Genomic DNA, 101819 nt, shown 5'->3' on the forward strand with positions numbered 1-101819 from the left:
TCCTGTGACCTTGAATTGGACACACAGAAGATGGATGGTAATATACAAAAAATATACAAAAAAAGTATATATATATATATATATATATATATATATATATATATATATATATATATATATATATATATATTTATTAGGGGTGCAACGATACTCGTATCGATATTGAACCATTCGATACAGTGATTTCGGTTAGGTACGCATATGTATCGAACAATACAAAATTTGTAATTTATTTTATCAACTTTCCTTCTGACGATGCTGTCTGTGTTGAGCGCTCAGTGGATCTCCGTTCGACTACTCCGCCTAGGTTGCACTGTCAAGCGCAGATCCACTGAGCGTTCAACACAGACAGCATTGCCAGAAGGAAGAGCGCAGGGCAAGCTAGCGAGACAGAAGTTAAGCTCTCCTTGCAACATGGCAAATTGAACCTCCCCCACCCTCATTCAGATCTGGCGTTTGGAATTATTTTGGTTTTCATGTGACGTATGACCCTGAAGGTAAGCGCGTCATGGACTAAAGTAAAACAGTATGTTGGATGTGCCACGCAATGGTCAATTACATGGGTGGGAACTAGTGTGTTAGCGCAGTTAGCTCGTTAATGTGTTGGCCGTCTAGCCCCACGCACGGGGGGATCAGGGGTAGCTCGTTAACGGAGATTTGCCGTGTTGTGGCGTTAACGTCATTTCAACGAGATTAACGCTGACAGCACTAGTGGGAACACAACGAATATGACTGCACATTTACGCCGACATCATCCTAGTGCAAAGACAAGTGGAAGCAGACAAAAATAACAAGAATGCATGCTACAAACTTTACCCGAGTCATTTAGACAGCCGTTAGCACATGATTCTCCTTATGGGGACCTGATATGTTTAATATTGTGGCGAGCTCAGACAAGGAGGAGACGGAGGTGTCGTTTGGTCTTGCTTCCCGCGAGCTAGCCAGGGAGTACAGCCGTTTATTGACATCTGCAGAAGAACACTGCCGCTAGCTAACTGCTCACAGCACGGCAACCGCACAGCAACAACAACAACAACACACAGGGCACCCTCTGACCCTGGAAGGACACACCGTCGCAGCCAGAGGGCGTCACCTGTCACTATGGCAAACATAAACAAAACATAACCGTACAAACAGAACCCCGAACAGCCCTGACCCGCTACATAGCCCCCACCTAAGGGGTCAGTCGTCCCCGACGACCCCATTACCCCACACAAAGTCCTGCAAATGTCCAGGCGCCTTCTTTTGGCACACCGGCCGGTCGCGACCGGCGGGGGAAAAGTCACTCGGGTCAGAACATGGGGTGCCACCATCATCCCACTTCTGACACCAATGTGGCGAGCTCAGACAAGGAGGAGACAGAGGTGTCGTTTGGTCTTGCTTCCCGTGAGCTAGCCAGGGAGCACAGCCGTTTATTGACATCTGCAGAAGAACACTGCCGCTAGCTAACTGCTCACAGCGCGGCAACCGCACAGCAACAACAACAACACACAGGGCGCCCATGTGGAAATGTACATACAATCAATATCAGACTCCACCAACAAAAAGGCTCTCAAAACAATATATGTATGTGAATTTTTGCGTGTATTCCTATAATTGTTACCTTTTTCTTTTACCCTTGGCTTTTTGTGTTCATGTTCTGTTGTTTTGTATACTTCATCTGTATGTTGTATACTCATTGTTTGTTAAATAAAGTAAAAAAAAACAAAAAAACACAGGGCGCCCTCTGACCCCGGAAGGACACACCGTCGCAGCGAGAGGGCGTCACCCGTCACTATGGCAACATAAACAAAACATAACTGTACAAACAGAACCCCGAACAGCCCTGACCCGCTACAATATGCTGCTAAGAATATAGCCCAGAAGAAGTGTATAGTATTGCTTTTATTTTGGAAAGAGCCATTTCTCTGTAATAAACTCTCTTTTCCAAAGATGAGTGATTCCTCAATCAGATACAGGGCTTGCAAAATCGCTAGCCCGACGTCCCGGGGCTAGCGATTTTTCCAGTCGGGCTACCAAAATCTATCTCTTCCCTGCCCGTCGGGCTGTTGTAGGAAGGAAAAATATATGTCAATGCTTTTGCATTCTTTCGGAAATGTAGCTGGGTAATTATGTCATTGGCATCGGTGAGCCACTGTCAATATGTGACATATTAAAATCGCGTTTGAATTTGCGCTTGTTTTTTGCTTTCACTTTGCAATCGCGCAAACTGTGTATAGAGAGCAACAGCACTGATTGGTGAGTCATGATAATTTGCGCACCAATTCCTCTGACATCGTCTTATCAATCGTTAGCTTACTATGCAAACATGACAAGTGAAATCTCCTGCAGCAAGCTTAAACATGTGAGAGGTTGATCGCGCAGAGAATCGCTGAGCGTTATGTGAGTGTGTGTAAAAGCAGCAGGATCTATATTTTAGTTCTGCTGAGCCAAATAAGACAGGTCAGGGTGAAGAAGTGACAGCCAAAGAAAAGCTTACCACAAAACGGAAAAGTTATGACAAATCAGACTATAAGGCAAAAAGAAAGTGCAGCTTTATGGTTTCATGGACAAAAGAATTTCTGTGGCTGCAATATGACGAGCTATATAACCGGGGCTGCACATAAGTGGTCCGCAGGTGCGCATTCGCTGTCAAAATTTAAAAAAAAAACGCGCACAAGATATGAAGTTGCAACGCGTTTGCATACATACGATTTTCTGGAGGAGGACAGACATTTGTTTAGAACTCTTAAAGATGTCGAAGAAGCTCCTTAAGCAATTACTTTGGTGTTCCTCCACCTGCAAACAAATGTCAGAAGGAGTCCGAACCACAAAAGAAGCGCGTATTCTCAGAAAAGTGGTTGCAGGAGGTGAGCTGGCTTCAAACAAATGATGAACGCACAGAGATGTGGTGCGGAATGTGCCGTGAAAATCCCACTCTAGCGGACAAAAACGCGCATTGCAACTTCTTATCTGGTGCGTGTCTTTTATTTTGACAGCGAATGAGCACATGCAGACCACTTATGTGCACCGGTGTAAATAACATAATGTTCTGCCGGGTGTGTTGTTGGTTTTCCCTCGATTTCTGAGTCGACAAGCGCCTTTGTTACTGGGACCAGTCATTTTAAGAAAGGCCCCCATTAGAACCCATGAGAAATGCAAGAAATGCATTATTGCTCAGTCTGCAATATCTTTCCCAGAACAAACACCAATTGCAAATAACATACTAAAAATAAACCTGAGAAATCAGTTTAGAACAGCGTACTATGTTGCAAAGAGTGAACTACCACTGGCAAAATTTAGCAGTCTTTGCAAACTTCAAAAAGCAAATGGCCTAGATCTTGGTTCCACTTGCCTCTTACCTGTGACTTCAGTGGAAATTTCAAATTCAGGATCTGACACAGACTGATTCATGTCCTACACAGTTCTTACAAGTTCATAGAAATTTCTGTTCAATTAGAACCAAGTATTTGAGTTGATGATTGTAATTTTTATACAATGTTGTAATTTGTTTTTCAACAACTTTTTGATTAATGTTTTGTTTCCTTTACAATATTATACTTTAATGTATAATATTGTAACGGAAACAAAACATCAATCAAAAAATTGCTCTCTTTTTTATTCGGGCTACTTACATTTATTTTGGGCTACCAAAAACTGAAGAGTCCCTGCCCGAAGGGCTACCAGGGATTTTGAAATTTTGAGAGCCCTGAGATATATAAATTTTTTTAATTACTTTTGTTTCAGCAACATTAAATTTAAAAACTGTACTTTTGAGTTAAAATATATATTTATAAGTTTAATAAATGACAAATTAAAAAGGCATGAACATTTTTTTTGTATCGAAAAAATATCGAACCGTGACACCAAAGTATCGAACCGAACCGAACCGTGAATTTTGTGTATCGTTGCACCCCTAATATATATATATATATATACACACACATATATATATATATATATATATATATATATATATATACATACATATATATATATATATATATATATATACATACATATATATATATATATATATATATACATACATATATATATATATATATACATACATATATATATATATATATATACATACATATATATATGTATGTATGTATGTATGTATGTATATATATATATATATATATATATACATACATATATATATGTATGTATGTATGTATGTATGTATGTATGTATGTATGTATATATATATATATATATATATATATATATATATATATACACACAAAAGGCTAGGCTAGGCTGATAGCCTAATAGCAGGCTATCAGCCTAGCCTAGCCCTTAAAGCTTGCCCTGAATGTTACCTGAATGATAACTTTATTCCATAACAGAATCTAAATAAGTGACTTATAAAGCAACCTGAATACAGTTGTTAGCTAGAAAAGACTAAAACTATTATTTGTACCAAAGTGTAAATGTTTTTATATCTGTGGTAAATCTGAGCACAAAATGTGAGTCTATGAGCACTGACTCTCTTTTGGTTTCATTCCCTTTTTTTTTTATACCCTTGAGGTTTTCACTTGCTGTTCAAAGTATTTTTATAGATGACTTTTCTTAAACCTGCCATGATATTTACAATGCACACATTGTAAAAAATCTATCAATGCTTTAATCACTGGCACTTAGATTGTCAAATGAAAATTACTGGCTGTAATTAGTTCCTCACAGCAATGTCAGTGTGAATGAATGGAGACAAAACTTAGAGTGGTAAACATATTTTGAGGTCAGCATTCAAAGAGACTGAGGAGAAGAAGCAGCTGGAGTGTGGCCTAGAAAAAATGAACAATAGCCTACATTTATTCTCATCTTCCTTTTTGCTCAAATCTCTCATTAAAGCCATTCACTTATGTGTGCAGCTGCAGTAATTGTAAAGATGAGGTATTTGCGGCCATGTAGCATTTCAGTGTAGTCTATAAACCACTTTGTCATGCATTTGTTTTGCATTTACCATTTCAGACATGCAACTATGAATACTTTCCACTGATCGTGCACTGATGTGAACCTGTTCACATTCTCTGTGACTGGTCCAAGAATGCAGCTGTGTTGCGAGGTGGAAATTTTGAATTGTGTGATTTTGGCAAGATGACTTATGCATGGCTAGCTGTCTGACTAGTCTAGAAAAAGGTCTGTGGGCGGTGATGATTCAGATGTTTTTTCCCCCCTCTTTCCTTTTTTTTGACTTACTGAGAAAGAAGTGATAAGTCAAAGAAAAAAAGTAGAGAAGTCTGACCTACATATGAACAGATAGAGGAATGGCTGCCGGAGAGCCAATGGAAATATTTATTTCTCTCCCCAGCTGCCTCTTGCCTGGGTTTATAGTAATATCTAGTTGGAGTTTTCATGACTTTAATTGATTCAGACTCCTTATCAAACGGCTGTTTGGTTGGAAAAGTTTCTACCAAATTAAGCTTTTTATTTGGAAAAATCTATCTTAGAATTTGTGAGGCCTGTGTTATATTACAATTTAACACCGTGGATTAATGGACTCAGTCTTTAAAGCAGTTTATATGGTACAAACTCCGTGATGTTCACTTTTATGGAAGAACAGAAACTTCCACATCAGGAATTCTGAGGTGATTAGATGAAGGGCATATTGTCACATGACTTACATTCACAAGTTGCGTCCAAACCACTGCTCCTTACACGACCACTTGCTTTTGTTTTGGCTCTCATCCCTAGTTAACATAGTGCAACTTAGTTGTGGGTTAGTTGCCGTTATATGTTATAGTATAAGGTCAGATCTAAAAGAGAAAACAAAAGTAACAGTGTATACATACAGTTTTCTTGTATTTGAGTAAGCTGATAGATAGACCTCTACAAGAGATAAATCAAGAAATTTGGAAAGAACAACATTTTTGGAAAGACGTGGAAAGACATGGGCTACACTTCAAAATAAGGCAGTTAAGTTACTTTACCTTTATTGTGTTAACTGCTTTACATTAAAGTAAATGTTACCATAGACTTTCAAAACTATAAATTTTTTTAAACACCTATTCGATTTGGGATTGTGGGAGGGCAAGGACCTCCCACTTCTTTGCAAGAAGCCGAGTACACCTGAACAGGTGCCAGACCATCACATTGAGACAACCATACACTGAGGCCAGTTTAGAATCAAGAGTTTAGAATAACAATTATGTCTTTGGATAGATGGAGTATAGATAAAAGCCACACAGGCACAGGGAAAACATACAAATTGGACATGCAGGGGCACCAGCAAACCTAGGGGATTAGACCAGGAACCATGTTGCTATCTATCTATCTATCTATCTATTAGGGGTGCAACGATACACAAAATTCACGGTTCGGTTCGGTTCGATACTTTGGTGTCACGGTGTTTTTCGATACAAAAAAAATGTTCATGCCTTTTTAATTTGTCATTTATTAAAATTATAAATATCAGGGCTCGCAAAATTTCAAAATCCCTGGTAGCCCTTTGGGCAGGGACTCTTCAGTTTTTTGTAGCCCAAAATAAGTTTAAGTAGCCCGAATAAAAAAGAGAGCAATTTTTTGATTGATGTTTTGTTTCCCGTTTTGTTTCCGTTACAATATTATACATTAATGTATAATATTGTAAAGGAAACAAAACATTAATCAAAAAATTGTTGAAACACAAATTACAACATTGTATAAAAATTACAATCATCAACTCAAATACTTGGTTCTAATTGAACAGAAATTTCTATGAACTTGTAAGAACTGTGTAGGACATGAATCAGTCTGTGTCAGATCCTGAATTTGAAATTTCCACTGAAGTCACGAGTAATTTGCATTTGTTTTTTGAAGTTTGCAAAGACTGCTAAATTTTGCCAGTGGTGGTTCACTCTTTGCAACGTAGTACGCTGTTCTAAACAGATTTCTCAGGTTTATTTTTAGTATGTTATTTGCAATTGGTGTTTGTTCTGGGAAAGATATTGCAGACTGAGCAATAATGCATTTCTTGCATTTCTCATGGGTTCTAATGGTGGCGCCAGTGTTCGGCAGCCTCGCCTCTGTCAGTGCGCCCCAGGGTGGCTGTGGCTACAATGTAGCTTGCCATCACCAGTGTGTGAATGTGTGCGTGAATGGGTGGATGACTGGATATGTAAAGCGCTTTGGGGTCCTTAGGGACTAGTAAAGCGCTAATGGGGGCCTTTCTTAAAATGACTGGTCCCAGTAACAAAGGCGCTTGTCGACTCAGAAATCGAGGGAAAACCAACAACACACCCGGCAGAACATTATGTTATTTACACCGGTGCACATAAGTGGTCTGCATGTGCGCATTTGCTGTCAAAATAAAAGAGCGCACCAGATAAGAAGTTGCAATGCGCGTTTGCGTCCATATAAAAAGCACTGTTTTTGTCCGCTAGAGTGGGATTTTCACGGCACATTCCGCACCACATCTCTGTGCGTTCATCATTTGTTTGAAGCCAGCTCACCTCCTGCAACCACTTTTCTGAGAATACGCGCTTCTTTTGTGGTTCGGACTCCTGACATTTCTTTGGAGGTGGAGGAACATCACAGTATTGCTTAAAGGAGCTTCTTCGACATCTTTAAGAGTTCTAAACAAATGTCTGTCCTCCTCCAGAAAATCTTATGTATGCAAACACGCGTTGCAACTTCTTATCTTGTGCACGTTTTTTATTTTGACAGCAAATGCGCACCTGCGGACCACTTACGTGCAGTCCTGGTTATCTAGCTTGTCGTATTGCAGCCACAGAAATTCTTTTGCCATATTTCAGAGCTGCAACATCACTGGAGTGCCCAAAAGCACAAGGTGTGCAATACTCAGAGACATGGCCAAGGTAAGAAAGGCTGAAAGACGACCACCACTGAACAAGACACACAAGCTGAAACGTCAAGACTGGGCCAAGAAATATCTCAAGACTGGTTTTTCTAAGGTTTTATGGACTGATGAAATGAGAGTGAGTCTTGATGGGCCAGATGGATGGGCCCATGGCTGGATTGGTAAAGGGCAGAGAGCTCCAGTCCGACTCAGACGCCAGCAAGGTGGAGGTGGAGTACTGGTTTGGGCTGGTATCATCAAAGATGAGCTTGTGGGGCCTTTTCGGGTTGAGGATGGAGTCAAGCTCAACTCCCAGTCCTACTGCCAGTTTCTGGAAGACACCTTCTTCAAGCAGCGGTACAGGAAGAAGTCTGCATCCTTCAAGAAAAACATGATTTTCATGCAGGACAATGCTCCATCACACGCGTCCAAGTACTCCACAGCGTGGCTGGCAAGAAAGGGTATAAAAGAAGAAAAACTAATGACATGGCCTCCTTGTTCACCTGATCTGAACCCCATTGAGAACCTGTGGTCCATCATCAAATGTGAGATTTACAAGGAGGGAAAACAGTACACCTCTCTGAACAGTGTCTGGGAGGCTGTGGTTGCTGCTGCACGCAATGTTGATGGTGAACAGATCAAAACACTGACAGAATCCATGGATGGCAGGCTTTTGAGTGTCCTTGCAAAGAAAGGTGGCTATATTGGTCGCTGATTTGTTTTTGTTTTGTTTTTGAATGTCAGAAATGTATATTTGTGAATGTGGAGATGTTATACTGGTTTCACTGGTAAAAATAAATAATTGAAATGGGTATATATTTGTTTTTTGTTAAGTTGCCTAATAATTATGCACAGTAATAGTCACCTGCACACACAGATATCCCCCTAAAATAGCTAAAACTAAAAACAAACTAAAAACTACTTCCAAAGACATTCAGCTTTGATATTGATGAGTTTTTTGGGTTCATTGAGAACATGGTTGTTGTTCAATAATAACATTATTCCTCAAAAATACAACTTGCCTAATGATTCCGCACTCCCTGTATACTATACGCTTCTTCTGGGCTATATTCTCAGCAGCATATTATTAAACATATCAGGTCCCCATAAGGAGAATCATGTGCTAACGGCTGTCTAAATGACTCGGGTAAAGTTTGTAGCATGCATGCTTGTTGTTTTTGTCTGCTTCCACTTGTCTTTGCACTAGGATGATGTCGGAGTAAATGTGCAGTCATATTCGTTGTGTTCCCACTAGTGCTGTCAGCGTTAATCTCGTTGAAATGACGTTAACGAGCTACCGCGGATCGCCCCCTGCGTAGGGCTGGACGGCCAACACGTTAACGAGCTAACTGCGCTAACACACTAGTTCCCACCCATGTAATTGACCATTGCGTGGCACATCCAACATACTGTTTTACTTTAGTCCATGACGTGCTTACCTTCAGGGTCATACCTCACATGAAAACCAAAATAGTTCCAAACGCCAGATCTGAATGAGGGTGGGGGAGGTTCAATTTGCCATGTTGCAAGGAGAGCTTAACTTCTGTCTGCTAGCTTGCCCTGCGCTCAGTGAGTCTGCGTTCGACTACTCTGCCTAGGCTGCACTATCGAGCGCAGATCCACTGAGCGCTCAACACAGACAGCATCGTCAGAAGGAAAGTTGATAAAATAAATCAAAAATTTTGTATTGTTCGATACATATGCGTACCGAACCGAAAGCACTGTATCGAACAGTTCAATATCGATACGAGTATTGTTGCACCCCTACTATCTATCTATCCATCCATCCATCCATCCATCCATCTATCCATCTCTAAATTCCCACTCACCCATGTGTGCCGTCTTCACCCTTCAAGTTCAGGTCCTCTACAGAGATCTTCTTCCTGGAATCTGCTGGAGTCACGTGCCCAGTTTAGGGATCACTGTTTCAAGTTCTCAAAAAGTATCGGGACCACTGTTGCCTTCACCCTCCACATGTCGAGCTCCTCTCTCTGCCCTTAGTATTTCTCAAGCTTTTTCTCTGATGTTGCTATTACTTGGTATACAAATATTATATTTGCCAAGTTTACCAGTTCCTGCTAATATACTTTGTTTTATTTCTGCAAACAATTATTTCTGCTTCAGTGGCCACTGCTGCAAGACCTTGATGCTGAGCCACTAACTTTACTAGCTGTTACTTTATGTTCCTTTGTTTTCTTTTTGTAATTCACCAAAGAAGGGTTAACCCACGATCTGTGAAAAAAATGTAAACTGGTAAAGGGCTCAGTGTCTCTGTAAGTAATTAGGGTGAAGAGCCCATTGGCTTTTTTTATGTGGCGTCTTTTGTCTGATCAGCAGCATATTTTTTTTGTTTTTGCGGAAAGTGCTGAGTCAGATGGATAGCACACCACAAGCATTTTTAAAGAAGCCTCAGAGAAGTGCTTTGTACACAATCTGAATGTACACATTGAATGTGAATGGGTACAAGGAAAGGCCCAACGAGCCTCATTAATGCTCATCTCTGAGGAGGTCTGCTGACTGCAGCAGAAAGCGGATCAGTGTGCAAACAATAGTGATGACAGAGCCACAGCTGACCTCTGCTCATGGAAAACTATTCGAATGATTCAGCTAAGTGTGGCTGAGGTAAACTGCATGCCACGTTTGTGACAGTCATGTTGATGATGTGGGTGCAGCATCATTAGCCAAAACTCACTGTCAAAGTAGTTATGTGAAAATATCATTCAATCTTTGCTGCCCCGCTGAACTAAATCTGAACTACACACCCACCAAAAAGTTAAAGCTAGCTTTCTGAAATGCAGTTATTGAACCACATTTTACTTCCTTGTCTGTGGTACAATGGACCACGCTAGCAAAACTGCCAGAAATATCCCCTCTGCATGTGCTTTGTAGAAAAGGGTTCTTGTCCATGAGTGATGGCAGACAGGATCAGTGGGCTCACAGGTGGATCGAGGACGTGTTTGCAGTGATTTGGATACCCTAAAACTCTGCCGTGGTGAAGATTTAGGTGAGTGTAGAGAACCCACACAGGTACAGGAAATGCAATGTTCACACAGGAAAAACCCCAACTGGGCTGCAGGTTCAAACCTTGTTGCTGTGAAGTGACAGCACTAACCAATGAGCCACCGTGCCTCATTTAAAAAGAATACCATCGGGTTACCTCTATAGGGTCCCAGTGGTTGGAAACCAGTACTTGCAGTGAAGATATGTCATATTCTTTGAGAGCCTTCAGGAAAGAGCTGGAGGAAGTGTCTGTGAATCAGCACACCTAGGCTACTTTGCATAAAAGTTCCAGATAATAGACAAAAGCTGTGTCCCAAAACGTAGGCTGCATCCTTCGAAGGACCCGGCCTTCACGGTCTACGTGGGCCGGGTCCTTCGAAGACTGGGAAGGCCAGAAGTGCGAGGATGTGAAATGGGACAGTCTAGCCTTCAGATTTGCGTCACCGCTGTCTCGGTGGAGTTTAATAAACTCAGCCGTCTGCTCCTTGCTATCTAAAATATAACAGGACAGTGGCGTAAATTCTCGACCGTCTCACACTTCTGTTTAATCAGTTTTCTGTTTGATGTTTATTCAGCTGTGTGAGGAACCCACCCGATGGATTAATAAAGTTTTATTTAATCTAATATAATCTAATAACTTCAATCTCAGCCAAACCGATTTACTCCGGAACAAATAAAACAGACTTACTTAGACTTAGTTCCTCCTACGCCGGGCGGCGCATCGGGCAGCTAGTGATCTCCATCGATGTCGGTCAGCAGCGACTGCTTCAGCTTCGTCCCAGGCAATGTCGACAGTTCTCAGATCGTCCATAAATGTTCGACGCCATGTGGTCTTTGGTCGGCCTTGCTTTCGCTTGCCAGTGCGTGGACGCCATGTCATGGCAATCTTAGCTGGGCGATGAGGGGGTAGGCGTAAAATATGGCCCGCAAAGCGGAAGCGCCTTTCTGCAACAACATCGGCTAATGGGCGGGTGCCTGCTCTTCGTAGGACCTCCTCATTTGTTATTCGGTCCCGGTAGGAAATTCTCAGGATTCGCCGCAGGCCACGTTGTTGAAGCACGTTCAGGTGTTGAATAATTGCACTTGTTGAGCGCCAGGTTTCACTACCGTAAAGTGCAGTAGGGAAGACGATAGAGTTCAGTAGTCTGATCTTGACCCTTACATTCAGGGAGGTCAAGTTCCAAATAGGTTGGAGACGTCGCAGGACACCAACTGCCTTCCCTACTCTGGCGTTGACATCCCGATCAGAGACCCCGTCATTCGAGATGATGCTGCCAAGGTATGTAAAATTCTCCACCTCTTCAGCACGTTGTTGGTTGATCATGACAGGAATGCGGGCACGTGCATAGCCAACTCGGAGTACCTTGGTTTTTTTGGCGCTGATTCTTAATCCAACTTTCGTCGCCTCCCTCTGCAGGGCCGCGGTCAACTTTTGGAGGTCTTCCTGAGTCGAGCCCAGCAGGGCAATGTCATCTGCGAAGTCCAAGTCAGTGAGATTACGCGCTTCGTGCCAGGGCACACCGATGCCAGCTTGGTCAACTGATCGTCGCATGATGAAGTCAATTACCAACAGGAAGAGGAAAGGGGATAGCACACATCCTTGTCGGACGCCAGTATTGATCTTGAAGAAATCTGTGCAGCCGTCATCCATCCGGATGCAGCAACGGGAGTTGGAGTAGAGACAACGAAAGGCATCTACAAACTGCTGAGGGACTCCATAGTGGCGTAGGATAGCCCATAGAGTCGGCCGGTGGACGCTGTCAAAAGCCTTCTCAAAGTCAATGAAATTAATAGAAATCTTCCTTTGGTATTCCAATGTTTGTTCAATGATCATGCGGAGGGTGAAGATTTGCTCGACGCATGACCGGCCACTCCGAAACCCAGCCTGCTCTTCTCGCAATCGTTCGTTCACAGCGTGTCGTAGCCGATTCAAAAGAGCGAGGCAAAACACTTTCCCGGGTACCGACAGCAACGTGATGCCCCGCCAGTTGTTACAGTCACCCAAATCACCTTTTTTTGGAAGTTTGATGATGGTGCCTTTTGTCCAATCATCGGGTACATGTGATGTTGACCAGCAGGCGTTTAGGAGTCTTGTAAGGGCGGCTTCAAGATGGGGTCCGCCATGCTTCAGCATTTCGGCGAGGATTTCGTCCAGGCCTGCGGCCTTTCCACTCTTGAGGAGTCGGATCGCTGTCTTGACTTCAGTGATGCTGATTTGTCCGATATCGACAGGAAGAAGATCCATGGAAGGTGCCGGGTCTTCGGCCTCGAACCGTTGGGGTGGCTCAGGTTGGTTCAGAGTATCGCGGAAGTGTTCGACCCATCGTTGGTCTTGTTCAGTTGCAGTAAGGAGGACACGTCCATTTTTGTCTCGGATTGGAACACCGCGGCCACCACGAGCCCCAGTTAGATCTCGTACAATGCAATATAACTCCCCGCGTCATGATTTGCTGATCGTGGGCGGAGATTTCAACGCGCAAATAAGCAGTAACCGGGACGGCCTGGAATCGACTATCAGCCCGTTTGGAATCGCAGCAATGACAAATAAAACAGAAAAAAGCCAAAAATTACATTTTAAGTTATTTAAGTGACTTATATATCATGTTTACCCTGAGTAGCGAAAGACAGTGGGTGTCTGAAAACGATGAAGCCGGGAGTCTGCTGCTCTCGCTGGTTCGAGTGACCATTGAACCCCCCCGAGCGGGTGGGTAACAGACATCTCCAAAAACGTCGGAGCACTTTGGCAAATATGCAATGTCTTGATAAACCAAGACATTGCACTACACGGCTACTTTCTCGCCTGAAAATATGTTAAAAGTTTATTTTGTGACCCAGAAAGATTAATAAGAGTAATATTAAAACTTAGCAGCAGTCGCCATTGTTGGAAACTGGAATTGGCTGGGCCACGCTATGAATTCTGGGATATGGTGGGCCACGAAGACCACACCTGACCCATCCTTCAAATTCGGGGAAATGCATTTGGCGGCCGCATTTGAAGGAGTCGACAAATTGGGACAGCCTTCGTCGCCTGGCTGTGACGTAATCGGCCTTCAAATGCGGCCTCCGGAGGATGTAGCCTAGGTTTTGGGACACAGCTAAATAGTCAAAAATTGACCCAGATGTGAAAGCATATTTTCCTTCCATGTTTTTTTCAATTCTTTAACCATACCATAGGATAAATGCTCTAGCTGGAGATCAGTTAGTTGGATGCCTTGTAGCTAACAGTATAATTTGTGTTCTCAAACTTGTAGAGACATTTCCGGAAGAGTTTTGTGCACAACACGAGCTTACTCTGATAATCCACTGTTATTGCAACACTGCTGTTGAGCTCCTTGCCTTACAAGGATGTTTTGGTCACCTGCTGCTATATGTTCACCTTTGACCTTGCTTGAGGGGAAACACGCACGCTGATAAATAGGAAAGGTAAGAAGGTAACATACACGGGAGTATTCTGGAGATCTGTAAGGAGTAAAACCCGTGACCTCAGTGTGACCTTGTTAGCTCGGCACGCCTATGTGTGAACGGCTCTTTGAGGACATTTCTTTGGCCAGAACCTAATGTTTACTAAAATCTCAACACACTGAAGAAGAATAATGATCACTTTATGATCTCGACATTTAGGGTCAGTTTACACAATTCACACATTTTATACCAAATGTGATAAATGTTCACAGGATTTGTCCAGTAAAAATATAGAAATCATACACCAAAATATGTTTGAGATAAAAATAAATGGAAGCTTCTTCTTTAATATTATTAATAAGACAGTAAGCAGTTTTTTTGTTTGCCACAAGTTATGGAATCTACCAGGAAACTTTGTCTAAAGCACACAATAAAAAACAGGAAGAGTATAATTATTAGGAGTGTTATTATCATATTTTATTAGTATTTCACAATTAAAATCATTCCAGAGGGAACAATTTAGTCCATGCACGCAAAGACTTTTATTATGAAAGAGCTGAAAGCCTGTTTGGAGACCTGATAATGGTGGGATATAATGCCAAGGCAAAACTACCACACTTGTTTATACTGCATTAAAATTTAGCCAGCGGCTCTCAGAATGAGCTCCTTATTGGAACTTAAGCTATTCAAAAATATACTGTGAGCCAGTAACATTTTGCATTTTAGCTTCGCTGGGAAGCATTGCTCTGAATGGATTCAGTTTATTTTTATCTGATCAAGCAGTGGATGGAATCGAGTTATTTGTGTGATTAAAAATGTTGGATTTTCAATGAGCGAAAAATGTTTTGAAGCCAGTTCGAATACAACTGTGTGATAAATTATTTAACATTTCATTCGGATTGCTCTTCAAAAGGCACACCATCAAACATATTCCATTTACTCTAATCAAGAGGCTTTTCAGGTCCCAGAATGAAGAGAGAGATTAAGTAGAACCATGTGTGTGTTTATGAGAGGGGGTATGGTAAAGCACCCCAGAGTTGGAGGCTTGTTTTAGAGTTCTGGCATTTATCCCTCACACTGTAATTTTGATTACAAAGACAAACCCAGGTAAATTAAAAATGTGGCATCAATCAAGAGTCTCTACACAACAGCGAAGGCGCAGAACATAAACTGGCTGCTTTGGCCAACTATACTGTTACTCATGACTGTTTTGGGTGGTCTGGCTGTGTTGGGTCCTTTGTTTAACTCAAGCTCAAAGCAAGCTTGACTTTGTTATAAAGTGGCCAGGAATTGTCCAGTGGGTAGCTGGCCAGATAATGACAATGACTCACGTTTTTGCAAATTCGTTCAATATGGGGCTCAGTATACGTCAGGTGAATGTTTCACTTCCAGCAACGTGGAGAAAACCATTTCTGCTTCTCTACAGCACCCCTGTATGTTTCTAGTTGGTTCTGCCTTCTGGTTTCAATAGGGAATTCTAATCACGTTAGAAAGCCATTTTAGGGAAACAAAACGGCAACCTTCCCCTCTAATGTGACAAGTTCCTGGCAGAGACGAATAATCTGCTGAATTTGAAAACATCAAGTATGCCTTTAACCTTGGCTCGTAGGAGAATTAAAGTCTTGCCGCCTGTGGTTAGTATGCATTTGGATTTTGGCCACATCTGTCTGGCGCTGTCAGTCCCTAAAGACTGAGCTCAGTGCACATTGGTTGAGCCTCTTGAGTGGAGAAGCAAGGGCATGAAGTCATACGGTGATGCTGTAAACCTGTAAAACTGACTATTTAACGCGAGTAAGGCCACTTTAGTCCACTGGATCTTCAGTCAATTAAAATATTAGACAACAGTGTGAAAAAGCCTACGTGGCATTGTAAAAAATTATTTGCCCAACCTCAAGTTTCTAATTCCCCAAAAAGCAGTCGAGGGCTCTAATTAGAAAATCTGATTTATGAACAAGAGGAATTAGGGCCAAGAGTGCACTAATTCAGGCCTGCTGTTGGCAAACACCCTAAAATGTGCCTGGATAATGCATCGGCTCTGCTCAGGAGACACACAGTAAAGTCAAATGTAGAAAGAATAATACTCATGTAAGTGGATGCATACGCAAAGTCATGTTCTGGTTAGTGAGACCATATGCTGGAAGGGATTCATGTTTGCTTAAAACTGATACACCTCAAATATTTCATTTAGGCTAACGCCAAACTACAAAAACATGAGGTTCAGGTCAAGATGGCACGCAGATGCGTGAGTGGATGTTTTATCGTCAAACATATCTTAAAGCCTGTGAATACAGAAAAAAAAGACATGAAGAAGCACAGAGAAAAAAAAACTGGGAGACTTTCCAGAAGTTATCTTTTTCATGTCAGCATGGGGGTCACCTGGAATGCGTATCAGAAAAGCTGTGCAAATGACTCATTAATCATGGCAAAGGGAAATGTCACTGCCGGTCTATCGTTTTGCCAAGATGTGTGGCAAATTTTATGGTGTTTCTAATCGTATTCCTTCATTTCTGTCTTAAATTAGCTCCAGATATTCAGGAAAGAATTAAAGCTTTCAAGGACTCCTAGTGTGAGTTGAAGAAGGGGGGGTTATGAAGGAATGAAAAGTATATTTGAAAAGATTTTCCAGCTGAAATGTGCAAAGACTTTTCAAAGAGTGCAAAGCAGGTCCCGAGTTTGATGAATTATTCTCAGGTGCACCTTTTTTCATGCCTCAGTCTGTGCTTCTGCTTCAGATATAATGACCAGCCACACATCATCATCCTGCAGCTGTGAAACTCAGAGATCGACATGAGCAATGACGGAGATTATCATAATGAATGTCTTCTTTTCTTTCTAAGAATCCCCCTGAACTCATGAAGACCAGCAACTGTGCCGTGACTGTGTGCCAGAATGCTCAGAGGCAGGTTGAAAATGACCTGTAAATGTTCATTTCCAGTGGGACCGAGAGTAAATTAGGAGAAATTAAGACAATTATTTTCAGTGCCTGTAGGATACTTTTGAAGAAAATGGGGTTTTCCAGGGTCAGCAAAATGCAAATTCGTATAGGCTATTTGCCCGTGAATGAAAGTTTTTCAACATACGTCTTAGGAAAGCCTTGTAATATGACTTAAAAATAGCATAACAGTGCCAATTATCCCAGAGAAACACCGAGTAATGTGGTCAAGTGCCAAAATTATGTAGATCGCTGATCTTTTCTTTTTGAAATGGATAGGTTTGAACCAATCATTTTTATATAAACATTTCTACCATGATGCTAGATCGTGAAAGGCTTTACTTTGGGACGGGACTCTTCATCTAGTCATCTACTCAAACTTGAAATGATTTTAGATTTTGCATTGCTGTTTGATCTTGCGTTTGTATTTTTCAGTAAGTTCCATGTAATTCTCCCCAAGTATTTACATACCCTTATATACTTAGTTTGTATTTTGTCTCGTCTCCCCACGCTCTCGTGCTTTCCTCTTTCCCTTCCCACCCGAGCAGATGGCTGCCCCTCCCTGGGCCTGGTTCTGCTGGAGATTTCTTCCTATAAATTTTGATTAAGGGACTTTTTCCTCTCCGTGGGCTTGCTCATATGGGGCCGCTTGACTGTTGGGGTTTTCTCCTGAATCCTTAAGGGTCTTTAACTTACAGCAAGTGCATTGAGATGGCTGCTGTTGTGATTTTGAGCTATATAAATAAAACTGAATTGAATTCATTTGAAAATGTGCTCTGAGTAAGTTCCTGTTGTCACATTTGCTGGCACTGGACTCTGAACTGTGCAATCAAACAAGTGGGTTTATTTATAACGACCACTATGTACAGTCCAAATCCAGATTCCACACCATCCACTCCAACAATGTGCTCACTTTCACTCATGCTCAACTGGGAAGGGTCCTGGGAAGACAGGTCCGGGTCCAGGAAGGTCTATAAAAGGGAGATGGAGAAAGACGTCAGAGAAACACTCAGGAACACAGGGAGCTCAACAAGAGACTAAGCCGGGCTACACTAACCCTAGTGAGTACAACGCTCCAGCGAGGAACACCACTCCAACCAGGCCTTAAGTATGGTGATGAGGCACATGTGCGTGTGCGTGAAGATCAGTTGACCACTGCAAGGCAGGCACCGCACCCCAGGACAGCCACTTGTGGATCATGAAACCTGTGGTATGTATTGCACACTAATGCACACTTGGCAAATATGTATTTTCAGTACACACTGCTGAAAACTTTGTGTGTCTGGTTTATGTGTCGTTTTGGAAATGACAAAAAGACAAAAGCACAGGTTGACTGAACACACAACGCTCAATAGGAAAGAGATGACTTACACATCGGTCACTTGTAAATGAGTACAAAAACTGTAGATTATAAGATAATTGTTAAATTTCATGTGAATCCTGAAATTCTGAGGGAATCTGACAATTTGTGTCTTGGCAGATCACAACCAACTTTGCACTTATTTCCTTTAGATGTTGTTCTGATGTTTTGTTCAAATACTGATTAAGAAATTTCTTGGCAAGGAGAAAACAGACAGTTCCTTCCTTTGGAGATCGATGGACTCTGTGGTCTCTTTTAAAAGCCAGTTAAAACATATCTTTTTAAAGATATGTCATGTCTTTGGCACCTCTGTAGCCAAAAAGGTTTGGAGTTTAGACAAGAGACTGCTGATGAAAAAAGTAGGTGGACTTATGCACTAGATATAGATGTAGGATTGGTGTTACTGTGACATATCACAGCTTGACGCACTTCCATCTACATCACGGGTCTACAAACTCGTGGCCCGGGGGCCACTTGCGGCCCACGTCACCCCTACTTGTAGCCCGTATATTGACATGAATGGCAATTTGGCCCTTGAAGCTATTTTTTTGTTAGGGAGGATGTAACAATGGTCACATTTTGATAATCTTTCTATTATTTTGTTATTTTCTGGCCAAATGATCACAGACTGTTCGTTTGTCAGTCACAACCACATTGATTACACCATGCTGAATGATGCCAACTGAACATGGGCCCAAATATTATATTGCACTTTATGAACCTATTGATCAAAGAGGGAATAATCGCTGGAGCACAGAAGAATCCGATTGCATTCCTCGTGCTTTACATCTGTTGCGTGCTCAGAATTAAAATTGAGAAACCTGAAGTGATTTTGTGGTTTGGGAAATAACAGTGAATCTTTAAGCTGATGTATGTTGCTCTGATTATTAGTACAGTATATAACAGGGTTGTTTTTTTGGTGAATGTTGTTTTATGGGGTCTTACGTTTTGAAGCAAGAAATTCCTATAAACTAGACAAAGTGTGATATAGAAGTTTGAATCACTGCAGCAGGAGAAATTTGGTTTATTCACACTGAGCACAGACATGGAAAACAATACAGAATAATGCAAGCAAACAGAACTCAGCAGCCTAACTGCTAACGTTGATGCCATATATTGAACACAATGAAGCCAAGTGTCAGTTGGCAGGGCTGAGGTTGTGAGTCAGAGCTCCCTGGACCTCAGGGGGACCATCCAGAGGCTAAAGAGATGCTATTCATTTGTTATAAAGTCTTCAGAGGTCTTCTGGCATTATGGGTCTCCTAATGGCAGCCGTTCCTTTGAGGCTCTCGTCTGCTTTCTGTTACTAAACAAGGACCAGCTTGCACAGAGTCATGAACTGCATGTAAGGCAAGCAGCAGCTTTGTGCAAAAAGATGGCACTCATTAAATCAGCTATGGTAATGGCTGCGTGAGGCTGTACAGGCTAGTTACAATCAGTGGTTTCCAAATTTTTTTGTGCCCATTTCAAGGCACACCTCCATTTATATCTACATAAGAAAGCCTCAGTGTCATCTGACCAGAGTTTTGAACGCTGGACCTACTGTGATACCTGCAAATACATCTCTACTTCAGCAGCATAGAACGTCTCAACATCACTTCATGGAGTGATGGAAAAACGCCAAGTTTTCCTTAGACAATAATTTGCTTTCTGAGGGGTTTGCAGTATTAGCATTAGCCATAATATATTAAACGTTTTGGCTGCAGGCTGTTGACTTAAAATAGGGAGCATTTGTGACAGCAGCTTTTCTCTTTTCTTTATATAGTGTATTGTCTGCACTGGTGGCCAACTGTCTTGCTCCACCACAATAAACACATTAACTTCCTCACTGTCAGTTAGGGTCTCTCTTAAGGTCCTTTATACAGAAACATTTTAACAGATTCTTTTAGGGGAAGCGAGTGCAAACTACTGATAAAGAAATCATTAAAAAGGTTTTTGTTCATAAGTCACTGCACCTTGTGGAAACCACTGGGCATAGCTCAGTTAACAATGTCAACAAGCACAGATAACAGCACAGAGACTTCCAGTGTTGACAATGTTTGTGCCAAATTATGGGCAGAAATTCTGAACCTATTTAGTAGAGATTGAATACAGAAGTTCAGGAACTGCTCGTCCCATAAATATTATATTTTTCTTTCAGCTAGAAAATAGTAACTCTAACAGATCCAAAGACGTTCGTCTTAGTTTACACAGTGCTTTTGTGTGACCTTATTTTCTGTCTCCCTGGGGCTCCATAGTGAGGTCTTGACTGACGAATAATTTTTTCATGTTTGCCGGAAACTAAATCCCCCTGCTGACACAAATCATCTTTGGTGACTCAGCTGGGAAAGAACTAGTCTTTAAACATTTGTTTAAAAAAAATGCTGAACTGGTGAAATCAAAAAGTCAGTATTTGGGGCAAGGGGTATGTACTTTTCCATTTAGCCAGTACTAATTTATGACTATGATTTGAGGATCCCGACATTACTAAAATCTGCCTGACCGAGAAAAGCCCTTTTGTGATTCCTGCTCAGAAAGGTGAGGGTAGCTTGGTTTAGAAATTGTTTTGGTGGTTGAAAGTTACGCTTAAATAACTTCTGATTTGATTCAAGAGTGCCAGCCAGCTGTCATTTCCTAATATTTCAATATTTCCATCTCTTTAAGTTAACTAGAGTAATGTTTCATGTATTTTATTAATAAAACACAGTAAAGAAATTATTACAGTGCACTTAAACTGCATTCCTCAGACTATACGGTTTGCTCACTACTGATGCAGATGACACAGAGCAGAGCTCAGCTGTGTCTATTTTGGGTGGATACCGATAAAGATAAAGCTCTATGAGAAAGTGCAAAGACTATTGCACTGACAGTATTTTTTTAACCTCAATCCCAAAGCCAATTTTAAGGCAGTGTAGCCAAGCTATTACTGTTGGACATAAATATCAAACATATGCTCTGTTTAGTGTCGAGAAATCTCCTGACCTGTGCTTGTCTTAATGCGAGTCTTGCCTAAAGTAGAGGAGTAACAACATGGTCCAAACCTTGCCTTGTTTAATCTTACGAGTCAGAAAGATTTATGTTAATTATTGTGTGTCATTCCAATCGACGATTGAAAACATCACAGACAGATCTTCTCAGTCTTCTAATCTTATCTAAATTGCAAGTAATAAAACCTCTATTACCCCTGGATAATTAAATTTAAAGTCACATGATGCGTCTAAACATGAAATATAGATTAAGGTTTGATATTTATTACTAAAGCAATATTGTATGTGAGTGTTGGTGGGAACTTTTCAGCCACATGAAAAAATAATTAGGCTATATTGTGGTTTGGAGCTTTGCCCTGGTTGGCAAGTGTCCCATTTCTCTCTGATAAATGTCCCTGGAGAGGTAGGTGGTCCAGTGGTTGGAAAACCCACAACTTTAGCCAGAGTTCCTTCAACCCATGACGCGGTTTTTTTTCTTAAATAAATTATGATTGATGTGCTTTAGCTGGGAACCTGGGAATAGTCCCTGGAGTCAAGGTCATGACTTGGTGCACTGGGAAACAGTTTTGGGAAATTAATTTACGTGAAGACTTTGAATTCCAATAAACTGCATTCCAGCTACATGGTGTGGCTTGCCACAAAGACCAGCAGGCACACCAGTAAGTGAACAAAAGTTTAAAGACTCTATCAAAAAAAGAGTTTCTAAACCTTAAACTTTTAAACAAACTTCAAAATTGGGAATTGTGTTTACAGTCGTGGAAATTTTACTTCTAAATTTTTTCTAAAGAATTTCATTTCACTCATTTATTATAAAGCACTTTTTGGCTGACCGATTTTATAGCCAGTTGCCTTTCCAAAGAAATCACCTCCCGTCAGCATGATTTCTGTTTAGAATTTATTCATCACAGACAGGATTTGCTGCCAATGACAACAATGAGTTTTGTTTCCTTTCGAAACAACCCAGCCTCCTCATTGTGGAGACGACACATCTGTTTTAAAAGAATTTGAAAATGTCTAGGGGTGGGTGAACAGTTCACATTCAACCCTGATACCACAAAAAAGATCGAAAGCTGGAATTCACAGAATTATAACTTTTTAATTTATGTTGTTATGTCAGTGCACACTAGGGCTGCCACAAACGATTATTTTGATAGTCGACTAGTCACCGATTATTTTTGCGATTAGTCGACTAATCAGATCATCATCCATTGGATGTAAAAGTACAGCTTATTGCACCAGCAGCATCTGCTCTAATATAACTATCATTAGCTTACAGCTTTAAGTGTTTACGGTCTGTGCTAACTAAAAATAAAGACAAGATGATAGTTTATTAAATTTTAATGAAATTTGCAGATTGTTTCGGTGAAGTTTAATAAACTCCTTGCTATCTAAAATATAACAGGACACCGGAGTAAATTCTGGAGCATCTCACACTTCTGATAATCAGTTGTCTGCTTGATGTTTATTCAGCTGTGTAAAAACTATAACTTTAATCTCAGCCAAACCGATTTACTCAGGAACAAATAAAATACTAAAAAAAAGCCAAACAATAACATTGTTAAGTTATCTAAGTGACTTATATATCATGTTTAACCTGAGTAGCGAAAGACGGCGGTGGGTTTGAAAACGATTTGCCGGGAGTCCGGTGTTCTCACGGCTCTAGTGAGCCTAGCCCCCGGCTAGCTATCGAGCTAGTGGGTAACAGACGTCTCTGAAAACGTCGGAGCGCTTTTGAAAATATGTGGTGTCTTGATAAACTGAGCAGATATTTGAGGTTTACACAGCTACATTCTCGCCTGAAAATATGTTAAACGTTTATTTTGTGACCCAGAAAGAATAATAAGAGTAATATTAAAACTAACTAGCTGCCGCCATTGTTGGAAACTGAGCTGGGCTGCGCTATGAATTCTGGGACACAGCTTCTTCTTCTTCGGGGTTTAACGGCAGCTGGCATCCTTGTACATGCAGTGCTGCCATCTTCTGTTTCAGTCCGTTATTACACTCTTAAATCCTACTACTTATTCCTGCGTCTTTTGGGATCTTACAAAGCTTCAAACGACGCGTCGACTATTAAATTAGTCGTCGACGATTTTGATAGTCGACGTAATCGTGACTAGTCGACTAATCGTGGCAGCCCTAGTGCACACTAGTCATTTATTTGTTTCATGCAGCTTGCTGGGCTTTGATTTGTTTCAATTGCACGTGTTCTATTTGAGAGAGGTTGTGGCTTGAGAATATTGTTTAACTTTATGAGCTATGGGAGTTTTTCCATAGTACAATTACGGTTTTATTGACATGAGAGAACAAAATAAAACCATTCAATAATATTTTGATGTTAAAGACATTATGTACAGAAACAAAGCGCGAGGACTATATAGTATATACGTCAGCAAGACAAGAAGTAAAAACCGAAACAAAACACATTAGAAAAACCAACAGTCGATGTAACACTACTTTCAGCTGCTCCTTTACTCACAAGGGGCCACTAAAACAGGTACATAATATTTCTGAAGGTTTTACTCACCCATCCAAATCACTGAATTCATCAGTTCCAATAAATTCTATGACCACAAGTGTATAAAACCAAGCACCTAGGCATGGCGACTGCTTTAACTAGCTATTGTGTAGGAATGGGTCGCTCTCAGGAGCTCAGTGAAGTCCAGTGCAGGACCGTGATAGGATGCCACCTATACCACCGTGATGGGATGCTTCTTCGTGATCCAGCATGACCTCATACCAGTGCACAAGGTCCATAAAGATATGGATGAATGAGTTTGGTGTGGAAGAACTTGACTGGCCTGCACAGAGTCCTGACCTCAGCCTGACAGAAGATCTTTGGGAGGAATTAGAGTGGAGACTGCGAGTGAGGCCTTCTCGTCCAACATCAGTGTATGACCTCAGAAATGTACTTATGGAAGAATGGTCAAACATTCCCATAAACCCACTCCTAAACATTGGAAAGAAAAATGAAAGCTATTATAGCTGAAAAGGGTGGGCCGAGATCGTGTTAAACCCCATGGATTAAGAATGCGATGTCGCTCAAGTTCATGTGCGTGTGAAGGCAGACGAGCGAACATTTTTGGCAATACCGTGTAGCTCTGCATGTTTGATTTGGCTGACGTTTTTACACAGGATGTTCTTCCTGACACAACCCTAAAGGGATTTGTGTTTCCGCTTGTTCTAAAACCCAGAGCTTTTCACCTGTTAGGCAAATATGTAAATCACCACACTACTCAAAGCCAAATATTAGGAAAACAGGAAATAACCAACAATAAATACTAAACAGAGACATTAAACTAATAACAGAAAGAGGGGGAATGGACACTAAGAGATGATATAGACTGGGACATACTGGAAAGAATAATATAACAACAGAACTCATGACAAAGAGGTAAAAACGAGAAACCAGAACGGAAAGATATCTGAAGCTTAACATGACTGGAATAAAAACACAAAACTTAGAACAAAAAATCTAAATCAGGCAAAACAGTGGGACATATACTTTCTGTTGTTCAGGCTTTCTGTTGAGAATTTTAATGAATTGTTATTATGTATTTATTAGTAAATTACCTGTTTTCATCTATCTGTCTTTTTATTGTCTCTTATGGCATCTAATTTTCTTATTTACTTTACTTGTTTGTGTAATGAATACACTTTGCTTACTTACAAGATAATTTTAGTAACTGCTAAAATTTTGTAGCATCTGCCTGATAAAGCTTGAATAGACGTGTTTATTGAGCCTGGAAAAAAATTTTGATTTTTTTTAATGTAATACTGATTTTGTCAATTTTCCTAAATCTTCCCTGTGACATATGCCCTCCAGAGGCAGAGCCAAAGGGTGGTAAACTTAACAGCTTAACTTAACATATTTAGTCGCCTTTCTGGGGCGATCATGGCTCAAGAGTTGGGAGTTCGCCTTGTAAATCGGAAGGTTGCCGGTTCAAGCCCCGGCTTGGACAGTCTCGGTCCTTGGGCACCTGTTGTTGCCTACCGGCAGCCTCGCCTCTGTCAGTGGGACCCAGGGTGGCTGTGGCTATAATGTAGCTTGCCATCACCAGTGTGTTAATGGGTGGATGACAGTTTGTGTAAAGCGCTTTGGGGTCCTTAGGGACTAGAAATGCACTACACAAATACAGGCCATTTACCATTTACCCGGTATCAGCAGTGGTCTTACACATGCTCATATAAGAAAATACAACAATTGTTGCCTGCAGTGATTTTCCACACGAGACTTTCTGTCCTACCCTAATGTAAGTAATGGTATCAGACAGGATATTAATATGAAAGCAAACTGCTGTAAAAAAAAAAAAAGTGGCTCCTCAACTGAACCCCACAGGAACATGTAACAGACAACAAAACGTTTCATTGTAGCTACCCTGTTAAACCTTTCTACACAAATACAGTGTGCTGAAAAGCCACTTCTGTCATATACCAGTGGGGAGAAAAAGGAGAACTAAGAAATGAAATGAAACATTGTAAGGTAGGACTGAATCCGGGAGGGAGCTTTGGCTCTGTCTTTTATCAATGCCAGGACGCCCGATTCACAATGATTAATGTCTTTTTGCTCATGAAGCCATGCAAAAATAAAACTTGGATACTATGAGTTGCTGCTCAAATGGTCAAAAAAGCTTTATGTTCTTCATTAGTTTTTATGACATTAACCGACCATTTAAAGGAAAACAAGTGTTTAATTATTTTATTAAAAGTGTAGAAGCAGATGAATACTTGCATACTGAGTAAATTACAGACGAGGGCAAACGTATCTGCAGGATATTCCTCTCCATTGTGTCCTTCACTCAACACCACTGCAGTGCCTACACCCACAGGCTCTGTTTGGCTAGCTGCCAGAGGTGTCAGTCACAGAGACTCAAGTTCATCCAGAACGGATGTGGATGTCTTCATTACGGCTGTCACAGCAGCTCAGGGACCTTTCAGCACACAGACATTTTTGTCTTCATGCAGGTGTGATTTTCACTCTGGTGCTGTGTGCCAGATAAGGGGATGACATCAGTGCATGAGTTCATGTCAACACAGGAAACAGCAGCGAGTCTCCATCTATAGTGACGTCGTATGACTTATTTCCTCTGATGGGATTCCTCTGAGAGCCTGATATTCTTTGATCTAAGCTCTGTTTTCTTCTTTTAACGATATATGTAGACTAGGTATAGGTCAGGTTTTTAAAAGTAGAATAAATAAATACCACATATATATGTTTGAACATATTTTTCAGACCATAAGGCGCACCGGATTATAAGGCGCACTGTTGAAGAACGGGTCTGTTTTCAGATATGCGCACTAAGCGAAACAAAACAGTCAGATAAATCAAACTTAACTCAACTCATTCTTCTTGCTTCCTCCACTTCCGTACCATTGATTCTTTAATGTTGAATTCTCTCGCAGCTGCTCTATTGTGTTTGTTGCAGTATATTAATGACCAACCTCCTATTGTGGTTAAATTATCTCAGTTCATCTACTGACTGAAGTTTGGTCCGTTTACAGCATCCTGCCATGCATTGCATTTGCCCCTAACCATCTGCAACCCTCACCTTAAATTTTATTTTGTGGAAAAAAGTTAGCGTTGATCCTCCAGCTTCACTGTGTTTGTTATGCTAACATAGCTGTGTTGCTAGCGATCACATATCACATCATTATATACCAGCTAACCCAACTTCAGTAACCCTACAAACGTCACTGCTGTTTAGTTTTCTGTCTTCATTTATGTTGGAAGTGATAACAGAGCTGTACGTTTAAATCTCTAAGAAAATCTCTAAGTCAGAACGTGCTATATCATGTTTAGGTGGAAACTAGCTTGCTAACTTCCTGCTAACTTCTAACTTCGTTAAATTTAAGAAATTCTGTTTTCATGGATGCCTGGATGTTAAACTTAATTGTTACACCTGTTAAACAGGCAACTTAAAGATGAAAGAATTTAGACAGTTTTTACCTTTCAGTGATGCTGCAGTGATCATTTGACTTTGGGACCTGAAGAAAGACGGAGTTTTGGACCCAGATTACTCCCGAGTCTGCGAGGCTCCTGTAGTGTAATGCTTCAACAATCCTTCAACAAGCAGTGCGGCTTCGTAGCTTACCGAAATCGTACAAAAAAACTTTTTTAAAAGAGTTTTGAGCGCTGCATACCACATAAAATCGGTTCGAGGTCAGTCAGCACAACCAGAATTCATACATAAGGTGCACCGGATTATAAGGTACGGAGCCCCGCAGGGGACATGGGAGAAAAAAAATTAAGACGGACTTTTGCGAGATCTCGCAAAACTAACTCGGGATCTTGCAAAACAAACTCGGGATCTCGCAAAACTTTTGCGAGATCACGCAAAACAAACTCGGGATCTCGCAAAGCTTTTGCGAGATCTCCCGTTAGCTCAAAGCTAGCTCAAAAAGTTAGCTTTGAGCTAACGGGAGGTCGAGACCTACTACAGCCGGGAGGAACACCACTTTCCCAGCACATCGTGCCTCGACCTCCCGGTCGGCTTCGAGCCGGCGTCCGAAGAATGCGGCTAAAACTTTTGCGAGATCCCGAGTTTGTTTTGCGAGATCTCGCAAAAGTCCGTCTTAATTTTTTTTTCTCCCATGTCCCCTGCGGGGCTCCATAATAAGGCACGCTGTTGATTTTTGAGAAAATTAAAGGATTTTAAGTGCTCCTTATAGTGTGGAAAATACAGTAATAAGTACATTTAATGTCTTCTAAATGATTTCAAATATATGAAGACTTACAAAACTGTGCAAAACTATCACCCATCTCTCTCTTTATATTTTGCCTCCAATGAGCCAAACTGTCTTTTAAATTTTTTTAAGTGGCCTTGAGCCTTCTTTTGAAACTGGCTGCTTTTCATTCTAGTCCATGTACCTGACCAATTTTAGAGGAATGTTTGCTTTTGGTTGGTTTTTAAGCCACAAACCAATGAGTCATTCAAACATATAAAAGACACCAAACTCAAGGACTGAACCCGTGTTGTGTCTACACATAATAGCCAACTTGGAATCATAATAGGATGAGATCCTAATCCGCTTCAGTCATGGAGAAGAGAAGAATTTTTCTGACTAGAAATATTTTCATGCATAGATTCATTCTGGACTCTGCCTCCTATTGTAATTGAACGGAAAGAAAAAGGCTACCATGATCTCCTGACCTTAGCAGCATGGGTAGCAGTGTAACATAAACATCAGTTCCAGTGATACTGGCAAAGTCAAATTAAATATGTAACCATATGGACCTGCAAGTACAGTGGGTAACAGAGTTATGGAAGACTTTCCTTTTAATGCAACACATGGAACATATTTGTACTTTTTGCTCATGTTTTCATATTGAATAATAATTTAGAGCAGCGTACAAATTACAAAAGCAACTTTTCACCTGATTAAGTAGTTAAGAACATGGATTTACAATAATTTGCATGAATGTGGAGGTTGTCTGTCTCTCCGTGTTAGCCCGGCAATAGATTGGTGGCCTGTCTAAGGTGCACCCGGCCTCTTAACCCATGACCGCTGGGATATTCAGCTGAACAGCAACCATAAAATGGAAAAGAAAAAACAATTGAATATCAGTTATACATTAATTCATTTTAGCATAAATGTAAGTTATTTTTGTGTGAAACAAATCCACACGTGGTAGTGTTGAAGATGCTACATTTGTGCAAAGTGGAGTATGGTTAAGTAGAAAACCAGATACATTTTAACAGCAGGTCCTCGGATGCACATTTCGAAAAACTGTGCTGACAGTTGTTTGCTTTTCTCTGTTAAATATATATTTTAGTAAATTAGTTATAAGAGGGGTAAAAAGAAAAGTTTAAGCACTGAGATAAAGAAGAAAAAGGTCAATGCAGACTACTGCTGGAGTTACAGGAATTAGGAAAGAGAGTAGCAGTGGAATTTAAGAGCAACTGTGAGACAGAGATTACGGTGTCATCAGACTTCCTGTCAAAGTTGACACGAGGATTTGGGCAAAATGAGCAGAGGAAAGCGGTTAAAGTGGTTAGAGGCTGAAAACCAGTTTCTTGTGGGTAGAAACAAAATGTTCCTGGTTGTTTTACAAAGTTCACACTCAAAAAAGAAGTGGGTCAGTTGAGAAGTGACTCATAGGCTGGAGTTGCTGTATAGGACTTCAAAATGAAATATCCATTCAAGCTCTCAATAGGATAAAAAAGTGGATATTGTAACTATTTTGTTTTGGCAGTGTCTCTATGCCTACAGCATGCAGTTATATCCTGGAGGATATCCTGCTTTTGCTGTCTTCCTTTTATTCACCAGTAGCTTGAAAAGTGGCACAGACAAATGAACAAAGCATTTAGTGCTACCAGTATGTGGTGCTTGGATGTGTTTGAAATTGCTCAGCGGTTTGCTTTTATGCCATCAGTCATTTCTGGATTAGCTGATTTCAACATAACTATAATAGCTGCAGAAAAAGAAAAGATTTCAACGTCACCGCATTACTCCACAAGAGGTTTATGAAATGCAGCTGTCTTAATGACCTGTTTCCACTGATTTGATTTCTCTACTGCTGAAATGTGGGGCAGCTAATGTTGCTGTAAAAGGTTGCTTCATATTTTCAGTGAAAGTGACAGGTGTGTATCAGCCAGGGCGACATCTGTAAAACTGGCTATGATTCTCCAGAAAATGACCAGGTAGTTTTATTTTTTAAATTGTCAACATCATCAGTATTTGTGTTTTAAAATAAAATCTGTGCAACTAAACAAGTAAAGTTTTGCAGTTACTTTACACTTACACACACCACACACACACGATGATTTATTCTGGAACTTCCTAACACATCAACCATCTGGTCGACCATTTCTTAGCCAGCTGACTTCAAGCAACAGCTGGATATGAATTTCATTCAAATAGAGGAAAAATTGTAGCAGAATAGAAAAATGCTTTCTTTGATCACTTCAAGGTGGAGTTAAAATGAGCTTTTGGAATGAATATGTTTTATATTGACAGAGAAAAAAGTATGGATGACAATAGTGTAGAGTTAACAGCTTGGCTTTGTGTGCTTCTTGTGATGATGTAGTTCCACAGAGTTTAACCTTTTTATATACAGCATGTCATGGTAACTGGGTCTGTACACGGGGTTTTGAGTGTTGGGAATGTTTAGTTTTCTAGTTTGTTATCCTTATATTTTAGTTTTTGTATTTATTGTTATTCAGGATTTTCTTTTTACGTGGTTAAGTGAGTGGTCGTCATCCTCTAGTGTCTGGTTTTCTGTGTTAGTTATTTGTCTGTCTGTGAGGTCAGTCGTGTCTCGTGTTAATTTGTCTGTTTCCCAACTCTTGTCTGGTTCCTCTGTTCTCTCTCGCCCTCCTTCTGTGTCTTCCTAGTCTTGTCTCCTCCCTCCGTTCCCTGTGTTTACTCAGTCTGAGTCTCTGTGTGTGTTTCCCATGTTTTCCTGCAGCTGGCCTCTGTCTGTTTCCTGTTTTATTCTGATAGTCATTTGTCCTGTGTGCGTCATGTTCAGTTTTGCTTCCCCTGTCTCGTCAGTTAGATTATGTCCAGTCTTGTTCCACGGGTGTTACCTCTTTGCACTGATACATTGTGTATATAAATAGTCTGCATTTCCCTCTGTTCCTTGTCGCAATCTCCTGCATCCTCTGCTTTTGTGTTCTGTCTGCTTAGTCTATCTCGGTTTAAGTTCCTTGTGACATCATTGGTTAATGTATTCGGTAATTCAGCAATGAAGCTGCATTTAAGTTTAGTTTTGCATGTGAGTCCTGCACCTTTAGGTCTATTCCTGCTTGCCTTACACTGCACCATGTCACAACAAAATATCCAGTAATGAGTAACTGTATGAATAGTAATACTTGGGTGCAAGAGCTCAGGCTTAAGACTGTTTTAAGCACTTACCTTCAAAAAAAAAAAAGTTTTCTTCTTATCTCTGCATGTCAAAGAGAGAGGGGAAGCAAGGCTAATGGTGCTTGCCCAGTAAACCTAAAAATGGGCATTGTCTCTCAGTTATATTTCTATTACCACATGCCACTAATCCGCAGTATGCTATTATCAAGCAGACAGTTCTAGCAGTGAGCTCAGAAGCCCCACCCACCTGTTGTTCAAACCTTTCGTTCATGAGGAGGAACCAATCAAAAGAAACATGTCTTAAAACAAAGGGTGTCTCAGTCTTGGTAACAGTAGATGAAAAGAGTGGCTACATAAAGGCTCATTATGAGATAAATAAGGATTACTGTAAAATATAAACTATGCAGCGCTAGTTAAGTAGCGTCCAAGACTAAATATATGGACCAGAAATAAGCACAAAAAGTCAGATACAGATTATATGAAAAGAAGGACATAAGTGAATTTGCTAAGCTTACCACTTTTATTGGACTTTTACTCACATTTTTACTCAACACGTGTCAGTTGCTTGATGCACCAAGATGAAAAACCAAACTCTTACATCCTCATTTGCAAAAGTCTGAGCTCACAGTGAGGCGTGACCCTGGACTGAGGACAACAGTCCACTCAGCAAACACAAGAAATAAGCAAAGGAAAGTTTATTTGAATTCTTTGAGAGTGTGTATTAAGTTGCCCCGCATGCACGTTTTATTGTGTATTTATGCTCAGAACAACAGCATAGGTCCAGAAGGCCCTACTGATCTTCGTGGTGTCCCGGTATCCCCACCTTCCACCCCCAACAAACAGACATACACACTCTCTCTCTCTCTTTTTCTCTTGCATGCTCTTGCTCTCTCTCAGCTATGAAGACTAGGCGGACATCACCCCACCCTTCACCCAGTGACTCACTCACAGAATATTCCATTTTCCTCTTCTTATTTCTTTTTTCTCTCCCCAAGGCTGAAGCTAGCCCTTATTTTATTTTATTTTTTGCAATTGGTTTCAAACAGCTGTGGTGTAACCCATTTCTATTCTGCAGAAAAATTACATCAGCAGTTCTGAAAATACAGCATGTAACACACTGTACATTATATTCCCACTGTATTCAGCTTTGTCTCCTTCACATTTCTAACAGAATTCAGTGAAAAGTAATCCAGTTTGGATTGAAATGAAAACATCACACCACACATTTAAGTTACGCTTCAATTGCTGCTTCAATTTAGAGATCACTCGATAATAAAAAAAACATAATCAAAGGTAAACATGTAACCTAATACATTTGTGCCCTCAGTAACAATGTAGGCAACAGTAACCTAGCCTTGTCAAACTGCAGTATCTGCTCTCTGTTTCCAACTACAGTGTAGCACGCAACAACTTCAGCCACCTGTGAAACTCATTAGCTAGCAGCAAATTGGTTCCACATGTAGAGATGCACTCCCACAAATGGTGTGTAACATAAAATGGAAATCTTGGCATGAAATCATGTAAAGGAAAAAAAACATCTACAAACTTTGTGAGAAACACAGTTGGACAGCAGCTCATGAAAGAAGCGAGCTTGGATTTTGTTCCTTCTCTAAGAAGATTTCCTGAAAGTGATAGAAAACAGGGTAACATAATCTACACCAGTCCTCTGCACTAAATGTCATTCATATCATCAACATCAGTGGATAAACAACCTGCAGACAGTAAAAAACAGCTTAATGTTTCTCCTTTTTTTGCACACAGTTCAGGTGCACAAGCTACAGTGTGTTATACTTAAAGCAGCTGTCCTCTAATTTTTTTTTTTTTAGAGAAACCCTCAATTAAGCCACCGAAGAAATCTATAGGCCTTTCTTAAACCTTTCATCTTTGCTCTATGGGGGAGGTTTATCTTATTCAAGATCAAAGCCTTCATTATAGTGACACACTTCCAAGCTGCTGACAGACACTGGATCTAGGGAAAGTTTCACCTCCACTATCTTTTTATCTGCAGGTGTGAAACTGCCATCAGGTCCTACAAGTCCTGCATTTAAAATAATGCCCCACATTTGAGTTATCAGCAAGCGTAGCCTCAAGCTGCAGCTGGAGCGAGCAGCAGAAGTCTGCTACAAACAATCAGACGTTGGTGAGTAAAATCACAGTTCCACACTAAACTATCCTAAGTTTGTGTTCTTCTTCTGCAGCGCAAGTATTGAGTCATGTTCCTCTCCTCCTCTTTGTTAGGACATATTGTATTATTTTCCACCCTGACACTTGTTCAGCCCACAGTAACTGTTGACATGCAGCAATATTTACTCTCCAGCTAATGAACGTTTGGCAGAACTCTGCCTCCACAGTTGACGTTAGTAAGATTACGGTACGGTCTACGGTAACTGCTCTTAGTCAGCACAGATAAATAACGAAATAATTTTGGGTCGGAAAGAAAACTTTATTCCAACAGCTGCAGTGGATTCCCCACTTTATGCAAGGATGAACAGTTCAAATGACTCAGATTAATAAAACAGATTAATAAAAATATGAGTAGATCATGGTGTGTTTTTGATGTGTTTATTTCATGTTCTTGTAAAATTTGAGGAAATTGCAGTTTTTTCACCTCCATTTGCATCAGATGTGCAAGCAAGCATTATGTATTTGAGATGTCCAAAATATCTCTTGAAGCGTCTTGAATGAGACCTTTAAACTTAAAAATTCAACTGTCAAGGTCATAGGTCATCAAATATGCCATAGTGGAAGGTTTTTATTCAGTGACTGGGGTCAGGTGTTCGAAATGCATTTTCAGTGATAACTCTCACACCTAACTCCACAGTTTCACACAACTGGCTGATTAGATGAAATGAAGAGGTCCGATTTTACATCCAGAAGGTCAAAGGTCAAGTTCACTATTACATCATGCTCTTGAAAAATGGTTTTCTGGTTGTTATTCAGCATCAAAACTCAGGAACAGAACCATTCATGCTTACATTCACACCTACGGCCAACATAGGATCACAAATCAACCTAACATGCTTGTCTTTGGACTGTGGGAGGATGCTGGGGTACCTGGACAGCACAGGGAGAACATGCAAGGCTTCACACAGACAGGGCCCAGCTAGCCACTGAAGTTTAACCCAGGAGCTTTTCGCTGAGGCTCTAGGGCTAACCATTGCACTGCTGTTCTCCCTGAATTATTCACATTTGCTTATGTCAATCGTGTTTAGTCGTGTCTACTGTTTTAATTGTACTTAATCTACATAATCTGCATTTTATGGCTACGACTTCAGTGGTAGCTGTGCAATTACTGTAAATAACCTGTGAAAATGTGGTTTATAAATAAAGTTTTGGTTGCTTTTGTGGATTTTTCGATTATCTTTTAGTGAGAAGATACTTTATGTCTCCTGACTCACACTGTATTATGTAAGTTTGTTTGGGGAGGGGGCAGTAAGTTTAAATTTTATGGAAATGACTGTTAGCAGCAGGGAAGACTCTACTAAATGTAACACAGTGGGGCTTTAAAAGATTTAAATTACAGTGAGTTTGGTGGAAAAAGCCCATTCTACACCTCTTGAAATCTGTTAATGTTGGAAGTTAACATTTTTATTTTGCTGCAAGGTTTCCATGCGTAAACGGAAAGCATTTGATTTTTAAATATTACCATCCCTAATTTAATTCAGTTTTGGCTTTGTCCCACAATGCTGCACTCAGAACACGTAGGATCTACTTTTTTCCTGCCAGATACTGCAGTATAAAAAAGCTGTAGTAAACATACACATGGCTGAATTTGGACAGATAAAAAAAACGCACCATCATCTCTAGAAGGATGACAGCAATATTGGATTCACTCTCATTTCCATTAATCCATTAATAACTACATTAAGAAAAAAAGAGTTGACAGTTAGCTGGCAGCCGGTGCTTCTCCCTTGAAGGAAACGTCTTCATTTCTCTTACTTTGTGGTTCCATACAGATCAGAGCTGAGATGATAATTGAACTCCTTCCCATTGCTCTCAACTTCCACATCTGAATGCGACTCGATGGTGGTGACACTGACCACAGCTGTAATGAGAACAGCTGTGCCGAACAGACCTCTTTCTCACAGAAATTCTTTCACCGAAGTAAAACCATATGGATGCTCTGGATATGAGAAACATGGTAATGTCAGATGCAAAGGAGGCCTGAAATCATTGCCGTCATCGGTAATCAGTCAGCGTTAAAGGGGAATGGTCTTCTGGTTGCTTTGCTGGAAAACAGCATACAGGGATGTGTGGAACTACAGATGGCGATGACTTCTTCTGCCATAATGTATGATTAAAACCTTATGATGTGCAAATGTACACAAAACGTCCAGGGTTTCTATTCTGCTGCTCTGCAGTTCAGCAGATTTCTTTGAGCACTTTTTCTTGCTTTATCAGTCTATAATGCAGTCTTACACTCCCTGCAAGCAGCACAATCTGGAGGGCTGGCAGAAAATAATGGATGTGGAGCTCTTCCAAGAATTTCTGCTCTGATATATCCCAGAGTAATGGTTAAACCAGGGAGCGGGTTTTACAATATGAAGCATAGCTGCAAGGCACGATGAAGGAAGCAACAATATATACTAAATCCAAGACCATGAAGTGAGGCAGGAAACAGTCAATGTAAGATATACTGGTGCTGGGATAGACTTATGCTGCTTTCATACATTTATTACAAACAACATTTTGATGAGCTTAACGTAAATCCATCAACTTACTAATAAGCATGTACCCTGTTTGTGCTTATGTAGGGCTATATATAGCAAAAAAACCCTCTAAATGTAATATGTAAAATGTAGTAATTATAGTTGCACATCATGTTCTATCCACATTGTTCCCCTCCGGCTCATAACCTTCACATACTTTGTCATTTCCGAATTATGTGTAGGAAGCTAGTATATATATTCCCTTAGTTATAGGTGTAGGCTGCTGGGGGATTCCCATGATGCATTGAGTTCTTCTTCTTCAGTCACCTTTCTCACTCTCTATGTGTTAATACACCTCCCTGCATTGAATCATACTTGTTATTAATCTCTGGCTCTCTTCCACAGCATGTCTTTTGTCTTGTCTTCCTTCTCTCGCCCCAACTGGTCGCAGCAGATGGCCCCGCCCCTCCCTCAGCCTGGCTCTGCTAGAGGCTTCTTCCTGTAAATAGGGAGTTTTTCCTTCCCACTATCTCCAAAGTGCTTATTCATAGGGGGTCATATAAGTGTCGGGTTTTTCTCTGCATATATTATTGTAGGTTTTACCTTACAATATAAAGCGCTTTGAGGCAACTTTTGTTGTGATTTCGTGCTATATAAATAAAATAAAATTGAATTCAAATGTTTCAAAAGTTCCCCATTTGTCCCTTCAGTCTACAGAATATTTTCCCAGATGTCTGAGGGAATCATCAAGATGTTTTTTCGGCAAATATGAGACGAGTCTTTGTGATCTTTTTGGTCAGCAGTGGTTTTCTCTCATGGATGCCATTGTTGCCCAATCTCTGTGTTATTGTTGAATCACGAATTCTGACACATGTGAAGCCTGCGGTTCTTTAATGTTGTTCTGGGATCTTTTGTGACCTCCTGAATGGGTCGTCGATATGCTAATTTTGGTAGGCTGCTCACTCCTTGGAAGTTTCACCACTGTTCCAAGTTTTCTCCATCTGTGTATAATGGCTCTCACCGCGGTTCACAGGAGTCTCTTAGAAGCCTTAGAAATGGCTTTGTGAGCCTTTCCAGAAAGACGTCAATGACTTTGATGTAGCTTGGTGTTTCTTTAGATTGTGGTACGATGTTGCTTTTTGTGATCTTTTAGCCTGTTTCACCTTGACAAACAGGTTTTTGTCTAAGTGATTTCTTGATTTAACAGGTCTGACAGTAATCAGGCCTGAGTGTGTTTAGTGAAACTAAACTCAGCTTTCCAAAAACTGTGGTTAATCACAGTTTTATGATTTAACAAGAAGTTAAAGAATTAATAATAAAATGAGAAAAAAAACTCTGTTAGTCTCTTATTGTTGTAACGAGTATGGTATAAAAGCAATATTTTCTGGCATTTTAATCTCTTATTTAACCACATTTACTTCCTGCTTATTTACCACATCTGTGAATACAAAACACAAGAGAGTTTCGCTCTGCATCTAAACTATGTTGTGATTTTGTCTGGGGATACTTTTATGGTTATGTTTACAGAAAACTGGCTTTGTAATTAAATCACAATAACAATTATGGTAAATTTGTATATATATATTTCCTTGGCAGATGCGGTTTCCGTATGACCCCGTGGTACCAAAGAAGTGGGAGGATTTACAGATCGGAAGTCTTTGTGTCAAAAACAGCTGGTTTTAGGGTAAATATTCACACAGAGACAAACAACAGACTGCATGCCTCGAGGTCAGTGGCTCCACGATGCATGAAATAGCCAAGTTACAGTAGAGATAGTGAAGCTGAAACTTTTGTAGGCATACAAACAAAGATAAAACTGATGGACATGAGTGCTGCTTGGCTCAACAACATCTGTAAGGAGCAGCATTTGGTGCTTGAACTATTTGGGCTCTTTATGGTATGCTCCAGATACTCACAGATAGAAACACTGCTGTAAAAGTTTCCTTATAAAAAGTTGTTTTTATTTATTAATTTTATATATATATATATATATAAATAGCTGAAGATGTGGTCCAAAAGAGATGTACTGCCCCAATCAGGCTAATGAAACCTGACACAGAGAAGTCTGATTACTAGCATCATGGAAAGCACATCTGAGCCAATAGAGAGCACTAAAACTACCCCTGAGCTCTGGAACAATAAAACGTCCTTAAGCTGTGGAAATAAAAATATGCTTGGACAAAAAGCACAGAAATATCTGAGGTTACTTTTCAGAATAAGCCTGGAGTTAAGTCACGTCACATGATCCCTGCCAAGACTTCCCAAAGACCTTCTTGAGGTCTTCGTCTCACTTCTGAGGGACTCGTTTTTTTTTTTTTTCAGTTTTAATTTTCTCTAGAATATTAAGTCATGAGGCCATAAAGCTGACTTCATGTGCTCTAGGTGTCAATAAAACTGCACATATCACGATTAATGTTAGTCATTTAACTCATCTCATTCTACGTTTTAAAAAACTGATAAAAAGACAAGTCGTGTCTGCTTCTGTAGAGTTTTGGCAAGACATTTTTTGTTTTTGTTTTTATAGAACGTTTGTACAGAAACACAAGATTCTTCATCTTGGCTCATAAACACAATGCAATGAATCACATATCCCTCATATTTATAGAGGATTAGATTTGGCAGCAGCACCCCTGACAGGACCATGAATCTTCGCTCTCCTCTGCATACTTCTGACACAAGGGATTAGGAATAATAATCAACAGCAATACATGTGTGACAGACAACAAAAAGTAGGGGATTAGAGACACAGGGCTACTTCCCGCTTTGCATCACAAGCTGAAGGTTAACGTGATGGACATGCTTAGCAGTATTTGATTATTTGTCCAGTTCATCATGGTTTGTGTCTGCTGAAAAACTCAGTACCGCAAAGACAGAAGAAGCAACCTTGTTGTTTGAAACATGCATTTTTTTATTAGATCCTTTAAAGGAGAATGTGTTCTTTTCCAATTCTGAGAAATACGATCTGGTATCAAGATGCTGTTTCAAAACAACGTGGAACACAGATAAGAACACTTTGTCTCGTGGAGCACTTTGGCGAAGCAGAGGAACAATTTAGGGCTCTTGTTTTTGGAAAATTGGGTAATAGGCCTTTAAGGGAGAGAGATTATTTTTATCTTAATTATGTGTTGATGTGTGGATAGGAAAGAGATAAAACTCTGCAACTCTAAGGAGTGAAATTCCATTCACCTCTGTGACAAACTGAGAAGCTTGCCGAGGAATACCGACCACCGGCATGCTGTAAGTGGAAACACCTGATGTTATTTGCTCAGATTAAATTAAGAGGGATGGGGGATTGTTTAAAGAGGAAGCGATGTAGAGGTGTAAACAAACAGACACTATCACCTAAGTGTCTTAGGTCACCACATATTTGCGCAATAACCCTGTGTGATGCAGTGTGGCAACGCTTAGTCATATACCAGCCGTAGCCTGTAAATATGAAAAGACAGTGTGCAAACATGTATTGTTTTCCTGTCAATGCTTTTGATTTATTCCAGACCGATTATTCATGCTACTGTAAACCTATAACCTTTTCATTTAAAGCATATAAAGATATTAAGCCGTCAGTGATTTCAAAAGTCCAAAGAAGCTTTGACATAAATGTCCGTCCTGAGGGGAGAGTGTGGCTTTAATTAGAGCCAAAAGGCTTGAAAGCTGCCAGTGTTGTAAAGCTCTGGCTTGCCAAACCATGGCGCCTGTCAGCTCAGCACAGCCTGCAATTTGTATTTCATGTGCGCCATCAGAGCGAAATGAAAAACATTAGTTCAGGCATGTCACATGAATAAAATCTAGAAGTTGGCTAGCAAGAAAAGGCTGTACTTGAAAGCATCAAAATGTTGCTGTAATGATGAAACCGAGCTACAAAGTACATTAAGTAGAGCAAAAAGCATGCAATTAATCTAGCAAATGAAGCACAGATCTTTTTTCTGGACATAATGCAAATGCACGAGGACCGTGCCCTTAGCAGCAATAGCATGTTAAACACAAAATGATGAGGAAACTGATCAAAGAGCTGCATGCGCAAGAGCCATGGGACTTGTAAAGGTTTATAGCAGCGAGCGAGTAAAACAAATGCTATATATGGTTGCTGATGACTTATATTCCAAAACCTGACAAATGAATGTATTCATATTCACACTAACAAACAAGCTCCTCACGCTGATCTGGATAATAGTGTGTAAATCAAATAAAATCAACAGCAGAATGAAGGTTATGATACAATACAGACAGAACACAGGCATTAGCATGTCTTTATTGGCAAATAACCATGTTTTCACAGGGGACTTCTTCCTGAATAAATCATGAAACTAGCAGGTTATTTCAGAACTTTAGACAGATGCACGAGTGCTGCTCTGAACTTCACTTGTTGTTGTAAACCCTGACAGACATGCAAAATATTCTACATGATGATATAAGAGGTCGACCTGAGAAACGTGCATATATGCAATCTTCAGCATGTTCTGCAGGCGCTGACCCACCGGCCTGTGTGCTGCTTCTTGCTCTGTAAAGGGCAGCCCCACACATGTCTGAGTCGGGTTTACTATTTACTTATTATTTGACAGGAAACCCTTCAGGTGATGCTCTGTGGGTGACCTGAAGAAGCCAGTGGAAATTTACAGCTCTGTGTTGATGTGCAGACTTGTTGCTGACTGTTAGCCCTGTTTGTTTGTTTTTTTAAATTAATGATGGATATGCTAAGCAGGATTCTTTACTCTTAAAAAGAGTCTTTTTTTGGTCACTGGAACATACAGAGAAATACAAAAACAGGCTATGCTTCTTGTGACTAATCTTCGAGTTAGTTAAAGACAAAAAAGACAAAAGAAAAGGACAAATTATACAGCGTGATTCTACGAATAAATTAAAGTTTTGGTTATAAATGTTTTTGTTACAGTAATCTTATATTCAAATGAACTGATATCTGTAACACAGATTGTGTGTTATATGCTGTTATGCTCTTATGCTTTATGACGTGTTATTTAACAAGGGACTTAACTTAAAAGCTGAGAAATGTTAAACCTGAACTAACGTTATGTTCATGTTGTACACTATGTATTGCCCTGTTTTTACAGGGCATGATTATTATTCTATTAAAATAGTGTAAGGCTTTCTTTTAGGGTTAAAGAACAAAGACAAAGCAAAAATCAGCCCAAAAAGCACTTCACAGCAGTTCACAAGGTAGAAATGAAGGCTACAAGGCTGTAAGGATTTTTACATGTTTTTTGATTTTATCTAATCTACATAGGGTCAAAAGCATAAATGCAGGCTCAAATATATACATATACTCAGTTATATTTGTTTATATGTCCATTAGCAAATTGCACCTTGACCAGGACACTTTTGGTAGTCATCAAGAACTTTCTGGTATAATTGTGGGTGAATATTTGACTGCTTTTCTTTGCAATATTGGTAGGGTTCATTTAAATTCGTTGCTTTCCTGGCACAGACTCCACTTTTAAGTGTAGTACACAGTTGTTCAATAGGGTTGAGGACAGGGCTTCGGGAAGGCCATTCAGTCAGCTTAATGTTAGCTTCCATTATCCATGCCAAACCCAGTTTTGAAGTGTGTTGATTGTTCAGGTGTCTGTTAATTTGAAGGGAAGTTGAAGACCTTGCAGTTAGTCTTTATTTGTCATTATTCCATCCACTTTGTTGCAATAAAGTAGATGCAAGATGTTGCCGTCACCACGTTTGACAGCTGGTACAGTGCTCTGAGGTTTTAAAGCCTCACCTTTACTTCTCCAAACATACCTCCTGTCATTCTGTCCAAATAGCTCAATTTGGATGTCTTCTCACCATAAAACTTTTCTCCGGAAAACATTCAGCTTGTCCATGCGAGCAGCTGCAGATTATAGGCAAGCTTGACCGTTTCCTTTTTTTGAGCAGCAGTTTCTTTCTTGGTCGGTACGGTTTCAGTCCATGAATAAAATTCACTTCACTGTGGACGGTGACAATGCTGTTCCCGCAGTTTCCAGTTGTAGCCTTGGTGGTTCCTGGGTTGTTCCTGAACATCCTAAACATTTTCCTCACATCTGACAATGACCGTTTGGGTCTTCCTCTAGACCTTGGCAAAGTGGTGACACATCAGAAAAACGTCTTCTTCTGTACTCTTGTTTGAACTGATCACAGGTTTTAACAATCTGCAGCTGTTTAGAAATGGCTCCAACAGAGCTTCTTCTCAGTTCTTCTTCTTAGATCTTCAACGAGTTCAATGTACGCTCCTCTTGTTCCGAGTACTGGTCAATCCATTGGGTGCTGTCAAGAAGTCCTTTTCACGATGGCATAAAGAAACTACCAGCTGTAGTCAATTATTAACAAGAGGACCTAACAATGCCTTGGCCTTGTCAAGTTACAAGATATTGTAACCCAATATATTTGAGCATGCACTGTATATATACTTCTTACATTGTGTGGATTAGAGAAAATCCAAAATAAATTCAAACCTATGCATCCAATTCTTGTTCTTTAAAGTCATAAAAGATGTAGACGTAGAATCATTCCACCCTGGAAAAAAGATCCAGTTAAAAATAAATCATACAAAGCCCCAAATTACCATGACATTCATGATGGGTGCATATAAATTTCTCACCACAACTGTATGTTTTATGTGAATCTTGCCACAGTGAGAAGTGATAAATGCTTAAATCCCAAGTATGTTTCCAAACAAACAACAAAGCTGCACTCTGACATCTAACAGTAATACGTAAGTGTAGAGCACCAGGAAAAAGCCCAAACCCTGCACAGTAGTACTGCTGCCAGTTTTAATCCCAAAGACAGCCACCACCCTGCAGGCCATTTCCTGAATTACCGTGGTAACTGTGTTGAGTGTGTAAAATCTATTGCCAAACTCAGGCACTTACTGATCTCTTACAGTCAGCAAGAAGCAAAACCCTGCAAGTCATCTGCAAGGCCCTACATGCTCAGAAACCAGCACTGCCACTACTTCACATCAACATCTAGGTCACTTCATGACACAGTTTAGAATTCCTCTTAACAGCCATCAAACTGGGAATGAATACAGCTCATGTCTTTTTGGCTGCAGTTCATTCATTTACAGGTATAACTTGAGCAATGGAAAACATACATGCCTGCATGACCCACATCCTTTTCCTCCTACACGTCCTGTGAGAAAAAGAGAGCGAGCAGCCGGACTCAGCTGCGGGAGGAAAGTGAATACTCTCACAGGTGTTGACAGAACTTTATGTGGGGATAATATGACACAGAAAAAACAAAGCGCTCCTTACTTCAAATCCTCTACATTGCAAAGTTAGCCGTGTTTTAGTTAATGAAAGAAGAGTAAACAGTGCTTGAGCTCTCATATTTATGTGATGCTAAGAGGATCTAACTTTTAAGGTTTCGTATTTGTGACGAGATAGCCAAGGATGAGAGGAGAGTTATTTCATTATTGGCGTCAAGGGTGTTGTGGAGGTTACTGAGCCCAGAAATTACAAGAGCAGGAAATGGGAGGCCTAACAAAAGATGAGGGTAAAAAAGATAAAGAGGATGGAAGGTGTGAGCATAATACTAGAATCCTCAATGGACATCCTCCTTAGGATCAGGGTGTAGGCCAAAATAGTGGCTCCCAATCCTACTCTAACTCAGTTTTCAGTGTCTAAACAACATAAATGGCATTGGGAGAGAATTACAAAGGACAAAAGAACCTCCCCTCACCATTATTGTCTGTAAGGAAATGCCTATAAAAGTCCATCAATTTTAAATCAATGACTATCACACCCTTGTATACAGGATGTCCACATCCCAGATAATGGATATCCTGTTTAAGACTTCCTCTTACATCTCCCACTCATTGTTAGGAATGTAGATACATTTAAAAAAGCTAATGAAAACCTTTAAAATTGTTGTGGGCTGATAGCTTAGAGCTTGTAGTTTTCCACTGCAGTGTTTTGCCTGTACACAAACTAAAGCCTGCTCAGACATGATTGTTCATCAGACGCTGGAGTATAAACGGATTATAAATGGACCGTAAACCATAAATCCGTGTCCTTTTCCAGCGGATTTATCTATAATTATATGCAGATATCTGTTGATCCTTTTCATAGCGTTTAAATACTTCCCTGACTCCCTGGGTGTTTTTCAGTGTGCTTCTTTTTCTAGTTAGTTTTCTGTTTTATTTTAAAGGATTTCTTCCATTTTACTGCTTTCCTTAAGTAAAACAAGTGCTTTTTTCCTGCTGTGGAGAGAGGCAGTTGAAGTGTACATCTCTGGTCCACTGAAAAATTTTGGTTTGGACCTCTTCAGAATGACAAGTCAATTTATAACACACATTTTGCCATGCTTTCAAATGGCCCCCAGCCCCTGCTGCAGCACCCGCTGAAGCATATTGATTTCTTTCACAACACATGATTATATATGAATTCAAACAATCATTCAGTGTCACCACAATTGTCTGGTTACTGCCCTTTAGTCTCACACTACACTTCAAACATTTCCCCTTTTGTTTGTCAAACAACATCTGACCAGCATCAAGCACCTATAGTGACTCACGCAGTGTAACAAGTGGATGACTTTAGTCTGATGGTCACAATGCGATTGAAAAAAGTAACTTAAATTGAACAAATAGGCTTTGAGAACAAAGAAGAAATTCAATCTGAAAATAACATCCAGTGTTTCCCTGTAGTTCATGCACTCAAAAAAACTGTTGTTGGATGAACACAATTTAATCATGGCACCCTTTTTCCACGCAATTTAACCAAGTACAATAAACCATTTTCGATCATGTCAAACCAACACATTTGGCATTTGGTGGTTTAATGTAATCAGATTACGTTGGATCAACATAGTATACTTACATTGATTTGAAGTGATTTATTTAAGTATGTAGAGTGAAATTTGTTTTAATTCATTCTACACAAGTTAAAAACTTTAGGACAACACAATTAAATCTTGTTGTTTGAACAACTACTTTGTTAATCAAGGCAATTACTGCAAGTCTTGCTTAATAAACCAATATGGGGGCTGATGATTTCACTCATTTCAATCGAATTATTTCAATTAGATTTGTTTTCATTTGTTACACATTTAGAAACCCACTACTTTACCTTGAGGCGCCTTGAGGCGACTTATGTTGTGATTTGGCGCTATATAAATAAAATTGAATTGAATTGAAATTGAATACTTTACAAAAAAAAGTCACAATCAGATTATGATAACATTAACTTTATTAACTGGATTTAGTGGACAATATAAAAGCTTACCATTTTTGTACACCTGCAAGCATTATGCCACTTCAAAAGGAAAAACGATAGAATACTTATTTACATAGGTAATATGTTGGAACCAAAGCTTCCACAACTAAAAACAGATGCAAAATTTGCTCAATATATCAAAAAAATGTTGCGTGACCCATGGGTCAACATTTTTCCTCCAAGTGGCGTGAAACAGTGTAATCGGCTTTGAGATGTGTTTTCTCACCTTTAGTGGTGTGTCAGAGGTATCACAGTGTCAGGGGTGATGCGTATATATAAAATTCAAATAAGAACACATGCAGTGTTGGGGAGTAACGGAATACATGTACCGCCGTTACGTATTTAAAATACAAAATATGAGTAACTGTATTCCGTTACAGTTACCGTTTAAACAGGTGGTATTCAGAATACAGTTACTTTGTTGAAATAAATGGATTACACTGCGGTACTTTCCTGTTTCATTTTGTCGCGGGTCAGGACTGTTTGGGTTTTGTTTGACAGCTACGTTCTGTTGTTCCAGGCGGCAGCGTTACGGTTGCCATGGTTACAGGGCAACGCGCTCTCGCTCTCTCTCTGCGACTGCGTGTTTCCTGGGTGAGAGAGCGCCTTTTCGTTGTTGTTGTTGTTGTGCTAAGCTAACAGGCAGAATGCTACAAGCATAGCTCTAAAGAATGTAGCATCATGGGCAGTGTAGTCCGTGTTGCAGGGAGAATGGACTGCCATACACGTTATGGGTCTGTGAGCGCGAGGAGGGAGATAAAGGGGAGCGGAAAGGTACGAGTTGTCATCGAGGAAAAACGGGAGCTGGAAGCATGTAAATATAATAATAACCACTTCAGCCAAGAAGAGAGCCTGACGAGCCCAGTTGTAAGTAAGCTATTAAGACTCGACTGTACACCGTGTTCGTGTTTTCCTCTGAAAACAATAAGTTCTGTTGGAGCAGCCTTTCAACGCCTCTCTCTGTCTCTCGCAAGAAAAGTTGACCCACACAACAAAGTAAAGCTATTTTTCGGCTACGAGCTGACAGGGACCCCGCCGTATTAGTCAGAGGTCCCTTTACTACAGTTCGGAGTCGCGGACCTTCAGTAATAGTAATAAATCACACAGCAATAGTACATTCACGTTGTTGTAAAAAGAATGATAATATATTAAGTAATCCAAAGTATTCAGAATACGTTACTGTCATTGAGTAACGTAACGGAATACGTTACAGAATACATTTTGGGGCATGTATTCTGTATTCTGTAATGGAATACATTTTAAAAGTAACCTTCCCAACACTGAACACATGTCATTATTTATATAACCCAAATTAAACCAAAATGAAGAAGCATTGTGTGCAAAACTAATAACAGCCTGTGATCCAATAACTTGTAGAACCACCTTTAGCAGCAATAACTTGAAGCAATAGTTTTCTGTATGACTTTATTAGTGTTTCACATCATTGTGGAGGAATTTTGGCCCACTCTTCTTCACAGCGTTGCTTCAGTCCACTCCTGAGGTCCCACCACAGCGTTTCAGCCAGTTGCGTTCTGGACTTTGAGTCATTGCAACATCTTCTGTTGCAGATTTTCTGCTTTGCTTGGGATAATTTTACTATTGCATGACCCAGTTTTAAATAAATAACGACGCTATAAAACATGCTGTAATATGTCACGTCTTGTTGTATTTCAGCTAAGGACAAGATGATCGTTTATTATGTTTTGATATGGCAACCATTAATTAATTAAAAGAGGATCTACTTTCTTTTTTTACTTTTTACATGATTGTATAAGACTATTTCTGCACAACTGCACTTTACTCTGACCTAATCAGCCACCCTTGGGATTCCTTGTCTGGGTGCAGTATGTTCTGTTCTTGTACCTGGAAGCTTGACATGATTTTATTGGAGGATTTCATGTTTCATGTAATATATCTGAGTTGGTTTTCCCCTCAGTTTGCTCACTCTCACGCTTCACGTTAAGTCTTTCTCTCCATGTTTCTATCACAGAGAATCACAGTGGGTTGAAAGTCATTCTGAATGAAACTGCCCCACAAAAAGGGAACAGGTCACTTCACAGAGGAATTTTAGAAACATCACTTTGTAATGATTCATTTTGGGTACTGCTCATCTCCTCATGAAAGTACCACCACTGACACAAAAACTCCAATTTAAAAACATATTTGTGTGCGATTCATTTCCCTGCAGAGTTCTCACACGAGGCTAATGGAAACATCTGTTTGCCTCAGTGCTATTTGCCGATGATGTCGTCCTTTGGGCCACATCTGCAATCTCTGGTGTACACTTAAGAAGTTTACTGCTGTGTGTGAAGTCAGAATCACATTCACATAATCCGCTGTAACTATTATTGCCACAGTGAGGTAAAGAATAAACAAAGGCGGCAGCTGTGACCTGTTTGTTATTAGTTTGCGGCAGGAGTTCATCATCTTCAGTTTGACATGTGGCTTTCCTCTGGCTGTCTTGGCTAACAACAGATCTTTAAAGTATTTTATGTAAAATCATAAACTGTTGGAGCTTATTGGCTCTTACATTTTAGCACTGGTGTGTCAGGCCAAGTTGAAGTGCTTCAGGGGCTCCGCTTAGCCCTGACATAAAGCTGAAGCAAAATGCCCCGTCATGTTTCTGAGGTGCAGCACGTTTGGCAGCTGATCCACAGTGTGCACTGGCTTTCTAATTCAGCACTTGTTTTGTAGACGTATCAGTGCAATCACGCAGTCGACTGAGAAAAAAGCCATTTGGAGTTTCACATTTTTTAGGACTCATTGTGATTGAAGCGTATGTATTTAGAGCGCTATGTGTACTCACATCAAACCGGTATATTTAAAAAAAAACCCACAAAAACAAATCTCGATGTTGAGGTTTTTCAATCTGTGGAAAATTACAGAGATATTTATGTCCATGTAATGAGAATGTTTTGTTTAGCCATCGTTTGAGTCACTGAATCATTCCCTAATCTACTTTTTTTTATTTCAAGCACTTACAGTTATTACAAGTGATTAAACTGTTTATTAGCTGTAATCTGCCACTTCGAAACCTGTTCGACAGATGGGCTTTTTAGGAGCAAGCATCTATAAATCTCCGTCACATAAACGTGATGGTTTTGTCTTAGAAAGGATTTGTTTTCATTTGTTTATGAGAGAAGTAAACCAAATTTCTAATGCCAATCTTATAAAGTCTGCGGTCGGGTAGTGTTTCATTATTTTTTCCTCTTTCAGCTCAGACTGTGAGGCAGGCACTGAGAAAAAATATTTATCTGAGTAGGCTCTAAGATAAAGTTTGATTTGCCAATTAAACAAATAAGCCAGGACCTATAAATTCTGAATACTGCTGATGAAAAATCCATTTTACTTTGCTATTCTGGCAGAAAATAATGAGTTTGATGGCAGCCTTTAAGCTCTGCAGAGAACCATGTAAGGATATTTCAGTCTGAGAGGAACTGATTGGAAGCACCTGGTGGTAAGTGTGTCAGACAGGCAGGTTGTCAGACTGTTCTGTTCTCATGGATGGACATGCCTTTTCTGAATAAATGCAACATGTGTATGTTATTCAATGAAAGTATAGGAGCTCCAGCTTGGGTCTCATTTCTAATGTCTCTGGACAAAGCCTCAGTCACACAGGCCCAGAGAAAGGAGGTCCCCAGTCATTAGAGAACAACATGTATTTCCCATCCGACTGGCGAGTGGTTGCTCGCTATCACTCGGTGAAATCAGCAATAATTAGGGTGCTACATCAACTGCAATTAAATTTATATAGCACATTTCATTACATGTAAACTCAGTGTGCTTACCACAGATGATAAAAACATAACAACCTGCGTAGGTTACCTTACTGCTTTATGGCAGTGAACAGCACTGGTTAGCAGTTGTTGCTGTTTCAAAGAACAGGACCGCAATAACTGAAAGCACACTCACAACACTTAGATCTATTTCTGGGAACATTTAAAAGATCTGCGCCTGATGACCTGAGAGGTTTAACTGGTTGTAGATAATGAGTGAGAGATGTACTCGTGAACATTCAACACTCGCCATTTGCAGCGGAACTTGAAAAAGTGCAACACAAACTGGAAACAGAGAATGTTTGCCTTCAAAATAAAAGTTTTTCCCTTAACGATAACAACTTTTAACAGTCTGTGTTTTTGGTTTGTGCCCTACTTTTCACAATTTCACACAGTTTGCAGTCAAGTCGGTGTCTTCTATGCAAACTGCCAGGGATTACAACAATTTACGATTGAGCAACCGAAGCAGTTGCAAGGAGGTTTTCGGTGTAGCACTGTATACCTCTTTGCAACCAATTTCAAAATAATGATTCCAGCAACCATTCTCCAACTAGTTGCAGATTATGCAACGTTTCTTAGATGCCAGCGGTTGCCAGCAGGTCTCCAGGACATCCAGTCCTGGAGACCTGCTTTGGAGGCAATTTCTATCCTTTAAACTGGATAGAAATTGCCTGCCTACTGCTTTAAAAACACATGCATATATGATTATTGTTTACAACAATGGAAACTGCATTCAAGTTGTTTTACTGTCTAGAGAATCTAAGCATTTAGATCAAATTGTAATGAGCAATTAAACCATCCTAACGTAAGTTTACATGCTTAACATCATGGCAAACTGGCAATAATAACACCGATTGCTTGCTGCCACTGAGAGCTGAACGTTTAAAAACTTTTACAGTATAAAGTTTAGCATCAGTATTATTTCATAACCAATTTGTCTAATGAATAAAACCTGAAACAAAAGCTGATACAACTGCATAAAAATGGTAGGACGTTGTAGAAAATGTGAATAAAATCAGGAAGCAATCATCTGCAAATCACTAAGACACTAAGTGTGAGTGTGAGTGTGTGTGTGTGTGTGTGTGTGTGTGTGTGTGTGTGTGTGTGTGTGTGTGTGTGTGTGTGTGCTTTAAGGTGCTGATTCCTGGAAGACACCACAGACAAGATGACCAGAGAGCCTTCACTTCAAAGCAGGGGATGAAGTGTTTTACATACGAACTAGCAGAGGACTCATAAAACCACAGCACCCTGCAGTGCGTTACTCAGACTGCTCTGCTCGTTTACTTCATAAAGCAGAGCTGCCTGACTGCATATGTTGATTAATGCCCCACGACGACTCTGCGAGCACATCAAAAAGGTCAGCTTTGTTTAAAATACTTCATGTGAACCCTTTCAGCGTAATCCATCATTGAAATGGTATGATGGTATATTGGGACCACTGTATATTCTGAGAGAAAAACTTCTTCATTTCCAAAGTAAGGCTGTAAATTATTTAAAAACAAAAAAGCCTCTGTGTATTTTCATCACCGAATGAATATAAAAGGTAGCAACAGTATCTGTCAAGTGTTCCTCTGACTGTGAGGTGTCCACACTTGAAAAAGACCAGACTTTGAATTTCACTCAACTTTATTTAGACCAACTAGTTTGATAGCTGGTAGGTAGCAGCAGGTAAAAAACCTTTCAACACAAAAATAAAGAACATTTCATTAACCATTCAGATAAATTACACAGAAGACAGATGAAATAACAAAATACACTTCAGTAAAGCCATTTACCATGTGGTTAACTGTGTTAATTTAACTGTGGTTCTTAAATAAATATACACAATGTGTCTTCTTTGCATTTAACACTTTTTTATAAACAATTGTATTTTAAAGTATACATTTTAGCATTCACAAACATTTTAATAGACTTTAACTAAGGATTTTCTTTACAAAGAATTATTTTCTTTAAATCAAAACCAAACATTTATTCACTAGTTTTACGATCCACCCAAGGATTTGGGGTAACTATTTTTAATATTAATTAACATAAATATGTGGGAACACTAACTGCACAAACAATTTATTCAAACTTAAACATTCATTTTTGTCAATATAATTAAACTTAAATGCAGCAACTATTTCCCTAAGCGTAAAACATTTGCACAACTGAGCTTCCATAGTCCCAGATACAGCTGCAAAAGCAAAATGTGAACTCAAGAGCTTACCGATAGCCTGTCTTGTTCAAAGTCTTCCTCACAGTGGAAAAGTGCTTTGTTTGCCGTCCTCTCAGTATGTTGCACACGGGTCAAATGACTGCTACATGCATTTTAAGGTCTACTAGGCACGCCCACCCTTGATTGCTCTAATGTGGCTCACCTGGCAGGGCGGCGCACACCAGGCCGTGCTTAGTTGTTGATTGCACCCAAGGTCTAATCAGCGGCCATGGGTAAGCAGCAGCACCGAACAGGTAGAGGGCAGGAGGAGGAAAAGAGGAATAACAGCCACACCTACTAGGTCAGCGCGACACCTCCCACTCGATCTTTGCTCAGCACTGTCTGGAAAGATCGCACTCAGGTGGGCTGGTCCCTTACTTGATCTTCCACCGGTAAAAGGACCACAAGACGCCGGATGTCCCGATGTAAGGTGGTGCCCAGCTCAGGACTTGTGGTAGCGGGTTTTGGACTCTTGATCGCAATGCTGGAACTTGGAGTGACCCTCACATGCACATCTCGAATGATCCCTTTGGAATCAGGATTCACGCTAATGACTTTTGCGAGTCTGAACTGCCCTCTAAGGGCATTTTGGTCGCAGAGCCAAACTATGTCTCCAACAGCAATGTTTCTCTCTGAAGTATGCCATTTACTGCGGATGAACAGGTTTGGTCCAGCGAGTTGGCTCCAGGACCTCCAGAAGTTGTTGACTGTGGTTTGTATTTCCTTCAGCCTTTTGAAAGGATAATTTGTGAAGTCAACAGTTTTGAAGTCCCCACTTTGTGTGGCTCGACCAAGCAACAGATTATTCGGCGTGATGTAGTCAATGCGATCTTCTCGGCTCTGAAATCTGGCATCAATGGGTCTCTCATTTGCAAGGTTGGCGGCTAGCTGGAGTGCTGTCAGAAACTCACTAAAGGTAAGAGCCTCTGTATTGCCGAGAGTATGGAGGGCTCTCTTGGTAACTCTGACAGCAGCTTCGGCGGCCCCATTTCGGTGAGGTGAGTCAGCGGGAAGAATCTTCCATGCCCAGATGGTCTCATTTTTGGCAGAGTATTCTTCAAGCGACTCCTTGTTTTGTCGTCTCAGGTAAGCATACATTTCTTCCAAGACAGGTTTGGCGCCGACAAAGTTTGTACCAGGATCTGACCAGATTTTTCGGGGATGGCCTCGGACAGAAGTGAACCTCTGGTAGGCAAGCAGGAAGCTCTCTGTTGATAGTGTGCTCGCTAGTTCGACATGAATGGCTCGGCTTGCCATACAGCAAAACACAACTCCCCAAACTTTCATGGTCACTCTTCTCTTGACATCATCCCTCACATGATAGGGTCCAAACAGGTCAACAGATGTAAATTCGAATGGTGCAGCAGGATTTGACCTCTCTTCAGGTAAGTCCCCCATTACTTGCTTGCAGGTTCTTGCCTTTGCCTTCTTGCAGATGATGCACTGGTCAACGACCTTTTGGGCAATAATTCTTCCTCTGACAACCCAAGCCTTCATTCTCATCCGCAGTAAGGTTTCTGCCACTCCGCCATGTCCCTCGCTGTGTGCTTCTCTGGCAAGGAGGGTGGATAACCAGGCTTGGAATGGTAGAAGGGGAACGGCTCTGCGGTCCTTTTTTAAGGTTTGGATTCTGCCCCCACAAACTAGAAGTCCACTTGTTTGGTCTTTGTAAACGACTAGTCTGTCTGTTGTGGTGCTTGGGAAGGTGACGCCCTCTTGTGCTGCTAGGCAAAGGTCTCGGAAAGCATCTCGTCTTTCGCTGACTGTGAGGACACCCGAAGATGGTACTACCTCCCACTTTTCTTGGTCTCTGGTCTTTGATCTCATGAACTTTTTGACAACCCTCCAGACCCACGCCACGGTCCCAATCAGCCTTCTCAGGTTGCTGAATCGCCTTTCGTCGATTAGCTGTTGGGTTGCTACTCCTCGTGGTCTTCTCGACTCTACGTGTACTGAGTCCTGAGCCGCCTTGATGTGCATTCTGGTAAGGACCGCAAGAAAAGTCTTTTTCTGTAGCTTTGTGACCGTTTCTCGAGCTTGGGCAGCGACTTCTCCGGCGGATTTCTTCAGCCACTCATCTTCAGGAAGTTGGAGAAACTTTGGACCCGACTGCCACTCGGAGTCCTTGGTTAGGGCATTCGGACTGGCCCTTCTGGTGAGGATGTCTGCAATGTTTGCTGACCCAGGAATCCACCACCAATCCTGGGCATCAGTGCTACTCTGGATTTCACCAACGCGGTTTGCGAAGAAGGTCTGGAAACCGTAGCTCTCACGCTGGATTGCACCCAAGACTTGGCTTAGCAGTTCTCGCCTGGTGAGTGGATCAGGTGTTTGCGCTCTGACTTCTTCTCTGAGCAGGTCTTGACCAAGGCGCATTTTCCTCCTTTTCTTTGAGAAGTTCACTGCGACCATGACATGAAGCTTGTCATCATTGATGGTGTAGCCAAGGCCAAGGGCTTTGTTGTCATCTTCCGTCAGCTGGTTTGGCAGGATCATAGTCTTTGGCTCTGATCGAGGCAACTCTTTCTTTGACTCCTCCCTCCCACTTTGACTGGAGTAGACCCAAGGCTTCATGTAGAATCCTCCAGCTCTCAGGATGTGCTCGATGTTGGCTGTTAGGAGTCTCAGATGGTCGAGGTCATTGTGTGATGTCAGGATGTCATCGACATAAACATCTTCTTCCAGCACACGTTTCTCCTCTGTGAAGTGACTGAATGAAGGTAGGTTTGCAGTTTCTCTCATGGCGACTTGGGCTATGCAACCAGCAGGTTTGTCTCCAATGTTGACTCTTGTTATGGCATAGTCTTCTATGTCTGCATCTTCTGTGTCACGCCACAAGAATCTGTGCAAGTGGACTTCTCGATCTTCCAGCCAGACGGAGTTGTACATCTTGCGGACGTCACCAAGGGCGGCGTAGACACCAGCTCGGAACCTCAGCAGGACAGCTCTTATCGGGTTCAGGACATCAGGACCTTTGATGAGGATGTCATTCAGGCTGAGGCCTCTGTACTTCTGGCTGCTGTTCCACACCAACCTCACTGGGGTAGAGACAGAGTGTGGATTTGGCGCGATGAGGTGGCTTATATACCATACTGGCCCAGTCCAACTCCGCAGGACTTCTTTGGACAGCTTCACTGCAGCTCTGCGGTTTACCATCTCATGAACTTGTGCAGCATAGGCCTTCTTCCATTCAGGTTCTTTAGATAGCTTCATCTCGGTTCTGATGAATGTTGCTTCTACTGCTTTCCTGTTATTTGGCAAGGTTGCTGGATCTTCTACCCATGGGTATTTAGCATGCCAATGCGGTTCACTGTTGTGGGCATCTCCAGTTGAGTAAGTCAGGCCATTCCTCACGATCTCCATCTCCCTCTCTTCTGCAAGCGTCATTTCTTTACCCCCTGGCTGGCAGCTCCCACAACGACACCCTCCACATCTCGGCTGGCAAGCGGCTCCGATGCTTTCCCACCTCCACCACTTCAGAAAGTCTCTGCTGCTGGTAGCTGTGGTGGATAGAGTCTCAGGGTGATCAGGGTGCTGACAGGAAGCTAGGTCTTTAGTGAACTCTTGGTACTTGAATGCAGCAGCTCTCATTGATCTTGCGAAGTGAGTTTTGGAGGTGTGGGCCATCAAAGTGACTTCCTCAAAGAGGTCTGGATGCGTGCCCCCGATTGTTTTGCCAAGTGGACCGTCCCAGAGAACCAGGTCACCGATGGAACGGATCTTTTGGGGCACCAGCTGGCCTTCTTTATGGCTGATTAGAAGCTGGATCTCTCTGGGTCTGATGAGGTCTTGGGGAGGGATGTCAGGGAAGATCTTCTGTAGCTTTTGAGGTGGAACATGTCTTGTCACTTCAGCAATCTTGTCAAGACCATAGCAAACTAACTGGTGAGGCTTTAAAGTTCCTTTTGAGGTGTTGACACGGATCTTGAGAAGGTAGCGCTTGGTTGCCACAGACACCTTCATACCTCCGATACCCTGGATGACAAGCATGACGTCTTCACTGCGAAGGTTGAGCTTACTTGCGGCTTTATGGGTTATGTAGTTTGTGTCAGATGCTAGATCAATTAGTGTCCCAATTCTCTGCCCATCATTGGCGATGACGTCAAGGAGCATCAGGATCACAGGGTACTCTTTTAGACCAGTCCCCTCCAGTAGACCTCTCTCTGCTGCCATGGAGTTGAAGGCTCGTGATGAGACGTTGCAGAAAGCTTTCCGACACTCCTGCGCTAGCTCTGGCGATAGTTTAGAGATGAACTCTTCTTGAACCTCTGTATACCTCCTCCCCTCAGCTCTCGCCGGACCAGACTTGGGCCTTTGTGATAAGGGTCGTGGCAAGGGACAAAGAAGGTAATGATGCTGGTCTTTGCACTCTGGATTTCCACACAGGTAAGTCGTCTTTCTGCAGGGTTCGTCGTGGATCTCGAGGCACCTCTTGCAGGCTCCAAGTTGCTGCACTGCATCCTCTTTCTCCTGTAACTTTGTGTTGGTTCGAAACCGTCTGCAGATGTAGAGCTTTCTCTTGTGCTTTGGGTCCCCACAGATGATGCAGCCTGCTGGATCAGTACTGGATTTAACTGACTTGGTACGGGCGTACTTTACTGGGAACTTTATTCTCTCCTTGGCAGGGTCGATGTCTCTCAGCTGGTCTAACTGCTCGTAGATGGACTCTTGAGATTGGAGGTATGCGAGCAGCTTGTCAAACCGGTTCTGATGAGTCACAACATTCTTTGGATCAGCAGCGTGGGTAAGCCAGTCTTTCTTTAGGGACTCAGGCAGCTTGCTTTCAATAGACTTTATTACTAAGAGGTTCTTTATGGCATTTGCTTCATCCAGCTCACTCAAATCATAGAGGGCCTTTTCCACTGCGTGGATAAGCTCTATAATTCTTCTAGGCTGGTTGCTACGGACAGGAGGGATAGCTTGAAGCTCCTCAATGATTTCAATGGCGATGGTGGCTTGATTTCCATAGCGGTTCTCAAGGACTCTGAAGATCTCATCGGCCGAGGTGTATGTGGACAGGCGCAGATCTTTGGCCACTTTATCATCGAGGCTATCAAGAAGTTGGAATTTCTTTACTTCCACGGACCCGGTTGGTTCACCTTGCTTTTGCAGAGCCTCCCATTCCTTCCGCCATCTGTAGAACTCACGCTGGCTGCCGGTGAACTTTGGTAAAGCTGTGGCTTTCAATTTTATGGCTGCGACCGAGGCTGCGTTGCGGACTGTGACAACTGCTTGGTCGGCATCTCTTTTAATTCTCTCTGCTTTGATAACGGCGGCCTTCCCTGACACCAGCTTTGGAAGGCAGGTTTCGAGCTCCATCAGTCGACGATCACAATCTCGCCTCTCAGCAGGTGGCGCCCAGCGGTTCCATGTCTGGTGTGCCTGCTTAGCTTTCTTCACCAGTTCTTCTAGATGGTGGAGCATAAAATCATATGCCTCCAGGGGTGTATCAGGCTGAGTGGATGTGACGTTCTCACACGCCATTTCTGCTGATTTCAGAGCAAGGGTCAGTTCTTTTTCACCATATGATGTCCACAGTGTCTCTCTGATCAGGTGCTTCACCTCCTTCAACTTCTGCTCACATTCTTTCTCCGTTTTTTCGACGTCTGCTCTCTGTTGGCCCATCAGCTCCGGTGTGCCCTCTACTTCACACTGCGTGATGTAGGCGGCCTCAAGCTCCTCGTTCGCGTCAATCACTTTGGAGCCCTCTACTGTGAGTCTCTTGAAGGAATCCTGCAGCTCCTCTACAGACATATCCATGTGGGTCCTTATTATATGGTTGGTGAGTCTGGAAAACAGTCTCTTTGCAGTGGTTCGCTCTATTTTCAGCTCTTCGAGTGACTTGGACTCAGCCATTCTGTTTTCTCGGTTGTTGATTGGACAGGCAAACGGTGTGAAATTTCCTCCAGGCCCCCAGGTGGAGTCTTCTCCGTCTTTGTGGTGAGCTTTTGTGGAGTCTTCACTGGTCAAGGCCGGTTTCTCTACTGGCCAGGCCGGTTTTTTACTGTCAAGTGTTCCTCTGACTGTGAGGTGTCCACACTTGAAAAAGACCAGACTTTGAATTTCACTCAACTTTATTTAGACCAACTAGTTTGATAGCTGGTAGGTAGCAGCAGGTAAAAAACCTTTCAACACAAAAATAAAGAACATTTCATTAACCATTCAGATAAATTACACAGAAGACAGATGAAATAACAAAATACACTTCAGTAAAGCCATTTACCATGTGGTTAACTGTGTTAATTTAACTGTGGTTCTTAAATAAATATACACAATGTGTCTTCTTTGCATTTAACACTTTTTTATAAACAATTGTATTTTAAAGTATACATTTTAGCATTCACAAACATTTTAATAGACTTTAACTAAGGATTTTCTTTACAAAGAATTATTTTCTTTAAATCAAAACCAAACATTTATTCACTAGTTTTACGATCCACCCAAGGATTTGGGGTAACTATTTTTAATATTAATTAACATAAATATGTGGGAACACTAACTGCACAAACAATTTATTCAAACTTAAACATTCATTTTTGTCAATATAATTAAACTTAAATGCAGCAACTATTTCCCTAAGCGTAAAACATTTGCACAACTGAGCTTCCATAGTCCCAGATACAGCTGCAAAAGCAAAATGTGAACTCAAGAGCTTACCGATAGCCTGTCTTGTTCAAAGTCTTCCTCACAGTGGAAAAGTGCTTTGTTTGCCGTCCTCTCAGTATGTTGCACACGGGTCAAATGACTGCTACATGCATTTTAAGGTCTACTAGGCACGCCCACCCTTGATTGCTCTAATGTGGCTCACCTGGCAGGGCGGCGCACACCAGGCCGTGCTTAGTTGTTGATTGCACCCAAGGTCTAATCAGCGGCCATGGGTAAGCAGCAGCACCGAACAGGTAGAGGGCAGGAGGAGGAAAAGAGGAATAACAGCCACACCTACTAGGTCAGCGCGACAGTATCCTCACCTGTTGCCTTTTGAATTCCTGTTTTCAAGCCAGTCTTTCTGAATTTGTCCATTGCCATGTTGCTATTGCTCGGTTCCATAGACAGTATGGCAACAATACACAGAGATACATGCGAAATCGTGCTATATAACATATAAACAAAACACTACAATTTCACTCACTTCACTGTCACATCTACAGTCAAGAGACTCCAGTAGAGGTAAGGCCCAGCAGATAGCTGTATGTTGGGCCTACGAGTGACCACACCCTTGTCAATCAAATCTCAAAAAGTTGATTCAGTTCATCTGGATGTAGCATTTTCAGTGGGAGAAAAGTTTCATCACTCATAGAAGTGCTGAATAAGTCTCAGAGACTTAAAACATTATGTTCAGATGAAGAGAATCAACTTTTTGGGATTTCTTTATCTGGATGATTGCACATGCATCAAGACTTGTCAAAGTTGCTGCAACCTTTACTTTTAGGTTTGACACTGACTAGATGATCAGTGTACTGTATTTGTAGTCTAGGCATATATATATGTGTGCCCTCTCCTCAACGGGTAGGCTGATCTGAAGGAAACTGCAAGAACATTGTGACACATCATTAACCTATATGTTTAAAAAAAACATTTTTGTATATATCATCGTACCCCTGCCTATGTGTTTGTTTCACATCTCACTTTCATCATGCACCGCTTGTACATAACTTACATTTTTTTTTATCCGCGATAGAATTTTGTTCGAATCACCACTAAATAGAAAATGAAAAACTTAAAAATTAAGGATTTAAGTATCACAGACATATTGCTTAAATGTACTAAATCAAATTCAAATTCAAATTCAAATTTTATTTGTCACGTACACAGTCATACACAGTACGATATGCAGTGAAATGCTTAGACAACTGCTCGTGACCTAAAGAAAAAAAATGAAAAGGCTATGAATAAGATAGGAAATAAATATGAAAATTAAAAAGGGTAAATTTAACTAGGAAGGAATAAAATAAAATATAAATATATATACAGTGGGGCAAAAAAGTATTTAGTCAGCCACCGCTTGTGCAAGTTCCCCCACTTAAAATGATGACAGAGGTCAGTAATTTGCACCAGAGGTACACTTCAACTGTGAGAGACAGAATGTGAAAAAAAAATCCATGAATTCACATGGTAGGATTTGTAAAGAATTTATTCGTAAATCAGGGTGGAAAATAAGTATTTGTTCACCTCAAACAAGGAAAATCTCTGGCTCTCACAGACCTGTAACGTCTTCTGTAAGAAGCTTTTCTGTCCCCCACTCGTTACCTGTATGAATGGCACCTGTTTGAACTCATCATCTGTATAAAAGACACCTGTCCACAGCCTCAAACAGTCAGACTCCAAACGCCGCCATGGCCAAGACCAAAGAGCTTTCGAAGGACACCAGGAAAAGTATTGTAGACCTGCACCAGACTGGGAAGAGTGAATCTACAATAGGCAAGCAGCTTGGTGTGAAAAAATCAACTGTGGGAGCAATCATCAGAAAATGGAAGACATACAAGACCACTGATAATCTCCCTCGATCTGGGGCTCCACGCAAGATCTCATCCCGTGGGGTCAAAATGATCATGAGAACGGTGAGCAAAGATCCCAGAACCACACGGGGGGAACTGGTGAATGACCTGCAGAGAGCTGGGACCAAAGTAACAAAGGTCACCATCAGTAACACACTACAACGGCAGGGAATCAAATCCCGCAGTGCCAGACGTGTTCCGCTGCTGAAGCCAGTGCATGTCCAGGCCCGTCTGAAGTTTGCCAGAGAGCACATGGATGATACAGCAGAGGATTGGGAGAATGTCATGTGGTCAGATGAAACCAAAGTAGAACTTTTTGGTATAAACTCAACTCGTCGTGTTTGGAGGAAGAAGAATACTGAGTTGCATCCCAAGAACACCATACCTACTGTGAAGCATGGGGGTGGAAACATCATGCTATGGGGCTGTTTTTCTGCCAAGGGGACAGGACGACTGATCCGTGTTAAGGACAGAATGAATGGGGCCATGTATCGTGAGATTTTGAGCCAAAACCTCCTTCCATCAGTGAGAACTTTGAAGATGAAACGAGGCTGGGTCTTCCAACATGACAGTGATCCAAAAAACACCGCCCGGGCAACAAAGGAGTGGCTCCGTAAGAAGCATTTGAAAGTCCTGGAGTGGCCTAGCCAGTCTCCAGACCTCAACCCCATAGAAAATCTGTGGCGGGAGTTGAAAGTCCGTGTTGCTCGGCGACAGCCCCAAAACATCACTGCTCTCGAGAAGATCTGCATGGAGGAATGGGCCAAAATACCAGCTACTGTGTGTGCAAACCTGGTAAAGACCTATAGTAAACGTTTGACCTCTGTTATTGCCAACAAAGGTTATGTTACAAAGTATTGAGTTGTATTTTTGTTATTGACCAAATACTTATTTTCCACCCTGATTTACGAATAAATTCTTTACAAATCCTACCATGTGGATTCATGGATTTTTTTTTTTCACATTCTGTCTCTCACAGTTGAAGTGTACCTCTGGTGCAAATTACTGACCTCTGTCATCATTTTAGGTGGGGGAACTTGCACAATCGGTGGCTGACTAAATACTTTTTTGCCCCACTGTATACAATAACAGCAGCTGTACAAGTATTAACTGGAAATGAAGAATATAATGACCAGTGTTGTGCAATCCACATTATTTAGTGTCTTGTGCAGTGCAAATATGCTTAAAGTGATTAAGTGATGAAGTGAAAACAATGTCCAGAAAGTCCAGTGTGTGTAAGAACTATATGTGTGGGTCAGTACTGTGTGGTGGTGTGATTGAGAGACCGTATCGCCTGCGGGAAGAAGCTCCTCCTCAGTCTCTCTGTGTTGGTCTTCAGGGAGCGGAATCGCTTTCCTGACCTCAACAGAGAGAACAGTCTGTTGTTGGGATGGCTATGTCCTTTTATTAGGCCTTTAAATGTGTCTTTTTAAATGACAGGTTATAGATTAGGTTTTTACCAGTGGTAATAAAAAGAAAACCATTGTTTCACACAGATCTTTTTTTTTTTTTTTATTGCTTGCTTTGGGAGACAGCCTGAAGTGCCCTTTGAAGGAACAGTTTTCAGCATGTCCATGTTAACTTAATCTTTCATTCCTTTCTCACAAATGTATGACTTCTCAGATAGCAAATGAGTGATAGGAGATTTTTTTTTCTTTGTAAATTTCTCATTTTAAGCTATGTGTTTTTCTCAGGTTTTTGCTCCATCCTTCAGGGCTCTACAGGAATTCTTTTAAACTACAATGACAAACTACAATGACCCTGATATGCAGCCCTATAAAAGTCTTCATTAGACCACAAACAGGCACTTACTAGTGTTTGTCAGTTGGATGACCTGGTTCCATAAACACCTGAAGAACATGTTTTAATTCATTTACAGTGAGCACACATCTTTATGTTGTAGTATGATTAGTACAGTTAGCTTTCCCCCCCATTTAATATGTAAGTCCTGATTCCTTTAACACCATCACATAGACTAAGAAAAAATAATATAAAAAAAAACAAGCTGACGTGTAGAGACAAAGGAAAGCAATGACGACATCCATGTTCCATATTGCTGTTAACTTATTCCAGTATGTGTAGACTCGCATCGCTCAACATTTCCACTGCTATCTCCCAGGAGAAAAGCTGTTGTGTTACTCAGCCATCAGCGTGCTGTTGTCATGGACTGACTGGCCCAACGCTTCAACAACAGCCTTTCTGGAGGTTTACTCAGATTGTAAAGGAGTCAGCAATCCAGCCCAGCCCCACCCTACTGGAGCCCACCATGTCTTTGATGGCAGAAAAACAGCCATCAAAGCAGAAAAACCACATTATCTTTCTCAGGCTTCCCTTCCAAGCTAGCGAGAGAGAGAGAGACTGTCTGAAAAGGGGGGAAAAGGGCTGGGTTGTTACTGAAAGCAGAAATTAAAGAAGATACTGGAGGTAAGGTATCAGTGCTAGGACAGCCATCTATTTTTTTGTTGTTGTATTTTTGGGTTGTTTTTTTTAATTTGGTTTGTTGTGGAAACAGTAATCCAGATAGCTGTACCCCATGTAACATTTTAGCTTGTTAATGAAAAACAGCTTTTTTGTCCTGTTGGGAATGGAGAGTTGATGTCACCTGGGTTTATCTGCTTTCAGCGGACAGTCTGGGTCTTACCTTTAGTTTGATTCAGAAACTGTTGTTGTTGAAAAGTACCTTCGGTGAAGTTTTGCTGAGTAACTAGAGCACAGTTATGGACAATATGAGTATTTATTCATATTGTTGAGCAATTAGCAATAATGTCACTCTTACTATGTGTGGTTATTGACAGTTTACACCAATGAAAATGGCAGAAAATCACGCGAGCAGTTCCTCTGACTCTTATAATTCTTCTTTGTTAAACTCATGAAAGTGTAAAAGTGGCGCATTATTGTGCTAAGCTAAGCTACTTGGAAAGCACGCTTTTCTCATCGGGTTTCTCTGTCACTGATTCCAGCTTTGTGGGATATTTTCGTAGGTGATTATATCAAGTTGTGGTCGCAACTAATGAAACACTCATGATAAAAGTGAAGTAACTGCAAATGTTCTTGCCTCAACACTCACATGTCTTTGAAAAAGTGAAATGATTCATTGACGTGTCTATAGATCAAGGACCACATGTTCAGATTCATGAAGTTATGTTTTCCAGACTTTCGGTGAGGAAAAAAAATCGTAACACAAATGCAAACCCCTGTTGAAGACTTTTTTTTAATTTTACAGTATTATGCAAAAGTTTTAAAGTGGTCTTGAGAGATAGTCTCCAGATCTTTCAGTGTTTGTTGGGTTTTTTTGGACATTGGTTGCTTTATCACATATCCCAAATTTTTAGCCCAGCTCATTACCTGATCATTTTCAGAAGAACATTGTTTGTTAAGTAACTTAAAACTGACCTATGAATGCTTCAAGCACTACAAAAAGGCATTTAACTCGAACAGTATTGCATTAACTTTTTTAGGTACTTTGTTAGCCTGTTCCATGAAGACATATTGCTAACATTTCTTTAACTGAATCTGCAAAAGTTTGACGAATATAAAATAGTATAGTGTGAACTTTTGACAGTGTACCATCTATTCTTATATAAATGGTAAGTTCAGAACGACAGTCTGATGGAAATCACATTAATACCAGTCTGAAATCTCCCTAATATTGCCTCTCAAATCCCTTTCACGCACTTTCAATCCAAAGATTTTCCAATTCAAATTTAGTTGGGGCTAAAACATAGAGTCTTTGCCCAGCTGCACAATATTTTGCAAAATGGTGCATGCACAAATTGAGAAAATGTGTTCTTTAAATTATCTGTGAAAATAAACTGAGTGCACTCAGGAGCGATTTGTGAGTTTGTAACATTGGTGGAGAAGTCCACCAATATTTGCGGTTCCTACTTTGGCTCCATTTAAGGAGAAATTTGAAAGAAGTAGCACAGAGTAAAACAAAATGCGTGACAAATGTGGCTCCGCACAAGAAAACACTTTACATATTTCTAATGAAAGACGATCTGCATTTGATCAGTGTTAAGACTTGATAGTCAGATATATCACAAACACATGCTACTCTAGAAGACATATGTTCACTTCAATATATGCAAAGAGCTTCAGCTTGACATCCCTCACTGAGCGATCAGAGCAGTTTGTTAACTTTAATAAAAGCCTTGGAAAATACAGAGCAGAGAGACATCAGGGGTGTTGGCTCTACATAGTTCAGAGTTTTCTCATTTGAAGTTAAGCTGAACTTTGTTCTCTAACTTTATGACTAAACTGGAGTATTTATCTTCATTAACACCAACTACATTTTAATTAGGGACCTCATCTAATATTTATTCTGTAATAATCATTAATTAATATTTAGATCCATCAGTTAGATGTCTTAAAACTACTTGTCAGTCTGTTTTTTTCCACACTAGATGCAAATGGTGTATGGCGTGTATCTGTGTGCAAGAGAATCACAGGGCCTGATGCATTCATTTATCGGATACTATTCAGAGGAAAAGAGCAAGCTCACGGACACATGCACACTCTATTCCTGACAACGAAGCTAGTTAATAATACAATTTGGAACGTGTGCTGTTTCATTAAGATGCTTGCTGTTGTCACCAATAACCACAAGTAAATCAACCAACAAAGAAAGCAAAATAAAGCTGTAACTGTAAACAGTTACAGTGTTCATGTTAAACATGGTGAAAGTATGTGAAAGATCACTGTGAGGGAAAACCTCAGGCTTCATATTGCCCTAAAAGCTTGACTTCCATTGTTTTTTTCTACTCTCGAGCCAAGTTAACATCAGGCCGCCACAGATGAACTTATATGGTATTATCAAATTCCTTTTTGCAGGAACAAGCCATGGGCCAGCAAATCAGAATAAAACAGGCGTTTGGGGTGGGGTAAACACAAGCTAGAGGGAGAGAAGAAACCGAGGGGCTGCAAAAAGGGCTGTTAAAGATAAAGATACTCAAGTTGAGCCCAGGAATTAAAAAAATACAGAGTTGGAGCATACTAGGGTACTTTTAAACTTTACCTGCTAATGGTGTAGGATTCACTAGATCTGAACAGATCCTCTCAACTGTGAATATGTCATATGGTAACTGTGCTTTAACCCAAACACACATTTTTCTTACCTCCCAGCTCCCAAAAGTCTGAATCCACTATAGATCATTCAAACATAATCTTTCATTAAATACAAACCCACAGACACAGAAGACATTTCTGTATACCAGCACAACACTTGGCTTTGATAAAAAATTTAAGGCAAGAACCAGAAAGAGCACAATTGTCAAAAAAATGTTTGACCGTGTATATGAACATCTGTATGAGAAGGAAGGCTGACGTCCATTTTCATGTGTACACATGGGCACCTTGACCCCGACTGTCAGTGAACATGCTCCTAGTATTGTTTTATGACTGGAGCACCACAAGCTCAACACCTGTACAATAAATCACTAACTTAATTGCGTAGGTATCACATAACCCAGCAGGACTTTACTGACATCCACAGAATTACCCATGGTGGAGGGCCTGACATGGGTGGCAGGAGTTGACTCACATGCTTGTCATAGATGGTGCTTCTCAGGTAAGGAAAACATCCATCCATTGTCTGTCGTCTATATAGGCTCGAGACAAAGGGCCCTGAACCCTCTTCTTGGCAACTTCCTCAGACGACCAAGGAATTCGCCAAACTAGCTAAACAAGAGACATAATGTCTCCAACATGTCCTGCATCTGGCCCAGGGCTTCTTCCCAGTAGGTCATGCCTGAAGAAGCTCACCTATAACTCACCTTGGGGCGACTGTGGCTCAGGGGGTTGGGAAGCGTATCTGTAACCAGAAGGTCGCTGGTTCGATCCCCGGGCTCTCTGTCCTGGTCGTTGTGTCCTTGGGCAAGACACTTTACCCTACCGCCTACTGGTGTTGGCCAGAGGGGCTGATGGCGCGATATGGCAGCCTCGCTTCTGTCAGTCTGCCCCAGGGCAGCTGTGGCTACAACCGTAGCTTGCCTCCACCAGTGTGTGAATGTGAGAGTGAATGAATAGTGGCATTGTAAAGCGCTTTGGGTGCCTTGAAAAGCGCTATATAAATCCAATCCATTATTATTATTATAAGCAGTTAAAGAGGCATCTTAGGGAGATACCCGAACCGTCGCTACTTACTCTCATTTTAAGTAAGTAAAGTAAGTTTATTTATATAGCAGCAGTCTGTTTAATAAGAGGTTAAAGTATATATTTTCGAGCTTGCCAATTTAGTGCTCTGTATGTTAATATAAAAATTTTAAAACAAATTCTAATATCAAATGGGAGCCAATTTAAAATGGAGTGGTGTGAGCCTGCTTGCTACAGTGCGTTACGCCACTTGCTCTAGCATTTGGTGTGAAAGGGGTGATTTATATTAGCTAGTCAATAGGGATGGGTACCGGTATCGGTTCTGACATAAACGGTAGTAACCAGACCGAAAAGCAGCGCACATTTCGGTGCTTTTTTTTCCTGAGCTGTGATACACTTTAGATTCTAGCCAATCATTTTACGTTTCGGAGGATAGTAGGCGGGTCCAGGTACGCACGTTCTTTTACGCAGAGCTACAGATTAAAAATGCCCAAGGCGAAGCGGTCAAAAGTCTGGCTGTACTTCACAGCAAAATATGCAAACTCAGCAGCCTGCAACAAGTGTTTTAAGCTGATACTGATACTGATACTGTTAAGGAGGTAACACCTCAAATCTGATGAAACACCTGGCGATGCATAGCGGTTTTTTTAAAAGCCGAGAAATGCGGCGTATTTGATAGCTTGCCTCGAGACCTCACACCATGCACATCTACTGCGGGTGTGGTGCCTGTTATCGGACCCGGAGTTAGCAACATCCCCCAAAAACCCGAAGAGTAGAGTCCTGGCCCCTAGCCCTGCCAATGTAGCAGAAATGATGAGGACGATGATGGCAGCAGCAGCCGTTCTTCTCTGCGTGAGTAGCTTAATGTTGTTCGTGTGTAATTTACGTTGAGTAGGCTAACCACGTTATTACATTAATGCATGTAAGGTGAACTAGCAAACATCATCATAGCTACATGCGGCTGTCTTCTTGTTTGATGGCAGATACTCCCTTCACCCTGGCCAAAAAGGCTAAAATGACCAAAGAAAAAGTGGAAAACAGCTAAACATGAGAGGTTTTTGGACAAAGTTTGTGTTTTTTCCATTGTTTAAGCACTGCTTCCAGCCAAGAGTGATACCATATATGCCCCATAGCTGCAGAAAAGGCTAACATTGTTATCTTTTTACAAAAAAACAGCTGAACATGGGAGGTTTTTGGACCAATTTTGTGTTCTCCATTCTTTAAGCACCGGTTTGAGCACCGTTTAAGCACCGGCACCGTTTCAAAAGTACCGGTTTGGCACCGGTATCGGATAAAACCTAAACGATACCCATCCCTACTAGTAAATAAGGTATTACATTTACGTATGTGATAAATGATATGCATGTGCAGTGCTTTTTTTTTCCTTTTCTTTTTTTTTTTTAAAGGTAATTATTGGAGCGCTAGTCACTAATCCAGGATAAACAGTCAGCTATGGTGGAAAGGCTATCCAGCTGGTGAGACTTAAAAAACATATAGGAGAATATCATCGGCAAAGAAATTATAAGAAATGCCGGAAAATGATTGAATGACACAGGCTAAAGGAATGACGTAGAAGAGAAATAATTACGGATCAAAGACTAAACTTTGTGGAACTCCACATCAATAATATGTCTTTGTCAGGTTTATTGCTTCTGCTCAAATAAACCTATGGTATAATAACATTTCCCCCTTTCCAAAATAATGTTTTAAAGTAAGTTTAAAATCATGCTGATAATGTTTATTTAAAAAAAGGATAATTTTGCCTTTACGTTCATAAATGATTACCCCTGTCATAGTTAGTATTTACAATGGTTAACCACAGCAAATAGATCCACATATTTGATTTAGCACATATTTTTACACCAGACACCATTTGTGACACGACCTTCCCAGAACCTTTTTTGGCCCCAGTCTTAAAAGACTCCACTGAAGCCTGTTTCATTGTTACTAAACCTTCAAAACTTCATTCAACAGCTGTAAATAATTACCACCTGACCTCTTTACAAACATATTTGGTTTCTTCTATTTCACTAGCTGAGCTAATTTGCTTTGTTGTTATTTTAAACCAGTTTGTAGTGTCTCCGTAGTGTAGTGGTTTACACATTTGTCTAACACATGAAAGATTCCTGCTTCAAGATATGAAGCAGACAGAATTGCCTGGAAGGTTTGCAAACTATATCAACTCAGTTACAGACCAAAGATCTTTTTAAATTATAGCTCTGTAGCTTTGTATACTGTGGCCCTGAGAGGCCAAACGGACTGCAACTTAAGAAAACACCAGCAATAAGATAAACGCTGCAAAAGCACACAAAACACAACGGAAATAGGAAAAACGAAAACAGAAATAGGAATAGGAAAAAAAAAGATTTCCAAAACAACAAGGGAAGTGTTTCTGGGGAGACAATAACCCGACGGACCAGTTGCAGGAACCCAAAACATGTTAAAATGCCAAGTTTTACTGTAGAAATGACGACTTCATGATAACAGCATCGTATGGGAATGTTTTGATAATTCACCCATTATTAAGGATGTATTAAGGAAAAAGTATTGCATGACTAGGGGTGTGGTCACTTGAAATTAAAGGTCGGTGCTGTTTGTCATGACTTTGCTCTTAGGCTGTTTTTCACTTTGTGGACTGTCTCCACTGAGCAAAAGGTGCCGTCACAATGGCTTTATCCATTTAATTTGCTGATAAAGGTTAGTAAGAAAAACACCGTATTGTTGTAGTTACTTAATAAAAGATGCTGTTTCTGGCCAAATGGAAATGACAGAAAAAGAAACCTGTGAGTTTGATTCTGATTGCACAGAGTGGAGGTACACCAGTTCTTGTTTCCATACAGACAGTAGAAAGCATCCAGAAAAAAAATTATGTGAACACTTAAATAAATCAGACCAAAGTAGAGGGTGATATGAGATCATGAAGTTTTATCTCAGCAATCACAGTCCAATCAGTACCATGGGAGTGGGTCAAAGACACTTAAGGAGTGAAGACCAGCTAAAGCCTGCACGATAACATGAGGGGGAACACTGCATCCACTGCACTCATGTTTCTGGCTGTTTTTGCAGACCCCATCCCTTCAGCTCAGAGTGTTCTGAATCGTGGCATGGAGCAACCTTCCAAAAAACAGGAAAAACATTTCAGAAAGTCCCTCTGTTTGGAGCCAAGTGTTAATGCAAACCCTTTGACTCTACAGGAGGCAGTGAGGAGGAGGAGGTGAAACCAACCCAAGCTGAAGAGCAGCACAGGCGAATGATATCACTTCTCTCTTCATTAGTCCAGCTTGCATCTGATCTCACCCTATATTCACAGAGATTGAATATCCACTTTGCATTAAGTCCGAGCACAACACATAATGTCAAAAGTTACTCTTTTAGAAGAAGCTGTTTATATACTCAAGTCTAAAGTGTAAAGAAATTAGCAGAAAAGAGAATCGTTTTTCATCTAAAGTTTCACCCTAACCAAGAAAATTTTGATTTTAAATATATTTTCTATTGTAACAGAAGAGCTAAAGGTTATTCCAAACAATTTGGACAACTTTGGCGTTTCATCTGCTGCCAGAGTTTTCCAGTCAAAATGCTGGTAGCACCCACAAAGAGCTTTCTTAGTTTGGTCATGTCAGTATAGACCATATCTGTGAATTGAAGACTTACAGAGAAAAGGGGGACTTCAGCGCTGTAACAACCCACCCACTCCCACTCCCCTCCACTAGTGTGGTTGTTCTTTTTCATGTCAGCTTAATGTTTTGCATTCAACAGCTCTTGGCTGCTGCATTTAAAGCTAGAAAGATCACATGCACTGTCATTTTCAGTAATAGATTTTGCCACTTTATTAAACACACACATCACTATGTTTATCATTACAAAAGAACAGATTTGAATCATTGAAGTGTCCCACAAAGACTTGTGATTAAAATGTAATTGCTTTTTGCAAAATTAGACAAAACCTTTAACTTTATTCAAACTGCAGTTGCCATTTTGTTTGTAGTTGATTATGTCATCTGCAGCTTTTTGGGGGTTTATTTCTTGTTCAGTGGGGAAAATCTACTCTGTTTTGTCTTAGAACAGGTCAATTAAAGTCAGGTTCAATATCTGAAGTGGAAATGCAACAGCAGACGTGATCATCACTGACCAGTAGAAGTTTGATTGTGTTAAACTTCATAATTGAAAAACTGTTTCTTCACAAAGTCCCTTTCATTGAGTGTATTGCTGCCAGCTCCTCTGTAATCAAAAACTCTAGATGAGTAACTGGGCTCTGGTGCATACATCACAACTCTGGTCCAGAGCCAAGGAGAAAAAGTCAAAATTGCCCACTTCATTTCTCGATTGAAGCTCCAGATTTCCTGCAATGTCCTCGATCCATTTTGTTACAGACTTACTGGAGTTTCTGGAGAAGGGCACATTTCCAAATGTTTCTTTTTTCAGTGTATATTAGCATAACAGAGTCCACCAAACACTTTATGATAAACTCCTCGCGAAAAAAGTGGCTTATGTTTTACAGTAATTTTGTGAGAAATGATGAAGTTGGTCTTGACTGCACCGCTACAGCTTGGTAAAAAGCGCTAGTTGCTTTTGCGGATTTCCTTTTTTTTTAAGTTTCAGATGTCAATCTCCATTGTACAACAGTCACGTTGTTGTGTTTCTCTGCATGTTTAGGTTCATAAAGGCAATTCAAGATGTAATCTCTAAACACAGCAATCTGCTCTCCACAAACTAAGGTCATGGCTTTAGCTCTGACTTCACCACATAAATATTGCGAAGTCCATGTTTCATTAAAAACTCTACATACTCATGCTTTTTATTATTTATTGCATGTGTGTGAATTGCAGCGTTAGCAAACTCGCATCTCTCATAAATGTGTTGGCACTGACATCACAAACATCAGACCCAAAACATTCATTGGTAAAACTGTGTTCACTTGCACACATCTACATCCATAAATTTAAAAAAGCAACAACAAAAAAACAGCAGTCATCTTAAAAATAAAAGAAACAAAGTAGTATTGTGATTTACGACAAATTGAGAAAAAAAAACAGGAAGTCATTCTCTTTTGGGGAGTTTATCAAAGAGTGTTCTGTGGTTGAAATGGGACAAACATGATCTATAATATTACTATCCATTTATGTTTATATCCTAATTATCCGGTCGTTAAGTCTGACGTCACTAGCCGTGTCTGGGCCTAAACTCCGCTGCAGGTCCATATATCAAACGATCACTATGGCATTACTGAGAGTTGAAAAACTGTCTAAAGTCTTTCATCTTTAATAAAATGATCAGCGTTCTGCTCTACCAGGTGTAACAATTGAGTTTAACATCCAGGCATCCATGAAAATGGAATTTATGACATTTAACGGAGTTAGAAGTTAGCAGGAAGTTAGCTCGCTAGCTTCTATCTAAATACAATATAGCATGTCCTGACTGCAGGGTTTTGGAAACAAATTAAAAAGTACAGCTCTGTTATCACTTCCAACATAAATGAAGACAGAAAACTAAACAGCAGTGACGTTTGTAGGGTTACTGAAGTTTGGCTAGTTGGTATATAATGATGTGCTACGTGACCGCTAGCGACACAGCTATGTTAGCATAATATAAACAAGCTAACTTTTTTTCCACTCGATAAAAGTTAACGTGAGTGTTCTCGGTGGTCAGGAACAAATGTAATCGCATGGCAGGATGCTGTAAAAGAACCAAACTTCAGCCAGGAGAACAACTGAGATAATCCATCCACAATACGAGGTTAGTCATTCATATACTGCTGCATGGGCTGGGCTGTAGTTACATCCTAAGGTTTTAAAAACTGAGCTTAATGAATGATTAGCGGTAATAAAAGCCGAGGGAGGTCAACAGTGATCACTGACTGTTTTAGGAGCTTTTTGAGATTAAATAGAAGAAAATAGAAAACATTAAACATGTTAACAACACAAAAGCCATATTAAACGCAGACTATTTTAGGCCTGGAAGTAGGATTCGTCACGTCATCACTTAACAACCGGATACATTGACCTCAGGCAGGTCGGTCAGAGAGAAACAACTGACTGAATGTGACCCGACTGAATGTACAATGGCCACTTGAATACAATACAGTCAATACAGCTTAGCTTAATGGCTTCTCCATATATCCTAAGAAATGCTATACAGCCATAGCAAAAGTATACGTGAAAAACTAGTGATCAGATATACAAATAAGAGTGATAAATGCCATTCATTTCAAGACAGAAAACTTGGCCAAAAAATTAATAAATAAAATGAAATAAAATTCAATTAAATATACAGACTGTGTGAGTCAATCATATTTGCAGAAAAGTTAAGAAAAAGCAGGATCTGAACATAATTGTTTGCAGCCTTGTTCCAGGTATTTCTTAGTGTTTTCCTCACACCTCAGGAGAGCAGTCACAGCCTAAATCCAATTATAACCATTTTCCAGAAGTCTCAAAGCCCCCATTAAGCTATCAGACCTCATTTGACCCAGGTCACTTAACAAACAGAAGTGTCAGGAGCCGACTGCTTGACTTCCACTTAGGTATTGATAACGATATGATCTCGGCCATTTCTTGGGGTTACTGTAGATGGGTGAAGGGGTGGGCGTCAGGAATAGTCCTTTAATTAATGTTTAAACAGATTAAACAGGCGTCTACAGCCACTTTTCAGATCACAGTGAAATTTTTGAAATGTAAATGAGTTTTAATGACAGCCATACAGAATTTGTAAGGCTTTTGTCTTTTTTTTTTCTTGATTGATATGAAACTGACTGTCACCATTTAACAAGATTACCTCATTTCTGCTGTGCAGTGTCGTGCTGAGCTGCCTGGGGGAAGGCTCAGGTAACAACTCCAAGGAAGTACCTGGGGAGCAATGCAGTCAAGCGCCAAATCCAAGCCCAAAAGGGGGGGTGTCTGTTTTGTAGCTGTCTTATCTGACTGATGACATTAAATGAAACTCCTAGATGTACTATTGCAGATATATTTTCACCACATAAGAAGAAGAGTAATGCACAAAAGTTTTGGAGTTTCTGTGCTGCAGCTGAACAAGAGAATTATTTCATGATCAACTTATCTAAACCTCTTCTAGCCCCTTGTAACACTTTCTCAGGACATCTTACTCTGCACCACATTTTTGTTCTTCTAAACTAGCTGACTCCAATCTCCCATAATGTTAGCCCTAATCCCCCATACATTGATTTACACACTGTCCACACAGCTCGGTCTGCTCTCTGTCTGCACAGAGATCAGAATAATGACTTGTTGTGATTCCTGGATGCAGGTCAAATATTACTGCCTTTCCTGGGGCTGATATAGTGTCTGCCGTTTCAACACTCCTCATTGACCTCATACATGGCAGAAAAATAACAGGATTTCTTCTCTGTGCAGTACATGTGAATTCTGATAAAGTGCAGAGTATTTTCTGAAGTGGCAACTGCAAGCATGCATAAAATTATAGAGCATTTTAACATAGCTCACCTACTGAGAATTTTCAGTAATATTTGAAAATATTATCTTATTGAACTTCTATCTTTTCTTTTATATGGTCTAATGAGGCATGAAGAACTCAAACTCAGGCCTCAGTGACACCCTTCCCACTGTGTTATATCTGTTTAAACAGAGAAGACCACAACTATAAGCCTGGTTTTCGCCCAGGGCTTAAAAAAGCTACTTATTAAAATGACAGGTTTTATACTTCCTTTGAGCTACAGGCTGTATACTCTAAGGTAAAGAAAGTGTACTGTGGTATGGTAAAAAGAAAAAAACTTTACGAGCATGTTTCATAATGTTCCGTTGTCAGGGGGCACCTTTTCCCCCGTCAACCATTTACAGATGAAAAAGAGAATTCACACTCACATGTTTCATTTCATCGCCATGAGACCGTTGCAGTCTTGAATCTGCAATGTAATCTCCACATGAAAGCTGCAGTTTTTCTCTTTAATCTCTTATCAGCAGTTAAGACCATAATGTACAGATGTATAATTTTATGGCTATAGATGTATAGCTATGAAAACTATACGTCTATCTCTGTGTCAAGCACAAAAGAGCAGATGCGACCTTATATGGGCGACTGATGTTATGCACCAAAATACTGGAATACCAAAAACAGCACATTCTTTCACTGAGATTCAGAGAAATGGCTCTAGTGATCATTACCTTTTCAACTTGAAAAATGATAAGCATTTCCATTTCGACTGGGGAGCGCAATGACCTCTTAAGAAGAGCTATTCAACTGATTAGCACAAACAAAGAATGGCATAAAGACCCTTGTTTGGCATGTGCTCCATACCCATAATTTCAAATCTCTTTCAAATAAAGATGATTGATCTTAGTAAGCTCTAAGTAAAAGAGCTTAGATTCAGGACTCAAAGAAAGAAAAAGTCAATATAGGAAGCAAAGGGAAGTAGCAGAAAAGCACGCAGCTCATTAGAAAATGTTAACTTTAACAGGGGGGCAGGCTGACACTGACTGAATATAAGGGGTAGCAATTATTTTAAAATGGGCTGAACCACTATTGCTATACAGGCTGGACAGAAGGAATCATGGATACAAAAGCACCTCTCAAAAGCTTTAACCTAGCCCTGGATGGATGGATGGATGGATGGACGGACGGACGGATGGATGGATGGGGTTGGTGTATAATCTTTTTGGCAAATATAAACCTGCTCCTGATGAACTTCCAGATTAAACTTTATACAGTTAAAGTCAACAGTTGTTACAGTTTCCAGAAGTCAGTGATAAATGCTTTGACTCACACAGTTGTTTTGAAGTTGGGGTCACTATGAGGTCAACATCACCCTTCACTTTTCCCTTATCCATCGTATCATATTTCTCCTTTTTAGCCTGTTTTAAGTTTATAGTCTCAGAAATGCATTCACAGCATTGTTGCCTACCACTATGCCCACTTCCATGCAACGTCTTTCCTTCTACTGGTCAAATAATCAAATAAACTAGAAAAGGGGTGGAGTACAGGCAGTAGAATTTCTACTGGATAAAGTCATATAGCAAATGCAATTCTTTTTGAGAACACAGGTTTTTTTTTTCTAAGTAGATGGAAGTAGGACAGGGTGTGGGGTGTAAGAGTTCCTTAAAGGCTACACTGCACATCTGCACTGTGCAGCAGAGGACACACCACTAACAGGAACCAGATTGGCTTTATTGCAAGGTCACGTACTACAATCAGCAGTTAGGCTTGCTCACGCCAAAAGATTAAATTCTGTGTCATACAAGACGTATTCTTACGTCATTGGATGTACGGGAAAATGGCAAAAGGAGTGGTGTACAAAGATTTCACAAGAATGCTGATTTTAATTACAGATTGAGTTTGAAAACAAAGTATTAGCTTAAAGGTCAGGAAACACATTTGTTAGCTGGTCGTATTCACCTGCTGTGAATAATCACTACATGATGTGGAATGTTTGCACAAATGTCCATGAGACTGTACATTAATCATTACAACACTGACATTCCACTGTAAAACTGAGACAGTTCATGATGCTTCAGCAGCTGCTGGGCTTTTCTGACACTTTCTTAGCTGTGGTTGGTCATGCCTCATGTCACAACTATTGCAAACTCATAAAGAACATCTGCTGTTTGGGACCATGGTGAATTATAATGAAACTAGTTTAATACTATTGTCATTATCATCGTGTTACTGATATGAAACTCACGGCTTCTTTCTTAGGTACACCTTGCTGGTACCAGCTTCTACCTCCTTTTGCCTTCAGAACTGTTAATTTTTCGTGGCATAGATTCAACAAGGTCCTTGAAACATTCCTTTTGGTCCATATTGACAAGATACTATCACACTGCTGCACGTGCATGGTGTTAATCATCTGCTCCACCACTACCTAACGGTGCTCTATTGGATTGAGATCTGGTGACTGTGGACGCAACTCGAGTACAGTGAACTCAATGTCATGTTCAAGAAACTATTTTGAGATTATTTGAAATTTGTGACATTGACCACAGTGGTTTATAGGGATGGACATGGTCAGCAACAATACTCAGGTAGGCTGTGGTATTCAAGTTGTACTCAGTTGGTTCTAATGAGCCTAAATTGTGCCAAAACAGACGTCCTACACAACATTTACGATCAAACACTGATCATGACATTATGACCACGTGCCTAATATTGTGGCAGTCCCTCTTTTGCTATCAAAACAAGCCTAAAACATTGAAGCATGGACTTCACTAGACCCTGAACATGTGCTGTGGTATCTGGCACTAAGAAGTTAGCAACAGATCCTGTAAGTCCTGTAAGTTGTGGGGCCTCCATGAATTGGACTTGATTGTTCACCACATTGCCCAGATATTTGATTGGATTGAGAGCTGTGGAATTTGGTCAACACTTCAGGTTGTTGTGCTTCTTTTGTCTTTGTGACAGGGCATATTCATCCTGCTGGAAGAGGCTACAGCTGTCAGGGAATTCAGCTTCCATGAAAGGATGCACATGGTCTCTAACAACGTTTAGGTAGATGGTATGTGTCAAAGTAACATCCAGGTGAATGGCAGGACCCAAGCTTTTCCAGTAGGACAACTTCCATTTCTCTGTGGTCCAGATCCAGAGGGGCAGTGATAGCTCAGTAGGTAAAAGCGGTTGCCCCATGATCGGAAGGTCAGGGGTTCGAATCCCCTGAACAGCTACCCTGAGGTACCCCTGAGCAAGGTACCATCCCCACACGCTGCTCCCTGGGCGCTGCACTAGTGGCTGCCCACTGCTTCACTGAGTGAATGGGTTAAATGCAGAGAAGAATTTCCCCACGGGGATCAATAAAAGTGTACATTATTATCCCTATGCAACCTCATACCCAACAAAGTGCAGTGTGTATTCTGATAATGTCAACCAGAATGAACTTTTTCAGCAATTTGTGTAACAGTAGCTCATCTGTTGGATCAGAGCATACTGGCCTTCACTCGCCATGTTCCTCACAGTTTCATTAACCAAAGCATTGGACACATTGACCTGAGGAACATCTAATGAAGATTTTACCAGTCACCCCAAGGAAGCCTACAACTGTGCACAACAAATTTCACTGTTTTCACTAAAAATTAAAAAACTCTAAGGGTGGGGGGATGATTTTTATCAGATAAAATCACAATATTTTACAATATACTTTAAATGAATAATAATGCTTATTTGGAATGATTCAGCAATTCCTGTAATGGATCTAAGTTGTGAACTTCCGTGGGTATTTGTTGCACTAAGCAATTTGTGGTTAAAATACAGCTGTTCCCACTCATATGTGGCCACCAGCAGTGCAGTTTAAGCATTTAATCCCCCCTGGTTTCCAGTCACAAACAAGTCCCAAAGCATGAGACAGGAGGTGGGGCCCCACCAGTATCAGACCATGATCTCATAAGAAAGGAAGTGAGATGTGCTAAATGTTCCTAATATTAACTTTATGAAGTCCTGCTGACCAGCAAGTGGAAACAATAGGAGTGGATTTACACCCCGACGACTGACAGTTTATATGTGAGCATATGTGAACAACTCCCCTGTTGTTGGATCTGTGCGCATCCAATATACAACTTTTGCTCACACTGTGGTCTTAAAGCTTTATAAACCTTGTGTGTGTTACAGGATTATTCTGCTGGAAACACACTAAATTGATAGAAAAGTGTTTTACATTGGAAGAGATAATTGCAGAGCAGGGAAGAGTGCGCATTTTTGAGACTTTGTCAATCACCATGACAGAACTGCCAGATTTTTTTTTCTTTTTACAGACAAACACCCTCTTTGAACTGATTGTAATTATTTCAGTGTTTCAGAGATTCTTTGCAATAGGCTGCCATACTGAATATTTAAGGATGCTTGACAGTTGTCTGAGTACCAGCCACCAGTGACCCTGTTACCCTGTCGTGCTTAACACGGATAATAAATCTTTCAGTTCAAGTACAGAGTGCATGCAGATACCAAGTGATGCTGATTTTTTTTCCCCTCAATGAAATAAAGATACTCACAAACACACACTATATTAGCCATCCATATTTAATAAAATTATGTTGCCATATGGAAGCACTCTATAAAAAGAGTGCTTTTCCTTACTTTTTTTCAATTTACCATTCAAGCAAAACATAAAGCGGTTTTGTAAATCATGCAGTTAATTTATCCCTCATCACGGAATTTGGCTGTGAAGAAATTGGTATTTTTTTAACTGCTCTCCGGATCAAAAGATCATGGGAAGACTAAAACACAATACTTATACACACTTATTTATGAAATCAGTCGATTTTTAACTCCTTTCACACAAATAGTGTTTGTACAGTGAAAGAATGTGTGAGAAGAGCTGGATTATATGAATAAGTTACCTGACACAGAGGAGTAATCAAAGAAAACTAGCACAAAATCCTCTTTGTGACGGCTAAAGTTCACTCTTTGTGTTGAAGACAGGGGGATTCCCCAACAGTGCTCTCAACTTCAAACATTTATTGACTCAGTCAGTACACCTGTCTGAAGTTCAGCCCCAGCTTTCATCTGAGCAAATCCATCACACTGCTGATTTCACTCACAGATGTCAGAGGGCTCAGCTGAAGGCACTAATTGCACTGAGAAGCACAGTGAGACCTCTAGCAGTCATTAGATAAAGGGCGACAAAAGACAGAATAAAACTTTATATAAAATCCTGGAAGAGCCTCCTTCATTTCCTTTCAAGCCCCGGCGATCTGTCGAGTTCTACATCTGAAGATCATACTTCAGGTAGATATCATGAACATATGCACTCATGCCAGCTGTGAACTTACCAGGCTCCAAAGTAGGAATGTGCACGATTTACAACCACATCAGAATAAATGAATGCATCAAGATAAAAGAGCCCAAGAGCCAAAAAAATGAGTTTAACTGGGTGACATGTTAACCAGACGTCAGTTTGCGTGATGATATAAATATGAAGCCAGGATCAGTCTTTTTTCTCATTAATCTGCGTGATTGATGCCGCTTTGTTGTGCCATTACCCTGTGGACTCCATTGACTACAGGCTTTTATGAATACGTCACATCCTGCACAAGTATAAGACAAGCTGCATCTCCATGAACTGCTTCCACCAACGATGCATCACCTAATCATCTTATCACTCCCCAAAAGACTAAAAATGGGGCAAAAGAGTAGGTATGTTTGGGATAATGTGGGACACTGTCTGAAACGTTAACAGATTTAACTTGAAAAGTAAAGAAATGGAGGAGGAGGACAAATACAGTACATGGTATTTTACTTGGATGCAAACTTTTTATAAGCTGAAATGGAAGCTCAAGCTTGTTTTATGATAATGGGATAAGTGATAAGTCTATCACACATATGGGAAGTTGAAATGATCATGAAATAATGATAGGAATTATATAAGTACACTGAGCTCGCCACAACTGAATGACAGATATTTGTTTACCTGTGTATTCCATTTATCTATCAGACAAGCTGCTGAGAGTCGTGACTGTTATTCAGACCCGAGTCTGTCTGGTGATCAGTTCTGGGCTTCAGCAGGCAGATTTTTGTAAACTAATGACGATCATTGTTGTCTCAATATGTGTCTTTGGTCAAGCTCTGTAGCAGAGAATGCTGGAAGTTCTCATCACACGACTCGGGGATCAAAAATTCCAGCAGCAGGTCACAGATGCAGTAAAGCAGATGCCTGCAGAAAAACACAGATGTAGGAAAAAGACATCAGGAAAATGACATTCTTAGATTGATGATATAATAGTATAAATATGAAAGGTAAGAGGAGTTTGCAGTTCTATCTGAAACATTAACATTGTGGTTGTACTGTTTAGTGATAATCAGAGACCAGCACTGATACAGTTTCTGTTTCTTGTTAGCTTGCTGTTTGGTTGCTGACTCACTTGTTTATCTGGTGGTCCTGCAAAGACTCCAGCATAGTCTCCAAACTCAGTCTGTACTTCTCATTACCCAGCATGTCAGTGATGAGCTCTGCTCAGACACAAACAGTGAAACATACTGTCAGAAGCTATGAAAATCAGGGCAGCATTTAACAGCAGTAATCTGATTTGAACAGCTGTTATTCACCTGGGAGCAGCTGCATCAGGCAGTCCAAACATTGCTCCTTTGTTTTCTCCTTTTGTGCAGCACTTCGCTCAGGCTGTGGTTGAGCAGGCAGAGTGCCACCGGGCCATACAGCTTCCTGCAGCACTTGTAGGTAAATCACCCAGCAAGGAGCACTGGTAAGGTGGGCGACACCTACATCCAACCATCTGATACAGAAATCAGTTCAATACTTTAGTGAGTGCGTCCATGTTCAGGACATGTGCCAGTGTGTCAAACAGACAGATGGGGAATTAAATGCAAGCTCATGAAAAAGCGTGCTTTAAGCAATTACAGGAGAATGCAAAACATGAACCTTAAGCCAGAAGTGAGGTCCCAGAGGCAGATATCAAGCCAAAAGTTGTGACCAGTATGACCATTTAATGATAGCATAACATTAGGGGTAGGAAAAGCCCATTTCCCACACACCATGTGGTAAAGTGGGTCCAGTAGTTATTTAGTTTAGCAAGTAAAGCACAAAAACCCATAACATTTATGTGTGTGTGCTAAAAAACTCCTGAAAGACAATCGGAGAGAAGATCGTGCACCATTAAAATCCAACTAACCACCACTAACCTGTCCTTGTGCCCTCTAGATCTGGCTGAATGAAGGAAAAATAAATGACTGTAAATATGTCACCTGCTCACAAAATAGACCCCATAGCCAACTGTTGAGGCCTTGCTGTGATTTATTGTAATGAATAAAAATTCAATATTTTTTCCTGGAATGTAAATAACAGAATGACAGTACAAAGACTGCGAACAACCAAAAGGACATCACACAAACTATGGCAGAGAGTAGACAAACACCAGAAAAGTCCTCTAGCAGAGTCACCTGAGGTATAAGTTTTATCAAGTTGAAGTTTCGTGTTCCAGGTAGAGAGAGTGTCAGTCTCCTGATCCCTAACTGGGAGCTGGTTCCACAGGAGAAGAGCCTGATAGTCGAAGGCTCAGCCTCCCATTCTACTTTAAGAAACTCTACCCATACAGTATGATGATCATTCAGGACTTTCTATTCAAAGAGAAGAATTTTGAATTAAGTTGTGGTTTTAACAGGCAGCAAATCAAGAGAAGCTGATATGTTAGCACTCTCACTGTGGCCTTTGAACTGAAGGTTTTTCAGGGAGATTTTACCTGTTTACAGTAACCCACTCTAGAAGTAACAATCTCAAAGTCATTTTTCTGTCTCACTCTCACAGGATGTTTCTAAATTTGACAATATTGCTCAGATGAAGTGAAACAGTCCTAGAGATTTGTTTAATGTGTGAGTTGAGTGACATATCCTGTTCAGAAATGGCTCCAAGATTCGTCACAGTGTTACTCGAGGCCAAGGTAATGCCATCAAGATTAAGTATTTGATTATACTGCTAACATTCTGTCCACATTTGATAACCTGCTTACGATGTGAAATCATCATCAATGTGTGTGGGCAAAACAGAAGCAACTTTGGATTTCTAACTACAAATCCATTCTCTCTTGTTTCTTTTTGTCTTTATCCCACTCTAAAAGTTGGATGTAACAGTGAGACCAAATTCACAACCCAATAGAAACAGATCCAGGTACATTTACTGCAATATTCAAACTGAATACAGGCTGCTGGCCATTGACATGTAGTATCCTTTTGACTTGAAGTCACCTGGAACTGTAGCTGTGCTGTAAACAAATAATGAAGCACAGTTTGACCAGAATAAGAACTAGAATCTTTAACACACTAAGACAATAAAATATTAATGACAAACCAGTGGTAGAAGCATCATAACATCAAGAAAACTGTACAGTTAAAGGATTTTTCTTTTTACATTAAAAAAGAAAAAAAATGTTTGATGATCTGAAATGTTTAAGTGTGACAAACATACAAATAAATAGGAAAACGCTTTTTCACACCATTGTCATATAAAAGACTTACTTCCTTCATTCTGTTCATTGACCCCATTGTGGACCACTAAAATGTTGTATACTATGTAGTATATACCTTATTTACTTTATTTACTAAATTTTGGGTTTGTTTTGTTTTTTTGCACTACATTAGACAACATCAAAATAGCGTTGTCAAAAATGACAATAGCGTTGGCATTTTTGTTATTTGTGTTCTGTAATCTTTATAAAAACCTAGAAAAAAAAACCCCTCTTAATCTTTGGTATATGGCGAGGCGCTGTGGACATCCAAGTTTGTGATTGTGTAGATTTTTCAAATCAATACCATGGTTGCATCTACTGAAAATCTCTGTGAAGCTTAAATCTCAGTGACCTTGACTTCAAGGTCAGAGGTAAACTTTTCTGAAAATCGGAGGAGTTTCACATTTATAACACAGGTATGTCTACTAGGAGGCTGAAGGGTAGCACTATATATTTATAAACAATCAAAAACAACAATTTATTTCCAATTTGTATGGAATTTATTTCTGTAAACATGGTGTTTTAGGTCGGATTAAAGGACTGATGTGATGGTAAGGTGTCCGCTGCTCTGCTTTGAATATTGGTAGGCTTTTTTTTTTTTTTTTTTTTAATTTTCACAAGAATTGCTACTTCCCCTAGAGTTTTGGCCACACCAGCAATCAGAAGATTCCCTATGAGCAAGCATTTAGCGACAGTGGGAAGGAAAAACTCCCTTTAAAAAGGAAGAAACCTTCGACAGAACCAGGCTCAGGAAGGGACAGTCATCTGCCGCGACTGGTTGGGGTGGGGGGAGTGAAAATTAAAAAAAAATTTAAAAAAAAGCCAAAGTGATAATTATTGGAGCAGCTTAACTAATATTTCCAGTGTAATTTGCTGTTAATATCCTTTTCCAACCCCAGTTTGTGTTTTTTATCACTTTTGTCCAGGGTGGAAGATGCCATGCTGGAGATTGACTCTGTATGGTTTTTCAGTGTTGATACTTGGGAACCTGTTGGAGAGGCCAGGGTTGAAAAAGGGATGCCGGAGAACCTGAGAGGGTGTTATCCGCTGGTGTGCATCCAAGGCCAACATCTCTTTAGTTAGGCTGACAAATAAGCGTTGGCCATCTTCTGGTCCTCGTCTAAACAGCATTATTTGTTCGAGGTCATCCAGACGTGTCAGTTTTATGTATCTTGTCTCCAAAGATTCATATCCTGTCTCGTATTTAAATTGTTGAGCGGTCTTAAATGTCCAGCGTTGTTGGTTGTAGTTGTCTTTTGTGAAATAGTCTTCAGTGTACACGCCAGGATCGAGAACATGATCTGGCGGCTGACCCTGAGTTTCTATGATGAATTTCAAAACTTCATAATATTTTTTCCAGGGTAGAGTGGCACCCCTGTACCAAGCTCCACAGCCACCAGCTCCAGAGACCACATGTCACTTGCTTCGTTATAAGGAAGGCCAAGCATAACCTCAGGTGCACTATAACCAACTGTCCCCACACGGTCACCAGGCATCACTGCAGACGCAGGACATGCGAGGCCAAAGTCTATAAGTCTGACTTTGACTGGAGACTCATAGCGATTTACAACCATGATGTTTCCAGGTTTGAGGTCAGCGTGCACTATTCCCAAAGAACCCAGGTGGGACAGAGCATTTGTGAGTTGACCTAAAATTGGCCTGACTTCGCTTATGGGGAGACGCCGATTATTCGGGTCCTGTATGTAGTCCCACAGGCATTGGTCTAGGAGTTCAAATTTCAGGCAAACACGCTCTCCGTCGTGGAAAAAGCCGTTCCATTGAACAATGTTGGCGGCATCTGGATCCAACCTTCTCAGCTGCTCCAGGATGAAAATTTCCAGTTTTGCCTGTTGCAGAATATCAGGGTTGTTCTTGTTCACCTTAATAGCCACAGCTCGGTTGGTTTTGGTATCACGGCATTTGGCTACAATACCAAAGCCCCCTTCTCCAAGGAAAGCCTCTACCTTGTAGTGGTTTCCCAAAATGCTCCCTTTAACTATTCCAAGCTCATTTGAGCGGAAGGATGGGTTAGCAATGACTTATGGCATAAGTCATTGTTGATTTTGTCTTCACTCCTGATTTACTTACAGTGCAAGTAAATTGTTCCTGATTTACTTACAGTGTAAGTAAATCAGGAACAACAGTTCACAAACAGCTGCAGATGCGGAGGAACTCTTACCTCTCGATGAAAGTCCCGAAGAGCAGTCTGATGGCCTTCTGGATGTTCTCAGTGCACAGCCAACTCCACTGATCCTTCATCAGCAAACACAAGATGTTCAAAGCGACATCTGCCACAGCTGTGTCTGCAACACGCACGCACACACACACACACACACACACACACGCACACACGCACGCACGCACGCACACACACACACACACACACACACACAAACCCCCATTAATTATACATTAATTATACATTAATTATACATTTATTTCAGCACAAGGATGGGAATCTTCACAAATGAATTAAAAAAATATTTGACTACTTGTAAAGGCAGAACACACCATTAGTGGTAGTGGGCAAAAACATGGAGTTACCTTTGTGTTGTTAATAAACAATCAACCAAAAATTTTTTTAATGAGAAATATCTATTAATAGATGCTGAGGTCAAGATTTTCCACTGCAAGTAAAAAAAAACATTCTTACTAAATGTGGATTCAAAAAGTCTCCAAAATGTGTTTGTGCCCTATTGCTGCAAATCGTCTACTGCTCAGCTAAAGCCACCACAGACATTGGGTTTTGCTGCACCCATGTGGTAAAACTGTGTCAGTGCATCTTGCCAATGTGGATAAATCTACTTCAGACAAACTCAACCTGTGCCGTGAGTTTTCCCTGAAGTCTTCTTCACATCTTGCTCACACCTCTGCTTGTTCTCTTTCCCATTCAGTCCACATAACAGTGTTTCCTGCTCACCAACAAAATTCTCGAGGTGGGACAGTGACATGCCATTGAGGACCTAGAAAATCAGAATAAGCAAATGATTTCTGAAGAAAATGTCAACGCTCTCCCACATTAGTCTGAAACATGTTTGTGTTGATAGTTCATGAGGAATAATAACTTACAGTGCTGCCTTCACTGAAGCAGTATGTCACTTTAGGATGTAGATCAGGAATGTTGGGTATATTGAAGGCTGGGGAGATTTTGCTTGGGAAAAGCCTCCTGAAGCACAGAACACAAAACAGGAATCCCCGTGTTACAAAAATAAGTGAATTAAATCCAACATGAAAGAAGCTGAGAATTAACTCACCGAATTGATAATAAGGAAGCAAAGTAGATTTGAATGTGTGTGAAGACTGGTATCAGGCAGATAGAGCTCTTACCTGTATTTTCTGTTGTCCATTGTTCTTCCATCAGGATCTCCATCAATGTCCTCTGTTGGGCTGAGGGGTTCTGGATGTGGGAAAGCTGTCTTCAAAGTGTCCAAAGCATTTTCCATCATCTTTCAATCAATCAAACATATGTGAGATAATTAAATTCAAGTTGTAGAAAAAAGAAAGAAAAAGCATCCAGTTTTTGTCTCATTCTGAACATGATTAGCTTCTTGAGTATTTATTCTTCTCTATTTTGTGCGTTCTTGAGTATTACAATGTGGAATTTCTTTACACATTTTCACAAAAGGTCCAACTCCATGCTCAAGAACAAGGCATAAAACTTCTTACTTAACTCTCGCAGGGGAGTAATGGAGTAAATTTCACAAAATGCAACTACTTATTGGTTTAATTTTCTGTTAGCTTGTTCCTACCTTATCAATTCTTGACTTGGCAAAAGGTTTTCTTCCAAAATATGTACAGACACCTGAATTGAGAGCTAGGAACTCCTGCATGTCTTCGTTGTTGGCTATCTCAGGAATGCTGCTTAATTGCTAGAAAACAATAAAAATTATACCACAAGAACAAACGTCAGAACCCTGCAAATGCAAAAGTTATAATCCCAATGCTTACTTTTAGGAAGGCATCCAGCTGGCTTTTACGCACTTCAACCTTCTCACCGTCTGGACTGCTGAATGAGAGATCAGGGAAAATCCTCTTTGGGCCCTTGACATCTGAAATGCAATAAATAAATAAACGTGGCATCTCTTCTTGGACTACTAGGGTTTGGTGATGTCTTAAAGCAGAGGACGATGTCTTACTCTTGATTAATTTCTTCATTTCAGGCTTCTCCTCTAATCGTGTCTGCAAGTTGAGGAACTCGCTGTATCTGCGATTGACAGCGTGACAGGCCGCATGCTGTGGAGTGGCGCTGCCATCACTGGTCGCTGTCTGAAACTGTTAAACAGAAAGAGGGGTGCAGTATGCAATCATCAATAATCCAATTTCATAAGACAGCTTCATTGTACCAGGCTGTGACATGACTGTACCTTTACGGTGTAAAGAATATAGGGATGTATGCCGGTGCCACGCTGGTCTTTTGCGGTGACGGTGCCACCAATTCTGACATTCTGGATGTTCACAGGTGCCACTGCATTGCTGGGGGAATCCAAGTTATAAGAGGGTAAACAAAGCTTTCTTCTAGGGCAACCTGGAGATTTCTCTTCAGCTATGCCTGCTGGCCACTGGGAGTCCACCGGCACCACCACCTTCTGTCCTAGATTTCTCAGTGGACCGAAGCATCCATAGGCTTCAACATCTTTAGAAGTGAGCATGCTGCAGAAGTTGTTTGAAGGACCACACTCGCAAAAGCCTCCTTTCAGATCATCATCCGAGTCAGACTGAGTTAGCGAGTCCAGTGAAATTATTTTGGACTCTGACGAGTTGGAGTGATGGGCAGATGTAAGCGGACAGCAGTTCACTTTGTATGATGTGAGCAGACCTGGGCGGCAGCTTTGAAATTTCCCAGCTGACGCCAAGCTAACCATGCTGCTCAGTGAGGACTCAGTCTGCTCCGTCGTGCTCCGGCTCTCATTCAGGTCATCAAGGTCAGAGGCGCTTTTGCTGGCGAGACCAGCTTGATCGGAAGAAGACAGTGACATGCAGGTGGCCCAGGACTCCTGGTCGATCTGACATTTGTATAGGGGATCTACTGGGAGGTCATCCACGTTGATTTCCTGGTGTGGTTCTCTGCATCTGGTAAGTATGTCTACAATGGTCTGGTTGAGCCAGTCAGGATCGGATATCCTGGTTATGAGCGGTAGCAGCACGTTGCAGGTAATAAGTTCTGTAACCATGTAACCTCCTGTCCTGGTTTCCATCTGTGGGTATGGAACCAGCACGTGTAGTACAAGGTGAACTAGAGCTCTGGAGTAGCTGAGCTCAGCAGCTTTGCTGCTCACAGCTGGATGAGGGGTGTCTACTTCACTGTAGAGCTGCCAGAGGCTCATGCTTCCCTTTTGTGTTGACTGTATCTGTCTTACTGTCATGTAGTTCTGCAGGTGACCCCCGTACACCTCCAGCAACCGCTGAACCATGACCTTTCTGTCCACTCGCCGGGCACGCTCCTTCAGTTCCATCACTGACTCCAGCATCGAATTACGCACCGCACGCTCAAACTCGCCCTCCACCTCGGGCAGCAGAGTGCGATACCACGAGGACACAAAGTCACGCACTGCTTTGTGGACAGCGCTGTGGATCTCATGGTTCAATCTCCACTCGTGCTCAGGTGAATACTGAGGTGGGTTAATGTTGCCAAGAGGCAAGAAGTGCTCCAGGTGGAGAACGCTGTTGGCATCCAGCAGAGCCCGTGACCCAAGCCAACCTCCGAGAACTACCAGGAGACTGGTGAAGACGCAAAGGAGCCAAACATTAACAAGAAGGTGGAAGAGGACGAGCCACACCAGCAGAACTCCGACCCCCAACAGCTTCCCCTGCCCAAGAAAATCCAATAAAGACATTATGATCGGCAGTGGGGATTTGTCCTGTTGAAAAAAAAAATGCATATACTGTTAAATAACAAGCAATAAGAACATTATAGTAATGACTAAATTTCAGTATACCGGTAACTGTTTAATGCAGGGGCGGGGGAACTCCAGGCGTTAAGGGCCGAAGTCCTGCAGGTTTTAGATGTGTCCTCGATCCAACACAGCTGATTTAAATGGCTAAATTACTTCCTCAACATGTCTTTAAATTCTCCAGAGGGTTGCCAATGAACTAATCGTGGGCGATCGTGGCTCAAGAGTTGGCAGTTCGCCTTGTAATCGGAAGGTTGCCGGTTCGAGCCCCGGCTTGGACAGTCTTGGTCGTTGTGTCCTTGGGCAAGACACTTCACCCGTTGCCTACTGGTGGTGGTCAGAGGGCCCAGTGGCGCTAATGTTTGGCAGCCTCGCCTCTGTCAGTGCGCCCCAGGGTGGCTGTGGCTACAATGTAGCTGCCATCACCAGTGCGTGAATGGGTGGATGACTGGATATGTAAAGCGCTTTGGGGTCCTTAGGGACTAGTAAAGCGCTATATAAATACAGGTCATTTACCATTTAATCATTTGATTCAGGTGTGTTGACCCAGGGTGAGATCTAAAACCTGCAGGACACCAGCATTTAAGGCCTGGAGTTCCCCATCCCTGGTTTAATGGCTTCAATTCTCACATGATAAAGCCAGCCAGCTACAACTCTCACTCAGATCTATGTTTACACAGTGTTTGTGTCTATGATGGGGCTTTTGCATATCCCTTTATAGGCCTTCCATTAACAAATATATGCATTATAATGTAATCTATTTCCCTCAAGTTTTATTTTACAAATTTCCTTTTTTCATTTGAGACTTTTTTTGTAAATTAAAATCCAAAAAGAGAAAAAAGAAAAGAACTAGGAAGCCTCCACAGAGATAAGCATCTAAATCCTCATAATTAAAACGGTAAAACCGGAATATGCAGGGAATTAGAACAATAATTTAGCATTTTTTTAAGGTGATGTTTTTCTTTGTGTTTTTATAGAAAATTAATAAAACACCACACCTGATATGACATAGGCAGAAGTTGTGTTGCGTTTACTGTAAATGGCCCACAGAATTTGGAGGACGTGTGATTTAATTCAACTGACCATTATACATGTTAAAATTTAGATGGCTTGCAGTGCTGTACTGGATTCAAAACACTGACCCAACAAAATTACAGTTCCAGCAAAATCCCTTCTACTGAGAGACTGTTTTATATTTACTGCCTTCATGAGAATAATAAAAAATGATCAGATAACGTCCGAAGTCATTTGGAAGCAAAAGGTCCATATGACAGCTATAAACCTATTATGTTGTTTGTATGGAGTATAATGTTCTACTCCATTAACTGCCCCGTGACAATGTAATTACGCTTGAATGCACCATCTGTTACAGTATCATGTCAGAGGACTTTCTTCCATGTCAACAGTAAATTGATATAAACTTTAATGGACAGCGAGTAAGACAAAAAAAAAAATTTAAATGAATGAGAGGTAAAACTTGAGGGGGTAGGGACAAATAAGTAAATACTTCAGCCTACTCCTTTTCAAACAAATAATGGAATGATATTTTGTAATGATTGTGAAGGCACATGTTTGAAATGTTTGAAATAAAAATGAACTGAACTGAACTGAACTGAACTGAACTGAGTATTGCCTGTTGTTGAACTTTTTTCTGCTTTCTATATTTCGCATAACAGTCAAACCTCGAGAGAAATCCAGAGCGTGTTTACAAAAGTACTGTGGGCTAGCAGCAGCTGAGGTCAGAGCAGAGGTCAGTGAAGCTCACCTATTATATGCAGCTAGCCCGTAGCCTACTGACAGTGGATTTCTATTAGTTTAGGCTATGAAGCAGAAAAACACACATTACCTGAAAGGTTAAAGGACTCTCTTTGGACAAATGCAGGTCGTGTTGAATGTCTTCCTGCTCCGGTCTTAATCCTCCAACAAAGATTATCTGGATAGACGCACAGAGCCCATATGGACAGCTCTCTGGCTGCTGGTTGTCTAAAGAGCAATACAGTCATCTATGTGCAGCTGAAAACAAATGCTAGCGATAAGTATGCAGATTTTAGAGAATAAAACTATGTGACCATAAATAAATGAACAGACACAAAACAAGCATACAAATGATACACATTTAAGCGCTAGTAGCTGAATTAGCATAAGTTAAATTCCTTTACTCCATTTTTACAGTTCTGCACACTTAAATATTTTAAATTTATTATCTCTACATTTCTTCTTGATTTAATTGCGTACTTCTGTGTTTTCACCAGTGTTTTCTGCAGAGTAATGAGAGTGATCTGTTTTACAAGTTGACCAAAAACTATATATATAATGTTATAGATACACATAAATGTAGGAATAAAGTGATCGGCAACCCATAACTGTAAAGTAAAGTTTTGGAGGCCTGATTCATATATTCTATATTGTTCTTATTGGTGTATATTAAAGCAATATATTAGTCATGGGAGACATTGGGGGGGGGGGGGGGGTGATGCAGTAAGCACTTTCTTTGTCTGAGCTCCTTAAAACAGAATTTTTATGTAATAAAAACATCAAGGCTTTAGTCCTTAGCCCTTGACCTTCAGGGGGAGTTGCGCTCTCTGAGTGGTCTTGTTTTATGTTTATTATCCTCAATTGCCAACGATATTCTATTACACCTACACTATGTTTTGAATGAGTAGAGGCAAACCTTAACTTGGAGAACAGTTAAGATAAATTGCATTAGCATAGATGCTACTGCCATAGTTTGTCAGTTGCTTGCTGCTAAAAACATTTGGAGGTAAATAAGTTGTCTAAAGTGCTCCTAAAAAGTACTAAGACATTTATCTCTCTTCTACTCATATCTTGGTTGTGCAATATTTAGTGATTTCCCTTCCTGTTTCCTTTAACTCTTTCCCATGTGTCGTCCTTTAGTGTCTCCCTGTAAAGTCAGTCATGTCTGTTTGTTTACTTTTCTTTATGTCAGCTTTGTCTTTGTCTCTGCCTCTTGTTTTATTTTAGTAGCTCCTGTCTTTTGTGCACTATGTTCAGTTTTGCTTCCCCCTCTCTTACTCTTGATTTGTCCCCGCTGTGTCCTCAGCTGTCTCCACTTTCCTAATCACCTTCCTGTGTATTTGATTCTCAGACTTTCCTTGCCTTTGTTCTGCTTCTTGTGGCCTTAGAAACACATTTATAGAGTGGGAGTGGGAGAAGAGGGTTGCATTGACAATCCAACACAATGGGCAGCACATTGAACACTGTGGTCAGTGGTCAGAAACTTGTAAATAACTCATGAAAGAATAAAGTTACGTTGAAACCAAGCACACCATTGTTTTTCTTGTGACATTACCAATAAGTTTGATGTGTCACATGGCCCCTAAGCAAAGATGTTAGACATACAACATAGAAACCTGGAAAATCACCTGTTAGCACACCACGTGGTTTAAAGCAGGTGTAGCTTATGATTGTATAGGCCTGTATGTAGCTGCTGTTGTAAATGTTTATTCTTTTTTTTCTGCCTACCTTATTTCATAACCTCTGTTTTGTTAGCACCGTGTGTGACTGCAAGCCCAGGCAGGCACAAATGACTCTCTCCCTCTCTCTTTCACTCTCCCTCTCTCTTTCACTCTCTCTCTCTCTCTTATAGCTTACATAACGCAGTTTATCGCTGCAGGCTGCTGTCGCAGCTCCACGCACACTAGTGGGTTTCTGTGGTCTAGCAGGACACGGATATAGAAATCAGGAACTGCATCCACCAGCTGTCATGTCATCTGTGAAGCTCGAGCGTGCAGGTAAGCTTCCTCCTTGTTGTGAATACTGTACAGTAATACAGTTCAGATTGCACAGAACGATGCGCTGCTGGTTTCATAACTTACAGGAAGCTGCACGTTTTACAAGCCACGAGCATTTGAAGCGCACTTGATGAAATCGCATTTATCATATTTGCATCTCTATAAATCAGCTGGACTGTTGAGCGCGGTGATGGGCGGTTGTGACTGTATGTAGAGTAATATCAGTACAGAGTGTTCTTTCAGCCTCACGTTGGCATGTGTGGATTTAATTTCACATATGAAAAACTCGGCAGGCATTGCACTACCAGAAAACAGAGTAGAACTGAGGCTGTAATCGGAGACTTGGATATCTGCTGCTTAGCTGTTTACAGCACAACCGCCACGTTTATGGGGATTTTGTAACAGCCCGTCTGCTGTAGGCCAAATATAATTAGCCATAACTTATAGCAGAAAATTTCCCTCCACATCAAACTAATCGTTTCAACACCGATTTATTCAAGGTTTTTCTTTAATTTGTCACCCAGTAGTACAGCACTGGGTGTATTTGGATAAACAAGCTTAAAGCGACATGTTTGTCATTGTCTCAAACTCCAGAAATGAAACTTTTGTACATTGTAATTTCTCTGAGTGGATCTCCAGAATATACTGTTGTTTAAACAATCATGTGCTTTTGCTTTTGTAAAAATGAAGCCCTTCCCTGTCAGTAGTGGCAGGGGTGGATGGTAACAGTACAGCTGACTGTTGTGAATAATTTAAGTCATGCGTCTTTAACACTGGAGTCAGAGAAGCAGTTGGTGACTTTTTCACTGAGGATCTGAAGCGGTGGTTAAACGGGGTTCTCCCTAAAGATCTCAGCAGGGCACTGAGCTGTTTATTGTAGCTTTTCTGAAACAAAGGACCACCCTAAACTAGAACAGCAGATTTCAATGTCACTGTTATTTTATACTTTATATTTTATGTTTTAGTAGCTGTGACACTTAAATGAACGACCTTTTAAAGACAAGTAAATGCACACTTGAAAAAGTAATGGCAGGTTTTAAATGTTTCTTAATCAAGGTGAAAGTTGGGGAGTCGTTTATTTTATTTTTATTTTTTTATATCCCCGAGATGCTGACAGAAGGACAAACAGTGTTACGTAAAACTTTCCAAGCCAAATGTGTTTAAACTCTGCTCAGAAGCAAAGCTTGGGCAACTAAAGAGCTCTAATGTGGCACTGACCCTGAGTGCTTGTTTTCATTCCTTATTTTTTCTTAATTTATTGAGCTGCATGCAGAACTGCCAGTAAAGTAAAGTTTATACTTGGGTTGCCAGAAATGTTGTTTACAGCAGTTACTAAGTAAAAGGGAAATATTGTCCAACTGTAAGAAGTGTAAAGCAAAAGTTGCACTAAAGAAAGGTAATTTCTGTCCATTCTTTCATTTGGGTTCAGATCAGGCAAAAAATGCCCACAATGGCAAGGTACTGAAGGGGCTGGAGACAATTGCTGCCCTGGTCCGCTCTGTTGAAGAGACCCCTGAGCCAGTAGCTACCAAATTAGAGGGAACCATTCCCTCCTGGATCAATGGCAAACTCCTCCGCAATGGCCCTGGGAAGTTTGAGTTTGGAGAAACACAGTGAGTTATAAAGACCTGCTGCAAAGCACAAAATGAACATTTCTATAACAATGGAGTCGAGCCTTAACATCTGTGTTTCATGACAGCTACAACCATTGGTTTGATGGGATGGCCATGCTGCACCAGTTCAAGATTGAGAGAGGTGAGGTGACGTACATGAGTCGGTTCCTGCAGAGCGATACCTTCAAAAAGAACAGCGAGCGGGACCGGATCATAATGTCTGAGTTTGGCACGCTTGCCATGCCCGACCCCTGTAAAAACTTCTTCCAGCGATTCCTTTCTCGCTTTGAGAAGTTTGGTGAGTAAATAAGACAGTGGGATGAAGTATATGTGCATAATGGATCAAAAAGCAGGTTTTCTGCTGCAGTTAATTTAAAAAAGCAGAAGAGCCACGACAGCTAGAGATAAAATCAAGTTTATAACTTTGCTTTGCTAAATCCTCCTGGGATGGAGCTTCTTAAGTGTTCTGTATATACCCAAGTTTACAGTGGGGAACCAGGGGGAGCATAAAATGTTTTACATTCCCACTGGACCCTCCAGTATAACTACAAACTGTAAATCGTATAGCAGACCAATTTCTTTAAAAGGAGAAAAGCTTTCAGTCCTAAAAAAACATGCCATCCTTTATTTGTCTTTGCTACAGAACCCACAGACAATGCAAGTGTGAGCTTTGTGAAATACAAAGGGGACTACTATGTCAGCACAGAGACAAACTTCATGCACAGAGTGAACCCAGAGACCCTAGAAACTTTAGAGAAGGTAATGTCATTTGTTATGTGCAGTAAACGCATTTCTTTGTCATTGTGTAGTCTGGTATAAACATAGTATACATCCTTATCATTCTGTTGTTTTGCAGGTGGACTGGAGTAAGTTCATTGCAGTAAATGGAGCCACTGCTCACCCCCACTATGATCCAGATGGTACCACCTACAACATGGGCAACTCCTATGGAAGAAGAGGTTTGTTCCTTGAGTCAAGTATCCACACTAAAGTCTGCACAGTTACATGGCTTTTTAAAATTTATTTATTTATTTTTATTTTTTATCTTGATTTAGAAAAAAAGAAATGAACTGTACTTTGTTGGAAGAAAGGAGGTGCAGCAGTTAGCAGTGTCAAATCACAGCAAGTGTCTGGATTCAAATCCACTGGCCGACTTAGGTCTTTCTGTGGAAAGTGCGTCATCTCTGCCTCTCCAGGCATTCCAGCTTCCTCCCAGAGTCCACAGACATGCACATTAGATTAACTGGGTTGGGTTAATTAGGTTGATTCTAAATTGGCCATAGACATCACTAGTTGTCTGTCTCTGTTATCCTTGCAACAGACTGGCAAACGGTACAGGGCGTACCCTGCCTCTCACACATGACAGTTGGGATAGGCTCCAGCTCCCCCTTCCTCAGCAACTCTGAATTAGATAAGCTGAAGAGGATGGATGGAAAATGGATGGAACAATTTTTTGTAAAACACTTCTCCTTCCAGGAGTCCTCTACAATATCATCAGAGTACCTCCTGAGAAGACGGAAAGCGAAGACACTCTGCAAGGAGCCAAAATCCTCTGTTCTATTGTGCCTGCAAACAAGTCCCATCCCTCCTACTACCACAGCTTTGGTAAGGCAGCACACCAGGGTACCACTCATTATGCTTGTTTTTTTTTTCCATTTGCTACCCTCATCTGCAAAGCTTGGTAATCTTTTTCTTCCTGCTTCCAGCCATGTCTGAGAACTACGTGGTGTTCATCGAGCAGCCAGTCAAGATGGACCTGCTGAAGATAGTCACATGTAAATTAAGAGGGAAGGCTCTGAGTGATGGAATCTACTGGGATCCCAAACAGGAGACAGTCTTCCACCTCGTGAACAAGCACACAGGCGAGGTGAGATGCGATCAGTAGCGGTTTTAGATACAGGCGACACGGGCGGTTGCCCGGGGCGGCATCATGGTGGGGGGCGGCATCACGGGCATCGGCAAAAAAAAAAAGAAGAAAATGCTCGTACTCATGCTGCCCCGACGTCAGCAAGCGCATATTGGGAATGGCATAGGCACCGATCGGTTTTCTATCGCCCATTTGCTGGGAGTAAGGGCGCCCTCCGTTTGCGAGGTGCACCTGCTGCTTGCGGCGCAGGGAGGAGAGGGCGGGGCGGCGGGGGATTCTCTGACCGGCTGGAGCAGCATCTAATAACCAACTCGCAAAATAAAACAAAATAAAAACAAACCAACAAAGACGAAAACACCAGACATTATGATACAGACTTATAATTTGCACCGATGTTTTTTTGAAATTCTATACACGAAAAGTGAGGCGAGAGCCCTCGGTGCGCCTGCTCGCTGCTGAAGTCAAAGTAAACTTTATTGTCATCTCCGCATACAGTCCAGAGACGAGACGACGAGGCTCCAGTTACAGCAGTGCAAGTAAACAAACAATATATATAAGAAGAGTAAGAAAATAAACATACCCTTTAGGACCAGGGATAAAGGGATCAATAACAATTTAAAATTTACAGTTTGATGATTTAAAGTCTCACACACAACCCATTGAAAGGGGAGGAGGGCCAAATAGAGCACATTTCATTCATAATGTTGTAAATCCAAGTCCATTATGTATTCTTGATTTGAATCCTGGTTGTCTCAGAAATCTCAGAAATGCACCCTAGACAAAGTGAATCTGTGAACTAAGGTGTAGGTGTGTTAGATCATGTTGTGGTGATCCTTGGGTTGAGGGATAGGTGTTCATACTGCAGTGCAAAATTAAAACCACTGGAAGATGGAAAAGAAAAGTTCAAAGCCATCAGGTCCTCAGTTTAGAAAAAAGAGAAAAGAAGAGGAGGAGAAACGAGCAAAAGATACAGGTAAGCAGATGTGTCATTGGATAATGGCAGGTCATCCTGAAACAATCAGAATCAGAATACTTTATGTGGGTGATCGTGGCTCAAGAGTTTGGAGTTCGCCTTGTAATCGGTTGCTGGTTCGAGCCCCGGCTTGGACAGTCTTGGTCGTTGTGTCCTTGGGCAAGACACTTCACCTGTTGTCTACTGGTGGTGGTCAGACCACCACCAGTAGGTGGGCCTCTGTCAGTGCGCCCCAGGGCAGCTGTGGCTACAATGTAGCTTGCCATCACCAGTGCATGAATGGGTTGATGCCTGAATGTGTAAAGCGCTTTGGGGTCCTTAGGGACTAGTAAAGCGCTATACAAATACAGGCCATTTATTAATCCCTAATCCCCGTTACAGTTGCTCCAAGAAGAAATGGTAAAAGTAGGAACAGTAACAGACTAAAACAATACCTTATGTTACAGAGGGAGTGTTCGCCCAGGGCACCAAACAGGCTAGGACCGCCACTGGATGCGACTGTTAATATATTTTTTTAACTGCACTTCAATATTATATTTATATACAATAACAACTGATGTTCCTGTTGATTGATTATGCAAGAACTAGCAAGCCTGCATGTAATGTAAATGTAAAAAGAGGCAAAGACAGAATCCGTTTAAATTGGGTGTGGATTTGAAACATTGGTTGAATTCCACTCCAGGCCATTAGGGGGCCACCTAGGCTGAAAATGTTCATCTCTGCTTAGCGCCACAAATTTGCAATGACATTGCAGTAGGAAAACTCCCTAGAGTGGCCCCATTTAAAGGGCTACACAGAGAAAACTAGGTGATTCAGAATGTAATGTAACAGATGTAATAAGCATGTTGTGTGTACATATTAAGCTTTTATTACTCCATGTTGATTTTATTTTAAAGTTTTTAACATAATTTGTCTTCTGAATAAGTGATGGTGATGTTGAGGAGTACTGTCCTTAAAGGAGAGTGTCCTTGTAGTTTACAGCGAAATGAAGTACTTGACAGAAATTCTGTAACTGTATACGCTGTACCGCAGGTCAGCTCAGTGAAGTACCACACCAAAGCCTTCTCCACCTTCCATCAAATCAACGCCTTTGAGGAGGATGGATTCTTGATCCTCGATATGTGTTGCTCCGACGACGGCCAAGCCATCAACAACTACCTCATCCAGAACTTGCGTAAATCAGGAGACGCGCTGGATGAGGTCAGTATAATTGCATGAACACATTGTTACAAAATAAATGTAGCAAGAAAAACAGATTTTTTTTTTTTTTCACTGTACTTAAGTTTTGGCATAATAAATATTTATAACCGGGGAAGACAATATTGGCTTTAAGATAAGATAAGATAACCTTTATTAGTCCCACACGTGGGAAATTTGTTTTGTCACAGCAGGAAGTGGACAGTGCAAAAGTTATGAGGCAAAAATTAGAATACAATAAGAATAAATACAGTACACAACTGTACAGAATAGAATAAAATAAAATACTATATACAGTAGAATAAAATAAAATAAATATACAATAAGATAAAAATAGAATACAAATACTATATACAACTGAGTAAAAATACAACGATGACAGAAAGGATTATTGCACTTGGTATTATTGCATATGTATGGATGTGTGTGCTTGATCAGTTAAAGTCTTTGTTGTGGAGTCTGACAGCAGTGGGGAGGAAAGACCTGCGAAATCTCTCCGTCCCACACCGTGGGTGCCGCAGTCTCCCACTGAAGGAGCTGCTCAGTGCTGTCACAGTCTGCTGCATGGGGTGGGAGATGTTGTCCAACAGGGATGACAGCTTAGCCGCCGTTCTCCTGTCACTCACCACCTCCACTGGGTCCAGAGGGCATCCTAGAACAGAGCTGGCCCTTCGGATCACCCTGTTCAGTCTCTTCCTGTCCCCAGCAGAGATGCTGCCGCCCCAGCAGACCACGCCATAAAAGATAGCAGAAGCCACCACAGAGTCATAGAAGGTCTTCAGGAGTGGGCCCTCCACTCCAAACGACCCGAGTCTCCGCAGCAGGTACAGCCTGCTCTGCCCTTTCCTGTAGAGGGCGTCTGAGTTATGAGTCCAGTCCAGTCTATTGTTCAGATGAACACCAAGGTACCTGTAGCTGTCCACAGCCTCAATGTCCATACCTTGGATGTTCAGTGGTTGCAGTGGAGAATGCTTGTGCCTGCGGAAGTCTACCACCAGTTCCTTGGTTTTACTGGCGTTGATCTGGAGGTAGTTCAGCTGGCACCAGTCCACAAAGTCTTGGGTCAGACCTCTGTACTCCTTGTCGTCCCCATCAGTGATGAGGCCGACTATTGCAGAGTCATCGGCTTTGCTAATTTACTAAATAATTTAGTGAGAAAGCTATTCAGTGTTAGCTTTATGGATTTCAGTCTGTTCAGATTTGAATTAACCAAATATCTAAAATGTGCAAATATTGTTCCTCTCAGGTGTACAACACCTTGTGCAGGGTTTTCCCTCGGCGTTTTGTTCTGCCACTGCATGTGACCAATGAAACCCCAAAAGACCAGAACCTGAACACTCGACCCTGCAGCAATGCATCGTGTGTCAAAATCGGTGACGACAAGGTGAGTTGACTTCTTGCTCATGCCTTCATTTACAGTTCACCTGTAGCACACATGCTGGAGGCAGTAACCAGAAATGAGTTGTCTTGACAACTCATACAGTGTTGTACAAGTCAACAAGCAGGCAGTGAAAATATTAAGCTTCTTATTTTGAAATTAATCTAAGTGGCAGAAGTAAAGCGTTCCCTTGAGTAGAAATGTTAACGCCACACTACGGTATGAACAGATGCAGAAAATTAAGTTAACAAAATGAGTACTAGGTTTTTGGGAGGGGGTTGAAACGCATAAAAAAGGCTTTTCATAAAATTAGAAAAGCCTGCTTAAAAGTAACCGCTACATTTGTAAAACTACTGATTAGTGAATTTGGGATATTTAGACTGATGGGTAACATCAGCACAAAATCTATTCTGTTATCTTAAGAGATGTTTCTGTAGTGATTTTTATCATTTTTGCAGTTTGTGTAGTTTTTGACCTGTGTGTATGGAAGTTTACATAATTTCTAGTATGTTAGAACAAATGTATGGCAATCAGAGTTCACATAACTAGGTTGCAGGAACATGAGTCCAGTTAAAGGTGAAGCTCATGGTCACAGAGCTCGCACGCTCGACTGACCTTAGGTGGTAGTTCATCCTCTTTTTCAATAGGTGTTCTGCCAGCACGAGGATCTCCACGGAGAAGACCTCCATGAGTATGGTGGCCTGGAGTTCCCGCAGATCAACTACGCCAGATGTAACACACATCCGTACCGTTATTTCTACGGCTGTGGCTTCAGACATCTGGTGGGAGACTCTCTGCTCAAGATGGACCTGAAGGACAAGACATTCAAGGTCTGTATGATACTGTGCAAAGGGCTCCACCTCATTTAAACATGAGAGACGATGAGAGAGCGTTAGTGAATTTGATCACATTCACTGCTGTTATACTGTGTAAATTATTAGTTAACATAATTTAAATGGTATATTGGTTTATTGCTAGCCCTTAGTTTAGTGTTAGCCCTGCGACAGACTGGCGACCTGTCCAGGGTGTACCCTGCCTCTCGCCCTATGACAGCTGGGATAGGCTCCAGCGCCCCCCGCGACCCTGAAAAGGATAAGCGGAAGCGAATGGATGGATGGATGGTTTATTGCAGCTTCTTTCTGGTTAATATCAACTGTCTTCCTACACTGCTGCAGACAGTTGTCTATACATTCAACTACATCTGGGCTGTCACAGTAAAAGCTCATGATCTTTCAGAGTTAAAGTTTTATGTAGTAAAAAATATTTAAAACTAGGCAAAACGATGCCTCAGATGAACTACACGTGAAATATTAAACCATTACTCTTGTTAAACGTAACTTGGCCAAAAATGTAGAAGTAACATTGGGAAAAATTAACTACATCCTGACTGCTTCCATAGCAACTGTGATTATCAGTGTGAGCAATTTGCTGCTCTGGGAGCATTCGTGTGTGTGTGTGTGTGTGTGTGTGTGTGTGTGTGTGTGTGTGTGTGTGTGTGTGTGTGTGTGTGTGTGTGTGTGTGTGTGTGTGTGTGTGCGCGCGCGCGCCAGACTGGAACTGAGCCAGTAGTTGAAGAAGCAAAATTAAGATGGCGAACAAGAGCAACTTTAAAATGTGGAGTTAAATTGAAAAAACACTGACACTTGTGAAAATGATCATCCACAGGTCTGGTACCAGAAGGGTTTCTACCCCTCAGAGCCTGTGTTTGTGCCGTCACCTGATGCTGTGGAGGAAGATGATGGTGTCATCCTCTCGGTGGTTCTCACCCCGTCACAGGTAAGAGTCTCGGCTGCACAGACGTAGCAAATACATCTACCTAATGTGCTGAACCTTGTTGTGTCTCATGACGTTATCAGAGGTTTATGGTTTCCTGAATTTGAGGTACCAGCATGTCTGCAAGTCCGCCTAAGCTTGATTCCTTTCCGCTTCAAATTCTTTAATCAGCTGGACACGATCTATCATAAATATTCATGTGGGTGACGAGCAGAGTCATAAATATTCATTGCTGAATTTACGCGAGTGAATTTTTGGAATTTAAAAACAGAACTTTCTAAAGCCTTCAAGATTAATGGCAGAAAGTGCACTTGCTGGCTACATTAATGGTGCCAGTAAAAGATTTTCTGAGTAACGTAAGATTTTTTTTTCTTTCCCAAAAATGGTGTTCTACTACATCCCAGTGTCCGTCTTCCTGACAGCACATTGGGCAGCCTGAATCAAAACTGAGCATTATGCTATTGTGTCCATCTCCCCTATAGCAAATGTCAATTGTTCATTTGCCCGTCTGTTTATTTTAAAATCCTAATCAGTTTTAATTACCCCTGAAACACTGGATGAGGACCCTTTTATTATTCTTTTGTACACACAATGCGTTCTGGTCCTTGAATTTAAGCAAAGCTGCTATTCTAAAGACATGCACACCTCTCAAGCATACCTCCACCTGGTGTACTGAACCTAAGTGAAGTCTTTCACTATGTGGTGGTGTGTAGAGAAGTGTGATTTGTTTTGTGTGTGTGTTAACGCCATCAATCGTTTCTCTCCAGGATAAAGGGACCTTCCTCCTGATTTTGGATGCCAAGACTTTTGAAGAGCTAGGAAGAGCCTATGTGCCTATTAACATGGCTTATGGCTTCCACGGTACCTTCAGTGCCTCTGCATAAACTTCTTGTTTTTTAGACTCCCCATGATTCATGGGCCATGAATACAACGCATCAATAAGCATTAGCCAGTTATATATCAGATGGTACTGAGTTGCTGCTGCTTTTTATGCTTAACATATATACTGTCTACAGATATTCACTACAGGTGAGGATCACCAGACATTATGTTATCACCATATTTCACTGACAATACAAGCAGTGTGCTGAGTATTACAATAACCGGATTTATCATATCCAGTAAGATTATGTTATCTCTCTTTAGTAGTTTGCTGCAAATAGACGTTGGAGGTTGCTGTCCCATTTTTACTCTAATGACTGAGCTGTTAGCTTGTTCTGAATTAGGAGGTAGGTAGCTTTGTCAAGTGAAGTGTGATCAGTGTTGGATGGATTTTCGACTGGTAGGACTTGTAGGGTACAGTTGAAAGTAAATCTGTGGTCACCCAAGTGCCAAAATGTTTTTTTTAAAAGAAATTTATTCCAAAAATTTTTACAAATCTGACTTTTGTACTGTTTTTTTTAAAATATAATTTTTTAATTAAAGTTTCAACATTAACACTTTTCAGAGGTGAAGTGTCTGGATTCTTTTCACACACTGAATCAGTCAAAACACATGGTTGAGAATAATGTACATAAGTACGATTCCTCACATCAAATATTCTTTTACAGTCTTTTACTGGCAAGTGGTACATTTAAGGCCCCAGGTTTTATAAAGTCAACATGTGTTGCTAATTATAACAATTTGTATAGCAATCAAATTTGCATCCTTGACATTAATATAGATATTAATCGTTAATTTGTTATTACCTTTGTTCAGATTACTTGTTTCACAGTATACATTAAGCCCATAAATAGACTAAGTGTCACACAAATCACTTAAACTAAACAGACCCTATTTTACATAACAATGGGGTCTTTTTAATTGAGAATTGAAAATTGTATTAAAACTAAGT

General features: G+C 40.9%; 2 protein-coding genes and 2 long non-coding RNA genes across 4 annotated transcripts; 2 read left to right on the top strand and 2 right to left on the bottom strand.

The window, feature by feature from the left end:
• Positions 1–17116: 17116 nt before the first annotated feature.
• On the bottom strand, positions 17117–27456 carry LOC309716217. The gene is made up of 3 exons (XR_014279390.1): positions 27373–27456; positions 18160–18307; positions 17117–18073 (listed from the first exon to the last, which is right to left on the bottom strand). It is a non-coding gene; the product is annotated as an uncharacterized lncRNA (long non-coding RNA).
• An 18234-nt stretch (positions 27457–45690) lies between these two features.
• Positions 45691–69157, top strand: LOC309715533. The gene is made up of 3 exons (XR_014279221.1): positions 45691–45948; positions 49992–50214; positions 68834–69157. It is a non-coding gene; the product is annotated as an uncharacterized lncRNA (long non-coding RNA).
• Positions 69158–75640: 6483 nt separating this feature from the next.
• On the bottom strand, positions 75641–89361 carry snx19a (sorting nexin 19a). The gene is made up of 12 exons (XM_082548725.1): positions 89279–89361; positions 85906–87399; positions 85678–85813; positions 85490–85590; positions 85291–85410; positions 84869–84987; positions 84611–84707; positions 84363–84504; positions 83721–83844; positions 79632–79816; positions 79448–79535; positions 75641–79239 (listed from the first exon to the last, which is right to left on the bottom strand). The coding sequence occupies exons 2-12, from the start codon at positions 87373–87375 to the stop codon at positions 79128–79130; spliced, it is 2694 nt and encodes an 897-aa protein (XP_082404851.1). The 5' UTR covers positions 87376–87399; positions 89279–89361; the 3' UTR covers positions 75641–79127.
• A 1398-nt stretch (positions 89362–90759) lies between these two features.
• LOC309715528 (carotenoid-cleaving dioxygenase, mitochondrial-like) lies at positions 90760–101427 on the top strand. Its single transcript, XM_082548727.1, has 12 exons — positions 90760–91184; positions 92614–92797; positions 92884–93095; positions 93441–93556; positions 93654–93756; positions 94274–94402; positions 94504–94664; positions 96670–96837; positions 98081–98218; positions 98860–99042; positions 99878–99988; positions 100753–101427. The coding sequence occupies exons 1-12, from the start codon at positions 91157–91159 to the stop codon at positions 100867–100869; spliced, it is 1650 nt and encodes a 549-aa protein (XP_082404853.1). The 5' UTR covers positions 90760–91156; the 3' UTR covers positions 100870–101427.
• Positions 101428–101819: the final 392 nt, after the last annotated feature.

The sequence above is a fragment of the Aulonocara stuartgranti genome, assembly GCF_965226115.1.
Source record: "Aulonocara stuartgranti genome assembly, chromosome: 10".
Classification (NCBI taxonomy): Eukaryota; Metazoa; Chordata; class Actinopteri; order Cichliformes; family Cichlidae; genus Aulonocara; species Aulonocara stuartgranti.

What these genes read in the sequence shown, in the direction of transcription:
- snx19a (XM_082548725.1), bottom strand. Translation starts at nt 87,375, where the DNA reads ATGTCTTTATTGGATTTTCTTGGGCAGGGGAAGCTGTTGGGGGTCGGA. An exon ending in AATGAAGAAATTAATCAAGA is followed by an intron (nt 85,591 to 85,677) that starts GTAAGACATCGT and finishes ATTGCATTTCAG; the next exon opens with ATGTCAAGGGCCCAAAGAGG. An exon ending in CCAAGTCAAGAATTGATAAG is followed by an intron (nt 84,988 to 85,290) that starts GTAGGAACAAGC and finishes ATTGATTGAAAG; the next exon opens with ATGATGGAAAATGCTTTGGA.
- LOC309715528 (XM_082548727.1), top strand. Translation starts at nt 91,157, where the DNA reads ATGTCATCTGTGAAGCTCGAGCGTGCAG. An exon ending in TTCTCGCTTTGAGAAGTTTG is followed by an intron (nt 93,096 to 93,440) that starts GTGAGTAAATAA and finishes TCTTTGCTACAG; the next exon opens with AACCCACAGACAATGCAAGT. An exon ending in TGAACAAGCACACAGGCGAG is followed by an intron (nt 94,665 to 96,669) that starts GTGAGATGCGAT and finishes GCTGTACCGCAG; the next exon opens with GTCAGCTCAGTGAAGTACCA.